Raw genomic sequence first — 144,179 nt, forward strand, 5'->3', positions numbered from 1 at the left:
ATTTCAAACAAGAGCTTATTTGCATCAGATGAACATCCAAGCCATATTTTATAACATGCTCAATTTTGATTAATTGTTACAGTACTAAAAAGAATTTTTCACGCCTCAATTATTTTCACACTATACATAAAAAGAAAAAAAAAAAAAAACAAAACCTGTCATTGACTATACCAATAAATATTCTTTAGCCATAAGACAATTAATAATTCTTTTCATAATTTGAAGAACATTAGATTTGATTTTCACAGTTGACTTGTCTTGAAAAGTGAGCAGCTACAACTCCTACACTCATTCAGGTGGACTCAACAATGTTGTCTGTTGTTCAATTTTCTGTTTTTCCTTCCACCAATGAGTTAGGTCATTAGAAACACCTTCTGAACAGAAATCCCCAAATGGATACTTTAAATGTCTGGATAAAACTGAATGTGGTTTTCTATGTAACCAGTGTAGAGGTGCCTGTACGAGCCAGCTGAAAAACTCTTATCCTCATTGTTTAGAACTACAGAGGTATTATTCATGCAGCAGTCTGGGCCTCCATTCTTCTGCCTTTAATTTACATATCATTACAATTCTTCCTTAGAAATAAAAATCCCCACATTATTCTGAGTCCTGTGCTCCCATGTGATACAGACCAGGTTTTCCCTTGATCTGCCAATGATTTTATGGTTCATTCCCTTTCCTTCTGTATTATTACAGTAGTAACATACTGGATGTTTAGGAAAATCATGTCTATAGGCTGTTAGTCTCCAGATGTGTGAGACATGGGGAAAGAAAGGAGAATGGAGAGAAAAAAGCACGAGTGAAGTAAAAGAAAATTGAGAGGCAGAAGTAGGCAAGGGAGGCAGGAAGGCAGGAAAATGGGCAACTACCCCATGGCTACAGGAATCAACACATCTGATTGCATTGGGAAATGCTGAGTGAATTCTTGAGCTTAAAGCACAAGTCATGAGGCCTGTTCTTCAGTCAGATCTCTGTGGAAGCACTTGTGCATAACAAGCATGTTTACATACAAATATTTTTCTTTGATAAATCTGCCTTATTTGTGTTTATTTAACATGGGTTTTTTTTTCAGTGGCTTTATACTGAATACACCAATATACTTCATCTCATTTAACCATGGTGTAATACCCAATGTGGGTAAATACTTGATCTCTCCCTAAATTAAAGGACATTTAGAATTATGTCATAAACCTGCCCTGTGCTGTCTAGTGTCATGATCTCTGACTTCATATGCCAAGCAACCTTGGATTAAATTTATACTTAGATGGAAAACCTTCTGAAGAATATATCTACAAAAATAATAATAAACCATTTTGGTAGTTCAGAACACAAGGTGCTGTGAGTAGGCATTCTGAACCTTTACAGAAAGTTGCTATAGAATTTTTTATAGGATTATAAAAGGTTATGAGACTTCAAAGCAGATTGGAAGATTCTTTAATAGGGAGTCTATATACTGTTATATTTTAAGGTCCTGACCCTTTCACAGTGACAAATCACGATTGATTAAAATGGTCACATAAAAGGGTATTTGCTTTGTCAAACTGCTTCTAAAATATACTGTGGTTCCAAAAGTCAGGCTCTATTGTCAAACATAAACATCTACAGATATTTGTAAACTTGATTCTGCCATCTTGAAGATATGACCAGAAGATATTCTATAGTGTGTATTTTAGGAGCAACTGGTTGATCCTAACTGTTAAAGAAATGAAAATATGTTCTTTCTTGAGGTTGTTCAAATCTAATATAGTAAAAACTACGGAAGAAAGATCAGTAAACAGTGATTTACTCCTGTGGGTTGTTAATATTTTCTCACACATGTCTTCATTTTTCCTAGGATCATAGGGAAACTCAGGCTGGAAGGAACTTTGGGAGGTCTCTAGTCCACTCTTTTGCCCAAAGACAGACCACATCTGAGGTCACATCCCACTGTGTCTGGCTTTATCCAGTCTACCCTTGGAAACCTCCAGACAGCTGCACAATGCCTCTGTGCAGGTTGTGAATCTGCTCTTTTCATGTATTCCCAACTGTCCCTCATCCTCCAACCATGCATCACTTCCTTAGCTAAGGCTTTTCTTTTGGTTTGTTTGTTGTCATAGCTATGTTTTAATCCCTAAACTGGATTTATATTGGTGTACCTTACTGCCTGTAGAAAATCCTGGTGATACTAATGAGATTATGCCCAAGTGCAAAAGCATCTGTTCCTGGGGCAGGACTGCAGACCTGCAGACCTTCTATGCAAGCAAAGGAAACAAATATCATGTTAAAAAAAATATTTCATAGAATTACAACATGCCTTTTAAAAAAACACATTTTCTGTAGATCTCATTTGCCAAGCAAAAACTAAACCCAAACACCAAAATCAACAACAACAACAAAACAAACAAACAAAAACACAACCAAAAAAACCCCAACAACAACAACAACAAGAAAGTCAAAACAATCCCCTAAAATCCCTTTCATTAGATATAATTTAACATCCCTAATTTAACAAAGTTAAGTATTTAAAAGAAGCTGGAACAGTAGATATATTTAAAAGTCTAAGTCAAATCCTGAGAAGCTTTATATAATGCAGTAATGATCTACCTAGAATTATAGGAAATTTTCTACTCAGTATGCTAGGTTATCCCACATATTTAAGGACAGAAACAGGTAAATAAATGAAGACAAGATTTGTGACTGTGACATAAAAAAATGGAGAAAACAGGAGTCTAATATATACTGTCAGATAAAAAGAGCCTGAAGGGAGATGATAACATGGTTTCAATACCCCGAAGGAAGCAATATCAAGGAATGAAGAGACTTATTCACACTGTGTAGTAGAGCTGAACCAATTAGTATTTAACAGGACCTGCAAATTAAAAACAAAACAAAACAAAACAAAAAACTATTTTGGCAAAACAATATGAACATTTTAGGGGAACAGAACTAGGACTCCAGCAGTCTCCAGGAGACTGCCACATTCTTCAAGTTTCTTAAAACCTTTGCTGCCTTGCTGGTCAGCCAGGTAGGCCCTGGTGCTGCAGCTGCCCCTTCTCAGTGGGGTGCCCACCCTTCACCCACATTAATCACCTTGGCCAGCTGGAGCTCCATGTTCATCTTCACCCACAAGGACAGGGCCAGCTACTGCCCACCCAGCTCTCCCTGGTGACAGACACACACGTGAGAGCCAGCCTGTTTCTGAGAAGGCTGCTTTGAAAGCATGAAGACTGCAGCATCTCTATGAGAAGACTGGCCCATTTGCTCACTGTGGTCACTGGTGGAGCCCCATTGCACACCACCCACCAAGATGCACTGTCCTCAGCAGTTAGCTGTGACCAAAGCCCTGTCATCAAGGGCTTTTATATGATCATTATCATATGATGTCTGCACTACACAATTTCAGGAGGTTTCTTTCAGATTACTGGACTAAATGACATCTCGTCTATTCCTGTCTCCTGCTCTCATTGCCAATACCTAAAATGGAACAGGTGTGCTCCTGGAGTCCCTCTGGAGTCCTGATTTCACCTGGGATGTTTCTAGTTTAGGTGCTCTGAGACCACTCTGAACTAAAGCAAAGAAAATGTGGATGATGGGAGTTCAACTCAAAAGTCCGCTCTTGATCCAAATTTAAATGCTAATAGAGATTAATCCAATTACTCAGAGTTTCCAGGCAATTGCCTTCTTAGCCCTCTTCACCTGGGTGTAGAAAAATCTGGGCTTTATTCCCAGCACATATCTCTTTTGTTTCTGCATTTTTACTTTTGCATTCCTCAACCTCATGTTCCCAGTTTCTGCAGGGATCATCATTTATATCGATGACTTCAATGTTTCCTACTTTGTCTTTTTTCTACTTTGTCCCTGATTTTTTTTTTCATTGGAAATGGCAGTACCTGTAGATCACATTTAAGAAATATGCTTGTGTTTTTCTGACACTTTCTCTAATACCCAGGACCCAAAGGAAGTGGCCCAAAGATTTCCAGAGATTCAAAGGCCACAAGAGGGAAACCACTGTTTTACAGAGGAAAGGACAGAGGCAATAATCAGGCTACACCAGTAACACAGAACTTATGGAGGATGACCTACTTCTGGAGAGGCAACAAAACCTCTTCAAATGCTCTACTGCTCTGTTCCACTGCATCTCCCTTACGCTTCATGATTAAATCAGAGTAATCATACAAGGAAAAGAAAATTCCACATATGTTACAATTAGATTTTAAAAAATGTCCTTTCAAAGCTCCGCGTCACAGATCATCTTTGATTTTAAAGACATTTTATTAGTCATGATGACTCCATATAGGCCTGAATCCATTGCAATAATATTGAAGATGACAGCATAGCCAAAAACTAAAGGAAAATGAAGGCAGGCATTGTCTTCATTATTCCTTTATATTGCAATATCTTCTGCAGGATAAATCAAGTGGATTTTACAAGCTGGGTGTTAAAGCAGTGATTCATTTTTCATAGCTTTCATACACATTTTTCTGCATTAGGCAAACAACTTCCAAATAAAGGCTAAACTGTGCTTTTGGAGTCAAGCCATCCCTCAAGCAGTTCTACATGAATCACACTGTGTTTATTGGTAGCCTCAGACAAACAAGCAGTAGCCCTGACTAACAACAACAAATGTAATAAAATAGCTATGCCTCATTGCTTCTAGAAAAGAGGAGAGAAGTAGCATAACCACATTCCTGCTTGTTCTGATGTTACAGTGATTTTTATGTCAGTGCCAGACAAGACAGACATCCTTTCTCAAATTATTTCTAAAGGAAGGAGTGGCTGACCAACAGCAAGTAAATTAGGTATGACACAAGTTACCTGTATTTTATTCTTTGTCTTGATAAAGACTTCCCACATGACTCAGACAAGTTGTTCTTAATATTTCTTTCTCTGTTCCCAAGCATTATGTATGAAAATAATTACTTCAGTGTGTATTAAGAAAATGTTCATTGCATATTACTTGACACTATGGCAAGCAGAGTCAGACAGACCAAGATCTTTCATATGTGGGATGAGTCTAGTTGTTTTGATAGATGTTATATACAAGCATAATAACATGGTTACAATAAAAGAGCCTGATTCATTATTGTAATTATCTTCCCAGGAATACAAAGAAAATATTATATCTGAATAATATTTCCTAATATTTTTTATTTAGAGCCTGAGAAATCACTGGAATGTTGAAATACAAGCACCAGCATTCCTTTATCAAGACAAGACTAAACAGAGAAGATTTAGAGCAGTAGCACCACCTACCGGTAAATGTGTCACCAAATTACCTAAAGAGCAAACAAAATCACCAAAGCAGACTATGAAAAGAATTGCAAGATATAACGTGCAAACTTTATCTTCAACTCTATCATCCTATTGCCAAGATCCATATGAAACTAGGACCCACATCAAGGGATACCCACATTATTAGTGCCACAGAACTCTTCATCCACATGAACTTGATCTTTTATTATAAGCACTGTTTCCTTGAGCCACAATTTCACATTTTTTCACCCTGGATAATTTTGCAGGAGCAAAGGCTGCCTAATTTGTATAGAGGCTTCAGATAAAAATCAGGCTGGTTCTTCAAAGTGAGTATACACAGGAAAGAATGTTCCTGGAAGAGGCAAAGCCATCCTAAGTGACAAACAGTTTATCAAGCTGTCGGCAATGTCAGCTCTGGCTGTGAAATCTGAAAGAGCAACAAATGCAAGGTTAGCGAGTGATTATTTCTTGAGGAAGGGTGGCATTCACATAACTGTGAAAACAGGGAAATCTCACAGTTCTTACTGATGAGATTGTTTTTTCCAATCTGGAATAGCAACGCGAATACCTACAAGATCATAAGGAAAATACCCATCTCCTTAAGCTCTGAAACAGGCTCTAACATGGGGATAAATATTTTGCTTGCTAATAGAGTTTTCTGTGGAGATGTTAAGCAAGGATTATGGCACACTGTAACAAAGGCAAAATGACAAAGAAAGGAAACTGCCATCAACTGTAGAGATCTGAGCAACAAGATGGAAAAAAAAAACAGCAAAAAACCAAAATAGACAATTTCATCAAATAAGCTTGAAATAAGAAAAATCTATGGTCAGTCTGGTATCACATAATGTCGCACTTTTTACATTGAGTATGTCAGCCTTTCTAGACCAAGAACCCATCCTTTGGCAGGTGCTGTTGTGCTCAAACCACACTGTGTAGTTTACACATCCCCATTGCCCACGGGCTTATATGCCACTAGGTATTACTGCAAGACACTGTTCCTGTGGAGGCTTTCATCTATGGTGCTGACACCATCTAAGGCAGACCTGGCCATAACCTCATTTGTTCTGCAGCTGAACATCCTGTCAGAAGGGCTGTTCCAAAGCCTCTGTGCTCTTTTACTGCCAGCACAAGTTTAATGTGCAAAGCACTTGCATCCACTGGGATCTAGTCTACAACCACAGAAATCTGGATATAAGTACTCCAGCTCCCCTTGCACAACAAATATGTTTTTTTGTTTTTTTTTTAAGACCCCTGGTAACTAATTGCCTGCTCACATATATTTTGAAATAACTCATGAGTTTTATCATGGATTTAGGCTAAAACATCTGGTCACATGACTATTTATATGCTACTTTGGAGAATTTTGAGACCAGCCCAGGAGCTGAAATTACAAATATGTATACCCTGGTTTTGCTGGAATTACTCATTCCTGAGAACATGATCAGTGTCAGCAGTTTCAGTGCTTAAGTTTCTCCTAGTGGTTACATATGATCAAATGCACAGTTTTCCTCCTTTTAAAATTTCTAACTGGTTGACAGATCCATTTATTTACATCTTAATAGACACTGCAGGCTGCAGACTTCACTTACATCATTGCAATAGGATAAAGGGAAATATGAGCTGTGTGAAGGACAAGTGGCAGTTGGGTGTCCTCATTCCTCACTTGTTCTCAATGGAAAATTTCAAAGGTGTCAACATAGGACACTCTACTGCATGTGATCTTTTCCACTTTTTACTGCTATAGGGTTTTCATTTCAGTTCTAGGAAAGCAACTGTCCAGAAGGTTTGTAGAATCCAGGCTTTTTGCAAGAACTGTGGAGGTGATTGCTCTCCAGATGGAAGCATTACCCGCAAATAACTGCACTGACATTTTCTCCTTTGCACTTTTCTTCTCCTGTCACAGCCACATTAATAAGTCACTAAGAGCAGGAAATGGAGACCAGATTGTTTCAGATGACTAATAGAGTTCAGATAACCCAATTAATTTAGTGTCCAACCTAAGGCACCTTAAAAGAACTTCAATTTTTCAGCAATTAGGCATTCAGCATTATATGAAGATAAAATAACTTTCAGTAATCTCAAAGGAGATGCCAAATAGCAATTTAAAGTAAATGGGAACATCTTTGGGCTTCATTAACACTTCTCAGACTTTGAGATTAAAAAATCATATCTTATTTCTAAAAGACTCACTTGTGTCTATTTAGAAATTACACTTTTTTTACCCTGCACGTTTGAAATTGCAGTCACTGTGCACTTCAGAACTGTGCTAAACAAAACTCCATATCTGCAAATAATTTCTGAATAATGTGGTTCGTTTCCCCTCATTTTGCAACAAAACAGAAGGATAATGTATTTTTTTAACAGTACTGACAAAATATCAAAGCTCTCCACTAAGCACATCTTTTCATTCATCAGCTCCCTTTGATTTCATGTCATTGTTTTGATTCCACAAAACAAACATTTTGTCACCTTTTTTTTGAGATGAAACAGTTAAATACAGACAAAGAACTGGTAAGCATTACAGCAATGATCTCTAAATACAATGTTAGGTAATTTATTACATAAACATTTGAATTTTCATTGAACAAGTTCATTTTGGGTTAACCCTCTCCTAGCTTTTGCCTAAAGAGAAAACAGGTCTGTTGGCAAAACTTGGGTTTTTCAAATGCCCAGCTGTTGCAATGTATTCTACAATCTTACCTCTGGCATCTTTACAACACCTATATGTTTGCCTAAAAAAGATCTTTCCTACGAATATGCTTTCCCAGCATATGTCCAAAATGGATGTTTGAATTTTGTGATTATTTCAATATCTTGGCATGTTTTTCACACAGTATATACCCCCTGGTTTTTACCCCGTTTTCTATATCTGTATTCTAATATTTATATATCTATTTATATCTATAGCTACTTATAATTTGTATTTCCTTCAATCTTTCACTGTGTTCTAAACCAGCTCATTTCATATCTTCATCACTGTCATTGTTGTGGCTCCACTAGAAATTCTACACACAATGCCCCAAACAACTTCATATTTATACTGTAAACAACAGCGAAAGGGGAGAAAAGCACATATGATAAAATAGAACTTCAGTAAGAGGAGACTATGAAAGCAGCAGTCACTCTAAAAAGCCAATTTTGAAAAGGCCATCAGGTGCAAAATTGTAAGAGTGACAAATGACAGAGCTTGCTCTGGGCCTCCTCTTTTTTTTTTTTTTTTTTTTTTTTTGCTTTCTGCATAGCTCCAGCAGCTCCAGCCTGCTTACTTATAAGTAAGAGACTGATGCTCTTTTGAACTGCTGTTTCAGTTTACTGGTAGCTAGATCAAGCACAGAATGTTTTATTTTTCTAGCTTATTTTATTCTTCTGACTCTTCCCAATGTCACACTAAAGCCTTGCTCCCTCTATTTCCAAACTATCCAGTAAGTTAAAAAAAAAAAACAAAACAAACAAACAAAAAAACCCCAAAAAACCCAAGAAACCACAAAAATCATAGTTACCATAGAAACTATCTCTTAGGTACAGAAAATTTAACAATTTCTTAAAGAAGTCTGCAGAGGAGTACTGTGTATCATCAGAGCTGTGACACAATGGTTAAGAAAAAATGAGGGACAAGCTGTGCTCCAGAATCTGAAGGTCTCACAAGTTTCTTGCAGTGATGAAGAGTGTCTCTGTTGAAATAGGAATGGCTATGTGCACAGAACTATTGTAATGGACACAAGTCCATCACAAAACAATAAAACAGAGTAATAAAACCTATCCCTTTGCATCTTCAAGTTGTTACACTTGATAAGAGTATGACTGGGGTGTTGCATCAGTCCCAGCCAATGGATATCACTCTTTGCATTTGTGTTTACATTTGTGAAAGAATGACAGAGTTCCTCTGGATGGAAATAATGTGTTATCTGGGCTTCATATGGTACTGACATTTTCCAGCCTTGTGATACTATGAAAAAAATAAATCTCTTGTCATTTCGGTCCATAAGTGGCTCCCTTCGGCATTAAAAAGTCTGTAAAAACCATAATTACAATTGCAAAACAAAAAAAAAAACAGAGACAAAACCCAAGTAACAGATCCTACACGCATTCCCAATGCATGACATCTCAGGCATAAGTGCAGACACTTTTCTATTTAAAGATGCTGCCAAATGAAAAAAAAATGTCAGTGCTATTTGTTCCTGCTACTAAAAAAAATATGTTTTCTGAACTGCATTTCAAAATCACTTTGTATTGAGAATGCCTTCTGGAACACAATCCAGAGCTGTTACAGAAGAATTCTGCTACCACCTTCTGGCTGACAGAAATTCTTAGCACTTATTTAACCAGCACACACTGAGTTCATAATGCATTTGCTGTTTTTCAGTCTGCACTCTTCACACGTTACTGCCCCATCTTCTTTAATACATAAATAGGAGTTACACACAAAAAAAAATGTCATTTTGCAAACCCTTCTGTTTTGTATTTTTCCTAACCAAAATTAAACTTCTTGGCCTAAAACTAAGTGGGCTTTTTCCACGTCTTATTCCTCTCAAAAAAGTATTGTGATTCAATCCAATTTATTTCATTATCAATGAACAGAGAAATCCATTGTTAACACCACTATGAAAAATACTTTACACAAAGTGGTCTTGTAAATTCTTTTGCACACTTTTCCCACTGCATGTGCAATTAGTCCCACTAACCTCACCGCATCAGAAACAAATGTAATCAGTATGCTAGATAGATGTTTTTACTTGAATATACTTGCTTGCAATAAATTGAATGAAAAAAAAAAGAGCATAACCAGATCATAGCCTCCTTAGTTGTTATAACCTTTTCTACCATTGCCACAATTTATTCTTAAAACTTCTGTAACTGCCAAACAAAAATCAGCACTTTTTCTCTTTTGCTTTTCAGTAAGTAGCCAGACATTAGCTCCAGAAAAGCCTGAAGCTGTTAGATTCCAGTTTCAGAATCCTTATGACAAACTAATTTTACACTGTGTATTTAGGCATTTAAAATACCCTTACTTTGAAAACAACATTAGATGTGGGGAACTGCTCAAGAGAGCACCTTGAATGAGTTTGGTAATACTGACCAAGTGAAAGTAATCATGAGGAAAGTGTAGAGGAGGAGCAAAGTAAAGGTCATCATTATTTACCAGAACTAAGTCCAGGTCACTTCTAACATAAGCTCTTTCTGTTGCTGAAACAGGTGCTCAGAACTTCAACCAGATTTATTTGTGTTAGTCACCTCCAAGGGAAAAGAAGAAAAAAGGACAAAAAGCTGGAGATGGAAGCTCAAACACTCTATGAAAATATCCACCAAGTTAAAGTGAACACGTTACTATGCTGTAACTTTTAAATATCTGATCGAGAGACTCATAGAACCATTAAGCTGGATGAGTGACCCTAAACATCACCTAGTTTTAAGTCCCCTACCATGGGAAGTGATGTTACCCACTAGATAAAGCTGCCCAAAGCCCCATCCATCCTGGCCTCGAACACTTCCATTCTGTGAGCAACCTGTTCCAGTGCCTCACCACCCTCACAGAAAAGAACTCCCTAACACCTAATCTAAACCTGACCTCTTTCCCTTTAAAGCCATTATCCCTTGTCCCATCATTACATGTCTGTGTAGAAAGTCCCTCTCCAGCTCTCTTGCTGCCCTGCTTGCGTACTGGAAGTATGCTTTAAGGTCTCCCTGCAGCCTTCTCTTCTTCAGGCTGAACAACCCCAGCTCTTTCAGCCTTTCTTCAAAAAAGTGGCGTTCCAACCCTCTGGCATCGTCATGGCTGTCCTCTGGAGTAGCTCCAGCAGGCCAACATCTTTCTTGTGCTGGGGGCACCAGAGCTGAGCACAGCAGGTGAGATCTCATCAGAACAGAACAGAGGGACAGAATCTCCTCCCTCGCCCTGCTGGCCACGCTGCTTTTGATGCAGCCCAGGACACAGCCGGCTCTCTGGGCTGTGAATGCACATTGCCAGGTTGTGTTGAGCTTCTTAGCTCAACATGCCCCAGTCCTCAGGGCTGCTCTTACTCCATTCTCTGCCCAGCCTGGACCTGTGCTTGGGATTTTGCTGATCCAAGTGCAGGACCTTGCACTTGGCCTTGTTGAAGTTCATAAGGTTTATGCAGGCCCACCTCTCAAGTCTGCTAAAGTCCCCCTGGATGGCATACTTAGTTTCAGTTCTTCTCCCACCAGTATTCCTGTAATCCATCAACTTTGTGTTTGAATTGCTTTGGGTCACAGCATTAGTGCGCTGTATGTAGCTACACAAATCATCTTACTATTTTCTCTCATCTAGGGAGTTGAATTCTTTAAATTTCAACATAGCATTTATGTTTATTAATTCACAGATTGTGTAGCATTTCAATCTTGTTTCAGCTGCAGGAAGGATGAAAAAGGTCATTATAATACATGCATCGCTACAAGTTCTGACAAAGCAGCACTCTGGAGAATGGCTGTACATATTGCATCAAACAGGTTTTGCTTTCTGCAGTGAGGTCAAAGGCATAGAAAAATTTAAATGGGGAAGCATCAACGTATTATCCCATATCCTCTGAATTCAGAAACAAAATTTTCAGTCTCTTTAGCAGCACCTGAAAGCAGACTTCTGAAAACTGCCTAAAATAGTATAGTGTTTTCTAGATATTGCAGGCACGTAGGTTACTTAGAAAATTACCTTTGAAAATTCTGCCTTAAATGAATTCCAACAATTGCACAGCAAGCCTGTGCTAAAGTCTGGTATCAAAGGAGGTGGTGAGCCTTAATGAAGCATCTACTTAAATTCAGGTCGTGCTTTAGCAGCAAACACTCTGGCAGATTATTAGAAGCAGACGCTGTTTAATCTCTCTTACCTCCTGGGAAAACCTGGCATTTAAAAAAAATCACAGAAGGGATTTTCTCACAGAAGGAGAAAAGTGTTCTCTCCCAAAAAGTCAGTTGTTCTGCTTCTCCATGAGACGTGACATTTTAAGATGTTCTGCCCATCAAATCTGAAAATATTTGGATGAACAGGACAGTTTATTGCAAACTCAAAAGGCTTTTGGCTTTTTAGCTTTACAAGGATTTACATTTGTATTTTTAAACATCTGCTAAACCTCCTAAAAAAAGAATTTGCTTAATTATTTCACATTTTGATATTTTCAGATCTGAAACAGAGCTACCTGTCTTGATTTTAAATGAGTCCTCAGAATCCATTTAAATCTCAAGGACTCCCTCTCTGTTCCAAGGAAGTTGAAGGAGCCCAAAATGCCCTCTGCCTCTGATTAGAAGCAAAAAAATTTGGTGTGATGCAACAGCTCTTGCCTGAAGCTTGAGTACTTAAAACTTTCTCCTCTCCCTCCTTCAGATTTATTGAAAACTGGTTCAGTTTGGGGATTTTTTGCAATCCTATATTCAGCAGTTCTGCACAAGCAATGTCCTGATTTGAAGACTCCAGGATGAAAAGACTCCTCACTCAACAAACTGGGAAGGAAATCAATTTTGCAAAGATTCTGCATTTTGAGAAGTGAACTGAAACATCCTGTTTCTTTACAGATTCTAGTTTTACAGGGAAGCTATGCCATATCCAATGCTTGGAAATACACCTAAGTCCCATTAACTGTGGATGAGATGAAATTAATTTAACTGGTATAAATTCAAGGTGGCTTTTTTTTTCAGTGAAATCTTTGCACAGAATCTAGCTCTGTGGAAAAAAAAAAAAGGAAAAACAAAAGGGGGTGGGGGGGATAAAAATCCCTCTGCTATCATACATAAAATCCAGAGCGTATATTCTCCTGTGTTATGTCTGTTCAAGGTAAAACACTGCTTCCAAAATCTTTTAACTGTAACATTTCTGACATGAGAAAAATAGAGAAGATGTATTTAAAATAAAAAGCATACATTCACAAATCTTTCTCTATTTCTCAGATAAGATGTCTTATAACACCTAATACAAGATCCAATCACTAAAGGCACCATAAAAGCTTGTCTAACGCTCTGGAATCCAACACTTTGGAAGACTTTGAAACTGAAAATAAAGGACACAACACATAAAAATTATCTATGTACTTTTCATATTTTAAGTTCTAGGGAACCAAAATCCAGTGATCATCCATTAGACCATTATTCCCTTATCACTCTGAATCTCAAATAAAAAGTTTCTACACAAAATATATAGGAATAAATTAAATTTAAGTCTGCCATGCCCACAAGATGATTATCTAAATCTTATTTGAACAAGTTACTTTCTACCTTTCTACCATCCCAAAACTGGTTTGAAACCCTCTCATGCCTTCTTATCAAGCCCAAAAAAATGCCTTTTTGAAGCTGTGCAGACTTTTGTGAGATGAGGATTACGTACTGTCAATTTGCAGTGTTTTGTGCTGAATACACACAATTTCAGGAGCTGATTATAAACCATTATTTGCTTCTATAGTGTTCTGTGAAACAAAATACCTCATTCTATTTAGCATCACATACAAAGATGACAGATACAGCTTGGTAACTTTCAGAGATCTGACTGTGTGTGTTAAAATTAACAACAAACTGAGTTTTCAGGTGAATTTTCTTTAATGCCTTACGCTGTGGAATTTTGAATTATGAAACAAATGCATTCTTTTTCGATTTCTGTCTGGAAGATATAAAGGCATGTCTCCATATCAGTGAGATAGCAATTACGTGGGCAATATACACAAGATACTTTTTGGGAGCACATGGATTGTATTTTTCTTTTCAGAAGTGTTGAACCAAACTCCATTACTAACGTCATAGGAAAGCACTCAGTATTCGATGGCTCAAACAAATGTTTATCTTTACGTGAGCCACACATAAAAAAAAGCCAGCAGACATCAGGCATCAACTCACAAGTTTGCAGAAGATCAGGGCTACATCAGAAGCAGTCTCCCGATGATCCTTTTGCATCCTGAAACTCCCTTTAAGAAGCACTTTTTTTGCTCATGCTGTGCATGCGTGCTTCAGGATTTCTCATAGCCTGTACAAAGACCCGGGCAATTCTATTGGTTTAAGTAGAAGGAATCAGTTTATAATTGCATGCAGAAATGTAGATGTCTGTAGTTATGTATTTAGAACAGCATGTAGTGACAAGAGAAGGAATGGCTTCAAATTGAAAGGAAGTTTTAGACTCAGTATTAGGAAAACATTATTTATTTTGAGGGTGGTGAGGCACTGGGACAGAGGATGCCCCATCCCCGGTTCCAGGCCAGGTTAGATGGGGCTTGGAGCACCGTGGTCTAGTGAAGTATCCTTGCCTATCGTGGTGGGGTTGGAGCCAGATGATCTTAAGGGTCCCTTCCAACTGCAAACTATTCTGTGATTTTAAATACAACCTCTATAGTGCACACTATAGAGCATATATAAATGGGCCAGCTGTCAGCAGCAGCCAGGCAAACTTTCAGGCAACTAAGAGAACATAAATTAGTGGTGTTCATAGTAGGCTTCTGACGCTGGCATCTCCGCTTCAGTGCAGATGAGATAGCCGTTTAACGCATACACACAAGCATCTATTCGAAATCAAACGCATATGCAAGGAAAGGGAAAAAGAAAAAAAAAAAAAAAAAAGGCAGGACAAATTCTCCGGAGGCCGAGCATTCACGCCCAGCCGCGGCACCACCACCGGCCGCAGCCGCCCGGCGGTTCCGCGGCCCCGCAGCAGCGCCTGCGCGGCCGCCCGCCCGCGCTCGCCGGCCCCCGAAGCTTCGTGAAGATTCCGGAAGGCTCCGGCCGGCTCTTTCCGCCGCGGCAGCTGCCCCGCCCCCGGGGCTGCTGCCCGGCTTCCTTCCTTCCTTCCTTCCTTCCCTCTTCCTTCCGCCGTGTTCTACCGGGCTCGGCTCTCCCGGGCGGCGGGGCAGGAGGTGCCGCGGCCATGTCGCTGCTCTGCTACAACCGGGGCTGCGGGCAGCGCTTCGACCCCGAGAACAACACGGAGGGTGAGAGCGGCGGAGGGGCCGGGGCGCGGTGCCTCCCCCGCTGGCAGCGCGGGGAGCGGGGCGGCCTCCGGGGCTCTGCGGGGCGGTGTGAGCTCGACCCGCGCGGGGCCGGGCCCCGCCGCGCTGCGGGGCTCGCACCCGGCCCGCGGGCTGCTCCTGCCCCGGGGACACGCGTGCGGGGCCGGGGCAGGCCCGGCGCTGTCCTGTGTGCCAGAGGTTCTCAAGGCCCTCTGCTGAGGGCCTCTGTGCCTGTTGCATTCGTCGCAGCTACCAGCGGCTTTTTGGATGTTTTCAGTTTGGTTAGTTGGTTGGTTTGGTTTTTGATATTTTTTTTTAGTTCAAGTGTGTGGACTTGCAGCAGGTAATTAAATGTCTCTGAATTGCACACGTGTGCCTTTTCTTCCAAGTGCCTTAAGCCCTTGCAGTACTTCTGTGTTTGCTGGGAATGCTGGTGAAGCGTATTAAAAGCAGAAGAGTGAGTTGAGTTTTCAGAAGTCTTGCCCTCACCTGATTCCTAAAGTAACTCTGTTGGTTGAGTTTCTAGAATGCTCTCTGTTAATTTAATTTTTAGTGACCCCTAGGGCTAGAAGTAGGCTAACATGTTTTAACTTGTGCATTTTCTGTGGTTTATAACCGTGGCTATAAGGAGTGTTTATTTTTCCCAGCTACTTGTTTTTGCATAGAGAGGGGCAACATATTGAGTAGGACTTGCTAATGTTTATAACAGCAGAAGTGGGCATAGCTGTGGAATGCTTACATTTAGTGATCTCTTCCACCACTATCCCTGACACCCCTTTGCCCCAAAAGGCAAAGCAGATAAGGGTATTTATTATTAAAAAAAAAAAAATCCTATTAGGACTTTTTGACCTGTACTCCTTATAAAAATAACACTTCTTTACAGTTTGTGATCTAGCTGTAGTAAACTAGGTCAGGTTGGCATGGCCATATGCTAGCTCTGTGGTGCTTGGGTTGGGGAAAAAAACTTCATGACGTGAAATTTGTTTCAGTAAGTGGCTGGAACATGTAGTGGAATCACTATGTCCTAGACTAAGCATTTCTGAAGGTAAATGTAATTATTCACAGATCGCTACAAAGAACCAGGTTTTGCGTATGGGTGACTCCTACAAATTTCTACTTTGACATCTTATGAAAGGACTGTTAAAGTGCTTTAAGGATGCAGCAGTAAGGTGATAGTAGTGTGTGCAGAGTAGGATCAGTTTGGCTACGAAATTGACATCAAAAAAGCTCCAAAGAAACAAAAATCTGAAAAATTGTGGTACTTGTGTCTCCAAAAATTGCCTGAGGGTTAGAGAAAATGGCTTTGAAATACTTTGGTCTTTCTGGTAAAGGAAAGATATTAACAGCAGTGGGGACGTAGCTAGTATTGGGTTTTGTTTTTTTTTATTAAAATGTAGAATAGCAACCAAAGGCTGCAGCAATCTGATCTCATGCAAATCCCAACTAGAATATGCTTTTATCTGCTTGTATCCTAATTTTCCAGTTTTCCCTGCCTAGTGTGAGAAGGGCTCCTTTGTGTCAGGTAAGAGCTGTTGGACTCGGCGTGAGCGCAGATGAGCTGGTGTTTTACTGTCCTCTAGCAGGCTCAGATCCCACTGGCTCTGCTGAGGCACTGCAGAGCTCCTTGTCCTGGCATCTTCTCTCCCGGAGCACGCAGGGCCCTCAGGAGACAGCAGCCAATTGGACTGTCACTTGCTTCATCTGGTACCTACTGCAGAGCAGGCTCCAGGGAGTGAGGAAAAAGGATTGCACTTGGCCAGATGGATGACCAGGCACTTGTCTGTGTCTGCCTTGAGCTGGAGCATAGCCACCCCTGAGATAGTTGATTTTGTGATGGTTCTGGTCTCTAAAATGGTTGCTGTTATTAACAGCATCTCTCCAGTAAAGAATGCTTGTGAAGAATTAGAAATAGTAATTTAAGTCTTCTGACTCAGAAATAATTTTTGCTACAAAACAGAGTTTATTCTCATGATGCTTCTAGTGACATACTTTTATACTTTTGGAAATGAATAGCCTCTACTTTTATTTGATTTAACAGTGAAGTCCTGGTCTCTATGCAAAATAACCACCTTTTTCCTTTTTGATTTTCCTGTGAGGTTTACCAGCATTAGCTTTTCATCCTGAAACTGAAGGAATTGATAAAGGTTTATGGATATATTTGTAAGTCTTGCTGAAGAACTAATGTCCCAAGATTTTTGCATTTTGAGTTAAGGTGGGAACTGATGTCCCTCAGATTATATTAGTGCTTTAGACTAGGCATTGAATATAAAATCAAAGAAAATTATACAAAATTATGTTTCTTTTAAAATCTACATATTTATAAAAAAGATAAAAACAACTAAATTTGGTTTGGGTTACTGCCTATTAAATATCTGTAGGCAGATTGCTAATAAAGTTGTTAATCACTCTTTTTTTTGCTTCCTATTATATGCATTGTTAATGTTTGTCACTTTAAATTTTAAGTGTTTCTAATTTTGCTTTAAAGGCTAAAATGTAGTGGTTAGAGTCAAGTCAGTAAAATACTATCCATGCAGTAAATGGCAGTGAGAAGTTATATAATCAGAGCAGTTTTATTACATGTGAAAGGAATACAAGTAAAAGAGAACAGCTGTGTAAAGTTGATAAACATCTGTAAATACAAACACTTTCATTAATGGAGGCTGTGGTCCAGTGTAGTGTTTGTACAGAATGTATTAGTAATAAATAGTATTGACACATCAGAATTGTGTGTGTGGAAGACTAACCTTTGGGTTCAAATCCTTAGGTGACTTACGATACTACAAACATTGAAAAAAGAACAAGGTAATTTCGGTTCAAATCATAAACTCATGATGTGCTTTAAGAGACTTTTTTAACAGAATGCTTCTCAATAGAAAGCTCTGATCAGGTTCAAATAGATGAATTTGAAGTGATAAATCAGTATTTTCTGTTGGTCAGGTAGCCATAGGGTCACCTTCTTCTGCAAAATTACCAGTCGGGCCTGGTTACTGATAAAGGCTAGGGATGATCCATAGACAGTTTACTTGCTCCATGTAAAAGCAGTAGTTTGTCTTAGACACCTGCTTTCTAGTTTGTGTTGTAATATACATAAGAAGAAAGAAGACCTGATTATTTATGTTTAATATATGCACTCAGAGAGCATTTTTTATGAAATCTAGATTTTTCTGAGTAATGATGTGCATTCAGGGAAGTGGCGTAGCTTATGGCATACATAAATTGCAGATGTGGTATTTTTTGCTGGGTTTGTAATCATATGAATAAAGATTCTTGGTATGCTTCAATATTAATAATAATGATTGTCTTCTAGGTTCATGCACATACCATCCAGGTGTGCCCGTTTTTCATGATGCTCTCAAAGTAAGTATGCAACTGTCCCTTTAAGTATTATCATTTTGGTTTTTCATCTTTTTAATTGCAGATCTTTCAGTGTTAAGAAACTGATGTTCAGCCTATCATGAGCAGCCCCATGAAATTAGAAAAGCACAGTTACTCATTCCTGAAAAAGAAATTAAAAACTCCACTCATATGGTCTAAATGCCATGCAAGTCTAGATGACTTGTTTCCTGTTGATTAACTGACTTTAGGTCTCTCAGCAGTTTAATTAGGTCCTCTAAATAGGACTGTGGAGCCATTGAGAGGTTTCATATTCTTTAAATTAATTAACCTGCTTGGAATTCAGAGCAGCTGCTTGTGGTCTGATGTGGCCAGGGCACTAATGTGTATGTGACATTTGTCTGCTTTAAGTAACAGCAGTTCATTTAATCAGCCAAATGAGGATGTTGGCTGAATTGGGACTGGTCACCTATGCTTCTTATGCAGCTGTCCAAGATTCTTGGGCTCCATCTTCAGTGAAGAATTAAATATACCTTTGATGGGTCTCCAGTGCTTAGGCCTGACTGCACAGCCCATCCTTGGTTTTGTGCTAAACTGTTTTCCCTCTTCAGAATCTGCTGGATGCATACAAAGTGCTTACAGGGAATCATCTCAGACACAACTGCTGAAACAGTAGTGGAAATCATTCTAATAATTTAATTGTGTGTAGTCAGAAATCTGCTGTCCAAAAATGGAGCCTGGCACTTTATTAATACTGGTGTTGCCTAATTGACTTTTCTTAAAACACTAAACTGCTGTTTAGCTGAGCTTTGAGGGGAGTGAGTGTTGGTTTTTTTCTTGGTATTTAGGAACTGCTTCTGCTGGAAGTGCATTTCATCCCAACAGTGTGGTGTCTTTTGTCCTTTTGAAAGCTTCTGCATTTGTGCTGGGCAGTGTGTTTGCTGTGAGCTGTTGCTTATATTGCAGTACTGACTCTAGAATCGTCCATTGTGTGCCACTGGCAAACTGGGACAAATGCTCTTAGATCAAACACTGTACAGTTGCTTAGACAATGGTAAATTTTTTTTGTACATTTAAATTATAGCTGTAAATTATGTACATGTAAATTATAGCTGTCCTCAGAGCACAGTACAAAAATCTTCTACATAATTACAAAGAGAGGAATTATACAGTTGGCTCAAAAACTTAGTTTTACTCCCTCTTTCTCTTACATACTCACTGTTTATAAACAAGTACCACTTTGCCCCTTCTCCTTATCCTAATTAAAAATTTTTCATAAATGCAAATGAGCAGTTTTCTTCATGCTATCAGTTTAGATAATCTAGGTGGGCAGGATGAACCTTTTGTTTCCTCAAATGTGGAAATAGTTAATATTTTGAGGGTATTTTAGAACGCCCTACATAAACCCATTGTGTTACACCACTTAAGCTTTTAAAGTGCTGGTGCATTAATCAAACTGTTGTCTCTTTGAGAGAGAACTGTTATTCTTTGAGTTCTAAGATATATTATTTACAGTGGCAAGGCAATTTGCTCTAAAACTGAATGTCTGGTTTATATAATAAAAAGTGTTCTTAATTGATGTAGTTAGATTGCTGTGCAGTGCACATATCTAGCTCTGTTGATGGGAAATAAGCAATTGAAAGATTTGAGTGGTGCTCAAGAAAAGGAAAAAAAATCCCTATCATTTTTGGAAGAGAGCCTGTGCATTGAGCCTGGTCTCAGGTGTAATATTTGGTTTGCTTACATGTTACTTTATGAGATGAAGTAACATTTCTGTTGTCTGTTGTACAGAGTTGGCACCTAACTTACCGTGGAAGTATTGCCTCACATTTACTGAACTTTCTTATTAAGGCAGCATCAGCAAACTAGAAGAGTTCTCTGGCTTTTAAAATTGCAGATGACAGTATTGTCCACAGTAGGGAAGAAAGCAATTGCTTAGCTTGATGTGCCATATCTTTTAAAGAAATATAATAAATATTTTACTTTTTTTAATCTGTTGTCAAGCTCGGTAGTCATGCCTGTGTTGTTTCTCTTCCAAAATGTTTATAGGGTTGGTCATGTTGTAAAAGGAGAACAACAGACTTTTCTGACTTCTTAAGCATTGTGGTATGTACTCATGATTATTTACAATTTCGATACTTGTCAAGTGACTGTGATTAATATTAAATGGTGCATGTGCTTGCATGTTTTAAATTTGCCTACTTCTCTTAAAACCATCTTAATTCTTATATACTCTGTTTTTCTTTGTATAATGCTCAAGGCTTCATATAATGAAGTCAAGGCTCATTTTCAAGCTTTAATTGTTAAAATTATCAAAATAGATTTTGATAGAACTGCTTGCTAATAAAGAAGGATGGTCAGCATTTATTGCTGCTTTGCTTGACTACAGAAAGTATGTATTTTTCTTTTAACTTATGTCCAAAATGAGAATATTTTCCTCTTTAGGCGTAGGTTTTCCTTTGCAGCCGGTGTTTAGAGTGGGCTAAGGGAAAAGATGGAGCTGAAGAAATGAGTCAAGAAGACTTGTTGCAGTTTTTGTTGATTTTTAATGCATATGCACCACACTGCATTTATATATAAATAAAAACATATGCTTTCCATAATAGGGCTGTACAAAGGGTCTCCATAACAGTGAGAAACCTCCTGAGCCTGTTAAACCAAAAGTCAAAACTACCTCTGAACGAAAGGAGCTAGCTGAACTGAAACCCAAATTTCAAGAACACATAATTCAGGCACCAAAACCATTGGAAACAATTAAGAGACCAAGGTACAGTATATGAAACTTAAGGTTTTCCAAATTTGTAGTCAGTTGGCCAAGTTAAAGCTTGCTTGGTTTTTCAGTGTTGTACATTTCATGTAGTGTAGAAATTCTGAAATTAAGACCTTAGAAGACCTTTGTTGTGCTAGAAGTGATGATGTTATCTTAAGCTTCAAAATATGAGAAAAGAATTCTGGTTATGACAAAGAAGTACTTGATCTTTCAGCACTTAGATCCACAAGAAGCAAAAATTGAAGTCTATAACCTCATAGCTTAAAATGCCACTAGAAGATGTGTTAAGTGTTTTAAATAGTAATAAAAATAATTTGGGGGTGCTTGTATTTAGATTCCTTAGTAGCTCTGATTTATTTTTATTTTTGCATAATATTTAGGATTTCCAGTTGAAAGCCAAGACTGCCTTCCAATTTTCTAGTCTGTTTTTTCATAAACAGTACGGATTAGCATTTACAAATGTAGTTTGTTTGTTAAAGGGAGGTTTGAAAGGAAGAGCCTTGTAGGAAGATTAAAAGTTACTACTTTGTCTTCTATAAATTCTTTCTCATGAAGCAGTTGACACTAATACGTGGATTTTTTTTTTTAGCCCAGATGAGCCAATGACAAATTTGCAGCTGAAAGTGTCAGCTTCCTTGAAACAAGCTCTTGATAAACTGAAACTGTCATCAGAAAATGAAGGGAGAAAAGGTAAGGAGACAGGGAGATTAAGTAGGTATGTGATGCTAAGCGTCACACAAATAAATGAAATGCAGATCTTGTTATTTCTGAAGTGATAGTTTCCTGTAATTATGTTCTTTTTCTTAATAATCTGGGAAATACCTTCCAGCCCAGGGAATGATGATTGAAGTCCAAATGTGGATAACATGGAGACTTGGTTGTCAGGAGGAGTTCATTTTCCTTAGCATTATTTGAACTGTGTCTTTTCTAAGATTTTGTGGTTAGAATGTACATAATGGGAGCATCCATTTCTGAATGTGACTGACAGTTACCAAAAAATGAACTTTACTCCCTGTTGTTGCAGAGACAGTATCATATAAAGCCTTCATAAATTGGTGAAATTCCTCAGAAGACTAGTTGATTCTCGCTTGTCTGTTTTTCCTCTTTCTTCTTCCCACATTTTATTTGGAATTTGGTTCCAGAGCTACACTGCTCCTTAAGAAACTTTGTAATTTCAACCTACACTTGTGGCTATTTTATGCTCTTTTGTTCTTGTGCCAAGTTAATTTAGCTCTTCTTTCTCTATGGTATCCAAATTATTTCTTTGTGTGTATTTATAGACAACAGTTGAAGCCTTTTACATTCTTAGTTTTATAAAACTGAACAAGATGAATGACTGTTCACTTCCCCTGTGATTCTAAGGATCCTCTTCATCTTTTTTTTATTGACGTCACTTAAAATGTGTAAAGATACAGAGCCTAGAATTTGATGCATAGGTAATACAGCTTTTGGAATGTTTCCCTGTACCTCTCTGGCAGATTTCACTGTCAGGCAGAAAATAGAAGCTTGAAGAGGAAGGTTTTTCTAATCTCCTCCTCAGCTCAGTTTAGTCCTTAATAAAAGCTAAGTGTTCAGTCAATTATACAATTCATTTGCTATAATAATCTGTTTACAGACGAAGATAGTGATGAAATCAGGATTGGGACGGCATGTAAAAATGCAGGCTGTTCAAAAGTAAGTGGCTCCGTTGTACTCTAAATGCAGCTGTTCAGCTATTAAGTGATCAGTTTTGGTTTTTTGTCTGCTGAAAGTTAATTTGGAAGAGGCACAAAGTCCATTGGGTTTAACAAATGCACATTTGATAACATGCTTTATTATGGACAAATGCGAGTTGTTCGCAGAAAGTCAAAGATTATTTTTTTCCTAAACCTGTCATGAACTTCTAATTAGTAAGCTTGTCAAATCCATTGTACTGAGGTGTTTCAACTTAACATATTAAATATAATATTGGTGAGGGGTGGTTTACTGATAACACTTGAGTTGCTCTTGATAATGTGTATAGATCAGAAGCATCTACAGATCTTAACAGTTAATGCTTCCTGTAAGAAGAATTAAAAAGTCAGTGTTTTAACACTTCTAGCACCAAAATTAGTCATTATATTACATAGCCATTCAAAGTGAAAGTTACAGTGACAGGCTTGTTTTGTGCAAAATGTGACAGTAAAATTTAAATAGCTATTTTACCTGGAAGATTTTGCATTATCTACCAAAGCTGTGGTGGGAGGAGAACTTTGGCAGTCTTTGTGTTGGGAAGAACTGATTTGATACTCAGTGGCTAAGTTGTATATTGTTTATTTTACTTTCTCTAGAGAATCCATGTGTTTTATGAATGACAAATTTAATTTATTTTCAAGTTAAGTTCTTGTTTTCTCTGGATGCTCAGAGTATTTTAAAGACAGAAATCTCTGAGGATCTGCAGTGACCTTTGTGAGCATAGATGGTGTCACCATTAATGTGTGCCATTGAATTAATATAAAGACAGCTTCTCAGCAGTGCCAGAGAGCCTTCTGTGAAGGAAGGTTGAACAGTTACTTGGAAAAGCTAGGAAAAGCCATTAGATCTCGATTATTTACCCAAAAGCTTTGTTATACTTTGGTCATTATTTCTGGTTTTTGTCATGTTATGTTTTATTTTTTTCCTTGCTCCAAATCCTTTAACAGTAATACACTTTAAATGCTTTGTCCCACCAGACATACGAAGGACCACACAGCACAGAGGAAGTATGTATATACCATTCTGGTGTACCTATATTCCATGAAGGGTTAGTATTCAGCTAACTTCCTTTTTTGTACCTGTGTTCTGTGAAGGGTTAGTATTCAGTTAACTTCAGGATTTTTAACTAGTCTGTTGTGTGTTCCTGCTTTCTTGTGTGTTCCTGCTAGATGTAGCCTTGATTTATTCTCTATTCCCTCTTCTGTCAAAAAATGGCAATGCTTGAAGGGGGTATACGGAAGTAAAAGTAATATTGCATAAAAAAAAGATCTTAAATGTTCACAGTAAATAGTGTCCTAAATATTGTTTGTTAATTACTTTGCGAACTTTCAAGGATGAAGTATTGGAGCTGTTGTAAAAGAAAAACTTCTGACTTCAATACATTTTTAGCTCAAGAAGGCTGCACAAGAGGAACACATGTATGGACTAAAAAGGATACAGTAAGTAGCATTAAGATTGCATTCTGTAACTGGCCATTCTGAATTTTGAATACTGAAATGTGGTTTGGAGCTTGATTGAGTTACTGCTGTAGCTGAGCTGTTACAGATCACTACCTCTGACATAATGTGGAGGATACGTAATGTGCACAGCAGGAAAACTGAGAAATGGAGTGTGAAGTAGTCTGTGGTACAGGTATACTTGATTCTTTAAGAATATTATATATAATAATGGACCAAAACACTTGAAAAACATTATTTGGTCACATGATGGATACAAGTGAACACAAAGTTATTGTTATGAATGTATTGGCTGTTGCAGAGGCAAAAAGGTTATGACACTGGAAACATCAGGAATGTTTAACAGAAGAAAATAAAGGTATATTGTAAAAAGTGTAGTTTCATTACCTCATTCCAAAGCGATTACTTCACAAATCCTTTACTTCCTTTAAATTTTATAATTGCTGGCTGCTTTGAATATTTCTGTTTTTATTCAAGAATTATTTGCAAGTGCAGAAAGTAAGGATTAAAAAAAAGCTGAAGACATGAGTCCAAAGCAGGAAAGTGTCGAAAAATGTAGAAAAAGAGAGTAAAGAATTTCCCCACATGTAAAGAAACCATGTGTATACTAACTGTATGTGTATTGAGATAATGGGCTTTTATCCAGCAAGGTTTTTTTTTTTTTTTTACTTGAGCTTTTTTTTTTTATTTTGAGGGTTTTTTCACAGTTTACTTTTTTTGCATCAGAGAACAGAAGGTAATACATTTTTTTGCAGGACTATGAAGCACTCTTGGAGTAATGGCATTCTTTCTCTTTGTTCAGTTCCTTTCTATAACCTGCTGGCTAACTGTAGTCTTGGAAAAGAAGTTGATCTACAAGTAACATATTTTTGTTGCAGTTTGTTTGAGAGGGAGATACTGAAATACTTAGTAAAACGAATTGCAAGTGGAGTCTTGCAGTCTCCTGTGAAGATGAAATATAGTCCTTTATTAGCTATGCTAATTGGCTGTTAAAAAAAGTACTGGGCATTTACGCTGTTAATCTTGAAAAAATATTCAAATGTAATTCTAATTTTTTTTGTACCTTTTTCCTTATGTAGGGTACAAAAGTAGTTCCATGCAGGCATGATTGGCACCAGACTGGAGGAGAAGTGACTGTTTCTGTATATGCTAAAAATTCTGTCCCTGATCTGAGCTACGTAGAAGCTAATAGCACAATGGTGAGCCTCTACCTTAAGATCAGCATCTTCAACCTAGGAAAATCTGTTCAGCTTTATTTACGAGGCAGAGATAGCATAAGATTCTATTTTGAGTAACTGCTTTTTCTTGGCATTTGTGTTTGTTCAAGTATGTATAGCTTTTTTTCTCCCTTCTGTTTGGACATCTGCACTTTAATGTGTGGGGGTATTTTAAAGCTGCAATAAAATACGCAAAAAAAAAAAAAGTCTTTAATTTGACTTCCATAATTAAAACCCAAGCATGATGGGTTTGCATCATATGTATAAATACACCCAAGCATGATGGGTTTGCATCATATGTATAAATAATTATAGAGTCATCATTTAGTTGTATTTGACTTAATGTAATTTGATACCATTCTTCATTGTATGCTGTTTCACAGCTACTAATATTAACCAGGTGTCAAAATGCCTCTGTGATTTCTTTATCTAAAATAAGCTACCAGTGGTCACTGTTAACTGCAACTGTATCAGAATGTATTAAAATAGATACTCACTTCTATTCTGAGGGACAATTTTATCACTTTGGTCATTGTAGGATCCAAATACTAAAATAGTATATTCTGTTTAAACATGCTTGAGGTGTCAGATGTTTTATTAACATGATAAACTGTTCTTATTTCTTTTGTTTTTCCTGTTAAGGTAAATATCCATATTGTATTTGAAGGAGAAAAGGAGTTTCATCGTAGTGTGAAGTTATGGGGAGTAAGTATAAAAATATTTTTTCTATTAAAAAGAAACAAACAAAAAATCAAACAAAAAATCCCAGAAGGAAACCGAAACATAAGCCATTAGCTTCCTCTCTTTCAAAATGGTTTGGTTTTCCTCATTACTCTTGTTTTTTGAAAGAATTTCTGTTGCATAACATTGAGTAATTACATTTAAATCTGAATATAATGACCCAGGAGTGTGCCATAATAATGGGCACTGCATTGTACAGAAGGTGGCCTTCCATGGTCTTTTCTGATCCCAGCACCATGGTAGTGGTATTGCAGAAACCCCTTGGTTCTGTACGTTAGCCAGTGTATGTTAAATGTGCATAGGCCTATGTTTATGCCATAAACATTCCATAGCTTGGGAATGGGAAACAATCTTGTTTTCAAGATCCTAGAGGGATCTTCATCTACCTAAACATCTACTGAAACTTAGTGATGAGAAACTCCCTAACTTAATTCCCCAGTGTCTATAAGTCTGTTAAATTGAAGTGTGAAATACGTTTACTGTTCCAGGTGATCGATGTAAAGAGGAGTTACGTGAACATGACCGCTACAAAGATTGAGCTCACTATGAGAAAAGCAGAGCCCCTTCTCTGGGCAAGTCTGGAGTTACCAGTATCCAACACACAACCAAAACAGGGGAGTTCGGATCAATAACAATTCCAAGAGACAAGTTATTTCCCATGATAAAGTGGTGACTTGCTACTGTAATCAAATATTTAACTTTTATATAGATTTCTCTTTTTTTTTTAATGCTAGTTCATCTGTTCCCTTCTAGAAAGAAATTTGACGCACAGTAAATGGGGGTGTAAACTTGAAAGGGTAACAGTTATTTCTGCTCTTGCTCCCCTGGGTATGTTTATGCTAGAAGCGATGTCTCCATGGGAATTTAGAGTAAAACAGCTATTGCCCTTTGCTTGCAGCCTTCCCTACCATGCACTGACTATCCCAGTAGATGTGCTCTCTATTCACAGTGAGTGGTGTTGTTTTTCAGCTGTTCTGTTCAGACTGGATGCATTTGGTAGCCTGTGTTAAATTCAACACTGTTATGAAGCATACAGTAATGCAGATACAAAAATCTGAGATTGAACTGATTAGCATGTAATTCTACATCTAGAGTAAAAGGTTACATAAACAGAAATAGGAAGTTGTACACTTGTAGGCTTTCATGTTCTGAAACAAAGGTTTGTTTCAATTACCTGTTGGCTATGGAGGAATGAAATGAACGGTGTTATTCCAAGGATTTCAGTACTTGCTGACTCCTGCTGTCTTTCATGTATCAAAGCAGATCAGGTTAAAATTTTTAAAAAAGGTGGCAAGAAGGGATTTATTTTACTTGTTTACATTTGCTCTTTGAATAGTTAAATATTAAAGCAAATGGACAGTGAAATGGCTGTGTAACTTAACAGTTCAGCTGTGCAGAGTATGCAAACAGGAAACTATTGTAAAATTACCAAAGTGCTGTATATATTTGGCAGCCTTTTTAGAATGTATAGTCTGTCCTGTTTTACAACATCGAAAATATCAAGACTCAAAGTAGATGGATATGTGTAGTAGGAGAAGCCAGGACACCCTGTAGGTGTCTTGGTAAAACAATTTCCACATAGATATGTGTGTCTCTTGACTCTGACAATGGTCATGTAAGAACTGCAGTTATATACAGGACAAATTTTAGCAGAAACAACATGCTTTAAAATGTCTGTCTCAAATTGTAATTGTACCTTTGACTCAAAATACTTTAAAATAATACTGTATCTTTTGAGCAGACTGTAATTAGAAATTAGGATCTTAGTTTTGTTTTCAGTTTATCAGTAAAGGTGTGTGGCTGAAAAGAGGATAGCTGTAAAAATGAGATTTTTTTTTTTTTAATCCAGGCAGCAACACACACAGTAACGTTACTTTCTATTTCTGGTTGAAATAGTTCCTTAATTTTGGCTTGCAGCTGAAATAAAAATGTTTTCCTACTAAAGTAATAAAAAATGCACACCATTATTTATTGTGCCTAATCCTGTATATGTAAACAAGAGGTCTTGTGGACTGTTAAAATGCGTGGATGCTCATCTACTAGCCTTGGCAGACCTGGAATAGTGTCAGGAGAAACACAGGGTGTAGTAAAGGCATTCTGAAGTGAAATACAGATTTCTGAGAATCTTGCTGTTTTCCAGTAGGTCTGATTTGACTCAGACATCTGTCTCTAACAGTACTTGAAGTCCTACTTCATGCTTAAAGTAGTAGGAAATACATTACCAAAGAAACCATCCCTGAACACCAAGAAGGTAACACTGGTGATACAAATATATATATATATATATATATATATATATATATACATAAAATTGTTTTGGTGCTTCTCTATCTTAATTTCAAGATCCTTTGTCCTCATTTACTTAGTTTGAGCATGGTTGTATGCTCCCTTGGGCCCTTCTAAAAAATTTCAACTCTAAGTTCTGCTGTATAGATTCTATTAACCTCTAATAATGTCTTTTTTTTCCTCTTTTTTTTTAAATCTGAAAATGTCAGGTACTGCAAAGTGATAGGGTACAAGCTTATAAAATATGTGCCTGCCAGGTGATCCTCTGAAAATGGAACAGATGTTCCTTGATGTGTTCTGAACCAACAAGTGGAGTACTTATTAGTGTGACACTGAGAACATCAGTGGATGAAAAATTCTAGATAGATGTAGCTACTAGCATGCCATCTGTGTTTGTGTGTGCAGAGCTCTGAACTTGGACAGCAAAATTAGTAGTGCTTAAACACCAGGATAAAGTTCTTGTTTAACAAGCAAGTTCAAATGTGTCTATCCATATGGATATATAAATATCCTAAATATGTTAAAAAAATATGGAAAACATATTTTCTCTTGATTTGCATCCTCATGTGCAGTAGGTCTACATAATGTAAAACCTATTTTAAAGAACTACATGGAAAACGGAATTCCTTGGGAAAACAGAATTTCTGTTTTTAAAGAAGTCGTATTCTGTGTTAGTGCACTAAACTCTAAATGGAGAGAAATGTGGATGAATGGGTCATCTGCTGTGAATGCTGTAGGCTTTGGGATCTTGTAACTACTTGTTACACTCTTTCAAACTATGTTCTGCTGGTAGCTTAGTCACCTTGGCCGTGAGTGGGAGACTGCAAACACAGTCTCCAATTTTGCTTTTGCTTTTTATTCATTCCTCCTGCTCTTCTCCTGTTGTTCATACTTTCAGCACAAAACTAAAGATACTTCAGGTGTTCTATAATGACTCCCTCCATCAGTGGCATTACAACCACTTTTAAAACTTACCTGTTTAAAAAGGCAAACAAACAAATCAACATTTGAAAACCCCACCAGCTTTGGTCAGGCAAGAAGGTATAGATTGTACAATTACAGCATAGTTTCTGTGGCCTGGAATGCTTTTCAAAATAAAAGTGTAAACTTTCAGATGGCCTAGACTGCCATAAACTGTCTAACTGCAGCAGTTCTTAGCAGTTTTTTATAACCACATGTCCACATCTATCCTGAAGCTGCAAGAGCTGTATCACTCACTGAATTTGTGTATTTTGAGCAGTTGCTCACAACAGGCTTCAGCACACCAAGGGTTCTTCCTGGTGTTTCATGCAGTGACATCTTGACGTGCATAGTGGTAGCAGACACTTGGATGGAATATTGGCTTAGTTATAACTTTCATTAGTAAGTGTGGAGAAGAAGGTAAGGCCAACTGTAGTGTACTAACGCAACGATGATACTTTCCCAAAAGCAAGATTTGTCAATTAAGCAAAGTGATATTTGATCACAGGCATTCACCTGTCTAATAATATGACACTAAATTGCAAACCAGTATGATCAGGAGTACTTGGTGTCAAATTCATCCTTTTTTCATGTTCTCAGATGTTGTGCTTTATTTATCAAATTAAATTGATACAGTCTAACTATATTTTTATAAATAAGTTTTTAAGAGATGTAGTGTGTTTCAGTATGGGTTTATGTGTTACACATGTAGGCAGGCATGTTACATGAGTCAGATCTGACTGTCCAGGTGTATATAAAATTCACCTTCACGATCCCTTTATAATACAAACAATTGCATGGGTATACAAGTTTGACAGAAATCTTAATCTCTTCCCTCATATATAAGCCCATTTTCCTGTCTAACATATTTTGTACCAAACATTACATCCCAGGTAAAAAGTGATAGGATGAAACGACCTCAAGTTGTGCCAGGGGAGGTTTAGATTGGATGTTAGGAAAAACAATTTTCATGGAAGGGGTTGTCAGGCATTAAAACAAGCTGCCCAGGGAAGCAGTGCAGTCACCATGCCTGGAGTTGTTGAAAAAAACATGGGTATTGCACTTAAGGACATGGTTTAATGGTGAACATGGTGGTGGTGCTACCTTGGTGGTTAGTGATCTTAGAGGTTTTTCTAATCTTAATAATTCTATGATTTTGTATCCGTAACAACATTTCTTGGAGGAATTGGAATTTATGTGAAATGCTAATACACTGCTAAGCACAGGGCTGATCAGCTACTCTGACTCTTAGGTGGTGATACAACTTGACAAATCTTCCATCGGATGGTATCCTGGATTGTGTACATTATCAAGTCACCATTTCAGTAGCTGAGGAATTAATTTTACTAGGAATTTTGCCTTGGAAAAAATATATACCTGTTCTACATAATGATGCATTTTTGGCTTGCATTCTTTAAACATGGCATGGGTATTGATTAAATACTGTATCTGTTAATGATAATGATCTTTCCCAATTTGCTACGATTTTTTTTTACTTCTGTTCAGGAAGGAGATTGTTTTCAAAGTAATGAGTTATGTGTCTGGAACACTTTAGGGTGGTAATAATTTTGCCATTATAAGAGTCTTGAATTACAGTTGAAGAGGAGATGTCTTTTCGCATGGCTGTTTGATTCTGCACATTCACAAAACTTACACACAGAAATTAATCTCGTGTCTTCATGCTCTAGTTTTTTTCTAAATGTATCCAATAAAATTCTTATTACATGCTGGTTGCATTTGGGGGTTGTGTTTGACTCCTTTTTCTGTGGGTAAGAACTTCCTGTTAGTTTGCAGTATGGTTGTTGAAGCAAAATGTAAGTGGGCATTTTCTACATGTGAGTCTTATTTAGGAGGGAAACTGCATCACCAAGGGGATTTTTCCCCACCTGTAGTTCCTTTCTTTGCTTGTTGCTTTCTAAAGCTACAGCCCAGTCAGGATATGAGTTTTGCAGAAATCTGAGTGTGGTTACTGAGATGGGGGCCTGTCTCATTCACAGAAATAGTTCAGTCCAAGAATTTTGAGCTGTCACAAACTTAATGGAAGTGGAATAATTCCAGATAACAGTGGCTGTTTCTAAAGTTGCTGAAGGTACTGTTGCTTTGATTTTTTTTTTTTTCTGGTGTCTTAGAAAAAGAAGATACTTTCCAAAACCTCTGGCATTGACTTGGTGTAGAAAAGGGTTTGCCTCTTGAAGCCTGATATCTTCTATGGTAATAAATACTTGGGCTTTTCCTGAAGTTTGGGTAGATGTTTTAACCAGAGGGTAACCGAGATATTGTCACAGACGTTACAAACTAATCCACAGTCAAATGAGTGTTTAAGGAAAAAATGAAGCATCCTTTTGAATAAAATATTTTTGTCACCTACTAGAAAAAAGTATTTGAAGAATTAGTTCCTTGTTAAATTTTAATGGAAGGTGCATTGCAACAAAATTCATTTAAAGCTACCTAGAGGCAGATCTTTTACCTTACAATGATCTATGAAATATTTTTAGTCCACAAACCTTGTTCTCTGAAATGTGATTTACACCTATGGTAAATATTGATACCACAATATTATTGCTGAATTCCATGCTTGGGAGAAAACTAACCTAGTATACTTCTAGCCTAATGTGCTTTACCTAATTTGTTCATCCTTAATTGGAAATCAGGCTTGTGTATAAGGAGGCAGAGTTGATGCAGTGTGCTTCTATACCCCGAGGGATTTAATTTATGTTTTTTTTTAAAAGGAATGCCTTCTGATCAGGTTATATCATTATGTACATAAACAACCAAAATTTTAAATGTTCTGCCCATAGTGAAAGCAGTTAACATTTGGAGTGTCTAGTCATGATCAAAACCTACAATAAAGAGGTAGTTTAGGTTCTTTAACTGCAGCTTTGTGAACTGGAAGCTTGTTGGCTCTTCTGTTACCAGAGTTTTACTTTACTGGATAACTTAAGTGGGATGCTTGTGCTTTCCAAGAGCAATTAACAGCTGTAAAGAAGAGAAGGTTGGTAAAATGAATGGAGGATATTGAAATGTAGTTGCAAATAAGCTTTTAAGAAAAAGATTGTCATATGTTTGTTGTTGAAAAATAATTCAGAGAAGACATGCTAAGGTTGACACAAAGGAACGGCTCCCAACAGCTAAACTTGACAGTATTTTACACTTTTCTCACCTTTGTAAGGGTTCACCTGCTTGCTGGGTGAGCACAGTAGCATTGGTCAGTGCTTCTTTTGCTGTTGTTTTTCCTCAGCAACATTTTACTGTACAAAACAGCCAGTTAAATTTGTTGCATTTATAATTAAACAGTTGTATTGGCACAGATTGCCTGAAGTCTTGGGTATGGTTGGGACTTGTACAATGAAAAGTGGCCAAAAATTCAGTGTGGTTTAGTGGTTATACCCAAATGCTGAATGCATAATTCTTAAGCTAAACCGTGTATAATTTTAATGAGGTTTTGTATTTCACAATTGTATTATATAATGCACATGTTTTACCTTAAACTGTCCCATAAGGGTACTTCAATAAGCATAACTATTCAGAAGTGTATTGCAACCTGCGGCGTCCTACGTCCTCCCTTTTCCTCCATGCATTGCAGGTGTTCTTCACTGAAGTTTTAAGTACAGTTTTGTGCAGACTGAGCAGTAGCTGTTAGAGAGCTGATAGATTTTGCTAGAGGTTCTCCATATTCTGGTAATTGTATTTTAATACAAAACAGAGTGTAATGCTGACTGAGAGGCAAGTGCCAAGTCCTGCAGTCCTGTGTCCAGCAGCTGTGACTTGGGTTTCCTTCTAAACGTACAACCAAGTTTGGAAGTAATGGGGATAGCAGCATCAGGAACACGTCAGCTGCACTGTCAGCAGGCTAGCAAAGCACATCTAGGGAAGGTGCCATGTAAACTTAGCAAGTCTATTCGTATCCAATAGCCTGCTGTGAAATGCATTTCTGTTACTGCCTCTCCTGTTCTTTCCCTTAATGAAAGGTTGGAGAATGTTTGGAGTTTAATTGAACCAGGTCCAGCCCCTCCTGCATGAGATGCCTAACAAAGCGCTCTTATTCCTCCTCCAAGATTCCTTGAGCTCCCTGAGCTGAAGATGTTTAAGCGTGCAGCATCCATCAGGAGAAGCACTGTTGATGCTTACAGGAGGATCCTTGACCTTATAGATTCCAACTGGCACAAGTCTCAGTAGTGTAATGGGAACAATCTTTTACCTTAACAAAGACTGCTTGCTAAATTCAGCTCCTGCTGGTTTCTCTAAGGACACTTTATATGAGCAGGTGCTGTTCTCTGAGGAACAGAGCACTTTGGTTCTGCTCCGAACAGCAGAAGCAATATTTCTGTATTTCATTTAATTAGTGCTGTCTTCTCTGCTCTGCCATAGGGAAGTTCATGATGTTCACCATCATTCAGCTTTTTCAATAGCACTGTTAAGAGTACACTGAAATCCTATGAATAAAACTAGGGGAATTTAGAGAGGAAAAAAACAGGTCATGCATGTCCATTTTCAACCAGCTGCAGAGAGAGGTCCCCAGATGAGTCTAACAGTGTCACCTGGAGATTCCAGCACCTAGGGTTACAGATTTCTTTCCAAAGGCAAAGGAAAGGTATTTCAACCTTAAGATAATCTGAATCATAGGATCAAACAAAGGTTTGTGTTGAAAGGGACCTTTAAAGGCTATCCAGTCCAATCCCATTGCCATCTTCATCTAGATCAGGTTATTCAGAACACTCACCCTGAATGTTTCCAGGGATGGGGTGTCTACCCTCAATCTGGGCAACTTGTTCTAGTGTTTACTCATCTGCATTGTAAAAATCCTACTTGTATCTCATCAAAATTGACCCTTCTCCAGTTCAAAACTATTACCTCTTGTACTAATGCAACAGGTTCTGCTAAAAAGTTTGTCTCCAAGCTGAAATAAACTTCCAGGCACTGTCCCTTTGGAACTGATTTTCTAAAGAGGCAATTGACAACCCAAATATCCAAGTGATACTTGGTCCATCCAAGTTTAATTTTGCCAGATTATTTTGCAGCTCCAGTCTACTAGGCTGAAGGGTTGGTTTCTCCCATTTGCAGGATTTGCTAATTGTTTCAGCCAGGCTGAGTGAAGGACCTGGGCAAATGGAATTGGAGAAGGACACAGAAGGTGATCCAGTGTAAAAAGGTGTGAAAAATTCCCTTCCCACACTTTAAAATTATGGGAAGGCAGAGCTACACTTTGGATTGGGGGACAGCAACAGAGGTTTGTTTGCTTATCTATAGAACATAAAATTCTACTCATTGAAGAAGGAAAGGCAGTTGAGCTCCAAGTAACTGATCCTCTCAATACCAAGATTAAGGGATTTTTTTCGAATTTAGTTAGTATAAGCCATTTATAAGTAGTTTGGTTTCCTTATTTATAAGGGTTTGGATATCACTCTCCCTCAGTAGAACTTTATAGACAGGAATGGAAATAAATTTAATATATTTTGTGTACTTCTCAAGATGTAGCTGGTCATGATAAATTTCACATTCACAGTTATCATTTAAGTTGACAAGAGGAACAAAGCGATCAATGCCAGCTGTGCATTCAGCCTGCTGTGAGCTGTAATTTATTCTTAGAGCTCCAAACTTCACAGGGAAGCAAGGAGAGATTGTATGTAATTTTGCAGCAGCAAGGTAATAGTACAGAACCTCAAAGGCTAGCTACCACTGAAAGAGTTATGGTTACTGGTGAAATATTTGTTCACTGGTTTATACATTTCTGTAAATGAAGGAAGAAGAAAGTTTCATCAAATATTTCTTTACAGTGTGGAAACTCCTTTTTTGCCTTATACTCTGATGATCCTACAGCAGTAACCACTGGCAGATCCAAAGTTGGCTGCTGCTCATACGGAAGGGGCACTAATGGCTTTTTTCCACCATCTAGATATCCTAACCCTCCCTTGGGGGCACATTCATTACTGTAGTTAATGTAGTTAATTAAATCATTATTGAATAGAATAGGTTTAGGTTGGAAGGGACCCTAAAGATCCTCTAGTTCCAACACCCCTGCCATGAGCAGGGATGCCTTCCACCAGACCAGGTTGCTCACAGCTCCATCCAGCTTGGCCTTGAACACCTCTAGGGACGGGGCATCCACACCTTCTTTGGGCAACCTGTCCCAGTGCCTCATCACCCTACAGTAAAGAATTTCTTCTACTCTAAACCCACCTTCTTCCAGTTTGAAGCCACTCCCCCTTGTCCTGTCACTACATGCCCCTGTAAACAGTCCATCTCCAGCCTTCTTTAGCTACTGGAAGGCTGTAAATAAGGTATTTCCACAGCCTGCCCTTTCCTAGGCTGAACAACCCTAGCTGTCTCAGTCTAGTCCTCATGAGAGATACTCCAGCCCTTTGATCATCTTCATAGCCTCCTCTGGACTTGCTCCAACAGGCCCACATGGCTGTTACGTTGAGACCTCAGGGCTGGAAGGAGCACTCCAGGTGGAGCCTTGCCAGGCTCCCAGCATCAACTACTCCTGTTCCTTATGTGTGTGCTGGCAAGGTCAGTTTTGCACTCCCATTTCCCAACAGAAGAGGTAAAGCATGGACTGTGGAAGTGTAATTTCCTCCTCGCGTGCCTAAGGCTTGATCTGCAAAAAGCAATTGAACATTAAATTATGAGAACAACTTCCACAAGCACACAATCCTTCATCTTTCATGGAGGCATACTGGAGGCGATGCCAGTGAAAGCCTCTCTTCTTGGTGGCATATATCCCCCAAAACAACTTCCCAGAAGTTATTTCTGGTAACCTTGTTTGAATTCAAGGCATCGGAGATGAGAACAAGAACTCTGTCCTGCTTTTCTAATTCTGTCCTCTTTAGGGCCACATCTGTTCTATTCCCCATAAAATCAAGAAGATTTTATTCCCAAAACATGGTGCAATTTATTGTAGTGAGAGAGACTGTAGTATATTTTACATAAGAGATTAAAATGGTTAGTGTCAATTTCCACAAGCTGGAATGTGATTCAGTAAAATTCTTGCAATTTTATTAGTTTTAAAGCATATAGATGAGAATTACACCCAGGGCAAATGAAGGGCAAATGAAGCAAGACATTTTTTTTTTCTTTTTATACAAACTAAACAGTTTTGTACAACTGGCCTTCTCATGCATTTCAGTTCCTCTTTGAATATAAAATCAGCTCCTGATGGGAAACATTCTTAGGTCTTACTTGAAGACAAAATTACCTCAAGCTCCATGATAATAGTAACAGTGTCCTTCAGCTCCTTCAGATGGAAAAAATATGAAAGAGATTGCCTGGGAAAAAATAGGAACAAAAGCTGTCGTGGGTTTAGAACTAAAGTGTCAAAAAGAGCAGGGAGGTCAGCTTTTGGTTATCCCCCAAAATCTTTATTTTCCAAAGTGCAAATGAAAGAGGGAGATGCATAGAGACTTTCAGAGGGGTGGATGTGCACTCCACTGAGACCATGCTTTTGGATTTCTGCATATAAGCAGCTTTTTTCCCTGATTATCAAGAATCAGTACTGCTTTGGTAATCAGTAGGAGAGTCACTTCTTTATTTTTTTAAGGAATAGAAAGCAAATCGGTGTAAAGAGCATTTGCCAGTCCTGCAGAATAAATTCTGAAATGCAGAGATGCCTTTGGTGTTTTCTATTATAAAAGTAATTATCAGAACAAGAAAAATGTACAGTCTGAGTATTACAATTTTTCCATCAAAATGTGTGCTCTTGATCACTGCTGTGGACAAAATTTACAGGTAGCTTGGCAAATAATTGTTTTCATAAGTGTTCATCCAAAACATTGAGTCCTCAAAGCTGGTAGATCTCTCAGAAAATTCCAATTGGAAACTGTTCCTGCTTCCCCCGTTCCCACTTCTCCCCACACCCAAATTTGCTTCCATCCAGGGCTATTCATAAAGCTACAGTTCTGTCAGTAGCAGAGATGCAGCAATTCCTAGCTCAGGAGTTCTCTGACACACAGAGCTCTGCTCACCTACCATGTGGTTTGGGAGGCTGGAGACTCAGGGCAGGCAGTCGGGGACACTGGGACACTGCAGCAGCCTGGCAGCTCTGAGTGCCACACTCTGCTGTGGGAGTTTTCAAAGCCATCATCTTACGCTACTTCCTTCAGCGTTCCTGCTGCTGCCTGCACAGTGAAGGCTGCAATGGAAATCTGCCTCTTCACTTCTTCCCAGGCTTCATGTTGATCAGCTTTGCTTTCAATATCAAACATGGCATCATAGATTCCTGGGAAGGATTCTCCTGCATATTTGTTGTGGCTGCTTGGAGCAAAGATGACATGTCTGTGGGAAAAGAAGAAAAAGGCAATTATCCTAAATAAACTATTGATGAGGTGTGTGTTCATTGTATGTGTACTATATAAAACAGCTATGAATCCCAAGAAGATCAGAACTTACTAAATACACAGGAAATTGGTCTTTAAAAGGACAGGAACAGTCACAAGAGCAAAATCTATTGGAAAGGGCACAGATTTAGGTCAGGTGGCCTTCTCCTTGGGAAGAGATGACACATTTGTCTAATTAGGACCAAAACCATGTTGCACTTTTTGAAAATGAGAGCTCAACAAACTTTTAAGTAATTTGCCAGTCTGGAACTGGGAATACAACTATTAGTACAACTGTTATAGGTGTGTTGTGAGAAATGGAATAGAAACCACAAAAACAATTAAGTAGCTGCATAATGGTCAGCAGATTACTTACCTTAGAAAGGAATTTAAAAGTAGGGGAAAAAAATCTGTGGGTGAATTCTTGAGAAAAGCATGAATTCTTCAGAAAAGAAGTGATCATATTGGATCAGAACTGCACAAAATATCAATTTATTTTTTGTATAGTTTTTTTTTCCTAAATAATTAATAGCTGCAGATCAGCAATTAAATTGATTTTAACTATGAAGTATCAAAGCACATTTACACTATGTGAAAGAGTCCTCCCAAATGAAAAGAAACATTAAAATTACATTAATAAATGCAAGCAAGTAAGAACTAATAATAAAAAAACCCAGACAGCTCCAAATGATACCAAACACCCAACAAGAAAATTTCAAGAAAGAAATTACTTCATTCTTCTCAAAGTGTGAGTGGCAGTTTATCCTAGGAGGATGGAAGTGCAATTTTCAGTTCTACCTGCCCGAAAGACTTCTGGCATGGTGTGAAAGCCATCCATCAGTAAGTCAGACTTATCCAGTTGTTAGGAAAAGGGGGATACTGAAAGCAAAGTGAGGTACTTACACCCCTGACACTGAAAGCTGGCATCTCATCAGGTATTCCTAATAAAAGCACTGGGTTTCTAGAAACGATATCGTAGTTAGTGGTTTAAGTTTTTTGGACCACCTATAGAAGCAGCCAAAGCTGGGACAGATGGGGCTCTGTAGCACAGCTCAGAGGCCTTTATCCTGTGCTGAAAGGTCCTTTCCTCTCCAAATTCTCTCCAAGCTCTCCTTTCTTGGCTTCTCTCTTCAACTGACCCTCACTACACATCTGTTCTCATTTACTCTACCCTCTTTTCACCTTTCTTTTCAATACATTCATTCTCCACTCAGTCCTCACTTTGCAGACAATCACAAGAGCAAGTTGTAACAGCAGTAGTACTGCATATCTGCAAGTAAATGTCAGAGTATAATCCTATTGTGGTTTAACCACAGCTGATAAAAAGAGCCAAAAGAGAGAAATTTGGCTCCATAAGACTAGAGTAGCCAAGGAGTTCTCCTTAAGGGTTATAAACAAAGTCCACTACTCGCTGAATTGTACTTAAAGCAGTGTGTTGAGCTGTAATTCCTGTGAGACTCATACAGCAATTCAGCTGACCAGTCAGCTGCAAAAATAGGGCACCTTAGACAGCAGGTCAAGAAACCTTTAGCCTCACCTGTAAAACTTCCTTCCTGGCAAGCCCAGGGGATCAGTGAAAGCTCTTTCTACCAACATCAGCTGATCGTTCATGATGCGCACTGCAACTGAACTGCAGGAGAGTGAGACAGAGAAATGTCACACAGCGGGGAAACATGACCTCCCAGTTTCATTTAAAACACTTCTCTTTTTTTTGACAGAAAAAGAAAAAAAAGACAAGGGTGGTCTACAGTTCACAAGAAAAGGTGAGGTTTTGCATGGAGATGCTGAATCCATGTTATATTAATAAATTGATATTTCTGTGTTAGAAAACAACATTTCACACTACCCAAAATAAAATGGGAAACTTTCTGAGAATGTCAGATACTTGCTTAGTATTAAATGGCTCTGGAAAGATGTCACTTAACAGGGAAGAAAAAGACTGAGATCTACACAGATGCAGATCACTAAATTTTGGTGGCCACCCATAAGCCAAATGTCCATAGTCCTGTTCCAATCTATACATAACATAGTAACAATGAGATTTAGCTGCCTAAACACAACTGCTACCATATGTGGCCTGCAGTCACTGCACTCAGAGGGCACAGGAGTACTTCAGGGGCCTTAGGCTCTCAAGCACCATATGTATACCTCAGATATTCTGAAGCATCATCCTTTGTCTTTGAAGTGCACTTAAAGTACAAATTCTAGCATCACCTACAACACTCAAGTGTAGGTGTCTAAATAGAGATCTCAGTCTGTGGGAGACGGGGTTGGAGACAATGCAACTGCGATGCCTTGGGAGGACTCCCTTGTTAACATAGGGAGAGAAAGTGCTACAACTTCCCAGAACCCTTTGCTCCCAAATGTAATTTGACAAATTGCTCCTGTCAGCCCTACCTGCTCCCCTTCCTGCCTTCCTACCTTCCGCAACTGCTCCTGGACCCTCGCCTCTACCCTCAATAAACCCACCCTGTTGGATTACCATACGAAGAGCACTCTCTTCTTTCCTGGCAAGGCAGCGATTACTACATCCGGGCTCCGGCGTCTGGTTGGCTGGGGGAGTTGGCCGTGTAGCCCGAAGCGGAGATGCTCTTGAGTCAGCGGGCACCCCGACAGGACCTGCCCAGGGCACCCGCATCAGTCCAACTCTTAACGTTCATTGCTATCTGCCTTTCCATGTGTTTCAGTAATTTTAATGACAACCTGTTACTAGTAATAAGCTCTACAGCTCATACTATCAATCACAGGAAACATTCTTGTATCTGCTAATTTGTCTTAGAAGATACTGCCTGTCTCAGGGTTCAGAGCTCTGTTCTACACTAATCAGAGAAAATCCTTGTGTAGTAGAAGAAATAAAGAACTGCCATTTGCGTACTTAAGGCAAACCAGCACATAAATATATACACATATATACATATAAATCTTTTTTCTGACTTACTCTTTCTTGTCAACTTGTTCAAGTCTTCTGTGAAATTCATCAGCAGCCTTTGAGAAGTTCACCACAGCAGAAAAAAGAGGATCTAGGAATAGAAAGACTACAGTGAATACTATGAAGTTGTTCATAAGTCAAATACACCTTTCAGTTGCCCAGTGGGAGAAGAATTACATTTGTCTTGCTAATATAATAGCATTAATTTTGTAATTTTTACATAATTGATTGGTTTCCCTAGTGCAGACTTTAAAGAGCTGCACTACTAGCAAATACTTTTTGCAATGAGACCAACAGTAAAGCAGACTGCTTGGGAAAGCTTTCACAACCATACATCTTCCTTCTGCCTTGCAAGCAAAAAACTGGCTGTCATTGCAAAGAGCTCTGCACTTTCCTGTTTAACAAATGCACAGCATTGTTCAGGTATAAAAAGCCTGACTTCCATCAGAAATACTGGCTGTTCCAGAAGGCTGTGGAAAAACAGGATTTCACTCGAGGAGAAAGATGTCCCATTCACAGCACAGCAGGAGAGTGTGATACATGCACTGAGCAGCGTGAGGTGAGGCACAAAAGGCACAGGTGTTGTGGCACACAGGGACAGACACAGCAGGTTAAAGCAGCCAAGTCCTGTGCTTGCTGTGGGCTGGAATTGCAGCCACAGCATTGCCATTCAGACCTTAGGTGATTGCCTGACTGTGTGCAGGCAGGTGGGCAGGAATGGCTGCTGCTTTTTCCTGCCCTGTCCCAGCCCAGTACATCTGAGACATGGAATAACTTAGAGAAGCAGCAGGCCTTCCTTTTAACAGCTGCAGTAACAGCTGTGATAATTTTCTTGTGGAAGGCTCCATTTAATACAGACCTGGGAAAAGTATGGATTTATGCAAGTAATTTTTGTAGAATAAATCACAGGTGGATGTTACGATGCCAACTTCTGCCCCCACCAAAACTCAACTCAATTAGAAAGAAAGTTTAAAATTTGTAAATTTTGCCCACAAGTTTCAGAAAACTTTGGCTAAGCCAGAGTATCCTCTCTTCAATTGCACAGGAAGATGGGACATACTATTAGATCATCCCCTAAATCCAGTCCTCAGTTGGCAACTATTATCCCTTCACTGGTTATAGATTTATCACCCAATTTCACGTGACAGGCTTTCTGTTCCCAGGACTCTTATTGAAAGCTGTTCCTCAGACTCATTTGCTCTTCTATTTCTAGCAAACTTATTTATTCATCACAAGCCTACACTGGCTTCATTTTTGTCTTATTGCTGTTGCTTGGTTGGTGCAATTGGAGGCACAGATTTTATGTATACAAGCTGTTTACAGACTGCAGCTCAGAGGGACACATCACCTTGTGAGGGTGAGAATTCGCACTTATCCACAGCCCTGTGGCAAGAGCTCTAAGTTTTCCAGGGGGCAGAGTCCTGCCCTGCTGACATCATGGCCATATCACAGCAACAGATTATATTTCAGAAGGACTAGGAGGGGATTTAAGAGACAAAAAAAAAAAGACCATCTGAAAAGTAATGCAATAAACTTTGTGTTCATGTACACTAGCTATTCAGTGTTGTCAATGTTGGTTATTTTAGAAAACATCACATTTCTTTTTTCCCTACTTGAAAACATTATTTCCTGGTAGCATATGACTACAAGCACAGATTTTATGAAAAAAAGGTTCCATTTTCATTGTTGCAGATGAGCAGCTAAAATGTGAATCCAAATGCAAATAAGAACCTTAATCTATTATTTTAAATGACAATTATATTATTTAGTAAGGTTTAATCAACAATTTTCTGACATTCAATGTTGACAATAAGCAATTCTATGAAAATGTTAAGTGAAATGAACTTTAATTTTCACAGTATTGTACAACCTACCTATGTTATTTATTGTACTTTGGTGCAATGCAATAAATAAAAAACTAGAAGATATAGCTCCATTCAAGAAATTATTTAAAATTCATCAGACATCAGAGAAGAGCCATGAAAATAATGATAACACTGAAAAACATGCCTTGTAAAAAAATAGTCAAAATGACACATTTATAAAGTTATTAAGGAGAGGTCTGAGTGTTATTTGGGTGAAAAAAAGAAAGCTAAAAATAGAAGATTGCTTCTAGATTCTAGGAATGAGAATAGATGCATTGGTCAGGAGGTAGTTTATGCAGCTTTTAATCTGAAAATAGAAACTCAATGAAAATAAATTATTTTGCAGATATTTTGATGGATGTTCTACTACTGCAAAAAAAATAGATTTGATCTTACATGCTGCAGTGAACACTAGAACATATTGAAGTAACTCTTGGTGTTTTACAGAATTTCAGACCAGATGATCCATCACACAAGATGCTTCCTCTGTCTCAAGAGGCCTTTTTACAAAAAAGGGTGTCTTTTCAAAACAGTCAACAATTTTTCACCAAAACCATTACATGACATTTCAAATGTAATTTTTGTCTTAGAAGATACTGTGGGTTCAATTTTAGTTACTTACAATGTTTCACATACCCCAAACGAGGACTGCACCTCCAAAAGGTGATTTTTATCTCTAAATCATGGGTTCATCAGATAGCAAGTGAATTAGGAGTGACTGAAAAATCCCCTTGGTGCAGAAACACAAGGAGTGATGAAGGCAAGAAGGAAAAAAGAAGAAAAAAAGAGGTGGCTGAAAATGACTGTGGTAAGCTATCCCAGCCTGGGATCCTGAGCACTCTGCCACTTTAGACCTGTTTTATGGGGTCCAGAACAATGTGCTCAGGTGCTAAGCAAATGGATGTATTCATGCAGGAGAGCTGGAAAACTGCTCCTGTGGCTTAAAAATGGCAATAAGGCACTAAAGGAGATGGTGGTCCTCCCCAGGGTCAGATGAAGTTTTGGATTGAGAGGAATGAACACCTATGTCCCTCAATTTAAAAGCAGTTGCCATAAGCACTTGTTGCCTTTTTTAAGCAAGGAAGTGAGGACCAGGCTCAGATACCTCTTGGTCCTACATTTGAGGTCATTTACTGCCCATGAGCACTGTAATAATGCCTGTAATTAATAATATGCATGAAAATTCTTATAACCCTCTTGTCAAGACAATAATGTGTTAAACTTGTGTTTAGGAAAAAAAATAAAATTACTGTGCTGGCAAAATTCAAACAGGAAAGAAAGGAATTAATTTGCATAGTTCTGACAGATGTAACACATCCCTGCATGATTCTAATTAATGCACATAATACACGGTCCTGTAGCTGTTACTCACCAAATGATACTTTGTAAAGTTTCAGCTGTTCTTCATGCTTCTTGGCCAATTTATAAATTCTGTTACTGTATTCTTTTAAGGCTTCTCCGTAGTCTCTAGAGTTGAATGGAATGACCTGGGAATCTGCCAGTTCATAAACCAGTTTGCCTCGTAACTGGGCAATTGTTAGCTGTTTCGTGAAGTTGGGGTCATAAAATTTTTCCACTAGCTCAAATGTCTCGTACACAGTGTGATAAACAGGATAATTGCTGAATTTGTCTGCTTTCTGGAAAAGAGCAAGCAAATTTGTCAATGCCCGGTATTCTGACTGCAGTTAATAGATGTATTGATCCCTTTACAACTTTGATGTTTTGTTTGGTTTCCAAATCAAAAAAGCTGTTTGTTACAAAACACAATTTAACGTCCTTCATTTGTGTGTGTTTGTAGTAAAAAATTGAACTAATCCAAATCCGTGGATTGTTGCACAGGATTAAGTGAGCAGGTTTCCTTCCCTCTGCCCACACAGACCTGCTTTCGGTTCCATTGCACAGAGGTTGCCCTCTCCAAGAGTGAAAACAGTTTGGAGTTTGGATAGCAAAAGTCCTCAATCATAGCCCCTTTTTACCTTGTGTAGCTGTTTCTGAACACAGCTATGGAAGATTTGTATATTAAGGGGACTATTAATAGCATGGGGGAACAAACTGTCCACCTTCAATCAGACTCTATAAATAACTCTCTGTGAACTTGACATCCTATAGAATATACACATCACTGTAACACGTTTGATTCTCCAAACATTTAGGTTTCTTGCTAAATTAAGAAACGTCACTGATATACAAACGAGTCAAAGATGACTTGAAGCTTTTTTATTAATTATTAATAAATGCTTTTAACAGGATGACTGCTCAGCACTATCAAACTTCTTCAAGCAGTCTGTCAGACTTACCCTGTTCTTGGTGTAACGAGCTCTGCCTGATGCAATTCCCAGTCGCTGGAAGTAAGCTTCAAAATCACTGCCTGACCCCAGTTTATTTATTCTGCATGCAGAAAAGACAACATCTTAGTGACAGCACTTACTGAATAGTATGGTAGTAATTTATGCAAAATGCAGATTTTTCAGAGAAATTGAGGTCAGTTCTTCTGAAGGGCACATCAGGGACACTAGCAAGATCAGAGACTAGATGAATAGCAAGCTTAATTACTTAACTGATTTTATTCCAGCACTCTGATTCAGTATCCAATATTGCTAGGAAGACCTTTTAATTGTAGCAATCCTAATTATGGCAGTGATGACATTAAAAATACAAACACATTATGCACAGGAGTCGTAAAATTGTATCAGGCATGTCTCTGCCGTCTTAAAACATCAATCATCTATTTCCAAACTAATACGAATTGGGCAGCAGTATGTGTAAAGACAGATGTGTTTATGTACTTGGCACATTCCACAGCAGAATCCAAGACCGATAAATAATTCCCACTGCGAAAGGCGCGGGCAGCATTTGGCATCTGCGGGCCACCGCTGCCACCTGATGGGGAGCTGCGGCGTGGCAGGGCTAAGGAAACGGCAGTAGACAGACGTAGCATTCTAAGTATTTTCAAATATTTACGTTTGAAGTTTTAGGTTTATATGTCTGGACTGATAAATAATTAGTGTTTTGCAGCTAAAAAAAAAAAAATCTGTTTCAGCTGAAGTTAGTGTACATTTCTGCAAGGAATTATAGGCATCTACTAAGAAAGATAAAATCTGGCAGCTTTTTCAAAAGGAAGAAATCTCAGTGAGTCTAATGAATCCAGAAACTCATCTTAGCAGAGCCAGAAACATGCAGAAGACTTTTGTCAAATCACAAAAAGGGGAAGTTCTGTTTACCTTATGTCAGTAATGCCACAGTGTGAATAAGATTTAGCCTGAGTCACAGGTGGAAGGAGTGTTTTGGAGTTGTAATACCTTCAAATATGAAGTGCTAATACATTCATATATAGATTTGTAATGTAATACATTTACATTCATTGTATAAACAAGGAATAATTAACACAAGTTTTTTAATTACTGCTCTAGGCAGCTTCTTTCAACTGCTTGCTTATCCTAATAATTTTGATTTTATCTTATCTAGTAGGTGACTAAACTATGTTTTGAACTCTTTCCCCACCCTGATTTTTTTTGAATGCTTTTCAAATTGCTTTTCTATTAATAAAAAGGACTTTAGAAAGTGTGAGGTTTCATAATGTCAACATCATTAAATAAAAATAATAAAATTTTATTTTACTATAAAACATATTGCTAGAGAGTCACCTTGTGCTAAAAGGTTTTGTATTGCTGCCATAAATAGCACACCTAAAAAAAATTCTGGTGAGTAGCCATGCCATGATATGATTAAAATACTGGGGTAAAAACCCCTGAAATTTATCAACAACTTACCTGGGATAGTTACTATTTTCAGATGCGGGATCTTTCTCAAGCCAGCTCTCATAAAGAGATTTATTTTCATAACCCTCATCAGGGCTTAAAATCTGGAGAGGGAAATATTATAATCTCATTGGAAGTATCTCTAACTTGATTCATTATCAAAGGAGATTTTTGCAGCTCCCTGCTTTTTTCTTAACCAGCAGTGTTGCTGGTTAAGAAAGGATGCATGCAGGGAAGTGAATATTGACATTTGTTACACACATTTATGCATTGCCAAACAAGGAAAGCATCTCACAGGCACTTGGAACCAAACACAGACAGGAGGAAAGAACAGGATAAAAGGATGCTACCTGGAGCTCATCTACTACAGGGGGAATGCATGTGTACACACAAGAGCATATATACTGTGGGACTCCTCCAGAAACTAGAACCTGCTCTCCTTTCAGCAGGCATGGGGAGATGACAATCACAAGCCTGTTTGCCCAGAGGTTTGCCCTGCACAGCAGCTCTAATCTCTCAACAAGGCTAAACCTAACATTTGACTGTTTGTTCTGCAGGAAAGGTACAAAAGAATTGTGATAGAAGGAAGGGTCCAAACCAGTTATATTGTAACAGTTCCAAGGAGACTCAACCAAGCCTGGAGAATCATTGTGCAGGACACTGTATGTATAAATGTAGGTCTCACCCTTACCTCAAAAAAAACCCCTAAAGTTCTGTAACCAGGATGGAAAAGGTAAGTATTAGTGCTGTCATCATGCTGCCAGCAAAACTATGAAAGAGTATAAGATAACTTGACCAAAGCTCTTAGAAAATCTGTGGCAGAGTAGAAATAAATCAAGACTCCAGCCCTGGTCTCCAACTACACTTAAACAACCTTTAATAGACAAGGTCCTTTAAGTATAAGATTGGTTATGATGTGCAGAGGATTGGAATTTTTTTTTTCCCAAAATACAAAGCATAAATGTTCGTGGACACTTACATAGTCCCACCATATGGTTGAGAGTTAAATTTGGCCTTGAAGAACATAGAGACTCCAAATTGAAATTGCAAAGGGTTCTGACCTCTGTGACTCTGTCAGCAGCTAGCAAGAAAATAACAACTTTGTGAAATAACTGGTTGGCTGCTGTCATTTTCAGGGTACTCTGGTCAAGTCCTAGGGCTAAAGTGAAAACTGCACATTATTAAGAGCAAGCTGAACTCTGACATATGGGAGCAAAAGCACTCTATGCTCTGGCAAAGATGTTATTCTAACAGCTCTGGTCAAGTAAAAAACATTGGTCAGCTTTTTCATACAACACTGAGAGCACAGTAAAACATAATATTTGCCCTGACTTAGATCCAAATCTAGGATCATCATAAACTTCCTGCTAACTCAAGAGAAGATGAAGAGTCTTTAAGTATAAATGCAAAACAAGCACTGATAATCACAGGGGAATTGGAGTTGAACTATTGCAGACGCCATTTGGTGGTGACCAAATGTCTAAACCCTGGCAGTAAAGCAGGGCCATAAAGAAAGTCAACAGCTCAATGTCTCATCTGTATGCTAGACCACACTGAAATGCAGAACTCGCTGAAAGAAAGCACTTCATGTGTACACTACACTTCTTTCTGGTGAGAATTGGCTCACTAAAAAACAAGAAGAGCAAAGAGATCTTTACATGTTGGATAACTGGATGTCAGATACCTTACTATGAACAGAAATAACTTTCCTTTGGACAGGCATAATAAGGCTGCCAGGTTTTCTAGTGTTTACATCATGCTTCTACTGTTAAAAGCTAAAATAACAGTGAATATGACATTTATTTTTACAAGTCAGTCTCAAGTACTTTGCAAGGTACTTTAATGGAAGTTTTCTACTCAAACCAGCAACAGCTGAATAGTTGACTTAAGATCGAGAACTACATACTATTTTTAGTCCAGAGCACTTTTTTGTATTTTTGTTTATCTTTTGCAGTAAAATGTCTTCTTGAGTTAGTGGCTTACTGCAGACAAAAAGTAAATTTGATCAAGGGCCCTGCAACACTAAGGACACAAAAATTTTTATAGACAAAAGAGAATGCTCTTCAGTATGCCAAGTGTCAGAGCTAATATTTGAGCAGCACCGTTTCTTCCCTCTGCAAGGATGAAAGATTAAGATAGAAAGAATTGATAGGAAAATAAAATGTAGAAAAGAAAAGGAAATCATGGGAATAGCATAGACAAACTTTCCAAGATCTAAGCCATGTCATGTTCAGGTGGTAAAAGTGTAAGGTGTTTGAAAATAACTTTGGATGAATGCATCTAGCAGGATGGGAGACTGGTACCTGGAGTCATCCTACCAGGTGCCATTACAGGGCAAATTTTTACACTGGACCAAGTGACCCGAGTTCTCTTAATATCAGAGGGGGAAATAGTTTGAGTTAGGTACATACAAAGGTGGACAACCACATTTGGTCAAACAAATCTCATCCTAAAGGCACCAATTTCTACCCAATGCCTTTACAGGGAGCCTGTGTTGCTTAAGTCAGACAGAGCTGTCTTCTGTTAATTGAAACAAATCCTCATCTGAGGATGGTGGCAATGACTCATGACAGGAGCCTAATCTGGTTAACTCATATGGAAAATAAAGTTCCATGCTTTAATGGATCACAACTTTTCAGCCTTATGATAATGCATCCTGAGAGGTGAAAGTAAAGGAGTTAGACCACTTGAAATAATGCAAAACCATACATCAGACCTGTTAAAAAACCTTCTTAATCCTTCAATATTTATCACATATTTCAGGGGCTCAGTGAGATATGGAGAAGATTCAGGGGAACAGACAGAGAGAAAATGGTAGCTAGCCAATGTCAAAAATATTTTCCTTCAATGTTTATAACTTTAGAGAATTGATCTTGCTCAAGTGTTTTGCTTTTATTATTTTTACTGTATATTGAAAATAAGATTCCACTTATTTCAGTGGCACATTTCAATCCTTTTAAGAATACAGGGGAACTGTGAGCATGGACTGTGTACTGCTGATGGGATATTTTGCTATTGATTTTGGTGGGATCAAAATTCTTCTAGCACAGCAATAAAAACAAATCTGGTATTATTCAGTAGTCCAATTTTATCAAATAAACGTGGAGTCTTAGAAAGGTAGAAAAATAGATGGATTCTGTACCTCTTTTGTCAGATTATACACCAATTTGTAGAGAAGAGGGGTACAGTCAACTCTTAATGTGTAGTTACCTGAAAATAAAACAAAAACATGGAAATTGTCCCTTCATGTACTAGTGGCATTATCTTCTTAATGGATTAAACCCTGCAGTCCTTTCTTAGATAAACTTTTTGACTAAGGTGAGCATTTAGACCTTGCCTCAGAATAGATACAGAAACAGACTACATGGTCTCACTTTGTAAGCTACTGCCACTACAAGGCAGTAATGTATTGGTTATAGTACATCCACAGTGATGTAATTAAGCGTTCCCATGGCTCTAAAGAATGCATAATTATCTCTCATTAGCTACAAGCTCTTGTCACTCATACACTTCCCAAAGCTTTTGTTGAACAGAAGGCAGAAAGTAAGATAATGGAAAAAATACCAAATAATGTTAATGATGTTTCCAAGGAGAGTCGGTATGTGAAAACTGAAAATTCAAGTCACAAAAGTGCTCAAAACAATGACTTGCTTTGCTTCTTTTCATTGCTATAGGACAATAAATAGAAATAATTTGCTGTCCAAAAAGTGGTATAAGAAGTGCTGTGGAGAGCATATGATGATAAACAAAATAATTTTCAGAGTACATGGATGGTATGAGTCTACAGGGGATTTTACTTCTCAGGTGAGAGATGTACAAGAAACTTAAACCAGTGCACTGAACATGGTGTTCTTTTCCTTATTACACACTTCTTTTCCAGTTGTTTTCCTTTCACATTTTCTTTAATGCAAAAAGCAAGAGACATGTTTGAATAATCAAGATTTAGAAGAAAATTGTTAAGGCAGCAGCATGTTGGCTGCAAACCAACTAAAAATATGCGTTACAATCCATGGTGAGAATATGAAGCAGTTGTAAAGCTATTATTTCATTTGTGAGATTTTCTAGGTGTGAAATTCTGCTCTACTTTTTACACAGCATGTAGGCAGCAAAAATGAAGGAACAGCTCCAACCCTCCTTATTCCCCAGCTCTGAGAATTTAGAAACTAGGTTTGGCTTTTCTTTCTTTCCAATCCTTTTGTGACAGACAAAATTTTTAGCTCACAAGAATAAAAAGAGTTCCCAAATATGCCTACAGATATCCATTTTATTCACACGCAGAAATCTAAATAAGTTGTATTTGACATGGGAAGAGTAATGCCCTGAGTAACTGAGGTTATGATGCAGAGCAGCTTCACAGGACTCTTCTGACTATTATTTCAGCACAGAAAACAGTAAAAAAGGTCTTTCTGTAATAAAGTGCAGCATAATTTCAGAAGGATTTTGTGATATAGATCATAGTGTTGAGCCCTCTCAAAAAAAAGGCCAGTTTCTAAGCAGCATTCCTGAATTACATATTCTTCTCATAATCCGAAGGACACAGTAAATCGGATAATGATGGACAAGTTTTTTTTGTGAAACACTTTTCAATGTTTATTTTTTTTTTAAAGTCCTGCTGTAATAAATATATAACCCCCCGCTCCGGGCAATCAACAAAGGTGAGCACACTGGCTCAAAGCACCAAAGCATCTCCCACCTCCAAAGTGTAATCCTGAGGTTTTACCATCATAATAATTTATTGTCTCAGAAGATTATAATTCCATAGGGAAACGAGTTGGAGCTGTGACCAGAATAAGGAGCAGACTGTCATATATAAAAACTACAATTGTAAATTAAAGTTAATGCAGTTAAGAGACAGTTTAACACACAGAATGCTCAGTTCATTAGCACAGAATAATAAACTCCTCCAGAGGAGACATTCTGGACTCAGACAAGTGGACTGCAGCTCATGGATGGCACTACTTGCAAAAGAAAGCAACATGAAAACTTAAATTGTTCTCTCTCTCCCCTTAATTTGGTATTTGCTACACTTATTCTGCACACCACAATACCTATCTCATGCAGTAAATAATTCACAGATAATTAATAAAAATTACACCTGTAAAGTTAGATAAAGTTAAAATAAAAGACCCACCTTCTATAGAAGAATCTGCGTTGATGTAAGCGACTGCCCGTTCCTGAAGGACTTTGGCATTTTCCTAGGGTTGTAAATGTGTAATTCTTACTTCCAATTAGTGGCATTTAGTCAAGAGCATGTCAAGTGCACTGTTTTTTAAAGCATTACTATTAAGATCTCAGGATAACTACTACTGTGTACCTTACTAATTATATTGTTTGGGGATGGGCAAATGATCTGGGCATATGAGATTCATTACTCCTTTCTGGGACTTAATTTGTTGTGGAAAGCATCCACAAAATGTAGATGCTGCCTGCTGCATCACACAAGAGCAAGATGGAGCAGGAAAATTACTGAATAGAATTTTAACAAAGTAAAATGCATATTACATGCATTTTAGCTCTGCACTTCTGGACTTTCTGAACATGCAACATGCGACTGTGGGGTCAGCCAGAATTCCTCCATGCTTTTAATCCCTAATTTTCCACATGTGCTCCCAGCACTGAACTAAATTTTAACACTGATAAACCAAGCACTCCTGCCAGATCTACAGTCTTCCATTTCAAAAACGGATAAGTCAAAGCACTGAAATTTTCTACTAAAATGCAGTTGACTGACTATTTTGAGACCACTAAGCATTGCTTTCATGCTAAATAAATATATACAGACATCTAGTTTATTTTTTTGCAAAATGGTAATTATGTTTGAAATTGATATTCTAATCAGTAAGTGGTATTTCACGAGATTTTGGCTTTGTGGCAGATATTTTAATTAGGTTAGCAATTGTTACTTGATTCATTCAATTTATAAAACAACTAATATTTTTTAATAAATTATAATAATAATAATTTTTAAGTCATGTGAACTAAAATTTAATTGGTGATTCATAACTACATAATTAAATTAATGTCTTAAAAAAAACAGGAGAGGAGATCCTGCAAAAGAATATGATGGGAAGGAGCAAGATTGTACTTGCCTACATGGGGCCTTGCGTATATGCAAAATAATATTTGCAGCATAAATAAATTCCTGTTTATGAGCAATGGAGATTGTCTGTGTAGCAAAAGGATGTTGCCACAGTTGAATTCTTTCTGTTACACAGAAGATGGTGAATATCATGGGTTAATTTTCCTCGAGATTTAATACATGACAGATCTGGCAGCTGCAGAGAAGAGGAATGTAAGCTGTGAGGAATGTCTCTAGAGAAACTGAATCTAGTTTAGGTCTAAAAGAGTAGTAATGCACACCACCAAGATGAAGCAAGGAAAAAATAATATTAAAAGACAAGTTCAAATATGAACTGTGCTTACAATTTTCTAACCTTATACAGCTGCCATTTCATGAAATAATGAATGATAGATTACTAGATACCAAATTATTACACAAAACCCATTACAGAACAGCAGTAGCAATATTTAACAAATAGAACATAAGAAAACTCCCTAATTTATTAATGACTTGTTCAAAAGAAATTGATCTTTTAAGTATCATTGTTTCATATTCCTCATAATGAAAACTATTGTGTGTTTTTTGTCTTGACAGCACCTATATGTATGTAGAGATACACAGACAAAGAAATCACAAATAAAGTTTTACATACAGCATATTTTTCCCACCAGTGGCGTTCAGGAGATCAGGTGGGATGAAAATTTAATGCCAACTATTTAAAAATTCTCAGTAAGTGATTTAAAATAATTTAAATTACTTTTTCTTCATGTTTTATAAACCAGCAGTAAGATGAAGACATTGTTATAGCTGGAAGCCAAACAGTGTATGGGTGAAAAAAATAGTGCAAATCTGAAGAAATAGAAATCTCAGCTTTGTTAACAGAAGAGTGATGGAATCCCCTTGGTGTTTGGAAGCATTTTTTGGGTTTATTACCTCCTCTGACATTGCCATTTTGCTATGTAATTTTGTGATTTGCTGAAATACATGCCAATAAACTAAACTAAAAGATTTTTTAATAGATTCTGAAAGCTCTATCCACACAGCTAAATATTAACTTGTAAATAAAATTCTAATAGAAGAATAAGACAACACATTTCTGTTAAACTATTCAGTACTAATAAATTGATATAGTTTAGCAGAAATGTGTTTCATCAGGCGATTTTCTTCCTGCTCTATTTCTAATTTGGATTTTACAGACAAAACAATGAAAACTCTTGTAAGATCTATATTCCTTATTGGGGTTGAACAAATCCACTAAGAACTGAACATGCCCAACAGGAAAAGGAAGATACAAATATTCAGAACCTCACCTCTGAATTTCCCAACATTTTTCCCTCAGACAGGAAAAGGAAGATAAAAATAATATGCCCAATAGGAAACGGAAGATAAAAATACCCAGAATCTTATTTCTGAATTTGCCAATATTCTTCTTTCAGACAGGTATATAGTCAGGGATCCTCCTACGGAATTAATAGACTGTCCTGCTCCTGAGACTCTACAATGCTGGAATTCACAGGAATTTTGATCTATTCACTCACAAATTAGCTATTCTTTCATTTGCCCTGTAGAATTGATTTTCATACAAAGGCTTGACATGCTTACAGATCAGAGGTTCAGGATCTGAACTTGAATTTATAGAAACTAAGGAATTTCTCAATAGAAAGTTAGACCAATCTGGGTGAAATAAAACGCTATCATTCTGTTAAATGACGAGATAGATTTCCACACAGAGGCCATTGTGGGATATTAACTTTGAATCAAAGTAGATTTTTAAATCTTAGAAGAGTTAGTGCACTTATGTTGTAAGAAGCTAGGTAGGTAATTTATATAAATACATGAGTGCCTCACAACACCTGAAGGAGTCTGTTGTGCTCCAGTTTTACCACAGAGTTTTTGATTGCAGTTTAGGAATAGATCCTGGGTACTGCAGCCACCTGCCACACACTTTCAAGTTTTGCTTTGCTTTACACATCTTTTTAGTTACCTCAGCCCACTCTGTGGAACCCAATAATCCAAATTCTTCCGCATCCCAGCTAGCAAAAATAATAGTTCTCCTAGGTCTCCAACCTGCAATTACATAGTTAAACTTGAAAATTCAACTTATACTTTAAAAGTCTATTGACAATAATTACTTGAAATTACTTTAAAAACAGCACTTAACTGATATAATAGTAAAAAAAAAATCCTCTCTAAAATTATTAGAGGAACATACTATTGCAGAGGCATTTCTTCTTAATGCAATATTTTCATTCTGCACAGCTAAGAGGGTACCATTATACTCACGAGGGAATAAATTCAGCCAACTACCATGCAATGCCACATATGCATCTCTTCAATGAATCTACAACTTTCATAATGACAAATAAAACTTCCTGTAGAGGTGAAAAGTTAAATCAATACAACAGCTTATGGAAGCACTGATCCTCAAAGCTGCTGTTTTCTATATCCATCATTTTACATCGGTAGGAAATTAGTTACCTTCCATCTTCATTTTACCAAAACTCCGTACAATTTCTTGCAAAACAGCGGCACCAGTGGTTGGATCAATACCACCGAACACCCAAGAATCTCTGTGACCACCTAAAATAATATATCTGTCTGGAAACAAACATACAGTATAAATTAATAATTAAAAATGCACCTGGATTACCTGTGATTTCCTTTGACTGCATCTTTACTTGTATGAAATCAAACATGAAGTTCAATACCAGTGCTACAAGTTTATTTTTAAAGGGGATCTGTATTCACTTACTCTACTAAGGTCTGCAACTAAAGACTACAAATATTTAATAAATATTTTCCATCTAAAAGTCTTTGTTGTGTATGACCTGCTACAATAGTATAATGTGTCAATAATATAATATATCAGTAGTATAATGTTAATGTCCCAAACCATCACTAGCTTTCTGTAATTTGAATTATATTAACTTTTGCAAAGGCAAAATGTATGACTGATGTAAGGGGAAGCCTACTGTAAAGTGACAGGCATTATAAAAATACATTCTCTGATGTCTATCACTGTATTTTAAAGGGAATGCTATTTTTGGGAATGCCAATAACAAATAGTGTGATGGAAAGGACAGAAAAACTACTAAAAATTTCTCAAGACTCTGTTATATGGTTATCTAAAACACTTTAAGTTTCTTACAACACAAGTACAATTTCAACAAATACAAAAGAAAGAAGGAATTAAAATCATCAAGCACCTGATGCTCACCTGGTTCCAGAGCTCCTCTGAGGATGCCAATGACATTGTAAATTCGTGTTATTTTATTGCTTGTATGAACATGCATTCTGACTTTTCTGAAATGAAAGGGAGTGTGGAGTAACCATTTCTGATTAATAAGCCAAAAAAAAGCCAATGCTAATAACACATAAGCCAGAGAGTTTGTGCTTCTGTCACTCTTTGTGTTTTCAGCGCTGATCCAATGTGTGTTCAGCACTGTCATGCTTTCTCAGAGACCCATTTTTTATTTCAGTTTAGCCTGCTGCTGATGCCATAGAAAAAAGCCTATGAACTGGGACAGTCTACAAATTTGCACAGATTTACAGAATTTATAGAACTTTTTTTTTGTAGGAACCAATCAGGTAATTGTGTAGTAGAGGAATAAACTGAAAAACATGCACAGTAATTAAAAATACACCTACACTTTGACCAAAATTATAGTTGTGGATATGCAGATGTTTATAAAGAATACACTTTGGTTTCCTAGCACAGGCCCATGCAATAATATAGAACTTGGAGAAAAGGTCATTAGGAATATTTATCCAGGAATATATGGATATTCTCAGTTCAGTCAGAAAAAAAGAGAGATATTTCTACCAGGCTAAGCCTGGGAAAGAGTCCAAAAGAATGTAAGCAATTTATTATCTCTCTTTCTGTTCACATTGTTTGTAGATATGTTCTGCCACCGTGCGCTATTCACAGCGCACCAATGGTGTGAGATGTTTTTACTTTAAGACTAATGAAATTAGTCTGCACGATGTGCTCTATAAAATGAGCAATGTATTTGAAATAAATCAGCTCTCTTTTGCCTTCTGACTTGGAGTCATATTCATTCCCGTCCTGCCTCAACAGCAACAGGAATAAATTGAAATCTCTGTTTAGGACAGCAGATCTAAGTGAATAAGATTTTTCAGTCACAGAATCACAGAATGGTTTGGGTTGGCAGGGACCTTAAAGGTCATCTAGTTCCAACCTCCCTGTCATGAGCAGGGAATCTTCCATTAGAAGACCCTTCTACTAGAAGCAGTTTTTTCTTCCCTCTCCCCCACCTATAAAATCCACTTGTGAAATTTTATAAAAACAAAGGGAATCCAGGTATTCCGAGATATAAAACTAACACAGTGTTCAGCCCCCTTAAGCTGTGGAAGAAACAAAGCACCGAACAATGGGGGTGTTTTGTGTCTGGTAAAACCTCAGGAAATCCACATTTGAAATTATCTTTCCAGCATCAAATCTGCATACCTGTCAAAACCAAAATCTACTTCAGGACAGCCACTGGATCTTTGCCCAGAAACAGGCACCAGTGCCTTGAATGTGCATTTATGTGCACACTCTCCATGTGCAAGTGACTTTCTACCTAGAATCAAAAGGTTCATTTTGATATGGAACTACTTTGAGAAAGAAGTATGTATAGAATTAATCTATATTTACAAAAAAAAAAGTTGTTCTACCAAGTAGGAAGCTGTTAAAAAGTCTACTCAAAAATACAAGTTTTGTGGAGGAATCATATTGTTTTCTCACTGTTGCTCTTCAAGATACTCCAAACAGCACTGTAATTACATCAAATATGTTTTTTTATTTAGTTATTCCTACTTTACTCATTTTCAGCTAGTGTTAAAGCAGAGCAGAAAAGAATAATGATAAATGAAATATTTATAAAATTCTGTACATATTCAGACATACTCTTGTTATGCAGGAGATGGAGTAGTGATAATGATACACCACTTTTACACACTGTTCATCGAGGTCCACTAACAGTCCTCACTGAATAATACCTCATGTAAACCAAAACTATTTTCATGTGGAAAAGTCACAGAAAAGTGATCTTCAGTTTTATTTCAATTTATTACCAAATGTCATTGTCATGTAGCCTGATTTGCTAATTTATGATCTTTTTCTAATGTAATTTATTTTTGAATTCTAATAATTATATCCAAATGTATCCCTAGCAGAAGGAAGTAAATATCTCCAGAGTATCTCTTGATGTATTGCTTCTGAGTCTTTTCCTCAGAGGGATTTTTTTTTTCAATATTGTATAAACAGGTAAGTCTTAAAACAGACCTTGTAGAAGAGTTGCCTGTGAATCCTGGCCCTATATTATAGGACACATTGAGACTTCCCTTCCAGCTGTTGTCTGGAGCTGCAGGTCCTCCCATTGCACTGTGAAGTGGAAACCAAGAAAAATGCAATTGACCATTAGGATGAAACCCTAAATTCTCTTAATAATTATTGCAGCAAAACCCAGGTGGTTTTACAAAATTCTTAAAAGCATTATTGCAAAACAAGAATGCTTTGAATTTTCTACATTTTCTGGAACTACTACATTATTGCTACAATAATTACTACATTATCACTTCTGAATTACTTTCATTACTACAAAAGAGTAGCAAATGCAAGTAACAGCATGGATTTTGCCATATTAATATGAAAAATTTTTCTGCACATTCGTCAATACTGACTTCTGGAGAGGAGGACTGATGTATACTCACCGCAGTAATACTTCTGCATCTTGATATCCAATGGGATGAACCGGAATTTTGGGAATCCCCACACCTTCATTAACTTTGTACCTGAACGTGTACTCTGAGAAACCAGAAAAAAAGTCAAGTTTATGGTGTTTTTAGCCACTTTAACCAAACTGGAAACACTTTTGAGCAGAGCAGCCACCAGCATGCATGATTCTTTTTAATTCTTACATCATTTCTCACACACTGCTTCTAGAAAACCAAACTGTAATGACAGAACAGAAAACCCAGTAATGCATCGGCACAGCAATGCAAAATACGTCCCCTTGATGCAAGGTTAGATTTGCTGTCCAACCATGTTATAGCAACTCTTCCAAGCTGGCTCTGGGGAAATCAAGCTGGTGTGTGAGTTGAAGATGGCACCTGTGCAGCTGCTTGACAAGGCTGCAGAGGACATTCACAGATGCATTTATTTGGGTTGAAGACAGCCAGTGTCTCTCTGAGTCTGCTGGGCCTGGCACACAACCTCTCCTGGCTATAGGTTGTCTTATGCCCCCAGCAGTGGCCACACATGTCTATGAGCTTTACAGAAGCATCCGTGTATAGATTTTGCCATCTTAATATGAAAAATCCCATCAGCACCCCGCACTGGCAGGCATCTTAGTAATGAAAGAGTGCAGGCTGCTCTAATTTTTGCTACAGGAATTTTATTCCCCTTAAAAGTATTTTAAACTGTTTTTTCTGCCTGGAACTTATGATCAGCAAGGAAACATAACTCCAAGTAAAGCTATTAGCCCTCTTTAATGGCAAAGTATAACCTAGTTTAAAGCAGCCCTCTTGAGAAACACAGATGTTTTTAAATTGTTATAAATTCTCAGTCATTTTTTGCTGCTTCACAGAATGTAAACCTGTAATCCTGCTTTTTTAAGTGTTACAAGGGTGGGACCATACAAAGAGTTTCCTAGAAACTTTATTCCCCTGCCTGAAAGCAGTTAGAATGACACAGACAGAACTTAGTGTGCAATAGAAAATTAACTATTGTCAATAAGAATTTCAAGCAGCTTTTTTTCTGTGCATCTGTACTGAAAATAAATTAACTTCTAGTGCCACACTTTCAGCAGCAGTTTATAAAGTACTTCATGGCCCAGACTACAGAATTTGCGCTCACCTTTTGCAGGATAACCTGGTGTTAGAGGGTCCCCAGCTCCATTCAGATTTAAAACATTCCCACGCTGGACTCCTCCACCTGGAAGGTTCCAGCCACCTGGATAAGCATCTACTCCTGGGGCACAGTAGTCAGCAGGGTCAGAGTAAAGTATGATCCCTTGGGCTCCTGCCAATATGGCATTTTTAACCTGTGAAATGACTCGGTTTTAAGATGTGGCTTTTTCTTTTTTTTTTTTTTTTTTTTTTTTATGCAGCAATAAATCTGAACGTTTAGATTTGCTTCCATGCAGGCATGGTTTTAGAAGACGAGTGCATGAAAGAGTGAAAATTACCCCAGATTCAGCACAAGAGCCAAGCATAGTGAAAGGCAATATGTTCATTTTTTTTGTCAAACCTTTATTCATAGCTCAAGGCTATGAAATAAAGAACAGAACATAAAAATGAGGCACAAAACCTTACCACCATCCCAACTGCCCCACTGTCACCAGTTTTGCCAGATTTGTTGTCTAAAGTCAGAAGAGACAGTTACTCAGTTTCTGTGCATCAGACTCCTTGTCAAAACGCTACTATTTCAAAGTACTGCAGTTCTATGGATGGCATGTATCAAAAGACTTGGCTCTACAAACTACTCAATTCCCTAAACTATTCTCTTGCAAGAACTGCCTAGGGAGTTTGCAGTCATCTCTGTCTCAGGAGTTTAATACATTCATCTGGTTTTATTGTTTTGGAAGTTATTCTTGGACTGCAGTCACAATGGATACATTGCAGGCTTCCTTCTGCTCATATGTTCCAATGAACAGCCCTTATTAATTCCCTCAAGCTCTACCATGAACAGTATCTGACCCACAGAGGAAAAAATTAAAACACAACCCTCACTTTGTTTCCTCTGAAGATCTTCCCATATCTGGCAATGACAATTTTTCCTGTACAGTTAATTCCCATTTCACGCTCCAGCTTAAAAAAATCTTCTGTACGGCCATAATTCACATACACCAGATCTGCCTGGGCAGAAAAGAAAAGCAGTGATGTGGCAAATGGTCAGTCAGCAAACAAAATACCCATTATCAGAAATAAAGTTCCATTTACTATATATGACAGAGGATTTTGATTTTTTTTTTCATATCTATAAATGAGATCCAGTGCCCATAAAAACAATAACAAAATATATCCACAATATTCTATAGGAAGCTTTGGCTCAGAATTCTGATGTTTGGCTATTATCCTGCACTTAAGAACAGTCCTAAAAGCAGGCTGGAAAATAAACCAGAGTACTTTGGGAAACTGAAAAACGTCTCTGGCTGTGACAAAGCAGTGGTATGCCTTACATACACAAACACTCACTACCATATAATTTCACTCATTTAAGCAATGCAATTTTGTCCCTAACCTGTTCTATAATGAATTAGCAGATTAAGTGAGGACCTTTTATGGCCTTTGAAGGCATTCATTTAATCTAAAATGTCTTCCACTTGATATAAATATTAATACTTCTACCTATGCCTTAAACAAGTCTTCTACATATGACTGAATAATATGGAGCAGTCTGAGATGTATCCAAAAGTATTCATCAAGATAAAAACTTTTCACTTATTATGTGATTCAGAGTTCTAGCAATTTGAGAAAGTTCTTTTTTTGATCATAAAATACTTCTAACCTTTGCATAATATGTGGCCTATTTGTGCCTAAGTGTTCTTTAATTAAGACAAATGGTAATTGAAACTACTGCAACAAATATTTTGAGAAGTTGGAGCAATCTGTCCCAGAAAGTGTTTCAAAAAATAGGTAATAGTACCATTTTCTTACCTCTGGCACTCCTTGTGCTGAAAAAGCATTATATGGTGGTAGTATACCAGTAACATTTTCATACCCCTGTGGAGGTGGTTCCAAGAATGATGTATTGAAAACCTATCAAAAAAAAAAAAAAACCAGTAATTTTTGGTCAAACATTCTAGGCACAAATTCACACACTATTCAAATGCTAATTATAGTTTAAAGTCAGAAGAGACAGTTATTCAGTTTCTGTGCATCAGACTCCTTGTCAAATAATTACTGTTTCAAAATACTGCAGTCCTATGGATGAAAAGTACCAAAAGCCTTGGCTTCTGCCAAGTTACTTAGTTTTGTCAGCATTTTAAATTGTAGTTTCCATAATTTGATAGAAAAAAAAATACAGTTCTAACTAGTACACATAACTTCAAACAAAAACACAGGTAGGGATCCAGAGCTGAAATTTTGTAATAGAATGCAGATATGAATACAAAGAGATCATGTGTCAGAAGATGCTCATCAGTCACTGCCTGAACATAAGGAAAGAAAATTGCTGAAAATTGCCAAGAGGTGGTAACAGAAAAAAGACATCTGGTTCATCTATGCCATCCCAGGTGTCTTTTGTGGTTTCTCCCACCTGCATTATTGTTCTTTTTTATCTCTTATCTAGTAAAACTCCAATTAAACATGCTACCTTTTATCATTATGCATTGTAACACTCATGTTGCTTTAAGGTGCATGTCCACCTTATGAGACAGTAGCTGAGATACTGTTACAGGGTTTCTGGAAGAATTTCTTCATTCGTTCACCTCTAAGCTCGTGTCATCCCTAAGCACACATTCCTTACTTTCTACCCTGGCTCTTCATCCTTACCTATGTGCTATAATGCTGCTATTGCAGTCTCACCTCCTCTCCTTGCTCAGGATCCTTGTCAGAATTTACATCTACTTCTTTATTGTATTCAAAAAGGAAAGGATGTCTACAGACTGACTAGTTCATTAGTACTTCCAACACTAACTTAGGAGACACCATAGGAAGCCAGTGGGATCTGGTTCAGAGCAAGGGAAACAAGGCAATACTACATAAAATTGACAGTATCTCTGCAATTCCTTACCTCAGCATGCTGTGGAAGGAAATATTGTACAGATGTTCAAGCAGGGTTTGGATAGGTACTTGGAAGAGAGATGTAATGAAGGTCGCTGACTGGATAAATACTATTTGTAAAGGTCTAATGAGGATTTTTCAAGAGACTAATTGCAGCACATCACAGAAGTCCCCGAGCTGAAAACAGCTGGACACTGGAAGAATTGCATGCCCGAAACATATTTCTTTGTTCTTAAAGGTCCCTGTGCATCCACTTAAGGCTGCTTATGGAAACAGGATATTAGCCTAGATGGAACCTTAAGCTGAACCCTACTAACACCTTATGGTCTACTGGTGTTAACTGCTGGCTCTCCACACATCCTTGCTCCTCCGTATGAGGCACTGAGATCTCAGCCACTTTGCTGTGTATTCTGCATAGCCTGGAAAACCATTTCTAAATATTAATTCCCTTTGCACTGGATTTTTTTTTAATAATATAAAGCACATGCTGAGCTGATTAGGTGAGAGTACAGAGGAAAACACTTTTTTAACAGGAAATCACTGGAGGTTTTTAGGTTTTACATTAACATAGTTTTGTCATTGAAAAGATCACCTCATTCCCTTGATCATCAATTAGTGAAATGTAGTTTGGCTGCTCTTCATTTGGGTATGAAAGAAGAACATCATAATTGACAAGTTCTGCTGAATCCAGTCCAAATTCCTTCCACTGGCCTTGAATTTTTTTGGCAAGAAGAAAATTCTGTTCAGTTCCTGCGAGGTGAGGCAACTTGGTAAATGAACTAGAATAAAACAGAAAAACACTGGTAAGCAGCAAATGCAGAGATACACAATAGTGAAATAGGATCAGTGTGTATAAAGCTAATCTTCAAGACAAATTGCATGGACAGTAAGGTCTTAAAGCTTGAGCTGTAAAACATGATTCCTTATCAGAGTCTGCATCAGGACACGTACAAAATATACTCAGAGCAGAGGATCTTTCCTGAGGCCTTAAGATAAGTAAACTGAACTTTTTTCTTTGCATAAGAGGAATAGCCACTTCTACACACAAGCAATGAAAATCAATGTCAAAGATTCAGCAAAAAAATATTAGCAATATGCAAGAAGCAGGAATAAATACAGGAAAGCTACATATTCAGAAAGGAGCCTTCCAGATAATTCTGGTATCTGATCATGGATTTGTACTGTTGTCATAGCTTGCCCTAATGTCCTAATAAGTTTAACTTGAAAATCATTACATTAAATTATCTGCACAGGTTTGCTCTTTTTTTTCTTAATCAAAAGCCTGAATAACAAAACCTTCTTAACAACATTTACTTCCATATCAGATATAACACATAATGTTGATAAATAGTAACAAACAGAATCCAGTCCCTCTGGGCTACCCTACAGAAATCTGTGTACAATCTGTTTGGCCCAGTGAACAAGTAAGGAATGGTGAAAGCTCATCAGTCAGCCAGGTACTCTGCATCAGCTTCCAATTCCCAACAGGCTGCTTGTCGATGGCTGCCCCACAGATATCAGATACCAGCAACTGCCATTTCTTAGTGGTAGCAAATACCATGATTAATATCACTTCAGCGTGTCATTTCAGACTGTTTTCAACCCTTGTTCTGCACTTCCTCAGCTTCCAAAGAGCAATGTCCAAAGCTTTGTTAAAGTCAAGGCTGTTACAGTCACTATAAGTCTCCACTCATGCACGCAGCCAGTCATTTCCTTACAGAAGGAAATATGCTGACCATACAAACAAACAGTAAATAAATACTGATGCTTCTGAACTATATTTCTGTCCTTCATGGGTTTGAAAACAGATTAAAGAAGGATGTTTTGTCACCCTTCCAGACCTGAAGCTGACCAGCTCAGAGTCCCTCCAGGCTGACATTATTAAAAGAGGGACACGTTATCAGTCTTTTTCACCCACCTGGAGCCTCTTGCAACCATCAAAATTTCTCATCTACAGTAACATTGCAATCACAACATAAACGTCTTTCACATGAGTCCCACCTGGTCCCAGCATTTGAATGCATCCAGATTCTCTAAGTAGACCACAACCTTTTGCTCGCAGCTGTTGTCGTTCTCTCTCTTTAAACTGTGAGGGTATGCACCAAAGTCTGGAAGCAACCTTTGCCAAACACTGTTGCTTGTTTGCTTCTTGCACTTTAATTCTCACTAATGTTTAAAGTACCTTTTAATTCTTTAAGTATACTAAATACGCCATCAGGAAAAACACACAATTTTTTTTTCAAATTTTCGTTCCAAACAGTTTAATCCTTTCCAGAGCTCTGATACAATGCTAAGACCAAAGCGTCTACATTTTCTGAGCCTCATATTTTTTTCCCCCACATGATAAAAGCAGATGTAGTAGTCTGAAAAATGAAGAATATGGATCAAAATTCTCAAGTTCATATTCTTTTATGTTTTTGACAAACTTTTTGGACAGTGTGTTAATACAATTTCTCTGAATTTCCTGATTTTTATTTGAATTTAGGCAAAAAAAAAAAAAAGTCCCCAACCAGCATTAAGCACTTGGCCCATCACCAAAGCAAGCAGACAAATGAGAAACCATTAACATCCCACAGCCAAGAGACTTTGGCCTAATTACAGAGCTATTTCATGCTATGTTGCCTAGATTCTCACTCAAACATAATTTTCAGGAACTCTCCAAACTACTGAAAGCAATGAATACTAAATAAGATTAGACCTGTAGACTTGAAAAGCTTATTGATGTTAGGTATGAAACCTTTTGGGTTTAGAATAAATGTATAGAAATCAAATTTGTCAGTAATTCCTTTGATGTTCTTGATGCAGCTGCTGACTTACATGCTGAATAAAAACATTTTACTAACCAGAGTGAGTATTTATTTACTTTTCATGTGAGCATATTTGTTCCTCTATAGAAAATATAAATATACACAATAATGTGGGGGTTTTTTTTTCATTTTCAGTGGAATGGAAAAAACAAAAGGGTATTTTTATATCACTAGTATTTTAGATGTTTTTAAAGAACTGCATTGATGCTCTACGATGCAAAAAAGTATACTTACTAATAGTTACAACATGCAAGCTTTACCAACCATACATGCACACTGACCGTGGACAGAGCCCTTTATCTCTGGAACAGAAGACAGGGTATAATAGGATTTCAGAACTCCCAATTAACAGCACTTTATCCAGTATGGCCACACTAAAGGAATTATAAATTGTAAGTATACATGCAACTCAGTGCCATGCAAATTTGTAGCATTAGTTTTTAATAAATTAATTTTCGACTTAGACTAGCTACTCAAACTGAAAGTTCAAAGAGACACTGAACAGATGATCAGTCAGATGTAATTCATGTCAATCATTGTATCCCAAACAGAGTAAAATCATCTCAGTCTGAAAGAAAACAGTTATCTGAGGTTAGAGCTTCAGACTTGTGAAAAAAATAAAAAGGACACACTCCATTAAATCATGAAGACTGGTAAGCACTGGCAGTAATGCAGCTGAGGGAAGCACACTTGACAGTACAACCACTTCAAAATGGGGAAGGGGGGGAACAGAAGAGTTGTAAGCCTCTCCCTTCTTCTCTCAGACATTCCATACAAATGCTTCGAAACCATCTTAAAAGCTCTGCTTTCAGAGGCCCTTCCTTGTTCCAAAAATGATGCACAAGGCTTACCGAAGAAATTTCCTGATATTCTCTGCTTTCATTTCAGCCACAAGTTTCTGTCTCACATTTTGATGCACATCTGAGAAGCTGGGGCTCTTCTCACTCAGTTTTGTAAACCATCCTGAAACACATTTGAAAAGTTTCCTACTTAGCAAGAATATCCTCACATGTTTGAGCACAGGTGCAACCTGTGGTGCTAAACAGTTAAAACCACAAGGAGGAACAGGGCTTAGAGCACACTCTGTCGGTGTTGGAAGGCTCAAGCAGAAAAGTAAAATATATTTAATTGACTGAAATGCCTAAAAGTGGCATAATAGAAAGAGTAAATCCTAAATCCCCGGTAAAATCCCTTTTTAAGGTAGACTCATTTCTCATTAATTTTCAACTATAGTTTAAATCCTCAGCTGTTTGTAGTGTGAGGTTCAAACGCCTGATACTCATGATGAAATTACTTTATTTAGTTTATGCATATATTTTAAAATAGATGTGTAAGCATATTTAAAGTGAAGGTCTAGGACTCAACAGCCACCCTGCCAGCATTGTAATAGTTACAGACTTGGGGAAGTTAATCTATTTAACTAGATTAATCTGGGTTAATCTATTTAATAATTAAGAGAATAAAGTTAACTGTCACCCCAGCCAGTTTTAAAATGTGCAGTAGGAGAGGGTATATCAACTGTATAAATTTGGCTTAAGAAAAAAAAACAATAACAAAAAAAATCCTTTTATTATTTTAGCCAGACAATCTCAACTGGGAAAATTTTCATAAGAAAGACAAATACATGTGCTGTCACATGCACAATATATATGACCTGTTACATTTAAATACAATTTTAGTAACACTCTGAACTGAACAGTGATGCTTGATCAGACTAAAAGTCCATCTTGCTCAGTATCCTGTTTTGGAGCTGGACCAAAAGATGTTCAGGGAAATGTATAAGCATAGCACAAGGACCAGAAATTAGCAGCTCAGGGATCTCTAAAATTAAACTAATATTTTATATATTTAATAACCCTCATGGATTTTTCTTGCATTCTTTAGTGTTAGGTTTGTGTTACAACACAAGTTTAAAAAGGACATGCAATTTTAATTTGAAATCAAATGCTGCAAGTGACTTCAGAAAAGAATTTCTAGTAAAGTTCATTGTGCATAAGGAAAACTTCAGTAACTTGGCTGTCAGTCAAACTCCTCCTCTACATTCTACCCTTAATTTCTAAAATAGCAGCAGAATAGGAGCATTTAAAAATATCTTCAGGAAAAAACAGGAAATTAAAAAAAAAAATCTGGGAGATGTTGCAATCACTGAAGTCTCAAACTCTTGTACTAATCTTTTGTCTTTGAATGCTTGGCTGCCTCTTTTGGGAAGCTGTCAGTTCACCCGGGCTTGTCCTCAGCTGAAGCACAGAGCCGTTCTGTTCCTCACTCCCTGAAGACTGAAACTGCTGGACAGAAAAGCTTAGAAAAGCAGTGGGACAAATACTTTATCATGCCTCTGAAGAGCAGCATAATCTCCCTGCTGGTGAGTTAATCACAACAGGGGTTGCACACAAGTGTGTGCAGGGGAAAGAAGCTGGGGGCTGAGCCCCTGGGTCTCCGTACTCACCTGTAAGAAAGCCCAGCAAGAAACAGCCGAGCAGCCCAGGGCACACGAGCCACACACGGAGGGTGGCCTTGCTCCTGCTCCCGGCCATATGGTCAGCACTGGCCACCAGCTTGGCAAGCTCTGGGGACTGGCAAGCAGCTGCCTTTCTCCTCCTCCTCCTTCTCCTCCTCCTCCTTCCCCCCACAGCCCCAGGGCTGTCCCTGCCTTCTTTGCTTCTCAGTTCTCATGCTGACTAAACAGCCTTAAATCCTGGGTGATGGTGATTATATGGTTTTCCAAATACAATTAAACTCTTCCATTTCTTAGTCTCACCCCACCAGACAGACCCTGTGTAGCTAGCTGGGTGTGTATCTCCATAACAAATATGTATCCAGGCTGTGCACCAAGCAATGTACATGTAGTATTTAAGATGCTAATTTCTACTAATTATTAGGACTTTTTGATTTTGAAAGTTTTGAAAGTTCCTGATTTAGTCTTGTTCTCAACCTGTTCCAGTGGAAGTGGCCAAGAGATGAAATTAAGGGCAAACTTATTTCCTCTTTACCAACGAAACGCTGAATTGCTTCCCTTTTTTAATCCCTGGTAGCATTAATCCTTAGCAAGGAATGTATACTTTCAGCAGCTGAGAATATACTTTAGATTGGCTAGACATCATCCAATTTGCAACTAGGAAAAGTCACAAATTTATTTCCTATATTCTCTAGCTACTTGCACTTGAAATTACAAGGTTCTTAAGATCAAGTTTTCCTAGTCTAATTTAGTCAAATCCATCAGTATCTCACAGGGAAGGAAACAACTGCAGCCCAGGTAATAGCCAAAAGATACATTCACAGAATCATCACATTTTGCATGAACTTATTCTAACCTTGCAGATCACTCCATGCTGCCAAGTTCCTTCATGGCTACATGGAAGCCAAGACTGATCTTTCTGGACCCGAGGACCTGCCCATTTGAGACCAGTTATATGGCTGAAGGCAGGAAAGCTATTCTGGGAGCCTGGGCATGCTCTAAATTCCTACCACTTACTCCCAAAGTCCAAAGTAGATACCATTTGTGAAAGAAATGTCAGTACTGTGAGTATCAAAACTTTCATAAATACATTATGATGAGCTGAAAATATTCAGAAAAAGCAGAAAAGACCGATTAATGTCCTAATTACTCAAACTAAGGCTTTTCAGAAAAAAATTACACTACTTGGGTATTCCACACCAGTCACAGCCACTGTCTTAGGCATAGGGCTAGATGTCTTTGTTCAAATGCCCAGTCCTGTGATTTTTAATCTGTCATTTCCCAACTACTCATAAACCATCACAAATTCTGAACAGCAATGACATTTCACACCAGCATCTGAATTGACATATACAAACCAGATGGAATTCCACCTACAGAACTCACAAAGAATGAGCATATTGATGTATTATTAGCATTTATATAGCACCACAGGTGTAGGACTGGCACATAATAGACAGTAAAGTGACAAGGGCTTTCGGAGATTGCTATCAAAATTAGACCTCACATGATAATAACATCAGTGGAGGAAGAAGGTAAGAATAGAAACAGTGAGAATGCATGAAATGCATTTATCTATATGCTAACATCTTTTTAAATTGACAAGGGCATTAGCAATGCTGAGGTTGAACAACAAGCAGCAGCCAAATGGCTTCTACCACTTAAAATACAGCCCTATCACTAATAGTTATTACTTGTGACATGTTCTTACATGCCATGGATTAGTCACAGGTGGAGTATATTGTGTTACAATTAAATGCGAGGATAATGTACAGTGTAAATCTGTCCTCAATCACATGCCCTCCTCAACAAGACTGGGGCAGGAAATAAGATTAAAAAGCTCATGGGTTGAAATGAACACAGGGGTATCACTTGCTGATTACAATCATTAGCAGAACAGATTCCACTCAGGGAAAAGTAATTTATTACAAATTAAAATAGACTTGGATAGTCAGAAACAAAGCCAAAAATTAAGACATCTCCTATATTGTAACAATTTTTTTCAGCTTAACCTTCTTTACTCCCAACTCCTTTGTGCCATAAGGTTTTCCAATGCAACACAAGGGCCATCCTGAGATCAGGCCAGACATCCTATGGTATCTAAAGCGTGATAAGCACCTAACTTAAGGCACTTGAATTATTCTGCACTGAGAGTGTTCATTTCCTAACAGAAAAATAGCCAGTGTCATCTGGCAGCTCACAGAGCATCCTAAACCTCTAGATAGAGCAAACCTGTACAGGGCAGCATTTGTGTCCTGCTCTGGGGTAACAGCTACAGGCCAGGTGAGACTTCTGAATACTGCTCTGTGCAGCCAGGGTGCTCACTTTGGCCTGCACCATGGGCTCCAGAGGAATCTCTGCTCTGACACTTGGAGCACCTCCTTCCCCTCCTTCTGCACTAACCTTGGGGTCTGCAGGGCTGTTCCTCTCACACATTTTTCACTCCTCTCTTGTCTGGCTCTAATTGCTTCTGCACAGTAACTTTCTTCCCCTTCTAAAATCTGTTATCCCAGAGGTGTACTGATGGGCTCAGCCTTGCCCAGCATCCATCTTGGAGCTAGTTTGCATTGGCTCTGTCAGACACAGGGGACGCTTCCAGGGCTCCTCACAGAAGCCACCACTGTAGCCCCTCACTATGAAAACACTGCCACACAAACCCAATACAGATGGGGACAGACTTTTAGTAGGGCCTGTTGCAATAGGTCAAGTCACAGTTTTAAACTGAAAGAGGGTAGATTCAGACTAGATATAAAGAAGAATCTTTTATACAGTGAGGGTGGTGAGTCACTAGCACAAGTTTCCCATGGAGGTGGTGGATGTCCCTTCCCTGGAAACATTCATAGACATGTTGGACAGGGCTCTGAGCCATCTGCTCCAGCTGAAGATGTCCCTGCTCACTGCAGGGGGGAGAGGACTAGATGGTATTTGGAAGACCCTTCCAACCCAAACTGTTGTATTGCATTCTATGCATCAGCTTGGTGTGCTGCAGACGCCAGTGAAAAGAGTGACATTACTACACAAGAATTTTTGTTGTACCCCAGGGATCATACCTGTTTTATATACAAACATTTTGTATTGGCTTGCTGACAGGTTGCAAAAGTATCCCTGAGTTTTCTCACCTACAAACTCCTTGGAAGAAAATCAGCATATGAAGCTGAGTAACTACCATTCACCTAGGTGAAAGAGAAGTGAGATGAGGTTTGGTTGCATGCATATACACACACACATACACACATTACTCAAACACAAAGCCAAAGATGTAGTATGAAGTCTTACAAATGCTCCTCAGAATAACTGGAGTCAGAGAAAAATGATTCTGACATGTGAGATCCAAAATGAAGCATATCAGGAATGCAAAGTCTCATATATGTGAAGGTGGAAGAAGCTGCTCCAACCCAAACATCATCTCAAGGAGAGACCTCAGAGCTCTTGAGATGATCAGCAGCCCAAAAGACTTTTGGGTCCTTTGAGTCCTTTCATGGCAATATTAAGGCCACATCCATCAGCCACCCTGTTATTTTACATGGGGCTTTTCCAGCCAGAATGAAGATACTACTGCTGTGAGGTACTTCCACAAGTGCACTGCTGATAATAGCTGAGTATTTTGCTCAATTTTGAAATCACACACTTCAGTCTAAGTTTAATCAAAGGTTTGAGGCTAAAAGGAGATAAGACCAACCCAAAGTAGTCAGAGAAATTGCACAAAACAAACTGTGAAAAGATTACAGGGCAAAATAACTCCTTTTCTTAGCACAGGTGAGAAAAACAGTCCAAACCATAAAGTCCTGAATACACAGTACTTCTTTAAATTAGTATCGCTTTTGGAATTATCATGAAAAGTATTAGTTACTGCATATGCCTCATGCTGAGTTCAGAGTAGTGAGATTGCTCATTCTGACAGTGAAAACAAGAGTGAGAAGCTAGGAGCACTTGCACGTAGTAACATATACTCTACTTACCTAAAACACATACATTGCTGGTAAACTAAAAAAGCTCAAAAAATGGCAAGGATACACATGCCAAATGCAAAACTAGCATGCATTTGTGTATTGAATGCATAATTCTGCTATTCAGCCAATTAGTAAAGACATTACTTGGTACATCAAACACAGAATGAATGCCAGGGCTTGCAAACTGTAGGTTGTAGCTGCTCAGTAACTAGGACCTAAAGCTTAATATCTGCAGCAAGAAAGATACACTACTGTTGTGCTGCTTAACCCACTGTCTGACTAAAGGTTGAACTTGTGCAAGGGACCTTGATCTGTGGGAAAGACAGCTCAGGCAGGAAAAATGGCAACAGGGGAATTCTCAACTGCAATTTCAAATCAGCAGTTTCCTTCTGACTCTGCCAGTTGCACTGAACTCTCTCACGGCCTCTGCACTCTTTCTATCAGATTACAATGGTAGTAGATGTTGATTCTTTGTGTCTGAGTCTTTCTTATCTTGAGCTTCAGGAAACCATTATCAGACTCCAACTAAAAGTTTACGTTGCTGGCAGCTGACAAGTGCAGCTTGCAAACTTTGACCCTTTCTTCCACAAGAGAATGTACCCAGTGAGGCCAAGAGAGTAAAGGACTGTGCACTGAACACAGGGACTGTGCACTTCACCTTAAGGCCACTCCTCCTTGTCCTGTCACACACGTCCTTATAAAAAGTCCCCCTCCAGCTTTCTTTAGGCCCTTTAGGTACTGGAAGGTGCTGTGAGGTCTCCATGGAGCTTTCTTTTTTCCAGGTTGAACAGGCCCAGCTTTCTCAGCCTGTCTCCACAGCAGATGTGCTCCAGGCCTGTGATTTAATGATTCTTCTCTAGATTCCTTACAAAGGTCTTCCTTACATCGGGGCCCCAGAACTGGACACAACACTGCAGGTGAGGCCTCATGAGAGCAGACCAGGGGGACAGAATCCCCTCCCTCAACCTGATGGCCACACATCTCTTGGTGAAGCCCAGGATGCATCTGGCTTTCTGGACCACAAGTGCACTTTGCCAGGTCACAATGAGTTTCTCATCCACTAACACCTCCAAGTCTTTCTTCTTAGGGCTGATCTCAATCCATTCTCTGCCCAGCCTGTATTTGTGCTTGGAATTTCCCTGACCCAGGTGCAGCACCTGGCATTCAGCCCCGTTGAACTTCATGAGATTCACACAAGCCTATGTCTTCAGCTTGCAGTCATTAGGAGAGAGAAAATTTCTGTTCCTGTATCCTGTTCCCTGCAGTGATTAGGGAACAGGCAACACGGTTTTTTAATGAATGTTGCTGTAGTTTAAGAGTTTAACTACTTCTGTATTTTGTGTAATCCTGGGCCAGGACATCGTATATTATCTGCTAACTATTGCTAAAAAGGGCTCTAATTAAACTTAAATAAAACAATGCTATGTTTAGGCCAGAGAAAAAATTATGTCTTCTGGACTGAAAGAAAAAGTTGTTGAAGCAGCATACAGGTCACACAGGGAAAGATCTCCACAATTTTGGAGTTTGGCACTTCACTTCATCCTCCTCAGCAACAGAATAATACTGTTATTGCATCCACCTAGTCAAGTGGAGCTGTTTGTTGCTGCCTTTCTCTGCTTGGTGGATTTGGCTTATTATTTTCCTGATTGCTGCAGACAAAACTGTTTAGTGTAAGATAACTAAACTAACCTGGCTAATTTTTTTCAGAGGTAGATTATAGACAGTCATAATGAATTCTCCACAGGTAAAAGTGGGGCAGTGGAGCAGCTAGCAGTGACAAAACAGTCAGCACTGGATTTGGGGGAAGATATCTCCATCATTTTACTCCAAGCAGTTTCATAAAAAATGAGAAAATAACTGGGCAATAACTATGGGTATAAGAGCATTTCCCATTATCTGGTAAACTACATTATTTTATCAGAAAGACCAACAGTTAAGCAAAATAATGACTTAATTAGAGTAACTTGTCTAAAAGGTTTTAATGTGAAGTGCAAAAATATTTATGATTAAATGAAACCTCATGGAAAAGAAAATAATATGCCATAGTACTGAAAACCATCAGATCACAGGACAGTAGTTGAAGACATGGTAGAGGTCTCAGCTAACGTGGCACACCAAATCACACAAAATATTAGCTGTACAAGAGGTTAGTAATAGTCCAGTGGCAAAATTTCAGATGAAGGGATGTGATTTTCTGAGTCTTCTCTGTCTGATCTTGGTTGCCCCATGGTCTGTCATAACAGTAAGCAGCAGCTGATCATCAGATATACAGACTCTACAAAAATGGTAATAATTTGGTATCCTTTCAAACTAAGGACATGATGAGTTTTCTTTGCTTCTGTCTTCATATTAAAAACACCTCTACAGGGACAAGGAATAACAAGGATAGATTTTGGTTAAAAGAATAACAATAGGGTCTTCATCTTGAAAGATATTTTGTGAGATGACTATATGTCTGACAAGATGTATTCCCTTGTTTTTATTCCAGTGACTAAAAGCTTCTTGCTTAAATTTATTTGCAGACAGCTGCAAGGTTCAGCATGTGAGGAAAATAATGTCATGGATGAGCATTCTGGGCTGGCTGCCCAAAACTTGTTATGATTATTATAGATCCTGCACACGGTATGTGACAGTTTTCCCATCTCCATGTCCATTTCAATCTTTGTGGAAAAGGAGGGCTGAGAGTCTGTCTTGAGGTATAATTATGCAATCCCAGGGTAAATAACAAAAAGGCAACAACAGTATTAGTAACTGATAGAAACATGATATGAATTCTGTTGTCCTGAAGAACTATGGAGATCACTATAATCATCAAGCCAGAAAAATTCAAAACTCTGAAAATAAATCCAATAATTAGCAATTCTTAAAATACAAAGCTGGGAGAAAACCTGAAACATTATCAGTCTCAACTCAGAAGACATCTAAATCCTGACCTCTCAGAATGGAGTATATTACCTTGTTAACATTACTAAATGCATTCAACTTGGGTATATTTTAAGGTTTCTGCAAACTGTCAGATTTAGTCTTCATTGATGACTATATTGTTCATATTTATGCTACTTCTTTCAGTGTGTCTGCTGCTGCCTGCACAGTGAAGGCTGCAATGGAAATCTGCCTCTTCACTTCTTCCCAGGCTTCATGTTGATCAGCTTTGCTTTCAATATCAAACATGGCATCATAGATTCCTGGGAAGGATTCTCCTGCATATTTGTTGTGGCTGCTTGGAGCAAAGATAACATGTCTGTAGGGAAGTTGAAGGAAAAAATAAAAGTATTATGCATTAGGAAAATAAAACATACTATTTTATGTTTTATAAAGCAGCTGTAAACACTTGACACTGAAGATGTAAATAAATAAGATTATTGCAGCAATAGTAGCTAAAGTCCATGAAGCAAGAAAATAGCATAAGCTACATTATAAGACCATTTATTCACTGCCTCTCAAATAAGATTTACTTCTTGACCTGGATGAGAAGACCACTGAATTCTTTCCCTGATGTTTCAGTACTGCACGTCACAGTACATTTGCTAGCATGGCTGTGCTCTTAAAATTGATCAAATTGTAGGTTCTTCAATTATACACTATTCCACTTTCAAATGATACAAACAACTTCCTGAAGTTTCTACAATTAAAATTACTTAAAATTACTCCAGGGCTAAACTTTTCCATCTGTTTAGAAGCCAAATCAAACCAAGAGAAATTATTTGAATAGGCTTCCAACAAGAATCTTCCTCATTCTGTACAGTGTTTCATACTGAAGTTTTCCCCAATGTCCCTTTTCATCTCATTCCTCCTGTCTTGTGTACTTTTGCTGTGTTGAATAAAATCATTAGAACTCCATTTAGAGACCTGTAAAAATTAAAGGAATTTTTATAGCGTACTTCATGAGGAAAGTGAAAAGTAAGCCTTTCTCACCTATAGAATGGCCTGCCAGGTAATCCAAGGGGGTCAATGAAAGCCCTTTCCAGAAACATGAGCTGATCATTTAGTGATCTGACAGCAAGCAAGCTAAAGAAAAAAAAAAGGGAATCTGTTGAATATGTTAACTGCAGTGTGTTCAACCTACTCTAATCCCAGCATACACATCTGGATTTATAAAGGACAGTAGATCTGGGATGTTGAATTTTAAGTGTAGCCCACAAAAGATAGCCCATGCTATCGGCTAACCTGCATAACCGAATTATGCTGATCTGTCCTGTGACAGAGTCTGGTTCATAACTGGAAAGTCTCTTAAAGCTGTTTTTAAAGTCTAACTGATAGCATCAAAATACAGTGTTTCGGGTGTTTTCGTTCATGTTTTCTCTCATTCCTTTATTTCCTTTTCATGAGGATGCTTAGACCATTTTCTTCTTTTGTACAACAGTTTTCTAAGGACCCTCTTTTCCAGAAAGGCAGCCAGCCAAAAATTACTTCAATAAAATTGCATTTGTTTTTTTTTTGTAAAATCACAACATATCAGAAAAAGGAACTCTGTGATGTTAAAACCCTCTTTTGAGCCTTCCGAGAATTGTGTATTTCTGATGGTAGATTTTAAATTCCCTAGAGCAGAGACCATCTGTATCTGTGTGCTTTTAATAGCCCTGCACATACTATTGATGCTTAATAAATAAAAGAACTGTGACGAGCTTATATAGAATATATGTGGGCTTGGTGGTTTAAATCCAAAGTAACTTGTAGACCTTCAAAGGCATTCACCAATAAAAAATGTTAAAATTTATATTACAGTAAAACTGGAGTAGCTCTACTACCATTAAGGAATTTTTTTCAAGTTTACAGTGGTGTAAACAGAAACTGAAATTGGTTGTTTTAATTAAAGCATAGATTTGGGCCATCCATCAATAAAGCCATTTTGAAAATTTCACATACATGTTATATGTCATAAATGTCAACTTTTGCATAAGAGATTAGTGTTAACTCCTTTATCTGAGAGTTGCTGCCATTAAAAAGATGGGTTTTATTTTCAGCTAGTATTCCATAAGGGTAAGCATATGGCTAAATTAGATTCTTCCCAAGAAATGGAATATACATATATGTATATACAAAAGGAAGTTTGGCTTGTCATTCTGGGCATGGCCTACAAAGAATAAATTAAGAATTAAGTCAAGTGCAAACTAGGCCTTTTGGCATAGGTGGTGCACAGAATTTCTTGAAAGCTCATCAAAAAGCATGCCACAACTACAGCTTCTTTATTTCTTTTTTTCCATTAAGTGGCAGCAAGTGAAGACTAAGCCCTCTTGAGCTCAGAGGACTACATGAAGTATTTGACTGGAAGAAAAAAGAGTTGAACTTACTTATTGAGATCTATTTGTTGCAGTCTCTCATGAAAGCTAGCAGCAACTTCTGTAAAATTCTTCACAGCTGAAAACAGAGCATCTGGAGGGAGCAGGAGCAAAGTATTTAACTTCAAATTCTGAAGATATCATTTAACAAATCAAATTCTTCAATTAAAGCTTTATCTTCCACTGGGATCATGACCATGAACTGTTAAAAGTCTTGCTGAATGAAAAGAAGATGGTCCTATATTCCTACATTTAAAACTACATAATTCTGTGTGAAAACCTCTCTTAGAAACAACAGCAGTAAGTACTGTTGTGAATATTGTTTAGTATTTGCTACTTGAAGAATGTACAGCAATATCAAAAACCAGATCATGGAACCAGAACTAGACTGTTCAGGTAGGTCTGAGATTTTACAAATCCCAGCAACCTGTGTTTTATGGTTATGTCCCTCCACACAGAGTTTTGAGAAAGATTGAGAATGTGTGTGGGTCTGTGTACACACATGTACATGTACCTGATATTGGCCATTAGCAGCCAAATCTTAAACTGAGTATTTTATAATGTTGCTAGTTAAAAAAAGGTTTCTCAGGCACAGAATTATCCAACACGGTAAGCTGCAAAACAGTGTGATTTTTTTTAAGGAAACATGACAATGATATATTGTTGTCAATACTGGTGAATTATACACAGGTCAAAGCACATGCAACTGTGTTAGTTCTATTTGGCAATGGCATGGTCATCCCCACGCAGGCATGCTAGTGACAGAATATTCCCATTTCAAATTAATGGAGGGTATTGCTCTTGTTTTATTTACTGTTCATACAGCCAAGGTAAACACCAGGTCATGACTAAGACATCCAATAATATAAGGCACTGTTAGCATTAACAGAGCAGGAATGTGAAGAAAGATTGTACGTACCAAAGGATACATTGTATGTTGCCAGCTCCTCTTCGTGATTCCTTGACAAATTATAGATGATGTGAGCATAGTTGCTCACAGCTGATGCATAATCTCTACAGTCAAAGGGAAGCACAACAGAGTTGGCCAATTCGAACACCAGCCCTCCCCGTACCTGAGCTACTGTCAGATGATTCTTGAAAGTAGGATCATAAAACTGTTCCACAATTTCATAGGTTTCATAGACACTGTGGTAAACTGGGTAGCTGCTGTATTTTGCCACATTCTGAAACAAAGGAAACCAAGCCAAAATCAGAACCATTATTCAGCCATGTCTATTTCAGTGTGGCTTGAAAACCTTTGCTGTGGGATTCAAGGCATGGTACAGTTTAAGTGTTCAGGTCATACTAATCCTATGTAGCCACTATAGACAGTCAAAGGAGAACTGGTCAGTAGTGGCTCTCTTAGACATTAACCTATGCTGAGATGAATGGTCATTTGGAGAAATCTCTCTCCACTGACCATGTACACAGCCCAAAGAACGTACCTAAGCACAGACACATAACTTACAGTTGGCTAAGTCCAGGTGAGATTGGACTTCTTATCTAGCTTGGATTCAATAACAATTTGTGTCCTTGGATATTTCTTCCTCAGAGGAAATGACCACATTGAATAGTTTGCTCCTTGAACATTTCTCAGTTAATCTCCTCTCACAGTATGCTCCAGAGCCCAACCCGTATTTTCAATACAACACAAACCATTTTGAATTCAAAGCTTCGTAAAGTGTTACAAATCATTCAAAAGTCACCATAAACTAATTAGAAGCCTTCAGCCACAGGTAATTTTGAGCACATCCATTTACCCTGAGCAAAAGTCCTTTTGTCTATGTGACAAGTTGATCATTCTTATTTATTACATATTTGTGTTGAGGTAGGACATAGAGTTGTAGTAATTAGACACCACTCTAAAACACTGAACTGAACTACGCTCTCCTAAAAAGCTAGAAGTCTAAATGGCTCCTTTAGAGGTGATGTTATTCAGGCAGTTACAAGGGAGACCAAACTAGAAAGACACAGACTTACCCAATTTTTACTGTAACGTGCTCTGCCTGAAGCAATGCCGAGACGTTGAAAAAATGCTTCGAAGTCATTGCCAGAACCCAGTTTATTTATTCTTTAAACAAGAAAGAGGAAAATGCCTTGAATGACAATACTTAAGGTATAATTTTAGTTTGCTTCCAAGTATACCGTGGCAGTTATTTATTCAGCAGTCAGTCACTACACACTACATAGCTTTCCCCAGTGTGCTCTTTTTTGTCAATACATCATGAACTGCCTCTGACCCCTGAATTACCTACACCTCATCAATTGCATTCTCTGAGGATCAAAGTCACCCTTCTCAGGACCAGAAATATCCAGTTCTCAAGAGAAGAATATATCTCACTCTCTCTTTATCACTGACAAGAACCAATGGCCTTCTTCCTGCTGAACTTCCACTATCCCAAGCTCTCAACTCAGAGATATCACAGCAGCTGGCTTCATGGAATAAAATCACTTTTTGAGATCCTGTAGAATTCCCCTGGTAAATTTGAAGAACAATGCTGTAAAATCCTGCCTGGTGTGCACCCCAGCCACCTAAATGCAGAGGCCTTCCAGAAGACTGGAAAAAAATGCAAAGGAAAGCTGTTGAGTTAACATCTTGTGCAATTGCCACTGTCTTGTGCATACTACCTTATTTGTCTAAACATCTGTAAACTAAAAGAACACATTTCATATATAAAGTCTGTTGCTCATCTACAAAGGCAGGGTCACAAACCTGTTGTACAGCAGTGTATCAGCTGCAATCATTACAGCTCTGGAATTTGTACCAGCTGAGATTCAAACCATTTCTCTTCAGAACTCAGTTTTTCATATGAGTATTTCTTTAAAAACCACATTCTACAAGTTATAATAATGCTTAGTATGCAATTTGTTTTCTTTTGTCACTGACCTGGGGACCTCTTTATATTCATTTGATGGATTTTTTTTATACCAGCTCTCATAAAGAGATTTTCCTTCAAACCCCTCATCAGGACTTGGTATCTAGAAAAAAGACAAAGGGTACAATTTTAAATGTCACCAAACAACAAGTCAACAACCTGTCATCACTCCAAGCCTATGGCTTAGGGTTATGAGTGAGTCATCTTAAGTCCCTCAACCTTTCTGCACTTCCATTTTAACACTTCAAATGCATAGCATTTTCCAGAATAATAGTTTACTTGCTAAAAAATAGGTAAATTTGGATGGAAGAAAACACAAGAAAAGCAAAACATTTCGAGTCAATATTTAAATTATGATATTTCTTTATGAGATTTTCAGCCATTTAATTTAAATATTCAACAGAGAAATCCCTCACAAAACCAAAACATTTTGCTTTACTTTGGCAGAAAATTTCAATTTTTTCTTAGTTCAATTTAAAACTGTTTCTACCTTGTTTCAGTTCACAAAAGATATGTTTATGGATGTAGAAGCAACCTTATAAGGGCAAAGTTCACAGTACCTGGTGTTTATGTCAGTATAGCTGCTAGAGAGGTATACAAATCATAATAATTCTAAAGCTCATTCCTAACACTGACTAATTTGCAAGTAACTAAGCAGCTTAAATACTGTGGATGTTTCCTCATCTTCCCTTTATATTGGTGGACTGCTGAGGTTTCATTATTTTGAATCTATTAAAGATTATTAATATATATTCCATTATTAATCTGTCTTCTATCTAAGAATTACTCCACAAAAGGAATCAAATTAAAACTAATTTATTTGGGGGTTTGTCCATCAAGGAAATTGTCCATAGAACAGAACTATCAGCATGAAAACTTTTTACCACAGATTAACTATGAATGGGATCACATGGGACATGCTTCCTCATCAGCATTCTCTTCAAACATCAGCTACCAACAAGCTGTGGTTACATGCATTCATCAGCCTTTCCTTCCCAACTCGAGGAAGGGTTACACAAGCATTTTTACTGGTATTTAGGTCAAGATTTTAATGATGGCTCTTGGTGTCCAAACTGAGACTCTGCTGACCTGATTTCCTGACAGTTCCAAACACCTTCACTTAGCACAGGTTACCATGGGAACTGCAGGTGATCAACTCTTCTTGAGTTCAGGACAGAAGTCTCTTTATCTGGGCACCCACTTTTAACAGAGCTACATTTTATTTGCTGTCTTACAATTGCCAGAAAATTATTATACTGATTTACTACTTTTCCTTTACTTTTGCACCAGTCTAATGCCAGCTTCCAAGAGATAATAAATTATCAAATGACTGAATACATAAAACAGATAAAGGCAGATAAAGTAAATTCACAGAATATACACAGTAGTTGAATGTACATTGGCATCTAAAATATACACAAATCTGTGTAAAATGTTCACTGATTAATACAGTTTAACAGAAGAACCCCCACAAATAAAATGCCAGCCTCTAAGACCCAGTCCCCAAGCAAGGAACATCTTACACCAAAGATGGTGTGGCTATTTCCTGAGAAAGGTTCCTATCTCCCAGTTTTGTGTGCCACACAAATGTGTGACAGCATTATGGTCAGACACAAAAAATAACTAACAGGGTACACTGAAGCTGAGCACATTGACCGAACCATCACACAAAAATAACATGGTAGCCACCCTAACTTCTCCCCCTGCCTAAAGGGAGTCAGTCAGAGTCTCCTACTACTATGGGCATTCCAGTAGTTGATCTGGGCAACCAGGTATATGCTTGTTTCTGTCCTCTGGTACACAGCATGCATTTGTTCTTAGAAGGAATGCTTTCACAGAAGGAGTGGAAAAATCCCCTAACCCCACATAGTTGCTAATGTAATGGTATAAGTGTGGAATCCCCTTATCTGTCCTGGGAAAAAGCTCCAGTTCCATAGCTATTGACCTAAAAGGGGTACTGCAGTCAGAAAAGAAAGATCTGACACCATATTTTTTACAGACAGAGCCCCATCAAGTTAGTGAGTACTGAACATACTAGCTAAAAATTTCAAGTGATATTACCTTTTTAGTCAGACTGTAAACTAGGCTGTACATCAGTGGTGTGCAATCCACTCGCAGTGTGTAGTTTCCTGAAAAAACATGAAAAACTATTTATTTGAAGAAGTTCCCTCAGCTGAAACTTCATGCTGTTATTTCTTAATAAGAAAGGGACTAGGGAGCTACACTCTTTATGAGGAGCAAGCTGAGAAGAGTCTTCATATGATCTTCTCAGTGCACTTTATTGGTAAGGATGAATTAGAGCCCAGCTTTTGAATCAAGTCTTAAGAGCTTTCCTTATGTCCCCATGATTATTATGCACATTATAAGAGAAGAAGCTGACTCTAAAGAATTGCCACAGAACTCGGGGCACAACACTTCTTGTCCATCTTATGACCTCCCGAAGAGTGGGTCACTACTGTAAAGGACTTTTTCCCTGAAACAACATGAATATCTGAAGGATACTTTATGATTACAAGCCACAGTTTCTCCCCATATTCACTTCTGAATTAATGCAACAAAAATTATCACATTGAAGGTCTCATAAATCTCCAAGACAAAATCCCTCCCAGTCATACCATCACTATTCCTATAAAACACAAGTCATATCCATGTACCTTCAACAGAAGAATCTGCATTGATATAAGCCACGCCCCGTGCTTGCAATACTTTAGCATTTTCCTACAAGAAAGAAAAAAAAAGGAAGAAAATGCTGATGCATTTTTTGTCCCTCAGAACTTAGAGAGACTTCTCTGAAATAGCTGTTCCCATTCACAAAAGAAAAAGCTGTTTCAGAGAAGAATATCATAAAGTGCAAGAAGCTGGAGATTCTTCATATTCAAAAGGAAACTCAAGGGAGAGAGAGAATGTGTGCATAAGGAAGGAGTGGCGGGAGGGAAGAAGTGCTTCTTTCCAGTGCAGATTTCCCAAAGAGCAGCCACCATGCAAATTTCTTTTTGGACACTCTTGGTTTACCTCAGCCCACTCTGTTGATCCTAACAAGCCAAATTCCTCTGCATCCCAGCTCGCAAATATCACTGTTCTCCTTGGTCTCCATCCTGAAATGAAAGACAATGAAAATTGTATTACAAAAATAAAGGCTGCTTGTTACACGACTAATGTGAAAACATATGGCATTACTGGGGGGCTGATCTTTTACCATGATCTGTGGGGAAAGAGATATACATAAGGAACTTTAACATCAACTTCAGTAACCTTACCTAATAATGATTTGCTATTGTAGCAATCTCTCCTCTACTTCAATATTGCGCCAAATAATGTATTTTTTCTCTCACCTTTAAGTGCAAGAAAATTTTCTAGAATTTAAAACTCTGATTAAGAAAAAATAAAGTGCTGTGCACAAATTCTTGAAAGAAAGCTTTTCTAATACTCTTGCTCTGTTCAGTCTAGTATACATTGTATATGAGTGTCTACTCTGACAGAAAAGTGACATATTTTAATTTCTATTACAGAACTTCTTTGACCTGTGTTTCAAATGCCAGATTTCAAAACCTAAGCAATTCCCTGTAACTTTGACAGTTCACCTTCAAAAGAAAAATCTTTCACTTGAAGTCCTCCATTCAATTTAAACCCAGGCCAAATAGAACAGGCTCTATTGCCCCGATGCTGTACTTCAGCCCAAAGTTTCCTTTGAAGCTACTGCAACCTTTTCACCTTTTACTACCTTTTTTTTAACTTAATTTTTTCATCATTTGCATTCCAGAGACAGCTTCCCCTGATATTCAGTTACTGGGAAGAAATGGAAATAAAACTAAATGTCAATAGGTTTTATGGGTAATGGACAGGCAAATAACACTTCTCTAACATAGTGTTTATGTTAGAGCTTCTCTCCACGGGATGTCAGATAGGGAGACAGCATTTGCTCTGACAGCAACAGAAACTTGGTTCAGTTGACATTTGTTCCTATTCTAATGCAAGCAGGCATGAAGTATTTTTAACCATTACCTCCTACTATGTTTGCACAGCTCATTCTCAGCATTACATTGACATTCTTCACTTATTCTTGAGTATGCCTCCAAGCCACAGTCAAATGCTGAGAAGGCTCAGCCTGTGGCCCTGATGAAGTTCACCACTGTGTTTGTATTATTACACCACTGACACATCTAGACCTGACCCAAATACAGAGTAGTCAATTGCACCAAAATGCTGTGTTTATTTCAACATCCCCCATTCTGTTTTGTTTCCCTCTAGGTGTGCTTTCTCTTGAGCATTAGTACTTCCCGTACACCAAGGTGCAGAGCAGCATGTTTAATCAAGATATCAGTGAGATACATGTTTTTAATTTCAAGCATATGTTTAAAGCTCACAGAAATCAATGAGCACTGCTCAGAGTAGCTACTTTGATGTGTTTTTTTCTTTTATTACATTACCTTTGTTTTTCAGTTTTCCAAAGCTCCTCACAATCTCATGAACGACAGCTGCCCCACTCTGAGGATCAATGCCACCAAATACCCATGAGTCACGGTGGCCTCCCAGAATGACATATCTGTCTAGAGATATTAATTTTGGAGGTTTACTTTTTTCTTGACACAGAGATGTTAATTTGAAGTAATTTCTAATTTTCCACGTATGCATCAAGCAACACAGATTAATAGTTTATAATATACATGATAGAAAGGAAAAAAAGTTTTAAATTTCTGAAGACAGTTTTCTGTATTTTCAGTCAGTGTTGAAGAATTTGTCAAACCCAGTAGCTGGATCCCACAAGACATAAAACCTCAAACTCCATGTTGTTAGTTCTATTATTGAATATACTACAGGTTTCCTCCAAAGATAGAAGCATTTTTCCATACTTCACAATAGTGTGATTCATGGTGAAGTTGATCCACTAGTTATATATGTACAGTACAGAAATTCACAACAATGTGAATTCATGTGCTGAATGCAGTATTTCTCTGGATATACATAATCAATCACAAATAGGGTTGTCCAAATCATGACAGAGATATGATTACTGAGATAAAATTCAGACTAGGTCTCTGTGCTTCTATAATATGGTTAACAGTTGTGTTTTAGGCAAAAGGGATTTGCTGCAGTCAGAAGATAAATGATCATTCGTTTATCATCATTCTAGGAATGTCTATATATGTGGGTTTTTTAGATTATAAAATCACACTGGTTACAAGACAGTGTAAGATACACAAAAAGTTAATAATGGTGGATATAGTATCTTCTGATGGAACACAAAATCCAGTCCCATATTTCCTACAAGAGAATACCCACTTAAAAATATTCTTTCAATTGCAAAGTTACTTGTCTGAAGGCAAATATTTCCATCTTGGTTATGACTCCCCCTTGAAAACCAGCATTTACAGTGAAAGTGCTGAAATACCCTGAACCATATGAAAGCCAGGGCAAACACCATTTCAAAGATCATGCAATACAGTATTTCAGAGAAAACTATATTCCTCATCTCCCCCTTGTAACCATGAAGTACATGTAGAGGTCACTGTTTACTCAGATTATGCTGAAGGCAAATGATTTTACCTGGTTCCACTGTGCCTCGGATGGTACCAATCACATTGTAAATCCTTCTTACTTCATTGTTGCTATGAATGTGCATTTTCACCTTTCTAGTGTATTGGGAAGAAAATGCAAAGAGAAAATGCACCAGATTAGATAATCAAACATCTCGACACCTTTCAAAAGTGTACAATATAAATGACAAGGAAAGCATTTTGACCAAATTTATCTCCTATTAAACCAAAGTAAATCTGAAAGTATTGCAGTGTAGGTTTTTTCTGGATTCATACTTGCACAAATGAGAACAGCATTTAGCCCTTGACAGCTATGTAATATTTCTGATGTCAATAAGATTTACACAGATAATGAGATCAGAACTCCAAAGATCTTTTGCTAGCAGCTAGTTTTTAAAGTTGAAATAGTGAAACAAAAATGGAAAGCATCTAATGGTAAAAAGGTAAATAGTTCTACTTTTCTGCAGTTTGGTGCCAATCAGAACTGACTCCATGTCAGAGTTTCATCCCAGCCAGCAACCAAGCCCCACACAGCCACTCACTCACTCCCCCACTAGCAGCGAGAGACTCGAGGATAAAAGGTAGAAAACTCATGGGTTGATATAAAGACAATGTTATGCATAAAGCAAAAGCCATGGAAACAAGCAAAGCAAAATTGTTCAACCATCTCCAAAAGAGCAGAGCCCCATCACATGTAATCGTGACTTGGGAAAGCAAACACTATCACTCCAGAAGTCTCCCCTTTCCTCCTTCTTTCCCCTACTTTATGTACTGAGCATGGTGTCAGATGGTCTGGAATATCTCTTTGGTCAGCTGGGATCACCTGTCCTGGCTGTGTCTCCTCCCAGCCTCCCATGTATCACCCACTCTCTCACCAGTGTGGCAGCACAAAGAGCAGAAAAAGCCTTGGCTCTGTGTGAGCCCTGCTCAGCAATAACAAAAACCTTCCTATATTATCAGCCCTGTGTTCATGACAAATGAAAAACAGCCTCACACCAGCTACTGTGAAGAAAATTAACTCTACCCTAGCCAAAACAAGAACATTCCAGCACAGTCCATACTACTGCAGCACCTCAGGAAGCAGAAAATAAGACAACCTGAGTAGAAAAAATCAAGAGATTTTTTTCTACAACATCAACAGTTGTTTATCTGTACCACAGCTGAAGATGTAACAGCTTAGCCCCAAGGGTTCATATAAAAATCATTATGAACAATTATATGAAGTTAAACAGTTCATATGAAGTCAGTACATTGTACTCAGACAACATTGAAACATACAGACTTTAGTCCTAAACTGTAATTACTAATTCAATTAAAAACAATCAGGAGCAACAAATTGACATCAGAGTTTAAGCTCTTTTTCAGGAAAAGCTGAGTGGACAAATTGCTTATAAGAAGCAGTTTAATACTGCTTTATATAAGTACAAAGGTAAGACCAAAACCTGGACTCATATGAACTTAAAAAGAAAACAAAAGTTCTCAAAAACAAAACAAAACAAAACAAAAAAACACCAAAAAACAAACCCAAAAAAAACCCAACAGAAAAAAAAAAACCACCACCAAAAAGCACTCTCAACAAACAGTTTATCAAAGGCTAGATGTTTTTCAAATGAAACTGGTTCAAAACTAGATGGAAACTAAAGCAAGTAGGTCATATCCATCCAATCAAGACATAATGTACTAATGCTTTGCACTGAGCACATTTCAGCCAAGAAAACAGCCAAAACCAAAGAAATTATGTAAATAAACCCAGCTACTCTACCTTTGGTCAAACTCTATTGCTCTGCCTGTTTTTTCCTGATCCCAAGAACACTCTCCTTAGGAAACAAAACTGACCTTGTAGAATAATTTCCTGTAAAGCCAGGACCAATGTTGTAAGATACATTCAAATTTCCTTTCCAGCTACTTTGAGGTGGTGCCTGTCCTCCCATATTACTGTTATGAAAAAAAAAAAAATCATTATCAGTTACGGACCTCTTACAACAGCACCAAACAAATGGGGAACCAGAAACCACACTATGCTGGATCCCATGAACACGCAAACCAGTGTTGGTCTTTGTTTTAGACAATTTATACTACAAGCTTTGGCAGGAGAATCATCTGGAGTTTTAGCTACACTAATACAAGTAAATTAACATAGAACAATAATCCTGGGCAGAGAGATCAGCTTGGAATGGCCTTCAGCTACCCTGGAAGACAGCGTTGGCCACAAGGTTTTGCATATAAACTGCGTCTTGTAAATGGTCCCTGGAACATTCTACTGCCTTGAACTGCATTTGCATTTGAATTAGCAGAGAGCAACTTGGGCCATTCCATAACTTAACAGTACAGGCAGTAGTTTTATGGTGCCTGTCCCATGCACACCCTGTCTAATCTTGTAGCACAGGCAGCTGATATGTGCCAAAGATGGCTAAAGTACAGAAATATGATCAGTCCAAGTCACTCTTTCTTGTTCCATTGTCAGAAGTGCCATGTTTTTCCTGTTAACACAACTGGAAATGCAGTAATTTAGTGGATTGCAATCACCCAGACTTACTCCCTTGAAGAACTTTTATTTTTGACATGAACTTCTGAGATAAAAAGAAAGCATGCTGGATGTTCTGGTTCTTAGGAAGCAAAATATATTTTTTGTGAATGAAAGCATGTCTTTTACTGTAAATACATACTTCAGTCAAGCTTTATTCCACAGAACACTTCAACATGTCTTCAGGCCCTGAGGAAATTGTTTATTTAAAAATACGATAGCAGGAATAACAAGATGCTGTGACTTCTCAAGACAAAATTGAAAACAAGGACCCAGTATTTTTAAAGGATTTAGGTTTAATTTATAATTATTAAAACCAAGTTCTAGTATTATTTATTTCTTCTTGAACAGAAATGTATGGCTACATCATATTTATACTATATATTACTACATCATATTTATAGTATATATTTATACATATACAGCAATCTGCTCTATCACTTCTAGTTGGCAGTGTTGATAAAAGAGGTTTTTTAACCTATACCTTTATCATTATGAGCAGTTTTCCTGATAAGAGCGATAACTATAAAGTTTTAAAGAAAAGAAAATTTGGAGACATATTAGTCCATATTACAAAATACTATTTCCAGATAACTCTGCACATACCTCATATATAACAATAGATACCACACTTACCTCCTACAGAGGTCCTAATGAGAAACAAGCATATTATTTCAACAGCTACAGGAGAAGCAGAGTGCAAAAGTCTTTTTACTCTCTTTTCAAATACACTCATAACTTCCAAAAAACAATCCCCTAAAAATACCTCATGTCTCTCACACACTTACCGCAGTAATGACTCTGCATCATGATAGCCAATAGGATGAACTGGAATTTTTGGGAGACCTACACCACTGGTTTTGTCTAATCGGTATGTGTATTCTGAAAGCAAAATATAGATATTTTTGTATTTACAAGTCTCAGAAGGAAGCCGTGCAATTCTTAGCACAGTCTTAACACTGGAGTCAGGAATAATCATTTCACTTTCCTGGGAACTGAGCTGACATCTTCCCAGTAATTTCATTCTTTGTGCTTTACCAACGTGTTTTCAGAAAGACACTAATCAAGGCTCTCCCACAGTCTGCAGTCATGCATTTAAAGATGGCTGTAAATTTTAAAATTATTTGTTCATTTTTTGGGGGTGAAATACTTTTACATAGAAATATTTCTCTTCATGGGAAAGAAGTTCAGGCTAAGCTACACATAAAGAACAAGAGCAAAGAAGGAGCCCATAGTGTGATACTTGAAACATTCAGCTGGGAACTAAAAAAATTTGCCAGTTGATAAAGAGAGGCAGATAAAATCTTGTACACTGGACTACTGAATATTCTGGATTGCTGTTTTTGTGTACAAAACAAAAACTAGGTTTTGTTTTGACAAAGATCAAATTCAAATAATTTTTTTTGCAAATCTTAATCTTCATGATGTGGACAAGAGCATATACAGAGTAGTTTCCTCCTTAATACAACATTTACCGGGACCCTTTGTGATTGAGGGAGACAGGGATTCATTTGTGTGATCACTGACTCTAGCATGAGGAACCAGAAATTTTCTTCATGGTCTGCTCTGCCATGCTGCTGTTTTGAATATATAACCCCTTCCAGCACAAGCTCTGCTGCCTAGAGGCAGCACTGCCCATCTCTTAGGGACTACTTTTCTTGAGGTCATTGCCTCTCTCAGATATACTGACCCAAGTGCTGGAATAAATAGTTCTTAATGAATTTCCATCAAAATGATCTGGTTTAGTTGCAAAATGGAACAGCTTAGGCACAACTCAAGCAGCTGAGGAAGCCTGAGGTGAAGGTGATGAATGTGATCAGCACTCTAGGGCTCCCCTAATATCCTCTCACTTTCTTCCACGCACCATTTACAGAAGTGGCCTACTGCAGTGAAACCCAAAGCTGCCTCTTAGCAACAAAGCCTAAGAAAGAAAGTGTGTTGTCATAAGGGAGAAAACATCCTCTGCCCTTTCTGATACCAGACCCTCAGAGAATGCTTTCTCTAGAGTCACTCACCTTTTGCAGGATAACCTGGAGTCAGGGGATCTCCTGCTCCATTGAGGTTTAATACATTTCCACGCTGGGCTCCTCCACCTGGAAGGTTCCAGCCGTTTGGATAAGGATCTACTCCAGGTGCACAGTAGTCAGCAGGGTCAGAGTACAGAATAATTCCCTTGGCACCTGCCAATTCAGCATTCTTCACCTGCAAAGCACATCTCTTGTCCCTATCCAGTCCTTTATAGATTGACCCCTGAGTTCAAGGGGCAGAACAAAATATAAATTACAGTGACTTTTCCTCAGGATCTTTTACAGTGCTTGGGATAAGTCAAGGGCCCATAACTGTCTTGTAATTTTCTGAAAAATATTTATACAGATATCAGGTTTCATATGAAAGTGAAAGGTTTGCTGTTGCTTTGACTTTTAGTTAGCAGATAACATTAGTGACATGGAAAACATCCTCCACAGTATTGCTATATAATCTGAGTTTGCATTCTGTCATCCAGATCAACACAGTCTGACTATTGAAATGTACACACTAAGAACAGAAAAAACTGTATCATATTAATGCAACAGTATCTTTCAGGTAGTCCTGTAGCTACCTTATTTACCTAAATTATCTCTGAATGTATCTCAGGGTCTAGTCTATACAGAAAGATTGTAATTGGAGAGCTTGAAACTGCCTTTGGCTGTGAACAAGTCTAACTCCAGAGAGCCCGCATTTTAGGCTCATTATGGCAGAAGGACTGACCTGCATTTTTAAAAGTGTTCTTGTGTGACTTTATTATTGTATAATATCTATCATTCTGACATTCCAATCTGGTTTGGTACTAGATATGACAGTGATGGATTGTGACAGAGTGACAACTAATTCTCAACAGTTTTAAATTTGGGCATTTTAACTCAGAAATATCATAGGGTTTTTTTCCTTTTTTTTTTTTTAAGGAAATACAGTACTTGCCTTCATCCTCTATCATATTTTTGCACACCATTAGGAAGTTTAAAAACTTTCAGTACAGTTCTCCAGACTTTATATAGGCTACCAAATTCTTCAGTATATAAGTATATAAGTCATTTGAAATACTACTGTAAGAATGAGGATATCCCTTTGTGTAAATGACGGGAGGGCACATAATCTCCAAACCACCGGAAAACTGCCTCTCTAGATTAGTAACTCTAAGATATTTGTGTTCATTTTAAGGAAAGATTCACAGACAGTAATACCTTCTCCAATTTTTAAGTCTTTTCCATTCAGATAGTATCTTGAGGAGTGGGAAATAATTTAGTGAAAATATTATCTGACCCAGAATATGAGTTATATACCGCTTCTCACTGGTGAAAATGATATGTATGTAAACCAGTGAGTTATCTATTTAAAAGCTTCACACGAGATTAATCAACAGTATATAATAAAAACTGGCATCCAGTGAATTCAATGCTTGACACCCTTAGGTAACTGACAAATACAAATAATAGTCCTGCTCAAATTAGGGTCAAAATAGTTCTTGAACAAGAGCCAAACACTCTTAAAATAGACTGTCTTCTTACATCTCTTTTGAGAAAATAACTTGAGTGTATGCCTGAAGTATGTAAAGGATTATGTCCTTTCCTGTTAGGTCATGGAAATCTGCGAAAACTGTAGTTTAAAAATAAATTTATATCACAGGAATGTTGAATAACCAAATACAGAACTTCAAATAGCTTTCATATAGTTATGGTCTCTCTCTGGTGTAAAGAAACCATTATAAAGAAACACAATATAAACATGGTATTGAATAGCTGAACCAACAGGAAAGAACAGTTTAGTTCAGTATTAGAGTGTATGACACTCTATTAGTGATATTTTGGAACAATTTATAGAATGCAAATGAATATTAAAATATGGAACATTTTCCAACTGATTTACTTTTATCCTAGAAATACACTAGAAATACACCTAGAAATAATCATCTTTGAACACAGGTCGATGGAAACTCAGTTACTCTAAAATCTCCAGAGCACCTCAGGGAAGTGTTTCAGTCTCTTGAAAATGCTGAAGGGCAGAACAGCTGAAGTGGGAGTAACACTGAGAAGGGCAGCAACATTTTTATACAGCAGGATTACCTTATTTCCTCTGAAGATCTTCCCATATCTGGCAATAACAATCTTTCCTGTACAGTTAATTCCCATTTCACGTTCTAACGTAAAGAAGTCCTCAGTGCGGCCATAATTGACATACACCAACTCACCCTGAGAGAAAGAGACAGGATTTGAAACAATAATGTCAAAGAGCATGTTGAAAGGAGTATGTGATCTAGTAAGATAAGAATTGAAAATATTAATTAAAAAGAAAATATTAATTGAAACCCCTAATGATCATAGAACAGAAAACTCCTGTTACACAGGCCAGCTTTATCAAAGAAAGCTCATCAGCTGATACCATCTGTATAACAAGACATGAAGGATTAGTGTTAAATTCAGATCACAGCCAACACCTTTATCGCCAGCTAGAAATGTCAGCAAAAGCTTTTCAAGCATACTCAACACTGTGCAGCTATACCTGTCAGTGTGAGCCTTGGGCAAGCAGAATTTTGAAAAGTGAGATTGTTCATTTGGCCAGGTAAATGTAAAAGTCTATTTGTTCACCAAGATGGGAAACAATGGCGCATAGTTACATAAATGTCTGGGGCAGTTTACAGCAGCTGATATTAAAGATTTATTGCCACAGTTCTGACTGAAACTAGAGAAAAATCTTAAACATATATATGACTGGTCAATTTGAACACTGCTTCATCACAATAATCCTAAGAACATCAGAGCTAGGTCACCTTTCCTACTAGTGATAAGTTGGGTTTTGAACTAAAGCCTAAGGAATTTCAAATAATTCTGTATTGCTCTCTGATATTCTCTGCTATGCTACAGTACACTGTGGTATTCCATCTTTTCCATTTCTATTATTTCTACTTCTGTCTCTGCTTCTTTTCCTACTTCTGTTCCTACCTCTAATTCTTTTACTATGTAGCATTCTACTATCTTACCTCGGGCACTCCTTGGGCTGAAAAGGCACTGTAGGGTGGCATCACATCTCTAACAGCCTCATATCCTGGAGGAGGAGGCTCAGACAATGATGTGTTGAAAACCTAATGGGAAAGGAGAGAAGGAATAAGCTAAACAGGACAATATGGAAAAGAAATACTTTCTATTCACAAGCACATTTCACAAGCATTTGCAATCAAAAGGACTCTGGTTTTAGAATTCTACCTAAGAAGTGGCCAAAGTTTTAGCAAGCATTGGGCATCCTTTTCAGTAGGCATGCTCAGTGTGTGAATTTACAAATCTCATCTCCACTCTTCACACAGAATCATGCATAAATGAACACAGGGCTCCCTGAAGTGGTCTGGATACAGCAGATAAGAAAAGGTTAGATCACAGTGGTAAAAATGCTTGCATTCTGTTCATCCGTGAAGCCTCTATGAGCACTTCAGCCAGTATGAAATCAACTCATCCCCCTTGTGATAGCACATCTTGAGACCTAAATTTTAATCTAGAGACTGAATTTAGCTGAATCATCAGTCCTGTATAATGAATCAATGCAAATAATGGTGCTGACCAGGGTTTCTTTCCTCTTTCTAAAAACAGGGTAATTTTCAAACAATTTAATTACATTAAGTAATTCTCTTACATAATTGTTTTTGACCCATATGTCAGGATGCTGTATGAATCAAGGTAAATATTAGTATTCCTAACACATATATTATAAAACAAAGATGCAAAATATAAAAGCAAACTGAAATCCCTGATTTCCATGAGCTTGTTACCAGGCCCAATACCATTAAGTGAACAGAGGACAGTTTTCCCTCACAGCCTTCCCAGGTGCATGAATGTGATTTTGTTCCCTGGTTGGAAAAAACTGGTGGTTTTTGTACCTCATTGCCACGCTCATCAATTATTGAGATGTAGTTGGGCTTAGTGTCATCAGGGTAAGAGAGCAAGACATCATAATGAACCAACTGAACTGAATCCAAACCAAATTTCTCCCACTCAGCTTGGACTTGCTGTGCCAGATGCATATTTTCCTTCGTTCCTGCTAGGTGAGGAAGCTGTGTAAAATTGCTAGAGAAAAGGAAGAAATAAGCAGGGTCAGGCATTGAAGGTCATAATCAGAACTCCTCTTAACCTATCTGAAAATAAACCTCATAGAGATGATCAGATATACGTAGGCTAAATAAGGACCAAGACTTCTCTGCATCTGTGTATTGTTATGTTGTACACATAAACTGAGATTAAGGGTTTCAGGCTGTCCTGATCTAGCACAGGTATTTAAATCTTCCTTGCAGCATGGTTTAGCAAGAATGGTGTGATGACATCAGCTAGGGGGTCCTGTCCTTTCTTCACTCCTTGTCTTCTGAGCTACAGTAAGTCTATGCACTCCTATGCATAGTAAGACCTTATCATTGTGAACTGATAAAAAAACTGAGTACAATTATTTTTGTGTATTCAGTTTAGAAATGTGCATAATTACTCTAGTCCTTACTTGTAATTAACTGGATGTTCTCCTTGAATCCCACAATTTTAATTAATTTTGGCACAAATATTGGTTTATCTAAAAGTTCACTCCTAGTGTGTCTTGTTGGCAAGTAAAAGAGAGTGAGTTCTGAGTACTGCATAAACAAGGGACAGAAAAACTCAACAGATGGTGACTTAAAAGTCAAGCCAGCAAGAATAACAAACAGTAAAAGAGAGAATAAATAATGAACAGCCCATTGTCTGGAAAAAAAAAAAAAATGTCCAGACCATTGTGAAAGCCCAGTTGTGGAGCCAGCTAAAAAAATCTTCAGTTCAATGAGGCTGTCATCATGATGTCCTCATTCTGTCACATGACCATGCCATTAACATGCCAAAGAAGCATGTGTAGCACCAGCTGGTGTTAATGAAGGAATTATATCTTTGATTATAAAGGGATATGAGATTAGGAAAAACTTAAATTCTGGAGTTCATATAAGACCCAAGCCATCAAAGAAATCCACTTTGAAAGACCTATACATATAGAATAGAAATAGAAATAGAAATAAATAGAAATAGAAATAGAAATAGAAATAGAAATAGAAATAGAAATAGTTTGCTTGTAAGGGATCTAAAACAATCATCTAGGCCCACTGCCTGACCAATTCAGGGCTGACCAAGTTAAAGCATGTTGTTAATGGCATTGTCCAAATGTCTCTTGAACACTGACAAGCTTGGCTCATTGATCACCTCTCTCAAATGTCTGTTTCAAGTCTGAACATCCTCTTCGTAAAGAAATGCTTCCTCATGTCCAGTGTGAACTTTCTCTGGTACAGCTTTGAACTATTCCTATGCATCCTATCACTGGATACCAGGGAGAAAAAATGAGCACCTCTTTTGCCATTTCCCCTCCTTAGGAAGCTGTAGGGAGCAATGAGGCTGCCACTCAGCCTCTGTTTCTCCAAACTAGACAAAATCCTTAGCAGCCAAATGCTGCTGAATAAAACCATGTTTCTCTGATCATACTAAAATTTAATACTGCACTAAAAGTCACTGTTATAGTGACAGTATCATCTTCTGGATGACATATACTGAACCAATAGCACAATTATGTGCTATTGTGAGTGAGAATGGTTGTTTTCTGTAGGAGTTACAAGTGTTTAAGTATCACATTTTCATTAGAAGTTGATTTATGCAATAACATTTTCCTGTATTACACTCCCATTATTCTGAACATTGTGGTTTTCTTCATTTTCTCTTCTAACCTGACTGCCTGTACTGGTAGTTCTGAGCAGTGACTAAACATCTGCTATATTTCACTGCAGGACTGGCCACATGACAGTAAATAAGGTACAATGCTTTCTGCTTACAGAGACAGGGAGTTTAAAGGGCAGGAAGGTCCTTTGACAGAGCTGTTTAACAACAGTTGACTTTGCAAAATCAAAATACAGGTTAAGACTTTAAAAACTCCTAAATATTTGGTTTTGAATGTGTATGTTATAGTCCAGTACATGACTGCTACATAGCAAAGGGACCATACTTTTGAGCTAATTTATCAGCAGCAGTTCATGGCAAATACATTTAAAAAGGAAGCAGTGGGATTGCCACAATCCCATAAACCGAAAATGGTCCTTTAGTAATTTAGTACATGTACAACTCCATGCTATGTAATCAGACTGGGAATATGAGGCAAATCCAAATTTGTTGATTATTCCTACAATAGCTGATGCTCTTTCTTTACACTGAAAGTAAATTCCTATCAATAAACTATTACTTGTGTCCTATTACTGACTGGAACAAATATAAGATTTTAACAAATACTACACTCTCCTAAGAGAAAAATAATCCATTTACAAGATCCCTAAAACAAATCAGGTACAAGTACTTGTAGTTAAAGCATCTAAGTTACTAAAATAAAAATATTTATTACATCACTTAAATTTTAATAGACTTTTAAATATCTATATTGTAATGTTCTATTGTTTTGAATTGTTTGAAGCACAACCAACAAGTCGGAGAGGTGATTCTGCCCATCTACTCTGCTTCATGAGAGCCCAGCTGCAGTTCTGTGCTCAGCTTTGAGACTCAACACAATAAGGACAAGGACTTGATGGAACAAGTCCCAAGGAGGCCATGAAAATGATCAGAGGGCTGGACTGTCTCTCCTGAGAAGAAAGGCTGAGAGAGTTGGGGCTGTTCAGCCTGGAGAAGGCTCTGAGACCTTATAGCATTTTTCAGTGTCTGAAGGGGGCTTACAAGAAGGCTGGAGAGGAACCTTTTCCAAGGGCATGTAGTGATATAAGAAGGGATAATGGCATTAAACTGAAAGAGGTCAGCGTTAGATTGGATATTAGGAAGAAATTCTTTACTGTGAGGGTGGGGAGTCACTGGCACAGGTTGCCCAGAGAAGCTGTGGATGCCCCATCCTTGGAGGTGTTCAAGGACAGGTTGGACAGAGCTCTGAGCACCCTGGTCGAGTGGAAAGTGTTTAGAACCAGAGGAGCTTTAATGTCCCTTCCAACCAATTCTATGATTCTGTGATCACTGGGCTGACTCCCATTTCTTTTTTTTTCTTGTCTGAACTGATTAGTCTACACACTGCTTACTAAAGAAACTGCTTGATGTTTTCCGCTTTCATTTCAGCCATAAATGCTGTCCTCATGTCCTCATGAGTATTCAGAGATGTCTTCTTATCTGTAGGTTTGGCAAACCAGCCTGTACAACACATGAAAATACCAAGGTAAAAAAATTAGAGCAATATTCCCATGACACATACCACTTCTCTTTGGTGTCACCAAACGATTTTCACTATTTTACATTTTAGAACTGTTTTTATTTCAGCACATACAAACAGCTACATCCTAATGCAGACTGCAAAATGATGGCAGTGTTAGTCCCACAAACAGTAAGAGAACTTATTTGTCTAGGTAGATGCTGAGGGATATAAAATACCATCTTACATTTATTTATCAGTTATTTTCCTGTAGATGCTAAGGAGACTTACCTATCATCCTTGAGCACCAGAACATCATGCTGTCAGTTATATAGTTACCACAATAATAAGGCAGCAGCTTTACAAAAAATGCATGGAAACACAGGCACACTTTGTAAGGAACACACTCTCTGGTCTGTCTGGCTTCTTTCTGGAATCCTTCCCTTTCTGAGCAAGCACTACCAGAGTAAGTGATGCGAGGAACACCTGGCTAGAAAGAGAAGTGTTCCTGACATCTGTTTTTAAGTCAGACTGGACACATTCAGTGCATGTGCAGCAGCAGAGACATGGGTAGTGTGAATGACAGAACCAGTGGGTTCAAGAGTTGGCACCAGTGAGGCACTGGTTACTGGCACAGTAAAAGGCTCCACATGAGAGAGCAATTCAGTCGGGGCTTCCCAATGGCAGCAATCCCAAGTACATACCAAACTGCAAAATACAAGTGGCTCCTTTGTTTTCCTTCCTTCTGTAAAATCATCATGATTCATATGTGAAACTAGAAGGAAGGTAGGAAGGGGGAATCTCTTGCGGCAGCAACCCTCTGTCCTGCCTGCTTGGGACAAGGAGCAGGTGAGACACTGAGAGACTATTTCTCCCTTTCTGTCCGTGCCCCTCCATCCCCATGTTTACCTTCCTGCCTCTCTGGCTGCGGCTGGTGCTGTTTCAAGGCATCAGGGTCGAGGGCTGTGTTTTTTGTCCCCTCCTCACAATCCCAGCGCCCCTTTCTCTTGCCCACAGCACTACTTTACTCCTATTTACTTGAACAAAAAGTAAATAGAAAAATAAAGCAAAGTCACAAAACCCCTTCTCCTGCGGAGAACAGAGATAGCCCAGAGAGGGTCAGTGACTGCACCTGCCCGCTGTGAAGGGCGGGAGGCACGGAGGGTGGTAGCGGCCGGCTGAGCACGGACTCACCTCGGCCACCCTTGGCACAAACTCCCGGCCGCTGGAAACCCGCCCGCTTCTCTCCCCACCCCAGCCCTTCCTCGGCCCGGCTCCGAGCCACGTCCCCCGGCTGGACGAGCCCGCGATGCGAAGGAGGGTTAGTCTGCACTGTACCGATGAGGAACCCGAGGAGGAAGAGCCCCGCCGCTGCTCCCAGGACGACAGCCCAGAAGCGGCCGCTGGCTGCCCTGGGGCCGGCCGACTCCGAGCGGGCACCGAGCGACGTCCGCATGGCTGCCGGCCCGCAGTGCCCCCGCGGCGCCCGCCTGAGCCCGGCCGGGAGGGCCCCGCTCTCCCCGCCCCGCAGCGCCCGGGGTAAGGCCCTCCCGCCGGCACGCCCGGCCCCGCTGGACGGCCGCTGGGCGAGCTGCGGCTGAGCTCTGGCAGCCGCTCCGGGCCGCTCGCCTCCCCTCTGCCACACCCCTGCGACATCCTGCCGTCCCGTGTTTCACGGAACCACAGAATCAAATAGGTTGGAAAAGACATCTGAGGTCACCGAGTCCAACCTATGACCAGCACAACAACAAGACCATGGCACCAAGTGCCACATCCAGTCCTTCCTTTAACACCTCCAAGGATGGTGACTACACCACCTCCTTGGGCCCATTCCAATGTCTAATCACTCTTTCTGTAAAGAAACTTTTCTTAATGTCCAGACTGAACCTCCCCTGGCACACCTTGAGGCTGTGTCCTTTTCTGTTCTTGGTAGCCTGGGAGAAGAGGCTGATCCCCACCTGGCTGTGCCCTCCTTTCAGGTGGTTGTAGAGAGTGATAAGGTCACCCCTGAGCCTCCTTTTCTCCAGGCTAAACCCCCAGCTCCCTCAGCTGCTCCTCACAGGACATGCACTCCAGAGCCTTCACCAACTTCATTGCCCTTCTCTGGATACTGGAATGTCCTTCATGAATTGAGTGGCCCAGAACTGCACAGTGGATTCAGGGTTTGATCTTACCAGTATTGAGTTTAGGGAGATGATCACTTCCCTCTCCTGCTGGCCGTGCTATTACTGGTACAGGCCAGGATGCCATTGGCCTTTTTGGGCACCTTGGCACACAGTTATTTTGATTTACTACAAAGGGCAGTGAGAACACAGAGCAATGACTTCCACACTTGGTTTGCTATGGATTTCTCACACTGTGCCGTGCCATGCAATCCTCCACAGGCCACACACCAGAGCTGGCAACACCAGCAGGGCAAAGCTGAGGGGGAAGAAATGTAAAAGCCAATATTTTAAAAGATACATTTTAAGAAACATTTTACTCTAATACCTAACACACTCTGCCAGGCCATAATGACTCGTCAGAGAGATGTGTGCCCCTGTGACAGTGGGTTGACTGCCATGTATCTATATGCCCTCTGTTTCCTTCCATTTTAGGGAGGCACAGCCTGAAAGAGAGGCACAGTTGCCAGTTTGAGGACAAGGCTGAAACTTTGTCCACTTTTGACTTTGCTGGTGTCTTTTTTCCCATCCCTTAAAATTATCTTATCACCGTATGATTTTGGAAAAACCTCTCAATTCAGTTCAGTCATCATATTTGGGATGAGAGTGTACCTTTAGGGCCATGTACAGAGTGGAACTTTGCCTGCAGAGGTGACCTTACCAGCCCTGCATGGACTTTCATCCTCAGAACACTTGCTCGGATGCCTGCTAGGGAGACAGCTGATGACAGGCGCAGTCTGAAGTCTGAAGTTGTGTTATACCCACATCCAATGCAGTACAGGCAGTCTGTACTCAGCAGCAGCGCAAGGACAGTGCACTCTCTACAGGACTGCTCTTATTGAGCCATGCTACTTGCTGATGCAGACAAAGCCTGAACTTAGGCTGAATTCCAGACATTGGACTTTGAACATATCGTGCCAGGAAATCTTGATACAAGAACACTAGAGGGCTACTGTGGAAAGCAGGAGTGCCTTCGAAAAGCAATACACCAATAATACAATTCTTTTTTTCTATGAAATTTTCTAAGACAAAAAAAAAAAAAAAAAATCCTGCAAATCACCAGTTAGAAGGTAAAAAAAAAAAAAAAAAAAAAAAAAAAAAAGCCTATATTTGTGATATTGGTCCTGTCTCCTACTTTATCCTATGGTATGCAGTCTGACCCTGCTGTGCAGAAGCCCTGCATATGATACTCTCAGCAGGATGCCCTGTCACATGGCCAAGTCAAACTCAGATGCCTGACAAATTGCCATCAGCTTACTGACAGTTGTATAAACTATTCTGGAATCCCCACCTTTCCCCTATAATATATAGGGAATATAAATTTGGAAATGCACATGGTGGAAGGTTTTACTTCTGCCCTGCAGTTTACTTTCCTTCCCCATCCTATACCTGTGCATTGTGCCTGTATTTGTTACTTCTCCGCTATTCACCGGTAGATGATGAAACCAAGGCAGAGTTAAGCAGACTGAAGAATGAATATGTCTTCTGGTGTTCTTCGAAAGATTAATTTGGCCAAGGCACCTTTGTGCAAAAGGCATCTTTGGGAGAGCCCCTGGATCAGTTAATTGGTTTTTGAAGCACTTGGAAATCAGGTTAATGAAGCACCATAGGACTAGGCACTGAACAAAAACATACCTTAACTTTTGGTTAATATTCCTGAGGGATTTAATCAATCCCAGTAGTTTATGGCCACAATTTTTCAAGTGAAACAAGATGGAAAGAAGCAGTGAGGAAATTGAGATTAAAATAATGTTGAAAGTTTAGTGTTGTTTAGTACTCTAACTGACCTTCCCACACCACTTAGAGGTTCTGAATTACTGCTTTGACATGTTTTATATATAATTATTCAGTGTGCCTGCAGCTTGGGCAGCACATTATGGACTTTAAATATACAATAGCAGCAGCCAAAGGTCATAGAAAAAAATTTATTCAAGAGTAAGTGGTGATTGTGATAAATGTTATTCTTGTTTTATACAGAATCATATAGGTCACTTTGTAGGCAAAGCTATTGCACTAAACCAAAAATAGGAAGGGTTAATGTTTCTCCTGTTTCTGTGAAAAATCTTCTACTAATGAAAGTACTAGAAATATTTTTTCTTATCTTTGAGATTTAAGGAAGGTATGAAAATTTTTGTGTTTCAATACATCTGCTTGAAGAAACAAACTGGGTTTTGTGATGCAGATTTTAGGCAATGTTTTTGTTAGGATTATCCACTTGCTTATCATGACACAGTTTTCTTTAGGATCAGTTGCAGCCAGTGGTAGAATCTTTACTTGAAGGTGTTAAGGAACTTACTTGTATGTTAAGGTGTTGTTCAAACACAGATACAGTAAGTTCAACTTCTGTGTTACTTTCCTTTTACATACCCTCAGAATATTTCTATTCTTTGCTAGCCCTTCAGCACGTGAAAATGTGGTCACAGTAATTTACTGCACATAACACTTGGAAATATTTGTGGGGAGGGTTCTTCATATACCTATCAAATGTATGCTCTGAGTTTACTCAGATTTGGGACTTAAGAAAGGATGGCGACAAGTTGTCTCAGTGATGGTTTTTGCAGTAGCCTTTCGTTACTCTGAGTCACAAAGCTATTTTCACAGACAATTGAGTTAGGAGATTCCAAATTCTTTTGTTTAGGGCAGAAAACAAAGAAGGTAGAAGTGGCTATGTCACTTACAACCCACTGGAGGAAGAGCCAGTTTAGTGTGCAGGTAACACTACTATAGTGTCAGAGGCCAGCTTTATAACTTGTCAATTAAAGGTGTGCTTGCTTGTAGCTGTCAGTCTTTGTTACAGTTTTAACTGTGAGAGAGTGGATGAAAAGAAGATGCTTAAATGCAAAGACTTCTGTGGAATTATGTCAGGGCTCAAGAGGAGGCCAGCAAGCAGATATCATGGGGGTCACATGCTACTGACTGCACTATAAAGCTGAGAAAATGGGTCAAGCCTTCTTTAAACATCTAGAAGAAGTTTCATGATTACAGGGCCTTCAGCATGGGAGCACTCAGGCTGTCCAAAGATGTGGCATAAAAAAATCTTGGAACTCCTCCAAACACCTGAACAAAGCCCTACACTACCTGATATAACTTGGATCCTAGCTCTGTTTTGAGCAGGAGCTGGTCTGAATTGACCTTCTGGGGTCCCTTCTAATGTTTTCCTATGATTCTGTAATTTTAATAAAGAGTTGCTTGTAAATTAATATGTGGGCTGCTTTGTAAATGTGGAAGTCTGTGTTTCTCTGTTAATTTCTCTGTTAAAATTTTGAGGAACAGATAGTTAAATAAAAACACTTGCCTCTTTCCCAGGGGTTCTGTAGGATTAAATAATTTCCTTAAAAAAAACCCAAAAAAACCAAACCAAACCAAACCAAAACAAACCCCTCCCCCCCCCAAAAAAAAAAAGCCAAAACAAAAAAAAATATAGAAAAAAAAAACCAAAAACCCCAAATCAACAAGTTTCAAGTCTCTATTAGCCTATAGGAAGAATCACTAATTAAATTTTAAGTAGTTTGGATAGAAGTTATTGTTATATACTTCATGAGTGAAATAAATTGCATATATTGTTGTAAAATGTCAATAGAAGAGCATGAAATGAAACCTGGAAGAATTTTCACCTAGAAACCTTTTCTTACATTTTATTCTAGCTTCATATTTTCAAACAATTCTAAATATCAGTTTCACACTTTTTATTCACATAGGGCATGCAAATAATAAGTAGATTTGTAACTCATGTTTTCCTTTCCCATACTATATACTCTTCTCATTGTATTTGCATTAGAAAGTACATAGATAAAACTTTGAAGGTGCCTAGAAACCATGCTGCTTTTGATTTTCACAAGTCACTTCAGTGCTTCTGAAACATCCCATTCTGCAAGGTGCCACAGATGGCTATGTACTGGAAAGAAAATGTGAGCTTGCACAATATTTTTCTCCCTACAGGTCTCTGTATAAAGAAGGCAGAATGCTGCTTCTGTGTCTCCTTAAAGCACTAAGTAATCCTAGAATCATAGTTCACAGAACAGTTTGGACTGGAAGAGACCTTTGAAGTCCACCTCATCCAGCCCCCCAGCCATGGCCAGTGACATCTTCAACTAGTCCAGGTTGCTCAGAGCACTTTCCAACCTGACTTTAATCTATCCAGGCATGGGACATCCACAACCTTCCTAAGAAATCTGTTCCAGTGTTTTACCATCCTCACTATAAAGAAATTCTTCCTTATATCTAGTCTGAATCTACCCTTGTTTAGTTTAAAATAATTTCTTTTTGTCCTATCAAAACAGAGCCTACTAAAAAAGTCTATCCTTATTTCTCTTACCTCCTTGATTTGAATTCAAGTAGTAGTAGTCACCTTTATTGCCTGCTGTGTTGGGTTTGTACCTTGACCCTATGCTATGAGCTTGGAGATCTGTGGAGTATTTGCTGTGATAAGATTCCTTCTCCTGTGACTCTGGTGACTGTCAAAAAAAGCAACAGAGCAGGGATGCTTTTCTACTGTAATGACTCACTAATTTTGTCCTCCTTTCCTCTTCTGGATTCCTTTTATATCCTCTTTCTGCCTCTCCCAGCTCTTAAAGGTCTCCAAGGGAATCAGTTTTTACAACCTAAAGGAAAGGGTAATGAATTTGCCATAGTAACTAACTATCCAGGTGCACCCTTTTGTTGACTCCCTTCTGCCATGAATGGTGATACTTGTTACTGTGTTGGAAATAATTGTGCTTCAATCTTCTGAGGCTTCCTAATGAAATGCTGGAACACTAACTTCTACAGAGGTCATAGAAGTAAATACGCGTCTATTTGCAGAAGGGAGTTTGGTTTTTCAAATAGTGTAATATTTTGGGGTAGTATACTGTGAAAGGAGGAAGATGAAGGTACTATGAGCTAGCATAAATGTCCATAAGGATCCGTGCCACACATGGAAAGAGGGGAGGAAATTCACAATTGGAACCAGTTGCAACAGGAATTCCAGTGCTGCAAGTTGCAGGGATGTAAATCTAAGGGAAGGTGCTGTACTGATTTAAAAGCTTTTCATATTGAATGAGGATCTTTTGCTGTTACTACTGCTCTTGGCTTCACAACTCAGTTCTCTTCCAATTGTTGTACTCACTAGACTGCTTATGAATGGCTTCTTTATGTTTCATCACCATGGCACAGAAGAGTATTTATTGCTATCAACTTCAGTTTACTGCTGGATTTTGGTGTTGATTTGGTATGTGCACAAGTCAGACAAGCTGCATATGTGACAAAACATGATTCAGGGAGTATCTGCCCCTTTTCTGGCATGAGAGTGTTAAATCAGCTCAAGGTGTGTAAACAGCACCATGAGAACATAAATGGCCTGTTGTTACTGCAGGGTTGATTCCACCATGGCTGAATTGCCTTGAATCACTTTACAGCTTCAGAACAAGTTTTTACAGAAATATACAAAAATTCTTCTGTGTCTGTGTTCAGCTTTTGCCTTCCCAGGACACTGATCTTTCCCATATTGGAAGTACGGCAAGTACATTTTCTTGTTGTTCTTGCGCCAAAGACTGCGGTGCCAAAGTGGAAAACAAGGAAGATGAAGCAGAATAATGTATGTATGGAAATTCTCTCAGATGTTAGAGCATAGCTAATATCAAAATATGTGCCTCTATGAGAAATCAATAAACTGCAGTTTAGTCATGTTGCAGCTGCCTTAAGATAAGCATCCTGACCATTTTTGCTTTCCTCAAAGCTGCACTGGAATGCTCTGAAGCCTACAAATACTCCGGCTTTTTCATGCTACAGGAGCAAAAGAAAAGAGGGGTTTTTTTTCCTGTTTCTTAATGTTTTTTTCTGTTTCTGCTTATTTGCACAGACTTAAATTGTAGTGCCTGTTAAATAACCCTCCTTATTGAAGATGAGCCACAGTTAGCCAGCATGTATTCTTGGAATTTTACAGAATAGTTTTGTTGCTGTGATTATCACTGTTGTATGCATTTTGGCTGTTTGTCTGCTTCTAGCTGCTTATTCTTTAAGATTTTTATTGCAGCTGGAAGAAATTTAGTATATGTAGACAGAAGCAGGAAACCATTTCAATTCTGTTGGTGAACAAGACATAGTGACTTCAACTTTTAAAAACAAGTTAAAAATAGGCACTGCTGTTATGGACATTTGTGTTTGTTGTGTGATTACATCGTAATGCAAAATATGAAGCTTATTTTTTAACAGTTTCCTGTTGTGAATTTTATTTTCTCAGAAATGAGAGGCTAATAATTCTCAGTGGGATTTTTGTGGCCAGATGTAAGAAACAAGTACTTGCTCAAGAAGTTTACAGGGTCTATTTCAATTTTTGTTCTATTTGGGACAATTCTGTGGTTTAAGGTTTCATGCTTCTTTATTTATTTTTTTTCCATTTATTATACAGAGAAATTAGAATACTTGGCCTTAGCACCATTTTTCCTGGATTGTTTGAAAAACTTTATGCACGATACTTCTTTTAGTCTTTACAGAGTCTGAAGTACAGAGTCTTTCTGACTTATCTGAGGTCATTGTAGTAGACACAAAGTTCTCTGATTTCTCAGCCCAGTGTCCTGGTCATAAGACTACAATATTCCAAATCCAGACTGTAATATTCCTAATGTCTACATTCTTCTTTCAGATGATTTGTTAACTAATTCTTTGTATGGGCAACTGCTGCTATTGCAAAGGCAAATGGTTTTGACAAAGATAGTAAGTTCCACTTACTGTATCGTAATTTCCACTGTCAGTAAAAATTGGGGAGGATTTTCCTCTCCTCCATTTTTCTGCATATTTCAAGCAATGTCTTTCCTTGAGGAATATCCCAGTGGCCTGGGAACTGTCCCCCAAACAGACACCTAAATACTTGAATGATTTTCAGTACTGAATACAAACCTGTAGTGTTGGCCTGAACTACAGCAGTTTTACTCACTAATCTTTTTAAAAATAAACTGCACCGGCATGAAATTGGAATGATACACAAGTAAATCAGACTCCTGAACTTTTTGTGGTCACCATGTGAAGGACAAATTGAAGTGCACTCAACCTCCTGATAAAAAAAGCAATTGGGAGAGCAATAAAAGGATATGCAGCTGTAGAAAAAAAATGTGAGCAAAGGACAGAGTTCAGATTAAAGACAGAAGCTGAAAAAAGGCAATGCAAGAAATAAACAACTCTTTAAAAACCTCTTGTGAAAGTCCTGCAGTGTAAGGGGAAAAATGCATTCTCCTGCCCTGACCTCTAAAAAGATATCATCAGTTCTCTGAAACTCTATGTGAAAAGGAAGTGCTAACATCTGTTTTTCCATGTTCAGTCAGTGAATTTGATATTGTTTGAAGAAAGAAATTCACTTTAAGAATTCAGTCACATTGGCTGCCCTACATAGCAGCGTAAGGAAAGCCCTCTTCTGCTGAGCCTTTTTATGTTGAAAATGCATCTAGTGGAACTGAAACAAGCATTATACTAAATTGACTGAAATGAGATTCTGGCAGGTTTCAGGATGAATCAAATTGGTTCTATGGGGTCCACTCCATCCCTCACTCACTACAAGATTACTTACTTCAGTTGTAAATATCTTTATGTCTTGTCTTGTTAAGAGATAACATGATAATTCCTACACCTTTGTGGTTCAGTTAAAATTACATCTACCTCTGAACCTGCAAGTATGAGGTAAATGAAAACAGTGACTCTGAGGAGACCTACCATGTCTATCTTTTTGTTTCTTTCTATGTGAATGGCAGGCACTAGAGATCAGGTCCCATTCATGTTTTAGTCTATTTTAGTATTTATCATTATCATTAAAAATGATCTCTTCACAGATGTGAGAAATGCAAACCAAACACATTTCCTGCACCTCCATGGAAGACTGAAGTGAAAAGATGTATGGCAGTAGGTACATATGGTGATCAGTTCAGTATGCCCCATCAGAAACTGATGATGGTCAGTGAAATTGATGGAGACTTTAGGTTTTGTTGCTAAAAGACTACTAAAAATATGCAAGTTGATGAGGACTTACTGGATATTTCTGGATGCTGAGAAGGAGCTGTGAAGGTTTGGTACATTTAGCATCCCAGTCTATAAATGTGATCACTGGAATAAGATTACATTCGTTTTCATATGTGGAACATATGTGAGATTCTGTGTGCTGTATTATTAATTTGTGTTATAGGGCACACCTGCATCCTCAGGTGGGACTGGTGCTATGCATATGTAGGGATGCCTGTGAAAGATGGCACCGTAACAGTACATATTTGACTGAAGGCTTTACGTGAGTATTTTATCAAAATGTGTAACCATTTCTCCCTCACCTGAACAGTTTAAATAAAGACAGTCAGACTTACAATATTTCACTGATCCCTTGGAGTGATTGTGTTGTACAGTCCTACAGAAAGGGATTAAAAAGAAATGTTTCCAATAGCAACTTGTGCTTCTGTTGGAATAAGTTAAAGTTACTTGAAAAGACAGCATAGAAATAGGGAAGTTGGAGAGAATGAATGCTATTTTGAAAATGTAAATGGAACAGCCCTAAATTTAAAGGGTTTTGATGGGGAAGTGGAAGCGAGCAATCTATCCTACATAAGTTTTATAGAATTGCATCCTGAGTTTTAAAGGATATTAAACCTCAGTCATTAGACTTCCTCACAATGTGCATACCTTCCCCTCCTCTGGTGCTCTTGGCCTTCTCAATATGAACCTCCTGGACATCGCAACCAATCAACACCTTCTGTTATTGTCTGACAATACTGCTTAGATTCTATAGGATCTAAGGTTGTGCCTGCAGAGCTGGTATTCTGCTAGATAAAGGATGAGAATCTCCTGCTTTTCTATATGCAACTACTTTTTAGAGCTTATTATAGCAAGTCTTTTTAGAGCTAGTCTTCAGAGCATAACTTTTGTGAGGGACAGGGAAGGAGAACACAATAATTGATGATTTCTGGAAGCAAAAGGTAAAATAGGATAATTAAATTCCTGACAACTTGCATATGAAAATAATGACTCTTGGAATATCTCATACTAACCCCTAAATGTTACTATCCCCTAATGTTAATAACCCCTAAATAAAAGCAACTGATAATACATACATATTCTTTTAAAATGCAGTTTTAAAAAGGATGATCGAGAGATGGAAGTATTTATTTTCCTGATGTAATTTTTGCATTTACCCACCAGATGGCAGGTACAGACTGCCCACTGATTGGTGCATACTCGCCGCCTATTCATATAACATCAGTGACCCGAGACCATAGTCTGACAAGAGCTGCTTTGCTTTCAAGAAAGTCAGCAAAAATAAATACAACTGTAAATCGAGCAGTTTAGGTCTTCTGATTTCCAGTTATGCTTGCTTTATATAAGTGCAGTTACAGTATTTACCATTTGGGAAAGTGAGCAATCTGGACTTACATGTGTGCAAAGGTGTGCCTATGTAATGCATTTAAATCAATGGAATAAATTAATTCTTTGAGGGTTACATCCTCCTTATAGCTCTTTTTCTGGTCTGGTCAGGTCAGGTCAGGTCCTCAGCTTGTGGAGAGAGACAATGATACACATTCAATCTATTTGCACTGGCCTAAGCTTGTGAAACCATAGCCCCAGTTTGACAGCATCTGGTGACATGCAGCCCACTGACTGCACTGAAACTTGATAAATCTCGTGCATTCAATGTGAGAGGCTCTGGTCAGGCTTTTTGATACTCATGCATTCTTTTCTGCCTTCTTATGCCTTCTTTCATTCCCTGTCATGCCTACTCTGTGGGAGATATGGCAGTACACTGAAGCTTGTTTGAAGTATTCCTCCTGTGAGGAACCTGCTAGGATCTCATCTCCTTGTTTCAGCCCAGTCTTCCACTCCTTTATACCACTGTTAAAAAAATACCTTAGTTCTCCCACGCTCACATCATGAGGAGCAAAAGTTGAAGTCTGACTTAAGTACTTTGAAAGCAGATGCTTAATTTTTTCAGTCAGAGATGATTGTCAACATTTTGCAGAGATGTAACTCTGCTAGATGGACCCTGTGCAAATTTTTTCATGGGATGGGACCTTGTTAGAAGGTTTGCTGACTAAATAGTGTGGAAGAGCTGTCACCAGAATGAGTAGGGATATATCCAAGATCACAGAGTCTATCTAGACAAAAACAAAAGAGATCCCAGGTATTCTGGGTCCCTAGCACTATAGCACTCACTCTATAAGCAATATCACTTAAGCCTATTGTTTTCTGTAGCTCTTAGAACTGGTTTAAATTTTATGTAGTGGCTACTTAATTTAGAAATTACTGTCCAAGGGGGACACAAGGATAGCAACAGAGGAAACTGATTTTTCCTGAGAGACGACAGATGTGTGCTTTGCATTTGGCTTTTATTTTGTCTGTGTGCTGAGAGGTTTTCTGAGCCAGCAGGGTTTGGGGGACATAGAAAACCCCAGAATTTTAATAATTTTAATACTCTTGCTGCTCCACTGGATAAGCTGCTCCACTGGATAATTTGAGTGAGCAGCTGGGGAGGGATCATACAGAACAGAGATGAGCACTAAACAAAATGAGGCCTGGTGACTAAATGACATTTGTGTCTTTCCAGAGAAAATCTCTCCATATTAGTATAGTTTCTCTGTATTCAAGGAAGGGCAGCAAATGGCTCTCTATCTAATTGGACTTTGGCCAGCCTTGACAGTGTTTTTCTAAGAGGATTTTTGTATTTTTATTTATCTTTGAATACCTTTTATCCTTAAAAGAAAAAAAAAAAAAAAAGAAGCCATCCCTCAAATGAAGCTTAAATCCAAAAGAAAAAGTTGCATAGCTGAGTGGATGACAAGAAATAATATTAGAGCTTCCCCAAAATGGCCTTTTAATCTAGAATGGTGCAGGGTAGGAGGTGTATGTCTTTTATCTACAGAAAAGAAAAAAATGAAATTTTCTGCATGGTTGGGATGTGATAATAACTGGGAAATCTTGCACATGTGTAGGCTGAGGAAGTAAGAAGCCAAGTAACATAATTTTTTGTTTCTTCAAATTCCATGTGATGTGGATGAATAAAGGGAAGGCTTCCTCTCTTCTGCAGAGCTACTTTTTCACAGAAAAACCTAATCACTCTCCAGCATGACATCCTGGTCCCCAGCAAGCTCCTGTCTCAGCCGGCTCTAGTGCAACTCTAGGCTGATGGAAACCAAGGCATGCACAAGCTGAAATGGAAAAGTGTATTAGAGCATTGAGATCAAAATATCTAATAGTAGGCCAGTGTGCTTCTTAACAGGATCCTCTTGGACTTTAAACCTGTGGGTGAAGTGCAATGCCACAGGCTCTTCTCTTGCTCTGTTGACCTGATAGAAAGGAGCAGCATGGTGGTGGGTTTCAGCTCAGGCCAGCCAGGTGCAGCCAACACATTCAGTCAGCTGGAAGGAACCTGTGATGCCACATCTTGATGCACCTGGGAGGGAGCACAAAGTGAGGGCCACTGGCATAGGCCCTCTCTCTTTCAGGGTGACTGAAAGAGAAGACAAAAGGCTGAGGCAGGGCGTGTCTTCGTTCTGTGAGCAGCTATTCCAGTTTTCTGATCCTTGGTTTTTAGCTGAGAACTGGTCTTCAAAAGGAACATAGCTATGAAATTGATCTCTTAACTAGCTGTTTGTCTCAGTTCTAACTTAAACAGCAGCCTACACATTTGAAAGGCTGAACGGATGAGAAATCACAGGCCCCCTTCTTTCCTTCCCACACATTTAATTTGCTGGTAGCTTTTCTGAAAGGCTTTGCCATTGACTGTTTCCTGACCTACTTTATTTCACACATGTAGACCGGGAAGGTTTTCAGCAGTTGCTGATCATCCTCTTCTGGAAAGTAAAGCTGGCAATACTATTTTTATTTTCATCTCAGGAAAAAGAATGTTACTTGTGCCCTAAGGCAAGGTTATAATTTGCCTTCAGTTTAGGAAATGTGAAAGAACATGCCTATTAGAGCTTTTGCTTTGGATATTAACTGCCAGTTCTTCACTAAAACAAAAGAAGCCGCATCCGTATATCTTCAGAATGTTTTGAGACCAGCAGGAACAGCCCAGCCTGTGGGTGCCTTTTTGTTTCCAGTCTTGAAGGTCAGGTAATGGGTCTTGCATACCTAAGTTACTATTCAGTTTTCTTAGAGCTTTTCAGATTTCCTTTAAAAAAAGAAGAAACCAACAAACAAACACAAAAACAATTTCACTCAGTTAAAAGTATAAAACTGATACTTGTTGCTATGAAACAATATAATGATTCTTAATAAAAAAAAAGTGGTTTATTCAACTTAGTATTGGACTAGAGTAGTGGTAAAATCTGCCATCCTAGAATATTTTGAATAATTTATAGATCTCTAATAGCTGCTATATTACAGATTTCTTCACTTTCAGTACACAGATACACAGAAGAAAACCAAACACATTATATTCCTATTATTTAAGAGCAACACAGACTGTAGAGCACTGCAAAAACTTCAAATTACTTGCCAGTAAGTCCTCTTGCTGCAAAACCAGAGTAACGTTATTTTTTTAAATGCATTTGAAATTACGTAATACTGTGGAATACCTCTATTGTAAAAATCCTTGAAGTTGCCAACTGCTTTGGCTGGAGGTGGAAAATATTTTTTCCTTTTTTTTTTTTTTTTTGTTAGATAAAGTATCCTTGCAAACTTCTTTATCTATATTTTACTGGGATGTTGGGATACTTCCTCCATTTGTAAATGGAGTCATCAGTAAAGAATGATTCTATGGTACTTCACCAGCCAGTCATTTTTAACAAGAAAAATGTTTGTGGAGCTCAGTTTGACTGTTGGTCCCTGTCTTGATCCTACTGCTTCAGGAACTGGTAGTGCAGGAGACTCAGGTCTTGGACCTTTTTGACATGTTCATGCTGCATGGCAACAGAAGAGCTGGGTGGTTATTTCTAACAGATGTTATACATTAGGAAATTCCAGCTTGCATTTTTTTTTAAATATAAACATCTTGAAATTTTATTATTATTACAGAAGTTATCTGTTTATATTGCAGTGAGCAATGTTGGTACTGCTCCTGAGATGACATGAAAATACCTGTGTCCTTAGAGCCCCATCCACTGTACCTGTTACAATATATGCCCTTATGTTGAGGGAAATCAAATGACCTTACCTTGCTGCCGTTCATTTGATTTTGCAGACAGGCATTGGAGTCTACTTTTGGAAAATCATTCTTTCTGAGGTGTGTGAAAGTTCACATCTGAGAACCCGAGATCTCTGGCTCTGACTTGCTATGTCAACTGGAAAATGATCCCTTCTGTTATTTTTAGGACTGGTCTATAAAATAAAACAGAACACACTCAATTTTATTCACATTTCAGTTTCATTCACATAAACATATAAAGCAGTCCTCAAATGAAAAATATTATAGTGAAACAGGTCTTGTTTTTCCCTCATTTGTATTCCTACTATTATGTAGAAGACAGTAAAGCAAAGAAAGAAAGTGATCAAGTTAGAAAAAACCAGACTGCTTGGAACAAAGGGAGGAGGCAGAAAATGAGTTGGGCATAGCTGAAAGAATTGAAAGCTGTTGAATAGCCTAGATAAACATGAGGTTGGATAATCAGATTCATTGCCTTGAATTTCTCCCCAAAATAATTTGGAGGGTATTTTTGTTAAAGGAATGCAGTATTTTCTCTGCGTGACATCTCAAAGAAAGCATTGCAGTGTTTCAGACCTGTGGTCTCTGTGCTATTCTGTAAGTCCCTGTTGAGTACCTGGCATGGACCTAAATACTCATGGTGCTCAGAAACCCTAAACAGACCAATGGTCTGAAGGGTGTGAATGGGGCTATGAAGTTAAAGATCAGCGTTTTAGGGATGTTGTGCTGTTGTGTATGTTTGTCTTCTCACTTACACATCATAGGGTTTTTGAACACACCCTAGGGTACTATGACCCAGACATTCCTCTGTGCATTAAATAAAAGAGAATTAAGTGGAAGGAAAAGAGTTCTCAAAGCCAAATATCGTCTGCTATGCTGTGGCATTGCATCTTTTCCTTCTAGTGCACCATGGGCCACCCTATCCCATCTCCATCCCTGCCTTAGGCAACAAAGCTCCCCCTACCTACACTCTATTTATTCTCCTAGCCATAATTCAGCAACACACATCAGTTTGACTTAGTTGTCTCTGCAGATTGCTGACAGCTACTCAGACAGCACTTTATTTTATAAATGAGATCCCTTTCTATTTTAGGTCAGCAGATCTGCCTAGGTTGTGACAATTGCTTTCAATTGCTCTGTGCTCCTGTAAAAGTCACTGTCATAAAAACTGTATCAGGACATGAGAAATTCCTTCCTTCCTGGCCAAAATTTGTGTCATAAAATTTATGAAAGCTTTGAAAAGTCTTATTCATTTTTCAAATTATTCAGGAAAAATCTTGATGACATTTGGGTTTTAATTCTCTATATATTCATGTGCCTTCCTTGTCCTAATAGTGTGAACTCCTTTGCGAGTTAATGAAACTCCCTGTTTTCTCTCCATGCAGGAATTTCCAGTTTTGTATCCTACCCACTGAAACATTAGGGCTGCAATGCTATTGCTGAAATTAATCTTTCTTTGCACACTGCCTTGTTAATGTGTAGTAATATCATAGTATTGTTGCATTAATTTTTTTTTTGGCATTTTTGCTAGCATTCTGGTCTGTATTCCTTTACTTTTAATAGACAGCTATTAAATGTTAAGGTTGTCCTTAAGCCTGCTGCTCAGTATATCTTCCATAGAAAATTTCTGTGGACTTTCAGACATGTATTCTGATGTCATGCTTCCAGAATATTTTTCATGGTGATTTCTAGAGTAGTGATATTTGGACAAAACTCCTTCAAACTTCATTATTTTCAAGAAAGGGTGTGAAGACAGATGATGATTACTTTCTAAATCATATACCATTTATTTGAGATGAATCAGCTGTATGGTTATATGGCTGCCTTCTCTCATTGTGTTTGAATACTGTTTATAGATTGAGTCCTGCTTTTATTAAAGTCATTGACAAATCTCAAGCTGTATTAAAAGGAAAGCTACATTTCTTTGTTTAGGACTTATTTTAAGGTACCTGCAAAATCCCTTAGATGATACGAAGAAATTTTAAGATGATGTAGTTTGATGTCACATTATTTATTCAGGTTTTGAATTTTGTTATGTATATGTCATGCATACATTTTCTTGAGCGATTTTTAAATAATAGTGGCTTATTTCATTTATAATTAAACTTTCTACAGCATTTTATGTAACCTGCAAATTGCAATTCTGTGTTAGGATGAGGGCCAAAAGGTGGAACCACTAAGGAAGAAATAAGCAATTCATTTGTAACAGCAATACTGCTTCAAATGTAGAAATGCATAATAGGAGTGAAATCAGTCCTCTTAACAGAGAAACTGGATATTTTTTGTGGGATTAGAACTCTACATTAGGAAATTCACGTTTTCCTGTAAATCATGGTCTGAATTATCCTTCCCTTTGTTAGGGTTCACTAGGATACTTTTTTCTAAGCTAGATAAGAGTTTGGTCAGATTTGAAAGCTTTTTTGAAAAGCAGGACTAATAGCCTTTATTCTCCAGGATTAATGTGTTTGTCTCATGAGTAGTTAAAATTTGAAGACTCTGTCACAAAGCCTCCATTATGATTAAAGCTGTCACTAACTGAAAGCCAGGTCAATCTCAAAAAGATTTTCAAATATAATATTTTGGGCTGCCTTTTTTCACAGGACATTTGTACTTGTCATTATAGTAGCTGTTTGAAATTAATAGCAGTAATGAACTTTGCAAACTGTGGTATAGCCCTGTCTTTAGAAAGGGTAGCAGAAGCAGAAAGAAATTGTTATTGCCCTGACTTAGTTTTTTAATTAACATGTTTTCTTCTATGGGCAGTCAGGCACACTAACTGGTAAGAAATTAGGGACAGTAAATGCCAGTGTTGATCTGCATAATGAGAAAATGTTTTCTTGCCAAAAGAAGGGTGAAAAAGATCCATGAGATTCCCTTAGAGGGCCAGACTTTGGATTTACCTGTTGTCTATATTCCTGCTTTCTTCTCTTATTTTCCTTTCTTTTTATGTCTCTCTTGAAGTAATTTCACTATTCAGCAAAATTTCCATAAAAATTAAATAGAAATTAGTGTTGACTCAGTGTTTTAATCTTATGTAGTTTCTACCAGGGTCTTCACTCTGTAGGTTTTCACTCAGAGTGGTCTAATTAAATGTATCATTTTTTGGTCACAACTTTTTTAAGCCTGCCTTGGTATTGGATGATTGGGTTACATTTCTCTAACCCTGATCGAGTGCCATAATCTGTCCTGGTGCATGTCTAGCACTCAGCTATGCACATTGACTCAGCTGTGCCAGGGGACTATAAATGATGATGATTTTGTTCATGGGAGACCAAGCATCTGAAATCTGTTTTCACTCACAATTTGAAATGGGCACAGTCCTTTCTGCAGCGATGTCCGTCGCTGAAGGGCATGTTCAGAACTTTAATGCAAACTTATTTGAAGTAAAGTGTATAATTTGAAGCAGGAATCCTGAGGCCTGGCTGTCCCTTGCTGGGTTTAAAATGAGTGTAAAGGAAAGACTTGTTTCTGTTGCCTGTTTGATGGATGGCATCAGACAGGGTGGATAGAAAAACAGTGCTAGTATGAAGTGACGAGTGTATAGAAGTGGAGAGAACAGAACTAGTGATGAAGTTAGATAAACCCAAGAAAGATACACTTACTGGACTTGAGTGTCAGAGGCATGCACTGTGTGCCCTTTCTGTTGCTGGAATGCCAAGGATGCTGTCTTTGTCTCTGTTCTTGTGGGAAAGATAAGCCACCATTGATATTGCCCTTTTTTTTCCTCTCAGTGTGGCAAAAGTAGCAGATATCATATCCTTAGTGCATATCTATCTGGATGAATCTACCTCTACAATGACAAACTGGTGGTGGGGCCAACAGTGTCAGGGAGGATCGTGGTCTTTTGGAGCCTGGTGCAGAAATCTTGCGTGGACAGAAAGTCACCAGACTTGCTGCACATTTGCTGTCCCCTCAGAAGGTTTTTCACAACTGCTGTTAGGGCTGTTTTGTACTGGCCCCATTCACGTGGTTGGTCTAGGACTGACACGATCCGCAACTGAAAACATCACTGACAAACTTCCTAACTTTTGTACCCCAAAGCCTTCAGGCTGTCTCAAGCAGCTCCACAGTCACTGAGGCTTGGAGATTCTCATCCAAGGTATCTGCTGCAAAATGGCAAACTTGTAGAAAATGCATGAAGTAGATGTTTTTCTCTTTACATTTCTCTTAGAATCTCTTAGAAACCTTTCATGCTCTTCCAAGCTTTCTTTGGAGGAGAAAGCTAGTTTTCCCTTCAGTGTACCCATAAAATGATCATGCCACTGTCACCAGGCTTTCTTTTTCTCCTCTAAGGTTTGTATGGTGTTTCTACAGGGTTTTAGGCATCTTGTGATTGTGCAACTTAAATGCTTGTTGGTTTAGCTGACAGCGCTTCCACAAACTGTGTGTGCGCATGTGTATTTCCTTATCTGGTCTTCAAAATAATACTTGGATCTGTCAGCATATCCTTCTGCATTTTTGTAGAAAGCCAATTAACCCCTCTGCACCCCTCTAAAAGCAGCCAGAAATCATGTGCCAAAGCTTACTGAGGTGCAACTGCTTTATTTCTGTATCTTAAAATAGCATTTTTTAACTCCTGTAGTTAATAGCTTCCTTAGAAAAAACCTTCCTCTAATCAAAACAGCTGAAGCTTTGCAAAGATGTGTGACTTTTATTTGCTCTCTGGAGCCCTAAAAAATGTACTTTTTTTTTTTCCTCTTGACATACCACCCTAAAGTTAAATAAGTTCTTGGATATTTCAGGACTCAAAAACTAAGAAGATTTGTATTCTAAAGCTGCTCCTTATAGCTCTAGTTAAACATAGTATTCCTTTAACAATTATTTCAGTACTTTTTAAGCAACTACAATGAAAATATCCTTACTCTTTGACATTTTATCTTTTTTTCCTGAAAGTCTAAAATCACAGCTTGTTAACTGAAACCATCCAAGGGGAGCCATGCTAGGAGAGGAAGAAACAGAAGACATAGAATAACTGCTGAAACCGCCTCATAATTTGGCTTGGTTATCAGCTCTCAGCCCAGAACATTTCAAAATTTTCTGAGGTGATTCATTCACTTGGATATTTTACAAAGTGGGCAAGTTCAGTACTTTTTTTTTTTAATTTGTCTTTTGGCAGTCTAAGTAAACTGATCATTTATGCAGTTGCCTCTCTGAACTATGTCTCTATTCAAAGGTCTTCAGACATTGTAAATGCATATCTGAAAATGAATGAATATCTATGTTATCTCCACTGCATCTAAAATTTTTCACATCAAGGAAATACATCAAATACATTAACAACAGGCCAGTTGTACTAAATAGATTATTCCATGTTAATGTCTCCTTAGTTGCTTCAGCTGTCTATCCACTAGCTTACAAACAAAACTCTGTGATGTCATTTTAATATCTTCAGAGTATGGTGGAGAGATGCTCCAAAATCTTTATATTGAAGGTACAAAAAAAGTACTAGTCTGCTGCATCATCGAATCCATTGGATATATTCCTAGCTTCTTATTCATGGTAGAACACAGCCATCTAATGTGGTTAATTTTTACACAAGGCAGAGACTAATTAGGCAAATCAAAATAAAGAAGAAAATGGCAAATATGCATCTGTAAAATGAGGGTGTTAGGTCAATGCTAATTAAAGAATGATTTTTTAGAAGCAGACAAGCAATAATTAAAAAAAAACCCATGTTTTTTCTAACTTTCAACGCCTTATATTAGTGTATAATTATTTCATTAACAATTCTTATCATCTTACATATGTAAAACAATGTTGGCATTTTCTCTTTGCATATTGCTTGAATTAGAAAGCAATATATGAAAGAAAGCTGGACAGGAAGAAGGAAATATTTTAAAATGCTTTTCTTTCAAGAGATTAGAAAAAGAATACATAATTTCTGCAAGAGTTTATTTTTTGAAATAATGATTTTCCAATTATTTTTTGTTTTACAAAATAGTTTTTGCCCAATTGAAAACATTCCTAAAGCAAAGTCACCAATTTTAGACAAGCATTTTGGAAAAAAGAAGTATGCACGCTTTTTTAAGTAGTGGAAGGAAGGAAATCCTACTCTAAAATACTCTTAATTAATCTTTGATTTACTCCTGGCAGCAATTCCCAAAAGTTACAACTTGAATGTTTTCCTGAGCCCAATTCAGAGCATACTGAAGTTTATTAAGAGCCACAGCAGCAAAGTGATAGTGGTGGAGACATGTGCAATGGGATATAAAATCGGAACCTTAATTAAACACCTTTGAAGTATTTCAAGTGATAATCATTACAACATAAACTGCAACACTGAATCTTGAATAAACTCTGAGGCTGTTTCAATAACTTCAGTAGACTTTTGGTTTTCTGCGCAGAATCTACACTCATGCAACTGAGTCTTAGGCTGTATATTACCAAATAAACCTCCAAACCATTAAGCAGCTTTGTCTCAGTGATTTCCTAAGCCAAAATTCTTTACAGCCAGTGAATGTAGTCTAAAAAAGTACTTTAGTACTCCAATGTGTTTGTCTTTTTATTACACTCTAGTGTTTATAGCTGTTGGAGATAAAATTCTGGACTAAAAGGACCTCTGAGTTGACCTAAAATAGTTGTTCTTAGCCTAATTAGTTCACTCCTGCATGAAAAATAGGAAGAGACTCCTGACACTCTAAGTATCATCTCCTTCTTTATAGGCTTTTAAGGGCAGCCAACCTAACTTTATGTGACTTCTGAGCAGAAAGAAAATTACTAGGCAGAGATATGAGATTTTCCTTCAGTTCTGCTTCACAATTGCAATGTCGATGTCAGTGAAATGTGCAAGGAAAAGAGAAGAAGAGCGTGCTTTTAGTAAAGAGCACATCCTGAAGTATCTTTTCAATCCCTTGTGACAGTGAAATACAGGAATATTCCAGCCACTAGGGAGAATATGATAATGGCACTACCACAGTGGATTGCGTTTGGGTCACAAATATCCACTGCTCATGGCCCTTCTCTGTCTTAGGAAGCAGGGAAGATAATGCTCGATGAAGCAGCCAAGATTCCTCACTTACTGAATAAGCAATAATATATTGATCATTCAGGAAACGTGTCCTGTAGAGCTGCTTGCCCTGGAAAATCAATCCTTGGCTAATCTATGCATTCTTTTAGCAGAAGAATATACAATAATGCTCAAATTACTTGCACATAATGTTATGTACTTGGAGCTGGGTGTCCTGTGGGATTTTTTATCATGTGGGACACTTAGATGTTTGTTCCAAGCTTACTGTTTAGCGTTAAAAATTGTGCTAATGCCCTTTTCTTATCTCTTCTAAGTTTCTCAAATATTCGGAAGTGTTGGGAAAAGAATTGAGCTTAAGTAGGTTAAAATTTCTCTTTACTTCCACCATACCACGAAGAGCAGAGAATTGTACATGGCTTCCAGTGGTAAAAAAAGAGGCTAAGCATAAGGAAAATTTTTGAAAGGTATATAGACTGAAAGATTTAAAAAAAGTTATGTAAGGTACTGCAACAAACTTTCTCTTCTGAAATGGAGCATTCTTCTGCCCTTCAGCAAAATTACAGTTTAACTTACATTAGTAAAGAGTGACAGAGTTGGTGGTTGTCCTGGTTTTGGCTGGGATAGGGCTGATTTTCTTCACAGTAGCCGGTATGAGGCTTGTGTTTTGGATTTGTGCTGGCAACAGCATTGATAACAAAGGGATCCTTTAGTCATTGCTAAGCAGCACTTTTAAGAGTCTTTTCTGCTCCTCAGCCCACCCCACAGGAGGTTGGGCGTGCACAAGGAGTCAGGAGGGGACACAGCTGGGACAGGTGACCCTAACTGACCCAATGGATGTTCCATACCAGAACGTGTCATGCTCACAGATAAAGCTGGGGAGAGAATAAGGTAGGGGGGGATGTTTGGAATGATGATCTTTGTCTTCCCAAGTCACAATTACCATAATGGAGCCCTGCTGTCCCGGAGATGGCTGAACACCTGCCTGCCCATGGGAAGTGGGGAATGAATTCTTGTTTTGCTTTGCTTGTGCGTGCTTTTACTTCACCTGTTAAACTGTCTTTATCTCAACCCATGAGTTTTCTCACTTTGACTCCTTGGATTTTCTCCTCCATCTCACTAGAGGCAAATGAAGGAGCAGTGTGAGACTTAGTTGCAGACTGGGGTTAAACCATGACAGTGGCTGATTGTACTTCGCAATCATCATTCCAGGGTCCAGAGCAAATTGTTTTGTTAATGAGATGAATCATCAAGTGAACTAGAAATATACTATATTACTGCAGTCTTTTCCTTTCCCCAGAACTGATTCAAATGAATCTTGGCAGCTTGGGATTTTCATATCAGAAAAGTCCATAAACTGTTATTTAATTTTCTATCAGTATTCTCTCTCATAAGACTTTCAATAGAGATCTATTTGAATCTTGTGCAGCAAAAAATCTGGCAAGAAAGATAAGAAATAAAACAGGCATAATCAAAACTTTGTGGCCTGACACTAATAAAGAGTGCTAAAATCCACTTATCAGACAATCCCTCCTAGATTTTGTATCTATGTAGCAAAATAGAGTCATTAGCTGGAAATCCAAAGCTATCTTTTTCTACACAATCAATGAAAATGTCGAGAGAGAATAAATGGCATATATTGAAGAGGCTGCAATTGCATTTCAGAGCCATAGAAAAATCCATTACTTAAACATCAAACAATGAAACTTCAACTGAAATGCTTCTTTGCATTATCTGAAAATTTTAAAGTTGGAAGTACATCAGAAGTCATAGACAGATATGTAAGTGCCTTCTGGAGTAGATTGGGCTGCCCGAAAAAATTCTCAGAACCTGACTTACAGGGAGGATTTGATAATAGAAAATACAGTGCAACAGAACACAGATAAAGGACAGTATACATGGAAATATCCATGAATATGTACATGGAATCATAAAGTAGCTGTACATGAAATGGATTTCATTACTGAATGTTACCTATCCAACAATATCTTAAAATTTTCTTAGATGTAGGATCTGACTTTGATTGACAACATTCCTGTCTTTCATTGTTCTAATTTCAAGAAAGCTTTTTTTTTTTTTTTTTCCAATGCTGGACAGTGTTGTGAATAGAGGTAACAAAGCCCTACTGCTATAATTGAAAACACTAATATTGTTCTTACTCATGATAGGCATAGAAGGTGTTTATATCCTTATATCAATATATGGCTACCTCTTAAATATTTGGAAAAAACAATAAACATCTCACTAGTCCTGACTCTCTAAAGAAAACTATTCCATTTTTTTCTTTCTTCTAGTAAATGTTGGTTGTCTTTTACTAGTCCTGTTCTCTGAACCTGCTCCAGCTAATCCACATCCTTTCTAGATTGCCATGTGGAAAATTCAGTGACTATACATACCAGACATGTAAAGAGGTGTCCTGGAAGAGATACAGAGGATAGATGAAAGTCTTGATTCCAAGAATGGAATGTTCCCAGATTCATGCATATGAAAAACTGAAATGCAGCATAGGTGAAGCTGAGCTTGCTCAGTCAAACCAACTGTCATTGAACTTCATCAAAATCTGAAGCACCAGATAAAGCTGACAGACACTCTCAGATGATAATATCAATCACACTGAGTTCAATATATTCAGAGTCAGGTTCTGCTGCACCACACCCTTGTGAAGCTGAGACTTCTTTGCTTTAGAAGGTATGAAGTGTGAAGTAGCTGTCGTTTCTTTTGAACAGGCTGTTAGCCTCAATCAGCTGGATTATTGCACTTTGGGCTGCTTGATTAAAGTAGTCATTATAACAGAAAAATACCATAGGTGGAATGACTGATAATATGCCGGTTTTATCACTGAGCTCCTTACAGTCATTGCTTCTCTCATATTTGATATTTTGCATGAAGTACAACACCTATTTTGTTCAACAGCATAGGGTTCTGCTGAAAAGTGAAAGCTTTGTTTGATACCTCCTGGGAACACCTGACATTTTGCTTGTAAGTTTATGGGGTAAAAAGGATTTCAGATTTTAATTTTGTGCTTGAGAAATATCATTCAATCAATAAACAATGCTTATTTGAAAAGGCAAAGGAATTAGTACTGTGTCTGTTAAATTTTCTGCATTAGTGTTTTGCTGTATAAACAATGAAGTGCATAAGATTAAAAGACTAAGACATGCATTACTAAGACATTGCTTTTCATGTAAAATTACTATGGAAAACAGTTCACCACATACTTTGCCCAAAATGAAGAAGGTGTAATGGCATTCAGTAGTTAGCATAATCACTGTGAAGGACGTTTGGTGTGTGTGATACACACTGAGGTGGGAAAAGGACAGATTGGAGCTGAGGCTGGAAGATAGAATTGGTCTAAATTTAGAAATATGGAGAAGGAGTTAGAAAATTGCTGGAAAGATGCTTGCTGTAAGCCAGGAAATTGTCTTCTTTTCTTGTGTTCAATAGAGTTTGGATGCTTATGAACCAAGAGCAGCATCAAACATGTACTGTCTCCTAGCTTCTTCAATATTTGATTCTACCTGATTTTAAAAAGCTAATTTAGCTTTTCTTTCTGGTCAGGATAGTAACCTGAAGAATAAAGAAGATATACTGTGAGCTGGTATCCATCTATAATAATGTGGAACAAATAGTGGAAGAGTTTCATACAATCCAAATATTCTTGTATTTTTATTACCATAAAAGGAAGTAAAAAAAAAAAGGCATATGGTTGAATAATTTTGTTGGAACAATAAACACAAAATGTCTGGGCAGGCTGAAAGAGTGTTACAAAAGTCTATTCTGTGATAGTAAGAAAGCTTAGATAGATTGTCATTTGGCCAGATGTCAGAACATCCCAACTTACATAAAAATGCATAAGGACAGCTTATTTTCTTAGTTCATCATTGTAGCACAAATAAATGACAAGGTGGTAATAAATGAAGGCATATATTAATGACCAAACAAAGAAATCCAAGTCTGATAAAGCTGAAGAAATTGCTCTCAGATTGGTCTAGAAATGGTCTAGAAATGATGCAAGTCATGGGCATGCAGTAGAAATCGAACTAGCTCAAGCAAGGTCACCTAGACCTGGTTACCCAGGACCAAGATCAGTTTTTGAATGCCTTCAAGGAGACTCCATAACTTCAGTGGGCAACCTGTTTCAGTGCTGAGTTCCCCTCACAGTAAAAATGTGGTTCCTGATGTTCAGAGGGAGTCTCCTATATTTTAGTTTGTATCCAGATCTCTTGGACCAGATGATCTCCAGAGGTCCCTTCCAACTTCATCCAGTCTGTGATTCTGTGGCACTCAGAAAGAACGTAATTTACTGTGGTGCCAAACATGAGAAGGACAGAAAGTAAAAGCTGGTCCATGTATAGCCTATGTTCTTCCCTATGTCCAGGGAAGAAAAGATTTTATCCCAGGTCATAACATTACTGGACTACTCAAACATAAAGGAAATTGGCAATAATGTCAATAGTTCTGTTTAAGAAGAAAGGACAGACTCTGCGGACAATTAGATGAAGTAATTTTAAACACTTCTTGACAGTAAAAGAGATTATACCCTGAGAGATGTTGCAGGTTGTGGTGTCTGACAGTCACTGTTAAAATAGAACATGAGGAGGTATAAGTTGTCAGATTTGTTGGACAATTGTTTTCACAGCAGTCTTGGGATCAGTTTGGAGCTGTACTCCTGTTGCAGCTGAGGTTTAGTAGGAGTACCCTGCAGTGGGCTGTTGGCCTCTTCCAGATCTACCAACATTGGCAGGTCTGGCTTAATCCCCTGTGCATTCACAGTTTTATTGCAAGCCCTTCAGAAGACAGTGGAATGCCCTTTGACTCAACACAGCAGAGATCACTGAAGCTGGTACTTCACTAGTAAAAGTGGAAAGATTAATCCATGTGCCATGTTTCCCCAAGATATTTGTCCTAGAAATGTCAAACTTTTGGGAACAAAAAAAAAAAAAAAAAAAAAAAAAAAAAAACAAAAAAAAAAACCCCAAAAAAACAAAAAAACAAAACAAAACAAAACAAAACAAAAAAAAACCCAAAAAAACGAAACCAAACCAAAACAAAACCAGAGGCGAACTGGAACTAGAATCCAAAAAAATACAATTGGGTCCAGAGCCAGAAGGAAGAAGGATGATACTTTTGCTAACAAAGAACTTTAAGGCTGCATGGTGTACAGCTTTCCGTAAGCTTACAATATTGGAATTCCACAACTCTCCTATTAAGGAGATTTAGACCTTTTCATGGTTTGCTTTTGGGGTTGAAGCTTTTTTTTGGGCAGTTTTATCATTTTTCCTACCAGCACATGGACTAGGCAAATCACTGCAGCAACTGACGTGATGTTATGTAGCATTTTCAGGTTTGAGGTCTGTGCCCACTATTTTTGTTCTAGGCTACCTGTGTTTAAAAACATTTTCTTGTTAGGCAGTGCAAGTGCTGTTAATCTGGGGGGCAAGTCTTGATGCAGGAAAATAAATTAGCTGCAGCATTGAAAGTCTAAATTCCTGAGAGAGGGAAAATTGGACCAGAGTGATGAATTCCTAGGGAGGATTTACCATTAGAAATTACCTCTTCAGTCTTCAGTTGTACAGGAAGAGCTTTATGAGTGAAGTCCTTGTAGCAAAGCCTTACAACTTTGCAAAGCAATGTCCCAAATGATTGAAGAAACTGTAAAGCTGCTCTTTCAGTGAAAAACAAGTGTAGGCACAAATGTGGGAACTATTATGCCTTCTCTAAGGATTAAGTAGAAAAGAAAGGAATTAATTGCTCAAAGACATGATCATACTCAACATGAGATTTGTCTCCTGTTTTTTTGCCCATACTTCACAGAAGTGGAAGAGGTGCTGGCCTAATTGCAAGGGTGTCAGAATAGACTGCAGTAATAAAGTACATGCATATCCCAAATATGTGATGATGTAGATGCTTCTATAATGCTGCTTGTGGAACTTTATTTGCCAAAATATATTTAATATTACATATATAATGATTTTGCATATTTTCATATCAGTTCACAGTTGATGTTAAAATACACTAAATTTATTTATGTTTTTACCTGCCTCTTCCATGTTTCCAACAATTGTTTTTCTGTTTACTTGTTTGTTTATGTTCTTTTTATGTTGTTCACATCTATTCCTTATTTCTCCTCCTTTATATTCTAAGGAATATATGATCTAATATATGATCTTTATATCTAAGGAAATATGATCAGCATCCACAGTCACTCCTAGACCAATCTGTTAGAAAGCATATTGGTGAAGAATAGCTGATGAATTCCCAGCATCAGATGTTCTGTCAGACTGCTCACAGTTAAATGAGAACTGTGCAAAAGTATATTGCTCAGTCATCTTCATGATCTAACAACATCTGGTTCATTTGCAGGTGACCTCTGTCCCAGCAGCATTATATTAAATTCTGTGTACTGCATTGTAAAGGGAACTGATTTATTTTGTATCAGGTTGTGAGGAAAAATAGCTACTTTTGTCTGTAAATCAGTCTACTACTAGCTGTTGAAGGAAAAGGACTATAAATAAATTAGTATATTTGCTACTGTTGGAATTCCCAACTTTCAGATAATCCAGAAATTTCAATGGCTGTTTTCTGTCTAACCAAGATATTTCCCCTGCACAAATGTTAAAAAAAAAACAAAGGCAATCAAGCAGACAAACAAAAAACACCCCATACAAAAAGAAAAAAAAAAGCAACAAAACCTGCCAGAAATTTGATGCACGAGTTTGATTTCATTAATTTATTACTTCTGGAAATACAGTTACAAGCAGTTAATCTCTTGATTGTAAAATTTCATAGTGCAGGAATTTAGAAGGTTATGTTTTGGAAGATCAGATAGCAGAATGCCAATCTGGGACAAAATTTATCTGCAGTGCAGTATTTTGATGGAGTGATATGATACTGCCTTGTCCTACACAATATTTTTAAAGGCAAAACAGCATTGCTGTTAAATTCATGGTTCACTGGGATATGCACAGATGATTTCCACTGCTGGCAATCTGAGGCACCTTAAAATTCTAAACTTTGTGGTGCAGAATGGAGGGTGGAGTGAAGATCCCCCGGTCAGTCCTGTTCTCGGCATGATGTCTTCTCAAATATGAATTTTTTTCATCGGTTAATTGCTTCTTAACTCCCTAGGTCCCATAGCTGATGTTCTCTCTCATGTATCATGAAAGAAGGGAGCTATCTTGCCATTGCTCATGTGGCTGCCACCTCAGACCCAGGCAGTGCAATGTCTTCTTGGTCTGCAAATCAGTGAGGAGAGCAGTGGGAGCTGTAAGGCCCTGGAATTGTCATGGGGGAGCTGTATGGCTCCAGTGGGATGTGCATTCCTGCAAGTGTGGACAAAAAAAACCTGCTATGAGGTCTGATAGAAGACATTATAACCTCAACATCTGCTGAGAATGGAGACGACTAAAACATCCTGTGGCAGGCAATCTAAAAAAGCATCCAAAACCACATATGCTTGCATTGTCCTTTCTTTGACAACAGCTGAAAAAATCTAAAATTTGCATGCAAGATTGATTTTTTAATCAAGGATATTTGGCTCATCCAAATTCTTTTTTTTCCTTGCCTTCTCTTGTGTTTATCATGATGTAAAGGCTTTATCTAGAGATTTGGAGATACAGATCCAGAGATTTGATGCGAACACAATGAAATTCAATTTTTGCTTGTTCATCTGAAGACTGACTCTGATTTAATTTGATTTGCCTAATCAAAATCTACTAATCTTCTAGATTAATAGAACACAAAGTTGCTGTATGAAGGGACATGCTGCTTCTTGCTACTGAAACAGAATTTTAGCAGTCTGTTTAATATAGTTTACTGTAGTATCTTTCCTATTTCTTTTAATAGGAAACAGTGTGTGTGTTCAAACACACAGAACTACTAGGGGTACCACAGTCTTATCAACTAAGCACTACCAAAACAATCAATGAAATCTTGCACTGGAAATCAAACTCTATAATTGGTGACATTGGTACAATTACTCAGATGAGGTTTTCATTAACTGCAGTGAGAGCTGCATCTGTGAGACCAGTTCTAACCTGAGGGCTGTGAATTTTACTTGGATATATAAGTCCTATTGACATATAAGTCCTATGGAAATATAAGCTATAATATCCTCTTTTGCTGGCAGAAATCTGGTGTAAATGTAAGTTGCGCTTGGCCAACAGGGTAGTCACTGTTAACACGGGTTGTTAGTTGTTGGTCATCTGGGTTAACAGGGAAAGAAATCCTCAGCCTAGTCCTGCTCCTCATTGTGCATCAGTAAGAACATTTTGTTGATACTGTCTTTCTATTAGCCCAGTCTGTAATGGTGTGGTTAGAACAACTCTGATAAATGTTTTTTCTTCAGTTTAAACACAAAATACAATCGGCTTCTATGTAATTAAGCCTTTCAACTCTGCGGTGAATATTGACTGCAGAGCAGTGCTTGACATTGTTGCTTCACATACAGAACCTAATATGAGGTGCATTATTTCTGCCTCATTTAAGGCACTCTCAACTCTGTGTTGTTAAGCTATTCCTCCCAAACAATCTATTTTGTGCTCTCAAAGTCCTTATGGACATCTTCATAGTAACATGATGCACTTAGTGCAAATGAATTCACAAACACCACAATGAAAATATTTTTTGCTCTTCTCTGCTTCCTAGAATTGGTGTCAATTATATCACAAGCCCTTTTTACAAGAAGGGAGAGAGAAGAATTTGGATGTCTGCAGTGTTGAATGTCTGTGGTTAATAGCTTTAGAAAGAGCTGAGTTATATAGATACATATGCCAGCGTTGACCTTGACAAAAAAGTAGACTTTAATTCTTAGTAGTAATAGACAAAGGTCACACTGAAACAATGTGTTAGAAAAATCTCTGAGCTATTTTTCAAACAAATAACTTGGTTTAAGTCAAGACCAACTCTAACAATGCTCTCCAGTGGATATGTGTGTCCCCATTTAGGTACTTTTATTTTCCCCTATCATCTCCAGTTGTTTTGGCATGGATAGGGCCATACATGGGATTTTCTTTGTTAATGATAGTGTATCTGAATCCTGTAATCTGTTTCCAGGTTGAGTTTCACATTCTGCAATAAAGTAGTCTGTCAATCAGACTGTGCCTCAGCCAGGACCAGGGCTATCACTTATTCCCCATCAGCCACCAAGCACTTAAACTAGGATCTTATGTGCAGGATCCCTGCTATATCCTATTCTTCTGAGAAAGAAGCTTCACTGAAAGCATAGAGATGTATTAGTGTTCAGCACAGTTAAATTCTCACCTACAGACAAGTCTGGTGAAATTGGGCAGTATTCTTTTCTTCATTCCACCCCATGCACCTCACTTTGTAGCAGAGAAGAGCTGGGCAGCTTGTATGTGGGGAGATAAATATGAGCATTATTGACTTTTGGAGCAAATGAATTACACTGTTGTTGGTAGTGTTTTTCCTGTCTTGAGTAAGACCAGCTGTGGATAAGCATGCCTTTGTTTTGAGGCTTAGTTCTGGTTCCTGTGTACTTCGATTGCTTTGAAGAAATTTACTCTACTGGGTTATATATCTAAGCTGGGATACTTGACTTGTGTTTATCTCTTCATAATGGAATATTAGCAGGAGAGTTGTCCTGTGAATTTTGCATGTACATATGTAAAGGCATCCTTTGTAAGATTGTTTTCATCTCTTTCCTCTGGGCTTGCTTTTATATTTTTAGTTCATTCCCAAGAAGTGTGTTTGTTAAATTTCTGCTTGATTTATTTTTATTTTTATCTTTTTTGATATTACCATGTTCTTTGATAAGATAGGCCACTCATCTGTCATTTGCATGAGAACATTCCTACTAATTTTTTTTTTATTTCAACAAAATAGATTTTATCCCCTAGAAGCTGCTAGTGACTGCAACTAGATTTCTTTTAGACAAAATTTTTCTGATTTTTTTTTCAGTTTTCCTTTAACATTGCCCTATTTTTTGTCTATTATTAGACTTTATGGTTCATTTGAGTATATTACTATCATTGAATTTTCTTCTTTGTTTTCCTGAGGATTTAATAATTCTAGGAACTCATGTTTTTTCACTAGCTCTTCTGGCTATATTCCTTTCTCTTTAAAAACTCTGCTGTTGTGTTCTTCTTTAAGTGGTTCCTCAGTCAAGAATAATCTAGATATATTTCCTCATTACTGACCTATCTGTTTTGAAAAGCAAGGGATTTATTTTAATTATTACTTGTTCCTAAGTAGTTATTCATAATTTCTTTGTATTTCTTTGGGACAAATAAATCACTATCTCCTCTACTGTTCTGAAATACTTTTTCCTATGTAGATTTGTTATTCCAGGGGCAAGAAAGATTGCAGAACAGAAAATACTTTAGAGTTCTCCAATCCTCTGCTGAGATTTGTGTTTCTTTTACACAAAATATTGCTGCAGTCATTAATTCATTTTTACTTTGCTGTTGTGCTTTTCTCCTTGATTTGATGATGTGCTTGGTGATTTAGAGTAAGAGAATGGATACTCAAGTTTTAAAACAAAACCTAAAAGTCTTGATGCAAATACATTGTTTCTTCAGGCTTATCTCTATTCTTCAGAGGGTAAAACATCTTATTTGAGATGCTACAGTCTCTCTGAGCTGAAGAAAACACATATTCATAGTGCAGACATGAACTAAATTGTATATCAGCAAGGCCAATAGTTCCCTACATTTCTGAATCGTGTAGGTATTTCTGAGGGGAAAGCACACAGAAAATCATGGAATGCTCTGGTTCAGCAGAAGCTGGGGACACATTCCCTGCACATCTCTTCTGAACATATGTACGCTTTGAAATTTGGGCAGCAGTTTGGGGCTATCTCAGCTTTGGTTCTTGTGTGTGTGAGTTATTGAAGTGGACATGAAAGGGTTTCAAGGTGTGTAGGTGTGATTTGGAAGTTCCCTTACTGATAAATTTGATAGCTTGCTCTTGAAAAGCAGCTGCTTTCATTGAAACTATTTTTTTTGGCTTAGCATTTGAAGTACAGCTCTAAACACTCTACTTAAATATTCTCAGAAAAATTGTTGTTAAAAAACTGCTTCAGGATGGAATCAAACCCTTCCAGGTGTCTTTGACTGCTTTGAATGTTATTGTTAGTATTGTTTTACTTATGGTAATAAGTACTTTACTAATTAGTATCTGCCTGAGTGGACTTCTCAGAATAGCCATTTTCCCTTGTCATCATTAGAAATTACTCTCTTGCTCTTGCCATAGAATGGGGTAAGATTTGTTGGGATTTCTTTGCTTGTTTTGAGTGTAAAGGTAATGAAAGAGTAAAAAAGGCATGGAGCTAAAAATAGTTATTTTCTAAAACCAGCATCTTTCCTAAAATAATATTTTCAAATAAGCTCTCTTTTCCAATAATTCAATTGAAATAATAATATTATGGATAAAGCTGTTCATCTTGGAGATTAGACAAGTTGTCTGAGTTGTGGGGAAATCCAGGACAGTGTAAGTGCATTATCTGATTTCAAATATGTATTTCCCATCTACAAAGTGAGTGCATTTATTTCTTGGAAATGCTTCCTAACTGAAAACACTTGTCTTCTTTGTATGATATTTTTTAATTTCAGCTTCCAAAGAACTTCACAATGCCAGACAAGTTTCACAATTCCTGTTGTTTTGGGAGAGACAATTGAAATACCAAGCAGACAGCATGCCCTGCTACATTAGTACAGGACATAGGACTGAAGCCAATATCTCTTAGATATCCACTCATCTCCCTAAATATCCTCAATTCTTTCCATTATTTCTATACGTAGTAATATTAGCAAGTTCTTCAGCTGGAAATCAACTCATGTATTCAGTGATATTATTCATGAACAGTCATGTTAATAGGGCATATCTTGCTTCAGATTTCTATTATCTCTCATGGAAAGCAGGATGCTTGATTTGAAGATAAAAGGTATGTATGGAAGGGAAGATTCCTGAGATGTAGTTCTGACAGTTGTATTGCTTCATTTTTGTGTGAACCTTGGTGTCTTGGTTTCAACAGTTCTGATGAATAAACTGTAAACAAGGTCTGGCTCAATCAGTGCTGTGGGGCTGAAAACAAAATAGCTGTCTAGTGTGAAAAAACTGTTCTTGCAAAAAAATTACTATGACAGAGCAAACAATGCCAGAGTTCTGATCCTAGACTTGTTGTGAGACATTGGGAAACTCAGATGTAATCATGGCCCTGCCTCAAAGGGATAACTATGTGAGGATAAATATATTAAGACTTAAATGGTCTGTGATGGTAGAAATGGTTGGCCATTGAAAGTCTACATGGAATTTGATACTAACCCTTTTGTCAGCTGTTGAATTTGATTAAACAAATACCATTTTGCTCAGGGTAAAAAATCCCAATTCCAATGTATCTTTTCATTAAAAAAAAAAAAAGAAAAAGTGACTGTACCTCATGTTTATAGATTAAATCTCAAAAAAACATTCAAAGTTTTAGATGTACATTTAAACATTAGATGTTTAAATGTAAATATATGCATTTTTAATACACTTTTCCGCCCCTAATGCATTCTTTGGAGTTAGCTCATAGATATATTTTACTGCTTGAGTTTGGCAATCTTCTACTAGCTGTGTTGTCATCCAAAGGTAAAATCAAAATATTTTTATAACCCTTAAACCAGGAAAAGAACATTTTATACAACAAAGCAAGGTTAAAACTGATCTGTTGCTAAATAAGATAGAAATAATTGAATGTCAGTAATTTCTGAAATTTCTTGGCAGAGATTGAGAACATTTTTGGCATGGTCGTATGTTAACTACTGTGGAATTAGTCCCTGGTGCAAACCTAGACTATTCCAATATCTGACAAAAGAGAGAGAATTAGTTTTATTTACCTCATTTATCTCAACAGTTCCCCAGTCTGAAAAGCATTCCAAGGACAGCTCTTAGATTTAAATATTTACTTATTAGAAAGCTTGAATTAACAAGAAAAACTGGAGAGCTACTGAATTTCTGGATGCTAGATTTAGCTCTGAAGTTTAGGTTATAACATATGCTCCTAAAGGCCAGATTTTATCCTTTGGGGGCTGATTTTACTATTTGGGATATTTAGACTCTTATTTTCTTTGGTTGGGAGATATTCTTGGAAAAATGATACAAGAAACCGTCTGTGTGTGACAAAGCACAAGACATGGCGAAGTTCCCTGCTTCCTTCTCTAACAGCCACACTTCCATTGCTAGATGTGCTACTGATGGCTGAGGTTTTGTATGAAGCACCTCCTCACCCTCCAAGCTGTCACCTCTTCAGAGAGTAACAGCCGCCAGGGGTGACTGTGCTTAGGACAGAGCCTAAGTGGAAGTAAAGTTAGGTTAAAGAGGAGCTAAAGGGAAGGGTGAACTTCCTTTTCCGTCTGAGACAGCCAAACTGGAGACTTTGAGGGTTTACTGGTTTGTAATGAATGCTCATTAAAAGAAATGGAGCCCTAGCTTCCCTCCAAGTTTCTGGTTTGTGAAGATACCTATACATTACTCTTCTCATAAAATATTGGAATGTGAGGGCAATGGACTAGAGGAAAACAAACTAACAACTTTGTACTTGAAAGTGGCTGAGATTGTGGAGCTTGGACAGCCGGAAGGCATTCACTGAATCTCCCTCCCTTTCATTAACGGAGTCCAGCAATAAGAATAATATCTTACTGAACAACATCTCTTGGTATTTGCCTTCATTATAGTTATTTCAGCTCCATGTTATGGACATCCAAACAGTTCCAAGGTGAATTATTATAATAAAAAAGTAATATTTACCAAATTATAATTTTAAGAAAGCTAAGCACAATAGAGATAGCTGGATGACTATTCAATTTAAAGACAATAGATGCAGCTACATGAACTTGGCAATGCAGACTGTAGTGATGTCCCCTGATCTTACAGCCAGGTTGTGGCAAGCACATTTCTCTCTCTCTCAGGATTTTTATAAAGGTGCACAGAGAGAAGTGAAAGAGAAAACAATTTCTATTTCTGCTCCTTGTTTTTCTCTTGTGGAATGTGTTTGGAGATTGTTTACCTAGAGCGAATGCCTGGTTGGATCACAGTGGATTGTTTGGGCCTGATGGCCAATCAGATCCACCTGTGTCTGGACTCTGGAGAACAGGGTCACGAGTTGTGGGGAGAGTTAGATATGATAGATAGAGAGAGTAGCATGTAGTTTTTATTATCCTCTTTTATATAGTATATTAATGTATCATAGCATAATTATAATAAAGAAATCATTCAGCCTTCTGAAATAAGTCAGACATCATCATTCTTCCCATTGGGTTCGCCGACATCTACAACACCAGGTCTTGTAATAGAAGATATCTGTTCTCTATTATGTTGAGTGTATTTTATCTACCTAACTCTTTCTACTGTTTCCAGTGGTAAAAGTGTTGCTTTTACAAACAAACCAGTTTCGATAGGCATGTCTCTACTGAGCAATGAATGTTGATCTCCAGGGAACTGGAAACAAGCTTTACCAACACTGTAAGAGGGCTTTGTCTGTCTGCTGAGTGCTGAAGATAATCGCCTCCTTTCTCTGGACAAGGACAACTTTATTTAGCCCTAGATCACTATTTTGCTGTCTTTTGCACCTGCTGTATTTTCCTCCAACTTACCCCTTAAACTGTGCCCTTGATTTATGGCAGTGTAATGCAGTGATCCTTCTGCAAAGGGCAGGGAAGTGTATAATAGTCCAGTCATTATTATATTTCATAACGAGACAATTTTGTAAGGAAGTCAAATCTGTACCACATCATATTAATGGATAAATATTTAGAGTTCTTGCACATTCAGACCAATTATTACACACTGATGGTATCTTTTCAGGTTATCATGTCTCATGTCCTCAGGTGAGTTCTTGAACCATAGGGAGCAGTGGCAGTTTTTTTATTTTTATAATTTTTGACAGGATGTTTTTATGAAGAGATCATATGGAGCAGTTAGAAAATGCCTAACACATCCCATGTGTGATATTAATTTTTGTACCATGTGTATAAAGCAAACAAGCAAGTTTCCCAGTAATTCCAGTGATTTCTAACCTGCCTGTGTATGGGTAACCTTGTAGAAATTATCTGTCTATATAAATGTATTTGTATATAGGGAGAGCAGAATAAGGCTCTTGAGAAAACTTAGATAAGGTAATAGAAATCCATTTAAATAAGAATGTACCCTCTGTTGCCAGTAGTCTGCTGAACAGTCTGGTATCATTCCTCAATCATTAAGCCATATTTAAGCAACATGCTGAACAACTTTGATGTCACTGTTTTATTTTTGGAAGCTTAACTAACTGAGAAAACCAAATAAGTTAATTGTAAGTTCTTCCACAGTAGAGTTGGAACAAAAGTAAACATCACAAACCTCATAACTCTTTCTAGTATCTCTTGTGCCTTCACACTGTAATTGCCGAGGTAAGGCTCTGTGTCCCATATCAGAAAGAGACTGTATGAGATCAGTCTAACACATTCCTGCTTATTTTTAAATGAAAAACTTTAAAGTATGTTTGTTTGGAATGTATTTGTACACTGTGAAGAGGGCTGGACTCTGCACATCCCACACAGTACTCAACATAAATTCTATCCATTTAAAACCCATAATAAAGAGAAAAAGCTTACAACTGCTCATCCAAATGCTTATAGTTGCCTTGAAAATTCTTGCTTTTTCCCCACTCTACCACCTTGGGGTTACAGAGGAGGAAAGACAGATGTGAACAGTTTATCTGCCACAGATTGCTTTAACACTGTGGGTTCTTTCCAGCAGTGAGATATTTGCCATGCAAATGGCACATACCACAATGGGAAACCTGCTCTTGTTTAGGGCTCTCAGAACCTTCACAATTCACTTAAATTCTCAAGTCCCCTCTAGGACCTTCTAGACTGAGGGGCTGGCCTTGTCTGTTTGATTCAAGCTGGGCATCACCCTTTTTCCCTTGGCATGGAGACTGAGTTTCTCACTTGCAAGGTTGAAAGAGATACCACTTATGCTGAATTTGACCCTTGTCTGTTCTGAGTGCTGAGCATCTTCCACATTTTAAAGCAGCAAAGAAGAGTGTCAGAGTAGAAAGAAGAGAAGCTGGATGAAAGGAGGTGAGGAGGTGGTGTAGCTAAGTATGTGTGTCTTAATCTGTGTTTTATTTTGCTGTAGAATTCACATCTGTGATGGAACATGGTGGAATGCAACTATTGGACAGGCTTGTTTTCTTTTTGTCTCATAAGATGTGGCCTGAGGCAGTATTGCTGTTACTTACTATGCAAGAATCACAGCCATAAATCTCTGTCAAAACAAAAATGGATAAGCAGACGTGCTTTGAGAGGTTAGCTGCTTAACACTTGGGCCCTTCTTAAAGTTGTCTTGTCTGAGTTAATTAAATAGCTACAGGATTATTGTCTTTGGCCCTAACTTCATTTTCCATGACACTGATTGCCATGATATGCTCTGACATCGCAGAGACCGAACCAAGAATATTCTATTCAAAAACATTAAATAATTGCAGCTAGAACTAAGGAACCAGTGTTTCCAAGTTTCTGTTAGAAATAAGGTCCGTGTTTGGTGATTCTGGTCCCACACAGAGTGATCTGCAGTATGCTCAAGAGGTGAAATTAGAATTTTCTACAGATTTACGTGAAAGCATGGATCTTTGCAGGTTAAATACTTCCATGAATTAAGCTGTACTACTTAGTTCCTATTTAGTTTTAGATCTTAGATATTTGGTTTGGATCCATCTTATTTAAACTGGAAATGTACCAGCAACTATCCTTTTATTTGCACATTTGAGTAGTTAAAAAAGATTGTTTCACTAGGTTGTGTCCAGCAGTTTATGAAAACCTCATGAATCAAAATTTTTGTTGTGAATCTGTCAAAATTCCATGGTGCTCTGAGTTGCAACAAAGAATGACTTTGATCAATTTAAAAAAAAGACAGATAATTTATCATAATTTTTGTATATGATCTTTGTCATTAGTTCAAGGTTCAGTGCCAATACCATATCTCTAAGGAAGCTGAAATTACTTATATGATTATATGTTCAATTTATTCTTTCTGATATGCTTAGGAAGCTATCCATTAAAATACATTTTCAGAATAAGTGACTGCTAAGTGACTGACTGGCCACTGGAAATGATCACACCCTGTTATTATAAATATTTTTAGTCCATCTAAACATATTTTTAAACTTATATATGTAAATATATATTTATATTTTATATCCCAAGTTAAAAGTAATTTATATATTTGACATATATAAATGATGTATAATAATGTATAATTTATAATAATAATAGATAATAGGTAATATATTTATATATTTGACATTTATATATTTAACTTCTACCATTTACCTTATCCAAAGTTGATACCCTAACAAAAGCAGCAAGGTAGTCTCTGTGTCTTAAATTCTACTTCTTTGTAATCATTATATCTTTTTTATGAAACAGCCCAGAAAAGACTGGACAAATCTGAAGAGATCATGTCGTCGGTCACACAGATGTGCTAAGAATATTATGCAGAAAAATTACGTGCTGTCTGCTCAGGTCAGGCACCAGACTGCACATTAAGGACAGACAATCTGATAATGATTTAGGATACACTTATGGGCAGACACGAGCAGAAGTTCTGGCCAAAGTTGTTCATACTGAGTTGAAATAGTACTAGTGGATGGTAATTTATCACTTAAAACCCACAGAACTGAGCTACAGCTGTACAGGCTACCCAGCCTACCCTGCCAGAAGTGCAGGGCAGCTGTATAAAAGCCATATAAAAATGCTGAAATATACTCTGAGGATGCTTTGTGTTGGCTCTTCTCCATAGTGAGAAGAGGCATGCACTTGTGAAGGACATGCAGTAAGGGTGCCACATCACCCTAAAGTTTATATTTGTACTTCTTATCACCTTTCACTTTTATCTTTATTTATTTTTCTGCAAAGTAAACACTAGCATTAATGCTGATGCTTGCATTCTAAGCCAGGGGGACAATTTTTTCGTTGTTTGATTTTACAGACAAAGAAAACACTGCCTCTTAAACACAGATGACAAAAAATGGAGGAGCATACCACTGTTAAGCCTTAATATACAGCTTTAAGTCTTACTCCAACTCTGGAGAACTCAATATGTATCACTTGAGAAGGTTTGCAATGTAGGTTGCAATGAAATAAGTAATTAAATTGAGCAAGAACTGTTCTTTGGCTCACACACTTTATATTAGTAAATACCCTTATTTCTGTTTTCTCTGGTTAATTCATTGTTATCTCAACTGAGAAACAGAGATATGGTATTTTAAGTTGTGTATTTCTAAAGCTTATAAGACTTTTAGACTATATGTCCTGATTTATGCACCACTATTTAATATGAATAATTATTAAAGTCTTTTTCTGTGTTGAAACTGAAGTATTTAATTAAGTCATTATCTCAGAATGCTTCACACTGCTAATTTTGCTACCATCATGTTATTAGCTTTTACTGGCAGCATGCATTTAAAAAGACTGCTCAAAATGAGTTCTGAAGGTGTTTCCCAAGCATGTACTCTGTACTGGAGACAGAAGATGGCTTTGGAACTGCATTTCCTTTTTACAAACTCTCTTCAAAAGGAAACATGAAACTGCTAGAAATATTTTGATTTATGTGCTGTGACAGAAATGGGAGGTCTTTGAACAGTTGTGACCTGCAATAGGAATGCTGAGGCACTGAACTATGCCAGGATCAGTAATAGATCTATGGTTGTGTTCTTCTTTTTACTAATGACACTAAAATAAATAAGTTTGGTTAGTTTTGCCTTCTAAGACTTTTACCATAAAAAAATAACTAATAGTCAGCAATTCCAGAATTTCAAAGAGATTCAGACATTATTTATACAGCAATAACACATACAAACCTCTGAGTAGCTCAGGATCTCTATGGTAATATACTTCTTTCCTCCCTGTTTAGCTGACTACCTAAGTAAGCATAAACATAGAATTTTTCCCCCTTTTATATTGTCCCATTGGTATAATTGGAAATATTTTAAAATTCTTTATATGCAAAGACATTTAAAAAACCTTATACATCAAACAGGCATTGACATCATAGTCTGGCTCGGAGAATTGAAACAATGAAATAATGAAAGTTAAAAAAAAAGACTTGTTGACATCCAGGGGGTTATGACTATCCTATGTAAAGATATACTTTTCTAGACCTATTGTGTCTGTCTGAATTCTCAAAGCATCCAATATTATTTAGATAAGAGAGCTGAACTAGCACTGCTTCTTTTGTTTCTAAGGCTGTATTCAGATTCTCCACTGGAGAAGTCACCCTGTGTCACGCTCTGAATTACTGTGACGAGGCTGCCTCTTTCAGGCAAGCTGAGTTGTTTTCTATACAACCAGTGAAGGAGTACAATGTAGGTGTGATGCTGAAACCACAGGAATCCTTGCCTCTAAATTTGTGCCAAGATTATTGAAAGTCTGGTTGTGCAATTAAAGATGATTGGTTCTGTTGTGGTTTCTACCTGCCTGCTGAAGGGTGCTGATAACCAGTGTTAGACATCTTCAACTGAGAAGTAAATTGCCTCAGTTTCATGAATATCAAGCAATAAACTCTTACACTGTCAGAAAAAAAAATCACTTTTGTATGTATAACCTTACCCAAGCTCTTCTTTTTCCACATTGTATTTTTTTCATTAGACACAATATGTTTAAGCAGAGCACAATACAACTGCTTATTTTTCAAAGTAGCACGTCCTTCTCAGGTTTTTTTAAAGAAGTATTGATGCATTTATTTTTAAATATTAAAGGTGACAATTGCAGAGTTCCTTCTAACACATAAGATGAACCAGAAAAGCTGTAAGAAAGCTGGGAGACACTATTGGTAGCTTTGAGACTAGGAATTTAGAACACTAAGTGTCATATGAATTGCTTCTCTAAATAAATCCTATCTTTATGGATAAGGCAAACAGAAGGCAACATTTAGGCTGACCTTCCAAGAAAACTAATTTTGGTTTTATTAGTTTAACAAGAGCTATGGATGTTTATCAGAGCATCTGCTAAATTTACCCTGTTTTTGAACTTTGATACAACAAATTAATGCTCAGTCCATGAATATGAATTATTAATAGGTTTTAAAAATAAAAAGGAAATTTTGACCTGTCATAGGAGGGCAAAGGCTGTAAATCTCTGACCTATGCTTCGTCATACTCTGTATTCAAGAAAGTATTATTGTAAGACTAATGGCATTAAGTCAGTTTAGAGTTAGTGATTTGGTCACTTTATTTCTTATTGGTGTAAAATTTGCAAATTATGGCAGCTCTCAAAGCTTCATAAAAATTAATCAGTGCTCTGGAGATACACACAGTTACTTGTACACATCTGAGTCATAGTAACTAAGCCTGTTAATAAATGAATGGTAAGCATTATTTCCAAAATGTGTCTGTTTAGAAAGGAAGAAGCCCTTCTGATGGCAACAATAACATCCTAGTCACCTTATAAACAAAATCATAGTCTATAAGACTGTAAAGCTTCCCATATTTTATATAGAGCCATATGTGAGCTAAATGCATTTAGCTCTGCAACCCTGTGAATTGTTTTATTTACAGCAAATGTATTCATGAGATTCAAGTGTCTGAAACATTTTTCAGTGTGTGTTCTCTTGGTCGTCCATAGACCTACTGAAAATCACATGGATCCTAACAGCAAGTGAGTGGGTGAGTAAGTATAATAAAATAGTTTACGCTGGAAGGAGCTGTAAAGATTATCTTGTTCTAACCCCCTGCCATGGGCAGGGCCACTTTCCACAAGACCAGGCTGATCAGAGCCCTTCCAACCTGGCCTTGAATACTTCCAGGGATGGGGCATCCACAGCTTCTCTGATCAACATGTGCCAGTGCCTCACCACCCTCACAGCAAAGAGTTTCTTCCTAATATCAACCTACCCTCTTTCAGATTAAAGCCATTCCCCTTTCTCCTTTTATTACACACCCTCCCCAGCTTTCTTGTAGGACCCTTTATGTACTGGAAGGATCCTAGAATGTCTCCCTGGAACATTCTCTTCTCCAGGCTGAACAACCCAATCTCTCTCAGCCTGTCTTCACAGGAGAGATACTCCAGACCTCTAAGCATCATTGTGGCTTCCTCTAGACTTGCTCAAACAGGTCCACATCCTTCTTATGATGGGGACCCCAGAGCTGAATGCAGTATGGGAAAACTTGAGACAGCTAAATAAGTTACTGTCTGGACTTTTCCTGTCCCTTCTGCACTGAGGATGGAGCTGTTCATAAATTATTTGACACTCTAAGTACATTAGAGGTAAATTAACTTCTTAATGCATGAGGCTGATGAGTCAATGGGCCACCTCACTGATGGAATGGAAACTGGAAGCACTGATCTGCTCAGTGCAGTACTGTTGTTCAGGCTTTCACTTATTAAGCTGGAACATAAAGAATAATTTACCAGGGTAGTATAGGGTTTATCACTGTACAAGCACTCAGTCTCAGTCTTTGTCCTGTTTCATCCTTGAGACTGTAACCTTGCTAATCTCACAACCGTAGCCCAGCGAGTCTGATAACCTGAGTGATTAAAATTTAAAAAACAATTGCCATATCTTGTAGCAAATTTACTCATCCTATATTAAAAACTGCATCCTAATAGGCTCAATGTTGATTTTATGCTTGTTTTTTGTTTTTTTTTAAACTTTGTTTTATCACTGTAGGTTTTGACATTCTATAAGGAAAAAAGAGAAAGGGGGTGGGGAGGGAAGGGGGAAGAAAAAATACACATATTCCTAAAAATTCTGTAATTTACACAGAAATGAACTGGAGTTCAAGGTTGCAATCATTATTGCTGCTTGATTTATTCATTAAGGGTAACAGCCTCCTCTTCCATTGTGTCCCAAATAAATTCTATATTGAAAAATCTCAAGATTCCAGAAACATCTGTAATTAGCAGAAAAGACCATGACAAGAGTAGGGAAAAGAATGAGGACAGTTGATTAGTTGATTTATTTCTGCCGAGAATCTGCTGCAGAAAAAGATCAACACCTACTCTCTTTTCCTATGAGGAATGCCTCTGCTAATTCCTATGTGAGCAGTAATTCTTTCCTGGGTAAGGACTACACTGCTTAGCTTTGCTTCTGGTTTCCTCAGTTCAGAGCAAGGACTTTACAGCAGCTGAAAAATGGTAGAGAACCATCTTGGTTGGGGTGGATGCACAGCATTGAAAGAAAACACACCTGCTGCACCAGAAACATATCCTTATGCTCCCTGGAGGGCAACTGGTCAACTTCCAATAGACCCAAGCCACCGCACAGGTAATGGGATAACACACTACATTTGTTACTGAAGAAATACAGTCATTAATATGGGTCAGAAAGCATCCGCCCTGACTCTGTCTGCTAAAATTCAAAAGTATCTAGTCTGGGATATGTTTGTTAGCTTCTCCTCTGCAAGACGTTCAGGATGGATTTAGTGGTATGCTAAATGTTTTGATTTATCCTCTGGGGTTAACTAAAATTTATCTCAAACACAAGTTTGAAGATAACAAGCCAGATCTCTGAAGGACACATGCCTTCTGTTACCCCAATTAATGTGAATGCATGCTAATCAATGTTTTGGTAGTATGTCCTAGTTCTTCTATTTTAAGGTGAAGCACAGAATTGAATTATCTTTGCAATGTTGCCTGACAGACCCTTTCAGCTGATCAAGTCAATGTGTCTATTCTGGAGTGAGAGCTTTGTGTTTTTTTTTTTTTTTTTTTTCTCTTTACAGCCCTTAGTGGCTGAACCTTAAAAATAAGGACTAAAGGTGGTAAAAATGGAAGGTTACGCAATTATTATATAACAAATATGACAAGTTCCAACTTCAGAGGACTTCAAAGGAGGGCAGGAACAAGCAGAACAAAAAAAAAGAATTTCAAGGAAATACAGGTTCTCATCAGTCTTCTTCTAAAAGCAAGGAAGATCATAAGAGCAATTTCTGATTTTTAACTACCACAGGATAACTAATAATAACTCTTAATTTAGAGCCAAACAAAGGGAATCATGTGTTAGCATGCCTGTGCACTGTAGATATATTATTCTGATTCATCAGTAGATGTAGGAGCTAGTTTGAATTTCATGGAACAAGTAAGCATGAGGAAGATTTTTTCTCCTTTACTGGTAAATTTTTACTTTACAAGCATTAAAACAGAGTGTGAATATGCCTTGGACCAAAACAACTGGTGACGCATTTTTTCATTCTAGGCCCTTCTACTAGAGGCAATAGTACTGATTTTGCAATATCAACCACATCCAGCTTTCACTGAAATAACTTTAATTAAATAAAAACATAAATCCAGCTTTTGAAATCATGTTCTTCCACTAGGTCAAACAAAGGCTTAATGACCAGGATGATTTTTTTTTTTACAGTGAACTGGAAATTTTTTCTTCCCTTTACTTGTCCTCTCTTGTTTGTTGCAAAAGGATTGAACAGAATTGAAAAAAATGGGAGAATGATCAGTGGAGAAAACTAGCCAGATGAAATTCTATCTTGAAAGAGAAAGCAATTTTTTCTCTAGTTTATATTTTCTTTAACAGTCATCACTGGGAAGAAACACAAAGAGTTGAAAATGTGAACTTTTTTCCCTCTGAAACTTGTCACTGCATTCCTCCCTTCTCTTTTGCCCTTCATGTGCTGCAGTTAACATGCAAGCTTTCTTGATGCTTTAGTATGATTATGACAAAGTAGTCTAAATATTTATTGGAGACTTTAAATTTATTATTATACTTTCCTGTGTAACAGCTCCAGGCTCACTTATCAGCTGTCTATCTCTCTGGAAAGACCTCTGAAAAAGTAAACAGAGGAAAGCAGGAGAATTGGCTTCCAGGGGTGCCAGGCAGGCATAGGTGAGCTTGTTTTTAAAATTGTTTTTGATTTTTAAGGCCTCTTACCATCTGATGGTTCCCCCTTGATTCTTGAAAAGAGTCACATTTACTGGTCTTGGGCTCCTTATCCAAAAAATGAATCATTTGTGGGAATGTCTCCTTAGACAAAGGGGGAGTTTCATGGATAAGGCTTAGGACATGGGAGCTCACAGCCACCAGGGTGGAGCTGCCATTCCCTGTTTCATCCAACACAAGCTCCATGGAACTGTGTTCCTGCTGTACCCTGTCTCAAGATCTCAACTGATCTGACTGAGACAAGTCTGCTCTCTGAATCCACGTTTTCCTGTGGGGAGATGCATTTTTTCCTGCCTTTAGTGAACACTACCAGCTCATGAAGCACTCAGGAAAGCGTGAGCACAAGGCAGCACTGACACAGAGAGGAGATGGGAGTCCTGACTGCTTCTTTCAGTAAGCTCCTCGACTTGACTTGATTTGCTGTAGCATAACTCTTACTTTATAAATTAGCATATTAAAATACCAGCTTTTTTTTCTTTAAGTCTGAGGCAGTTTTGGAATCTGATCAATAGGAGCAAGAGATGTGTCAACCAGTCCAAATGGGAACGTAATAATGACGAAATTGTGCTTTTCCTACAGTTCCCTTCATGTTTCTCCCATGTTAATTAAGACTGTAATACTCTTGCCAGCTAACTGTGGCATAAGAATATGACGAATCTTGCCCAAGGTCACATAGGAAGTAACTAGCAGCTCCCAGGAGTCTCTGCCTTGCAAGAGCGAACTTCCCTGCTGGAGTCAGAGGAAACAGTGCTGCTTAATTGAATTGGCATTCTGTGCCCCATTCTGTTCACTGGAAGCTGCAGAAGTCTTCTATCAGTAAAGAAAAAATATTCCTGCTCTCTGATCCACTATTTGATTTGAACCAGATGCCCTTTTTGTTCCCTAATAAAGGCTCATTCCCTTTAGGAATAACTCCTTGGCTTATAAAAAAATTCTTCTGGAGGAAATGCTACCGGGCTTGGCAGATCTCAAGAGAAAGCTAAATAAAGATTTAGTGAGTGAGTGAGAGATGACATTTCAAAGCAGGGCAAGATTGTCTTGGGAACCTTTTCTATCCTGCAGGTGAAACCTCCGCCATCTGAAATTTGGCATCCTGGGGAGCTGCTGGTGGTGTTTATTTATTTTTGAGTCAGATTTTATGCTTTAAGTTTCAGAAATGGGCATAACTTTTAAGGTAACCTGTGAGAAA

At 38.0% G+C, this 144,179-nt stretch overlaps 3 protein-coding genes across 9 annotated transcripts; 1 reads left to right on the forward strand and 2 right to left on the reverse strand.

Annotated features, from left to right (window-relative positions):
* Nucleotides 1–14,902: 14,902 nt before the first annotated feature.
* CHORDC1 (cysteine and histidine rich domain containing 1) lies at nt 14,903–31,377 on the forward strand. The gene is made up of 11 exons (XM_068181550.1): nt 14,903–15,146; nt 18,472–18,521; nt 20,547–20,603; nt 21,104–21,264; nt 21,857–21,957; nt 22,883–22,941; nt 23,958–24,028; nt 24,314–24,419; nt 25,517–25,636; nt 26,297–26,359; nt 26,884–31,377. The coding sequence occupies exons 1-11, from the start codon at nt 15,083–15,085 to the stop codon at nt 27,025–27,027; spliced, it is 996 nt and encodes a 331-aa protein (XP_068037651.1). The 5' UTR covers nt 14,903–15,082; the 3' UTR covers nt 27,028–31,377.
* Nucleotides 31,378–37,501: 6,124 nt separating this feature from the next.
* Nucleotides 37,502–67,676, reverse strand: NAALAD2 (N-acetylated alpha-linked acidic dipeptidase 2). Of its 4 annotated transcripts, XM_068181546.1 has the most exons (19): nt 67,549–67,676; nt 65,954–66,065; nt 62,888–63,074; nt 61,228–61,329; nt 60,301–60,426; nt 59,426–59,612; nt 58,282–58,375; nt 57,854–57,952; nt 55,784–55,869; nt 55,045–55,164; nt 54,551–54,633; nt 51,637–51,700; nt 49,648–49,715; nt 46,518–46,609; nt 45,045–45,135; nt 44,120–44,384; nt 40,892–40,973; nt 39,491–39,583; nt 37,507–37,912 (listed from the first exon to the last, which is right to left on the reverse strand). In XM_068181546.1, the coding sequence occupies exons 1-19, from the start codon at nt 67,634–67,636 to the stop codon at nt 37,723–37,725; spliced, it is 2,229 nt and encodes a 742-aa protein (XP_068037647.1). In that variant the 5' UTR covers nt 67,637–67,676; the 3' UTR covers nt 37,507–37,722. The 4 variants fall into 4 exon arrangements, with proteins under 4 accessions (XP_068037650.1, XP_068037649.1, XP_068037648.1 ...); XM_068181548.1 differs by lacking the exons at nt 62,888–63,074; nt 67,549–67,676 and having other exon boundaries at nt 37,503–37,912; nt 60,301–60,422; nt 65,954–66,058; XM_068181547.1 differs by lacking the exons at nt 62,888–63,074; nt 67,549–67,676 and having other exon boundaries at nt 37,504–37,912; nt 65,954–66,063.
* A 6,828-nt stretch (nt 67,677–74,504) lies between these two features.
* On the reverse strand, nt 74,505–98,399 carry LOC137469120 (glutamate carboxypeptidase 2-like). Of its 4 annotated transcripts, none has more exons than XM_068181542.1 (19): nt 98,251–98,399; nt 96,806–96,914; nt 93,623–93,809; nt 92,735–92,836; nt 91,821–91,946; nt 89,736–89,922; nt 88,509–88,602; nt 87,033–87,131; nt 85,207–85,292; nt 84,090–84,209; nt 82,675–82,757; nt 82,317–82,380; nt 81,724–81,791; nt 79,674–79,765; nt 78,767–78,857; nt 77,706–77,970; nt 76,799–76,880; nt 75,423–75,515; nt 74,505–74,748 (listed from the first exon to the last, which is right to left on the reverse strand). In XM_068181542.1, the coding sequence occupies exons 1-19, from the start codon at nt 98,366–98,368 to the stop codon at nt 74,559–74,561; spliced, it is 2,256 nt and encodes a 751-aa protein (XP_068037643.1). In that variant the 5' UTR covers nt 98,369–98,399; the 3' UTR covers nt 74,505–74,558. The 4 variants fall into 4 exon arrangements, with proteins under 4 accessions (XP_068037643.1, XP_068037644.1, XP_068037646.1 ...); XM_068181543.1 differs by lacking the exon at nt 98,251–98,399 and adding an exon at nt 97,822–97,953; XM_068181545.1 differs by lacking the exon at nt 96,806–96,914 and having other exon boundaries at nt 98,251–98,375.
* Between the last annotated feature and the right edge of the window lie 45,780 nt (nt 98,400–144,179).

The sequence above is a fragment of the Anomalospiza imberbis genome, chromosome 2 (assembly GCF_031753505.1).
Source record: "Anomalospiza imberbis isolate Cuckoo-Finch-1a 21T00152 chromosome 2, ASM3175350v1, whole genome shotgun sequence".
NCBI classification, from domain to species: domain Eukaryota; kingdom Metazoa; phylum Chordata; class Aves; order Passeriformes; family Viduidae; genus Anomalospiza; species Anomalospiza imberbis.

Bases quoted from the DNA above. Each gene is read 5' to 3' on its own strand.
- LOC137469120 (XM_068181542.1), bottom strand. From the start codon at position 98,368: ATGCGGACGTCGCTCGGTGCCCGCTCGGAGTCGGCCGGCCCCAGGGCA. The intron at 92,837-93,622 runs GTACAAAAACCA...CTTTCCCATTAG, and splicing joins TTGATGAGCGTGGCAATGAG to GTTTTCAACACATCATTGTC. The intron at 91,947-92,734 runs GTAAGATAGTAG...TCTTTCTCTCAG, and splicing joins CAGCCCAAGGAGTGCCCGAG to GGTGAGTTGGTGTATGTCAA.
- NAALAD2 (XM_068181546.1), bottom strand. From the start codon at position 67,636: ATGGCCGGGAGCAGGAGCAAGGCCACCCTCCGTGTGTGGCTCGTGTGC. The intron at 55,870-57,853 runs GTCTGTTTTAAG...CTTTCATTTCAG, and splicing joins ACAGGCAACTCTTCTACAAG to AAAAGTCAGAATGCATGTTC. The intron at 40,974-44,119 runs GTGAGTAACAGC...TTCTATTCCTAG, and splicing joins ACTTTACAAAGTATCATTTG to ATCCTCTTTTTTCTGCTGTG.
- CHORDC1 (XM_068181550.1), top strand. From the start codon at position 15,083: ATGTCGCTGCTCTGCTACAACCGGGGCTGCGGGCAGCGCTTCGACCCC. The intron at 21,265-21,856 runs GTACAGTATATG...TTTTTTTTTTAG, and splicing joins GAAACAATTAAGAGACCAAG to CCCAGATGAGCCAATGACAA. The intron at 24,029-24,313 runs GTTAGTATTCAG...CGAACTTTCAAG, and splicing joins GTACCTATATTCCATGAAGG to GATGAAGTATTGGAGCTGTT.